The following is a 144,179-nucleotide window of genomic DNA, read 5'->3' as shown; positions in this document are numbered from 1 at the left end:
CCCTTTCCACCAGAGCCCCCAATCAACCTCATTCACCACATCGCTATGCGTCTCCTGCAGAAACAACACTTGTACTTTTTTTTGTTTTACATATTCACCCAACACACTCCTCTTTCCCGCATCTCTGGCGCCATTAATATTAAGCGAGCCTACCCAAAGAGTCTCCATAAGAAGTGGGAGAAAAGCCAGCAAAGAAAGAGACCAATAGCAAAGCTCAAAAAGCTCCAGTGCCAGAAAGAAAACTTTCATCTAGACAGTGTCTGAAGGTAGACCTTTACGCACAGTTGTGACCCACTTCCTTAACCTAAACCGTTTCCTGGGTGAGAGGACACCATGCCCCTCATTTTTCATTGCATGTTGCACTGATCTTACAAACTTTCCCGGATCGCAAAAGAAAGCCTCAAGATTAACCTTTTTCCCCTTAGTCTCCTTCAGGAACCTTGACAGTTCCCTCACTGTGTACTTTGACTCCTCTGACTGACTGGCTGTCAGCTCTGGACCCATTGCGGAGGAGTCTGAAAAGAAATCCTCCTCATCGTCTACTTCCTCAGACTCACCTTCCTCCTCCTCATCTCCATCTCCCATCCTGACCACCTGTCCTTCCTCTCTAGTCGGGGCCTCCCCCCCCGCACCAGGCAACCTGACCACCTGCCCTTCCTCTCTAGTCGGGGCCTCCCCCCGCACCAGGCAACCTGACCACCTGCCCTTCCTCTCTAGTCGGGGCCTCCCCCCCCGCACCAGGCAAAGGTTCCTTGGTGTCTTTCATCACACTAGCCTCTGCCTTCCCACCTCCTTTCTTCTCCCCCTTTTTCCTCTTCCGCTTGACACCCTCCTCCACCCCTCCTAGTCGCTTCCCCTTCCCCACTACACTCTCCTCATCCACTAACATAACCTGACTAGACCCAGCCTCATCTACACCACCATCAATAGCATGACTAGACCCAGCCTCATCTACACCATCTATAGCATGACTAGGCGCAGCCTCATCTACACCACACTCCATAACATGACTAGACCCAGCCTCAGCTACACCACCATCCATCACACGACTAGACCCAGCCCCATCTACACCACCATCTATAGCATGACTAGGCCCAGCCCCATCTACACCACCATCTATAGCCTGACTAGACCCAGCCCCATCTACACCACCACCTATAGCATGACTAGACCCAGCCTCTGCTGCCTGTGTCTCATTGCCTCCTGCACGTTGACCTCTATTTCCCCCACTGGCGCTTGAACCCTCACCTTGTCTACGGCCTTTATGTGGGCACGCAAAGCTCTTATGCCCCAAATCCCCACACTCAAAACACCGTAGGCTATCTGTGCTGGCAAAACCTGCGTAGAGCCCCTCCCCATGCCTCACTTTAAAGTTCACATTTAACTGTTGCTCATTGTTGTTCAGAAACATGAACACTTGCCTCCGGAATGAAACAACGTGCTTGACGGCATCTGCCTGAAAACCTGCCGACAGTACACGAAAACCGCTAGCAAACTTACCAAAACGACTCAACTCCTTCCTGATTTGATCATCCGTAATAAACGGAGGCAAATTTGCAACTACCACCCTGGTCGAAGGGGTAGAAAGAGGAGAAATTGGCACCAACACATCCCTTACAAATATTCCGCTTGAAATGAGCCTACTCACCAAATGTACCCTTTTCATGAACACAACCACAGCTTTGTTCATTCTGGACGCGGAATGTATAAATTCGGCTCCTACCTGTTCGCCGACCGCGAGCAGAACCTCCTCCACCTTAATTCCATTATCGGGAACACACCTGAATCCATGCCGTAACGACAGCGTTTCCTCCGCGCTAGGCTGCGAAGCCATCGCTCACACCTCACCGTTCAAAACCCCAAGAAACTAAACCTCTGTCCTCTTCCTCTCTAACTTTGAAAAATAAAAAACAGTGAGTACCACTAAAACAAACAGTGCATTAACCCTCCACCATAGAAGAGAGAAAACAAGGAAGGAAAACAAACAAATTAGTTAGGACAAGCCCTCCACACCAAACACTCAAACTCCAAAAAACTCCCAGCATGCACTGAGAGAGAGAGAGAGAGAGAGAGAGAGAGAGAATGAATGAATGAAGGAGAAAGAGATTAAGAGAGAAAGAGCAAAAGGGATTAATTGGAGAAGGGGGGCCGAGCACCTACCTTTCATCAGACATGTGGCGAACCGTGGGGGTTGAGGGATGAGGGGAGGGGGTGGGGGTACTCTCATGTCAGCAGCTGACTGCAGTTAATATTTCATTACCAACAAATGGGGGGCACCTTCGCCCCTGTTGAAGGGTGGTGGGGGGAAGTGTGTGTGTGTGTGAGGAAGAGTGGGGTATGGTGTTTAAAGAGGGGCAAATATGCCAATTAGTTTGCTGTCAGTGGTGCTTTAGATACACATGGCACTCCACAGACCAGCAGGCACATGGCTAGGTCACTTTCAGCATGTCTAAGCTGATGGATGTATGTTAAAGGTCCAAACAGAGACGGATCTAGCTTGATCACAAAAACACTGGTCATTGAGAAATAGTGTGGCCTCTTTTATGCAGTTATGTAGCTATAATGCTAAGATTAGAAATGAATATGATCAAATGTCCAAATAAATATATTTCAAATGTAACAATAGTGTCACGGTTCCCTAAGACCGAACCCAGAAGCAGACCAGGACAAGGAGAGTTGAACGAAGGTGAGTGTTTATTTACAAGTTCAATAGTGATGCTGAATAATCCAGGGAACAGAGCGGGCGGCGTTGATTAGTTGTTGGGGGTGCAGTGGTTGATCCCATCCTGGGTCGGCAGCCGCCGACCACCAGGCAGAGGTTGGATGAAGGTTCCGGACGGGTGACTGCAGATGGAACAAAACGGGGGTGAGTAAGCAACAAACCAACAAGGTGCAAAAACAACAAAACTAACGCTAGGCTCTAAGACTGATACTCTGGTAAACCTACTGTTCATGGCTAACGATCCGGCAGGAACTGGATGTTAGGCCAGAGCCTAAGAAGGGTGATGATCAGGACCAGGTGTGCAGATTGCTGATGGGATACAGGTGTGGAAATCACGAGAGCTCCCCGGAGCGTTCCCGAACCCTCGGGAAACTGGAGATCACGACCAGAAAAACTAGTCACCAGACAGGACCCGACTCAGACTGCCGGGATCGTTACAGTACCCCCCTCCGACGAACGCCACCGGGCGGACTCCCGGAGCGCCAGGATGGAGGCGGTAGAAGTCACTGATGAGGTCAGCATCTAGGACCTGTCGCCGCGGAATCCAACTCCTCTCTTCAGGACCATACCCCTCCCAGTCCACGAGATACTGGAAACCCCGGCCCCGCCGTCTGGAATCCATGATGCGACGCACCGTGTAGGCAGGACCACCTCCGATCATCCGAGGAGGAGGAGGAGGAGGCGGAGGAGGCAACAGAGGACTGAGGAAAACAGGCTTGAGGCAGGAGACATGAAAGGTGGGATGGACTCTGAGCGTCCTCGGGAGTTTGAGTCGAACTGCCACCGGATTGATCACCTTCTCCACCACAAACGGACCAATGAACTTCGGTAACAACTTCCTAGACTCAGTCCGTAAAGGAAGATCCCGTGTGGCCAACCAGACCCTATCTCCGATGGTGTAGGTGGGAGCGGGGATCCGGCGACGATTCGCCTGGAGCTGATACCGGTCCGAAACTCTAAGGAGTGCTTTTCTGGCCCGATGCCAGGTCCGGTGGCAACGAAATATGGACCTGAACAGAAGGCACTGAGAGCTCCTTCTCCTGAGAAGGGAACAAGGGAGGTTGGTAGCCATACAGGCACTGGAAGGGAGACATCCCAGTGGCAGATGTAGGGAGAGTATTGTGGGCATACTCAACCCAAGGCAACTGAGAGACCCAGGAGGTGGGGTTGGAAGAGGCCAGACAGCGTAGCGTGGATTCCATCTTCTGGTTGGCTCTCTCCGCCTGACCATTAGATTGGGGGTGAAAACCAGATGTGAGACTGACTGTAGCTCCAATGGCCAAACAGAAGGACTTCCAGACAGCAGAGGTAAACTGAGGGCCACGGTCGGAAACGATATCACTGGGCAACCCGTGGACCCTGAAAACCTCCCTAACCAGGATCTCGGACGTCTCCGAGGCAGAGGGAAGCTTGGCAATAGGCACAAAGTGGGCGAACTTGCTGAATCTGTCCACGATAGTCAGAACGACCGTGTTCCCCTCAGAAGCGGGCAACCCAGTGACAAAGTCCAGGGCCAGATGCGACCATGGTCGCCGGGGAATAGGAAGGGGGTGAAGTAGTCCAGAGCTGGGCCGATTGGTACTCTTATTCTGCGCACACACTGGACAGGCCGCAACATAACCCCGAGTATCTCGGCCATGGCAGGCCACCAAAAACGTCTGCGAAGAAACGCCATTGTCCGAGCCACGCCAGGGTGACAAGCCATCTTGCTGGCGTGGGACCATTTGAGGACAGCAGGACGAACCGACTCAGGCACAAACAACCGACCGGGTGGACCGCTACCGGGACCGGGCTGAGTCCGAAGGGCCGCCAGCACCTCCTCCTCAATCTTCCACGTAACTGCTCCCACGACGCAGTTCCGGGGGAGAATTGTCTCGGTCTTGGACCCACTCTCCTCCGTCTTGGAGAACATCCGGGACAAGGCGTCCCGCCTTGCCGTTCTTAGATCCAGGTCGGAACGTCAGGGAAAACTTGAATCGTCCCGAAAAACAACGCCCACCTGGCCTGACGGGAGTTGAGACGTTTAGCCGATTGCACGTAAGCAAGATTCTTGTGGTCAGTCCAGACAATAAACGGTTGCTCCGCCCCCTCCAACCAGTGGCGCCACTCCTCCAAGGCAAGTTTCACCGCGAGAAGCTCCCGGTTACCCACATCGTAATTCCTCTCCGCAGGCGAAAGGCGACGAGAGTAGTAGGCGCAGGGATGGAGTTTACTGTCCGTGGAGCATCGCTGCGACAGGATGGCGCCAACTCCCACATCAGACGCGTCCACTTCAACGACGAACTGACGGGCCGTGTCCGGTTGAGAGAGAATCGGTGCGTTGGTGAATCGCCTCTTCAAATCCAGAAACGCTTCGATCCGCCTCCGGATTCCACTTGAAGGTCCTGATACTGGAAGTCAAGGCAGTTAACGGAGCGGCCACACGGCTGTAATCCCGGATGAATCTGCGGTAGAAATTCGCAAACCCCAAAAATCTCTGGAGCTGCAATCTCGTACCGGGCTGGGCCCATTCCAGAACCGCTCTAACCTTCTCCTGGTCCATCCTAATCTCTCCCCTGGAGATGATGTACCCGAGAAAGGATGTCGTGTGGGCGTGAAACTCGCACTTCTCGGCCTTCACGAACAGGCGATTCTCCAACAATCGCTGCAGAACCTGCCGGACATGCTGGACGTGGTCGGAAGGTTCCTTCGAGAAGATCAGAATGTCATCCAGGTAAACAAACACAAAGAGACCGATCATATCTCTCAGGACGCCGTTCACCATACTCTGGAATACCGCTGGAGCATTGGTCAGTCCAAACGGCATCACCTGATACTCGAAGTGACCCATCGGTGTATTGAAACCCGTCAACCACTCGTCCCCCTCTCTGATCCGGACCATGTGATACGCATTGCGTAGGTCTAGCTTGGTGAACACCGTAGCACCCTGTAAGGAGTCGAAGGCAGAACTCATCAAGGGCAGGGGATACTTGTTCTTGACCGTGATGTCATTCAACCCCCGATAATCAATACACGGTCGAAGAGAGCCATCCTTCTTACCCACAAAGAAGAATCCTGCCCCCCAGGGGTGATGACGAGGGACGAACGAGACCAGCAGCTAGGGACTCCTTGATGTAGGTCTCCAAAGCCTCACGTTCAGGTCGGGAGATACTGTATAACCTTCCCTTGGGGTAGACAGCTCCAGGGAACAGGTTGATGGCACAATCATATGGTCGGTGGGGAGGGAGTGACAGAGCCTTCTGCTTACTGAAAACTTCCCCAAATCGTGATATGTCTCGGGAACCAGGGACAAATCTGGGGGTTTAGCCTCAATCACCTGACTGGGAACCGAATGGGGGCAGGCAGTCTTGAGAAAGTTAGCATGACAATCAAGGCTCCAACTCGTTACCTTGCCCGTCACCCAATCGAACGTGGGATTGTGTTCCTTCAGCCAGGGGTATCCAAGGACCAGAGGAACCTGGGAAGACGGCAGAATGAAGAATGAAATCATCTCAGAATGATTCCCCCGACAACCGCATCTTAACCGGTTCAGTCCTCATCGTGATACGTGCCAGACTACTGCCGTCCAGAGTGGTAGCTTCAATGGCTTCCGGCAATTGCTCCTTGGAAAGCCCCAGCTGTTCCACCAACTCGGCATCTAGAAAGCTTCCATCGGCACCTGAATCGATAAAAGCGTTAATCGCTAAGCTCTGATTCCTGTTCATAAGGGTAGCCGGGAAACGGGGTCTGACAGAGGTATTGAGAGGTCGAAACTGGCTCGCTAAAAGTCCTCCCAACTTTAGCGAGCCGCGCAGTTTGACGACCCGACTGGAACCTGAGAAGCTGATCGGTTGGACGGAGCCCATTGCTTCTCCCTCCTTCGCTCTCGGACTCGATTATCCACCCGAATAGACAAGGCTACCAAGCTGTCCAGGTCACTAGGCTCCGGATAGGAGATCAACTCATCCTTGAGCTGCTCCGACAGACCCTGGTAAAAGGCCGCTTGCAGAGACTCCTCGTTCCACCCACTCTCCACAGCCAACGTCTTGAACTCGATCACGAAGTCGGCCACGCTGCGAGTTCCTTGGTGAAGCGAAAACAGGCGCCAAGCTGCGTCCCTCCCTCGGACGGAATGGTCGAAGAGCTTCCTCATCTCGGCCGTGAACCCTGGTATGAAGCCATGCAGGGGTCTTGTCGTTCCCAAACGGCTGAAGCCCACTCCAGCGCTCGACCACGCAGCAACGCAATCACAAAGGCTATCCTAGCCTTGTCTGTGGCATAAGAGTAGGGCTGTAGATCGAACACTAATCCACACTGCATAAGGAAGGAACGGCATCTTCCCAGCTCCCCCTCATATCTATCCGGCGTCGGAACCTCGGGCTCACGGAAGGACACAGCTCCAGAAGCGGCAGACGGGATGGGTGAAACCGGTAGTGGATCCTCCACCGGAAACTTGCGCTGGTCCTGGACCTCCGTCAGACCGGTAGAGAGGTTCCGAACTGCCAACGCGATCTCCTGTAGCTCCGTGCTATGATGGCCCAACATCTCCTCCTGATGGGTAATGGCATGGCGAACAGAGTCCAGGTCCGCTGGGTTCATTACTGGCCGGATCGTTCTGTCACGGTTCCCTAAGACCGAACCCAGAAGCAGACCAGGACAAGGAGAGTTGAACGAAGGTGAGTGTTTATTTACAAGTTCAATAGTGATGCTGAATAATCCAGGGAACAGAGCGGGCGGCGTTGATTAGTTGTTGGGGGTGCAGTGGTTGATCCCATCCTGGTCGGCAGCCGCCACCACCAGGCAGAGGTTGGATGAAGGTTCCGGACGGGTGACTGCAGATGGAACAAAACGGGGGTGAGTAAGCAACAAACCAACAAGGTGCAAAAACAACAAAACTAACGCTAGGCTCTAAGACTGATACTCTGGTAAACCTACTGTTCATGGCTAACGATCCGGCAGGAACTGGATGTTAGGCCAGAGCCTAAGAAGGGTGATGATCAGGACCAGGTGTGCAGATTGCTGATGGGATACAGGTGTGGAAATCACGAGAGCTCCCCGGAGCGTTCCCGAACCCTCGGGAAACTGGAGATCACGACCAGAAAAACTAGTCACCAGACAGGACCCGACTCAGACTGCCGGGATCGTTACAAATAGATTTAGGACTAGTAGCTTGTGTCACAGTAAGAATAATAATATGACAGTTTGCCTGCATGTGATCTGAATGGAAATGCCCTGAGAGTTCTCCTTGATCTCAATGAAAGGCAGTAATGAAGTTGATAATTAAGTTGATAGTGAGGTTGATAATGAGGATGATGATGAGGATGATAATGAGGTTGATAATGAGGATGATGATAATGAGGATGATGATAATGAGGTTGATAATGAGGTTGATAATGAGATTGATGATCATGAGGTTGATGGTGATGGGGAGGTAAATGGTTAATTGCCTCTCTGTGGGGATGTATGGGTCAGAATGGGAGCCACCTTTAGTGCTGAAGGGAAAGGGGTGTGGTGGGGTCGCACATAATGGTGGCTCGTATAGTGTAGTGTGTGTGTGTGTGTGTGTGTGTGTGTGTGTGTGTGTGTGTGTGTGTGTGTGTGTGTGTGCGTGTGTGTGTGCGCAACAAGCTCTCACAGTCTCACTGCAGAATCCGACGTTTGTCCAAAAACATCCATTTTGAAGGTTAAGTTTAGGCATGAATTCCAAATGGTTAAGTTAAGGGTTAAGGGTTAAGGGTTAAGGGTTAAGGTTTGGGAGAGGGTAAAAAAGTAAAACAACTGCCTGGCACTGGGATTGAACACACGACCCTTGGAGTCGGAGCTCGCGGGAGGTCTTCAGTCAGAGTGCCAGCTTGGAGAGCCGTGAGCCTGCTGAGTCCTTTTGTTTGTTTTGAATCTCTAGTTGGGGCATGCCTGTTTGTAGTTTTCTGTTTTGGATGTTTATTTTTGTTGCCATCTGAACCAACAACAATCCGCTTGGACTGGCCGACCAAGAGGTCAAGAGAGACAGAGCTGGCCCTTGTCCAAGGTAAGGTTGCTGTCTTCGTGGGCACATGTGTATCCAACACGGTCCTCAAACGCTGATTTCTCACATTAATGTACAAATCAAATCAGGATCCAGACCATATAGCTAGGCCTAAGACCCCTAGACATAACGAGTCAGGTTACATGTAACTAGGCCTAAGACCCCTAGACATAACGAGTCAGGTTACATGTAACTAGGCCTAAGACCCCTAGACATAATGAGTCAGGTTACATGTAACTAGGCCTAAGACCCCTAGACATAACGAGTCAGGTTACATGTAACTAGGCCTAAGACCCCTAGACATAACGAGTCAGGTTACATGTAACTAGGCCTAAGACCCCTAGACATAATGAGTCAGGTTACATGTAACTAGGCCTAAGACCCCTAGACATAATGAGTCAGGTTACATGTAACTAGTCCTAAGACCCCTAGACATAATGAGTCAGGTTACATGTAACTAGGCCTAAGACCCCTAGACATAATGAGTCAGGTTACATGTAACTAGTCCTAAGACCCCTAGACATAATGAGTCAGGTTACATGTAACTAGGCCTAAGACCCCTAGACATAATGAGTCAGGTTACATGTAACTAGGCCTAAGACCCCTAGACATAATGAGTCAGGTTACATGTAACTAGGCCTAAGACCCCTAGACATAATGAGTCAGGTTACATGTAACTAGGCCTAAGACCCCTAGACATAACGAGTCAGGTTACATGTAACTAGGCCTAAGACCCCTAGCCATAATGAGTCAGGTTACATGTAACTAGGCCTAAGACCCCTAGACATAACGAGTCAGGTTACATGTAACTAGGCCTAAGACCCCTAGACATAACGAGTCAGGTTACATGTAACTAGGCCTAAGACCCCTAGACATAACGAGTGCAGCAAAATCAGTAGGTTAGTTATTGGTTTCGTCACATATGGGTCAACCATTACAATGGTAACAGCGCTCACAGTTGCAACTAGTAGCCGGTTTTGAAGTCATCTCCTGGCGTCGGATTTCGCAGTGGATCTTGAGCGACCTGGCTTGTGTGTGTGTGTGTATGTGTGCGTGTGTGCATGAGTGCGTGAATGTGTACGTGTCTTTGTGTGTGTGTGTGTGTGTGTGTGTGTGTGTTGTGGGACTGAGGGTGACCGATTCTCTGTCAGGTGGCCTTGGAGGCAGACAGGGGAGGTCTGTGTTAATTGTAACAAGGAGGAGTCATGTGTCAGGACAAGTGTTCGGTAGAGAGGGGGAGGGAGAGGAGAGAAAGAGAGAGAAAGGGAGAACAAGAGAGGGGTGTGGAGAGAGAGGGGCGGTGAAGGTGGGGAGAGAGAGAGAGATTGATCAGAAGAGATGCAGGGAAACGAAGGGGGGGTTCAGCAAGAAAGAGCTGGAGAAAGAGGGGAATATAGAGAGAGAGAGAAAAGGGGGAGAGAGAGAGAGAGGGAGAGAGAGAGAGAGAAAGGGAGAGTGGGGGGGGGGTAGTCCTGGCCCTCTGTAGTATAGGAGAGCTGTCCATTTGACTGCTGTGGACAGGGCTCTAAATTAAACATTTGTCATTGGTAGCACTGGTGCTCCTAACTTCAAAACTTAAGGAGCACCAGACAAAATTTAGGAGCACCAGAAAAAAAGTTTTTTGTTTTTTTACTGCAAATGACTGTCCTATCATTCTTAATTGTCATCAGTTGTTGCCTTGACGATGTAGAATGCATCACCAGATAATGAGCAAGACATTAGAATTAAAAAAACTTTTAATAATTGTATTCAAAAGAGCAACTGCAAACACATTTACATGGTGATTAGTTTTGGACAAAGAAATATAACATATAAAACAGAACGTTGATTGTATTCAAAAGTGCAACAGCAAACCTATTTATATAGGTGATTAAAACATGACCTTTATTGTATTTAAAAGTGCAACTGCAAACTGTAAACTGTTAACTATTACTGTATTCAGCGAACTAATAATAATATGTACCTAATAATATATAATTTTTTATTTTTATTTTTATTTCACCTTTATTTAACCAGGTAAGCCAGTTGAGAACAAGTTCTCATTTACAACTGCGACTTGGCCAAGATAAAGCAAAGCAGTGCGATAAAAACAACAACACAGAGTTACATATGGGGTAAAACAAAACATACAGTCAATAACACAATAGAACATCTATATACAGTGTGTGCAAATGTAGTAAGTTATGGAGGTAAGGCAATAAATAGGCCATAGTGCAAAATAATTACAATTTAGTATTAACACTGGAGTGATAGATGTGCAGAAGATGATGTGCAAATAGAGATACGGGGATGCAAATGAGCAAAATAAATAACAATATGTGGATGAGGTAGTTGGGTGGGCTAATTACAGATGGGCTGTGTACAGGTGCAGTGATCGGTAAGGTGCTCTGACAACTGATGCTTAAAGTTAGTGAAGGAGATAAGAGTCTGGCTTTGGGAAGGACCAGTGAGATATACCTGCTGGAGCGCATACTACGTGTGGGTGTTGCTATGGTGACCAATGAGCTAAGATAAGGCGGGGATTTGCCTAGCAGTGATTTATGGATGACCTGGAGCCAGTGGGTTTGGCGACAAATATGCAGTGAGGGCCAGCCAACGAGAGCGTACAGGTCACAATGGTGGGTAGTATATGGGGCTTTGGTGACAAAACGGATGGCACTGTGATAGACTATATCCAATTTGCTGAGTAGAGTGTTGGAGGCTATTTTGTAAATATTAATGTTGTATAAAGGCAACATGCTAACTATGAACTGCTACTGTACTTAGTTAAATAAATAAATGTTTAGTCTCCCACAATAACTAATACATTTCATTGATCTAGAATCTAGCTATTAAACCAACTTGGTTTTAGGGTTAGAGTTTAGGGTAGGGACATCCCAGGGATACTGCTTGCACTAACCCTCTTCCTGGATAATGTCCACGATGGTGCCAATAATGTTTGCACAGGACGCCTCGTTTCCATATTTCTGGTTGATTTGTAATCCATTCTTTTTCTGGGTGAGTAACATGGGTCTAAATTTGGTAAAAGCCATCTCCTTTATGGCAATGCAGTAAGAGGTGTTAAATGTAATCTCTATCTCAGTTAGCTCTGCCTGTTGACCGGCTGGGGTTGCCACCTGTTGCCTGTCAAGTACGGCTGCCTCATAGTGATGTTTCTCCAGCCCCTGCCCCGATGCACTTGTCCTGGCACTTGATGTGCTTTTGTCTTAAGTTATGTTTTAGCAACGACTCGTGTTTTAGGTTGCTGGACCAAGTAGCAAAGTAAGTCTTTCCTGCTGCTATTACTCCACACTTTAGACACAGAACATTGTGTGGCTAGTTTTGTCCCTCCTTGGCCTCCTGAATTTGCGAAGCCACCCAGCTCCTCCTCTTCTTCTTCTTCTTCTTCTTCTTCTTCTTCTTCTTCTTCTTCTTCTTCTTCTTCTTCTTCTTCTTCTTCTAACAAACGTTAGAGGTGCATACCGCCACCTACTTGATGGGGTGAAAACTGAGAACGCAGAAATAATAGGGGAAGAGGGAAGGGAGAAAAAACATACTCCTAATATTATATTATATTATATTATATTATATTATATTATATTATATTATACTATACTATACTATACTATACTATATTATATTATATTATATTCCAAAAGCAAAAAAGTATAGTCAGATATTCAGTCAGATTCAAATGTCTACTCAGATCTCTGCACAAGATCAGGATCCTGAGAGGGATTAACATCTTCATTCAGTATTCCCTGCAACGTTTCGGCCGTGAAGTCCTGGAGATGATGATGTCTAGCCTTCATAATGATGTCTAGCCTTCATAGTGATGTCTAGCCTTCATAGTGATGTCTAGCCTTCATAATGATGTCTAGTCTTCATAATGATGTCTAGCCTTCATAATGATGTCTAGCCTTCATAATGATGTCTAGCCTTCATAGTGATGTCTAGCCTTCATAATGATGTCTAGTCTTCATAATGATGTCTAGCCTTCATAATTATGCCTAGCCTTCATAGTGATGTCTAGCCTTCATAATGATGTCTAGCCTTCATAATGATGTCTAGCCTTCATAGTGATGTCTAGCCTTCATAATGATGTCTAGTCTTCATAATGATGTCTAGCCTTCATAATGATGTCTAGCCTTCATAATGAAGTCTAGCCTTCATAGTGATGTCTAGCCTTCATAATGATGTCTAGTCTTCATAATGATGTCTAGCCTTCATAATTATGCCTAGCCTTCATAGTGATGTCTAGCCTTCATAATGATGCCTAGCCTTCATAATGATGTCTAGCCTTCATAGTGATGTCTAGCCTTCATAATGATGTCTAGCCTTCATAATGATGTCTAGCCTTCATAGTGATGTCTAGCCTTCATAGTGATGTCTAGCCTTCATAGTGATGTCTAGCCTTCATAGTGATGTCTAGCCTTCATAGTGATGTCTAGCCTTCATAATGATGTCTAGCCTTCATAATGATGTCTAGCCTTCATAGTGATGTCTAGCCTTCATAATGATGTCTAGCCTTCATAGTGATGTCTAGCCTTCATAATGATGTCTAGCCTTTATAGTGATGTCTAGCCTTCATAGTGATGTCTAGCCTTCATAATGATGTCTAGCCTTCATAGTGATGTCTAGCCTTCATAATGATGTCTAGCCTTCATAATGATGTCTAGCCTTCATAATGATGTCTAGCCTTCATAGTGATGTCTAGCCTTCATAATGATGTCTAGCCTTCATAATGATGTCTAGCCTTCATAGTGATGTCTAGCCTTCATAATGATGTCTAGTTTCTTCTCTTTTTTATTCATTTGTCCAGTGCAATTTATCACTTGCACAATAAATGCAACAAAGTCCACCTTCTTCACTATTAGCATTTCAGGAACCCTCTGATGAACGACATTCACTACAGGCTGTGAGGCATCCACTACCATCTCATCTCCACTCGCTCCTTCAGCTATTTGTACTGCCTCCACACAGGAGGCCTGCTGGATAGCCCTGAACCTAACTACAGCGACCTCCTTCACCCTTACAGGGCACTCCGGGAACTCAGGAATGTGGTTCCCACCACAATTGCAGCACCGTGCTTCCTCAGACTCTTCACCAATGACATATGTATCCTTCTGCAAACACTTGCTGCGTGTCAAAACTTTTTTACAATTGTAACACTGGAGTGGTTTTTGTACTGGATATCTCACATACCCAAGGTTTACATGAGTCGGGAGAAACACTTCATCAAACGACAGTAAAACTGATAGGCTTTCCTCCTTTCAGTCTATCATTCGGGTCCAGTGACGTGCGTCTACCACTCCTGGCATGTTCTCCCTAAACCAACGCGATGTCCAACGAAATGCCACCGAATACAACTTTAATCAGTGCCCTACTGAAAATCCTAGCTTTCCACATCATACGTCGATAGCTTCTGCAGCCACAGAGCTTTCTCCCTTTGCTCTTTGGACACACAGGAAATCAACATCATACTCCTGGTCACTCGGACCGATTCCTCTTTTCCCAATTCGTCCTTCACCATCTTCCCGACCGCAATCGGGTCACCCTAAGAAGAACTCCTGGCTCGTGGATCCCACTCCAACCATAAACCTGCTGTTCATTTCCAACCTCTAGTCCTTCTAGCTCCATTCTTCTTCACCGTCGTCCAACTCGTTCTCACCAACAGAATGTCAAAATGTTTCCGTTTCCGCCATTGCTCTCCCACCTGGCCGATCGATGTCCTCGCCGTGATTAACTCTCCCCCAGCCACCGCTCCAGAAACATGTAGATATTTTTTCTGAGGAGGTGGATCGGTATCTCCGACAGTGTCCTCCTCATCATCATCTTTCTTCTTGATCATTTTCAGCATTCGTTTTTATTGTTAAAGAAAGCTTCAATTCCGCCGTGTTTCATTTTTTGTTATTCTTGCTAGCTAGCTTGCTAGCTAATAACATTACTTAGCTGACAGAAAGGGGAGGCACTGTTCTGAGGGAAAGTTTGCGCAAAAATGGATTGGTTGTGCCTGGCGTGTGATTGGTTTAATTAGCTACATTTAAACATTTATAGCATTATGATTGGTTATTATTTGTAAACAATCTATCAGCCTGTCTTGTTTGAGAAGTGAAGAGAACCCACTAGGCAACGACATTGTTTCCACATAATTTCAAAGAAATTACGTTGAACCAATTTGGAATATATGTCCCATATGTGCCCAGTGGGAAGAGTGTTGCAGCGAAATATTGTTACACATAGTTTTTTATTGGATTATTTTATGTGTCGCATGTGCAACCGAACTAATCGCACTTTAGAGCACTGGCTGTGGACTAACGTAGCTGGCAGGGAGAGGGAGAGAGAGAGAGAGAGAGAGAGAGGGGGTGCAGAGAGAGAGAGAGAAAGAGGGGGGGGGCAGAGAGGCAGAGAGAGAGAGAGAGCGAGAGAGAGAGGAGGGGGCAGAGAAAGAGAGAGAAAGTGGTGGTGGGGGGGTGTACTGTCCGTTTGACTGTGCTGTGGACTAATGGAGCTGGCAGGGCGGAATCAATTACTAGCCAGGGATGATTTTCCCACAGGCTGAAGCTTGGGAACACAGGAGCGCTCCCTCCTCAGGCCAAGAGAGCTGGCACGGCCACCGCCACTGAGAAAGGATCCTGACAGACAGACAGACAGACAGACAGACAGACAGACAGACAGACAGACAGACAGACAGACAGACAGACAGACAGACAGACAGACAGACAGACAGACAGGCAAACAGACAGACAGACTGACTGACAGACAGACAGAAAGGCAAACAGACAACAGACTGACTGACTGACAGACAGACACTCAAAAAGTACAAGCTCACTGATAAACCTTTTGACTAACTGACTGACTGCTCATACTTTACGTTACTTCACTGCTACAGAACCTCCTCCACTTGTTACTTCACTGCTACAGAACCTCCTCCACTTGTTACTTCACTGCTACAGAACCTCCTCCACTTGTTACTTCACTGCTACAGAACCTCCTCCACTTGTTACTTCACTGCAACAGAACCTCCTCCACTTGTTACTTCACTGCTACAGTACCTCCTCCACTTGTTACTTTACTGCTACAGAACCTCCTCCACTTGTTACTTCACTGCTACAGAACCTCCTCCACTTGTTACTTCACTGCTACAGAACCTCCTCCACTTGTTACTTCACTGCTACAGAACCTCCTCCACTTGTTACTTTACTGCTACAGTACCTCCTCCACTTGTTACTTCACTGCTACAGAACCTCCTCCACTTGTTACTTTACTGCTACAGTACCTCCTCCACTTGTTACTTCACTGCTACAGAACCTCCTCCACTTGTTACTTCACTGCTACAGAACCTCCTCCACTTGTTACTTTACTGCTACAGAACCCCCTCCACTTGTTACTTCACTGCTACAGTGCCTCCTCCACTTGTTACTTCACTGCTACAGAACCTCCTCCACTTGTTACTTCACTGCTACAGAACCTCCTCCACTTGTTACTTTACTGCTACAGTACCTCCTCCACTTGTTACTTCACTGCTACAGAACCTCCTCCACTTGTTACTTTACTGCTACAGTACCTCCTCCACTTGTTACTTCACTGCTACAGAACCTCCTCCACTTGTTACTTCACTGCTACAGAACCTCCTCCACTTGTTACTTTACTGCTACAGAACCTCCTCCACTTGTTACTTCACTGCTACAGAACCTCCTCCACTTGTTACTTCACTGCTACAGAACCTCCTCCACTTGTTACTTTACTGCTACAGTACCTCCTCCACTTGTTACTTCACTGCTACAGAACCTCCTCCACTTGTTACTTTACTGCTACAGTACCTCCTCCACTTGTTACTTCACTGCTACAGAACCTCCTCCACTTGTTACTTCACTGCTACAGAACCTCCTCCACTTGTTACTTCACTGCTACAGAACCTCCTCCACTTGTTACTTCACTGCTACAGTGCCTCCTCCACTTGTTACTTCACTGCTACAGAACCTCCTCCACTTGTTACTTCACTGCTACAGTGCCTCCTCCACTTGTTACTTCACTGCTACAGTGCCTCCTCCACTTGTTACTTCACTGCTACAGAACCTCCTCCACTTGTTACTTCACTGCTACAGTGCCTCCTCCACTTGTTACTTCACTGCTACAGAACCTCCTCCACTTGTTACTTCACTGCTACAGTGCCTCCTCCACTTGTTACTTCACTGCTACAGAACCTCCTCCACTTGTTACTTCACTGCTATAGTACCTCATCCACTTGTTGAAAAATACACCACGTGTTACTTTTACATTTTAACCCAGAATGCCTCTCTGCACAGAAATGGTACAGTATGGAGATGATACTATAACAATCACATATTCAAACATAACATTCGTACATACTCTAAACCTGTGTCAGAGAGTTTGTGATAAAGAAACAGTGTTCCCATACCAATAAAATATATAATGTACAACTCAAAATATCCTGATACACTCTGTTTAGTTATCCCCTGCATTGTTTTGGGGGGATAAACATGGAAGGCCATTGTATGAATGTATCCCCTCTTACCCCCATTGACATGTAAGTATGGTCCAGTATGGTCCAGTTTGATCCAGTTTGATCCAGTTTGATCCGGTATAATCCAGAATGGCCTAGTATGATCCTGTCACGACTTCCTCCGAAGCTGCCTCCTCTCCTTGTTCGGGCAGGCTTCGGCATTTGTTGTCACCGGCCTTCTAGCCACTGCCGCTCCTCATCTCATCATTCCATTTGTTTTGTCTTGTCTATTACACACACCTGGTTCATATCCCCTCATTAGTACATGTATAAGTGTTCCCTCTGCCCCCTTGTCCTTGTGGGTGATTGTTTATTGTGAGGATTAGCAGCTCGGTTGAGCTCAGTGTATTGTTGTATTGCCGGGGTATTGTCCCCGTGTGCCTGTTTGTTCCATCTGGTGCCATCTGCGGGAGGATGTCCGAAGGGAGCTAGCCTGCCGGGACACCATGTTGTCCTTCACGCAACTGGTGACATGGCCATCCGCTTGGACAACCTGCTGGCGGCCAGAGGACGTCCTGGAGGGGGTCTGCCCGTTCCAACCCCGCCTGACTTGGATCATGAGCTGATGGAGCTGGGTGGAGCGGCGATCCGAGAGAGCGGAGGACGACAGCGTCAGTGTCACTCTGGTGGCACGAAGGGACATTACACTGCACGATGTTGTCAGCGTTCTTTTGGATCTGGAGGCGGCAGGCAGGGCACTCTTGCATCACTCCAGGTATCGAACACCCACACTCGTTCAGAGCCCTCTGCTGCGCACTGTACCCTACCCATCCACTTTCCTGATCACATTGTAGTTCCCCAGTGTAAGGCGCTAGTCGATTCAGGCGCAGCTGGGAACTTTATGGACAGGGCATTCTCACACAGTCTAGGCATTTCATTGGTCCCCTATCCATTCCACTCCCCATCAGAGCACTTGACAGTCGACCATTAGGGTCCGGGTTTGTTAGGGAGGTTACAGCACCAGTCACCATGGTTACCCACAAGACTCATTGCGAGCAAGTCACTTTTATTATTATTGAGTCTCCTGCTTTCCCTGTAGTACTAGGTATTCCTTGGTTAGCACTCCACAACCGCGAGAGAGTGTCAGGGTAGGTGTCTCTGTGTTTCCATTGGTGCAACCACGGTGGAAAGTCCAGACAGTACCTCCACCGTGCGCATTCCCTCCCGAATACGCGTTTTCCAAAACACAGGTGACCAAGTTACCACCTCATCGGGCGGGGGATTGCGCGTTTAACCTCCGGGTAGACGCTGTGCCTCCCAGGAGTCATGTGTATCCCCTGTCACAGGCTGAAACGGAGGCGATGGAAACATACGTCACCGAGTCCCTGCGCCAGGGGTATATACGTCCCTCCACTTCACCCGCCTCTTCGAGTTTCTTTTTGTGAAGAAGGAAGACGGCGGTCTGCGCCCTTGCATTGATTATCGACCACTGAACAAGGAGACGATACGATTTAGTTATCCTCTCCCCCTCATTCCTTCAGTGATCGAGTCAATGCATGGGGCGCGCTTCTTCACCAAATTGTGTGTACAACCTGGTGTGTGTCCGAGAGGGGGATGAGTGGAAGACAGCATTCAGCGCAACCACGGGGCATTACGAATACCTGGTGATGCCCTACGGTTTGATGAATGCTCCATCCGTCTTCCAGTCCTTTGTGAACGGGGTGTTTCGGGACATGCTTGGTTGCGGTGTAGTGGTCTACATCGATGACATTCTGGTGTATTCCACTACGCGCGCCGAGCATGTGTCCCTGGTTCGCAAAGTCCTCGCCCGACTGTTGGAAAATGACCTTTATGCCAAGGCAGAAAAGTGTCTGTTTTTCCAGCAGTCCGTCTCCTTCCTCGGATACCGCATTACCACCTCAGGTGTGGAGATGGAAGGAGATCACATTTCAGCCGTGCGTAATTGGCCGACTCCAACCACGGTTAAGGAGGTGCAGCGCTTTATTGGCTTTGCCAACTACTATCGGAGGTTTATCCGGGGCTTTGGGAAGGTCGCAGCACCCATTACATCTCTGTTGAAGGGTGGGCCGTCCCGGCTCTGCTGGTCTGCTGAGGTTGACAGGTCCTTCAGTAACCTGAGGGGTCTGTTCACCTCAGCCCCGGTACTGGCCCACCACGATCGATCACTACCGTTCGTAGTGGAGGTGGATGCGTCCACCTCCACTGATCCAGTGTGGTCTGAGTGAGCCCTGAGCTGTCCCTCCCCAGGCAGGGGGACAAAGTGCTGGGGGGCCACAAGGGGTCTTTCACAACCAGTTTAAAGAGGCTCCTGAGATGACCAACGGGTCGGCACACTTTAGTGTGGGTGTTTTGACAGGGGTGTGATCAAATCAAATCACATCAAATTGTATTTGTCACATGTGCCGAATACAACAGGTGTAGACCTTACAGTGAAATGCTTACTTACAAGCCCTTAACCAACAATGCAGTTTTAATAATTAAAGAGCAGCAGTAAAATAACAGTAGCGAGGCTATATACAGGGGGTACCGGTACAGAGTCAATGTGCGGGGGCACAGGTTAGTCGAGATAATTGAGGTAATATGTACATGTGGGTAGAGTTAAAGTGACTATGCATAGATAATAAACAGAGAGTAGCAACAGCGTAAAAGAGGAGGTGGGGGGGGGGGGGGCAATGCAAATAGTCTGGGTAGCCATTTGATTAGCTGTTCAGGAGTCTTATGGCATGGGGGCAGAAGCTTTTAAGAAGCCTCTTGGACCTAGACTTGGCGCTCCAGTACCTCTTGCCGTGCGGTAGCAGAGATAACAGTCTATGACTAGGGTGGCTGGAGTCTTTGACAATTTTTAGGGCCTTTCTCTGACACCGCCTGGTGTAGAGGTCCTGGATGGCAGGAAGCTTGGCCCCAGTGATGTACTGGGCCATACGCACTACCCTCTGTAGTGCCTATGTGGTCGGAGGCCGAGCAGTTGCCATACCAGGCAGTGATGCAACCAGTCAGGATGCTCTCAATGGTGCAGCTGTATAACTTTTTGAGGATCTGAGGACCCATGCCAAATCTTTTCAGTCTCCTGAGGGGGAATAGGCTTTGTCATGCCCTCTTCATGACTGTGTTGATGTGTTTGGACCATGATAGTTTGTTGGTGATGTGGACACCAAGGAATTTGAAGCTCTCAACATGCTCCACTACAGCCCTGTTGATGAGAATGGGGGCGTGCTCGGTCCTCTTCTTTTTCCTGTAGTCCACGATCATCTCCTTTGTCTTGATCACGTTGAGGGAGAGGTTGTTATCCTGGCACCACACGGTCTCTGATCTCTGACCTCCTCCCTATAGGCTGTCTCATCGTTGTCGGTGATCAGGCCTACCACTTATTCCAGTCTGTGCTAGCAAAACAGTCCTGTAGCTTAGCATCTGCGTCATCTGACCACTTCTTTATTGACCGAGTCACTGGTGCTTCCTGCTTTAGTTTTTGCTTGTGTCGTAATGAAGTGTGTGTGTGTGTGTGTGTTTACACACGTCCCTGTGCGCCCTGTATGTGTGTGTAAGTGACAGGAGTGTGTGTTGTGACAGGAGTGTGTGATCATGTATCACTATCCGGTGGGAGGAGAAGGAGCGGAGATTTCTGTTGTCACAACACGGAGAGCATGTATGACACACACACACACTCCCAGTGACCAGATTCCCTGGGGAATAGTTGTCTCAAGACCTCCTGACCCCTGTGGTTCCCTGTACACAAACACAGACACACATGAACACAAACAAACATAAATGATCCGGAGCTACTAAACGAATGGCAGTTATCCACAACAAGAGGTTTTACATCAGCATGTAGTAAATATAGTGAGTCTTTGTCCTTTATTAAGATGCACTATCTCTCTATACACAGACTGGAGTTCAGCCCAGTGTGTGTGTGTGTGTGTGTGTGTGTGTGTGTGTGTGTGTGTGTGTGTGTGTGTGTGTGTGTGTGTGTGTGTGTATACTGTGCGTTTTCAATTTGAGTAATGTTTATGTTTATACGTAGCTGTGTGTGTGTGTGTGTGTGTGTGTGTGTGTGTGTGAGTGAGTCAATTCCAGGCTGTTGTCAGGGAGACCTGGTCACGGGGTGAACTCTAGGTCTGTATGTCTGCTGCCGGCCAAGGCACGCACACACACGCACACACACAAACACACACACACACTGGCCGTCCCACGTGTGTGTACGTGTGAAGGAATGGCAGCTGGAATTCCCCCACACTGCAGGAGCAGACAGGGAAGAGATTATGGGAATTTGGAGATCTAGGAAGAGAGTGTTTTAACCTCCCCTCCCTCCCTAAAATAAATCTCCACAAACACTAACACATGACTTGGGGTGGGTAAATATGAATTGGGGGGATGAGGATTCTTTATTACTCAACCCCTTTAACACTGTCCTGAGTCTTACTCTAGAGAGGAGGGGGAGGACATTGTTGAGAACAAAGGGAGGAGGGGGAGATCATGAGAGAGACTGTGTTTTAGGGAGGTAGAGAGGGAAGGAGGGATGAGTGTGTGTTTGGTGGGGAGGGAGGGAGGGAGGGAGGGAGGGAAGGACTGTGTGTGTGTTGGGTGGGGAGGAAGGGAGGGAGGGAGGTAGGTAGGGTGTGTTGGGTGGGGAGGTACACCGTGTTCTCATGTGTGTTTAGGAGAGAACATGAAGAGTGTTTTAACGTGAGGTAACATTTGCCAAAGAGAGTTAGCTGTAGGATGACACAGCCCACAGACACTGATACAAGGTCCATTTTGCTTTAAACTTCAGATTTTGGAGCTGATCCCAGATCTGTGCCTCTCTGTGCAACTTTTACTGCTGCTCGGCCAGGCCAGAGTGGTGGAGTGGAGGACTGTACCCAGACCAGTAGATTGATATTAGTCCGGGACAAGGGACCAGGGGTTCCAGTGTGACTGTTGTGACAATGGTCAAATAGGATTTGGGGAGAGTAAGTACTGATCCTGGATCTGTGCCTCTCTGCAACTTCTACCACATCAGTCAGCCCAGTAGATTGGTATTAGCCAGGATGCTAGGTTGTGGGGTAGTGTGACTTTGTGAGCCAGCCTCAGGAAGTGCTGCTGTGCTGGGATAACACTGGTCTGAATGGAGGACCAGAGACCCAGGGGGGCTGGAGGGTTGAGGCTGGCAACAGGCTCTCCCCCCACCACCACACCCTGGTCTGGTCCTGGGGAGCGTTGTGAAGCACAAGGCTGGACCAAGGCCCCTTGTATGGGTCCAACGGCCACACACCCAATCAGACAGACATCTAAGCTGTCTGAGTGGGTGTGTGGTCACTGTGATATGGTGCTGCCCCCAGGCCGGTCACTGTGAGAACGTTTGAGAACAGAACAGGCCCCAGAGGTTCTAGCTCAGGGTGTAGTAACACTAGTGCTATATTATGATGGTGTAAATAATGGTTCAGTTCTTGGACAGAAAAAGCATCTGATAATACTTGTTTATACTGTCTGGCACGTACAGTACTTCACTTTGTTGATCCATTTCCACTTTAATAAGCAATTCTGTATTAAGCAACAAACACTTAACAGAGTAGAAACCAAAACCATGAGGGTTTTACAAGATAACTGGGATAGTTGCCTGAAGAGGAAGAGGTAGCAGCTTGTTTGACTCCTGCTCCCACAGTGTGTTGTATTTTATAATAATGACCCAGGCAGGGGGGATCTACTTCAACAACAAGCCTGAGAAGAGAGAGACAGAGACAGAGACAGAGACAGAGACAGAGACAGAGACAGAGACAGAGACAGACAGAGAGAGAGAGAGAGAGAGAGAGAGAGAGAGAGAGAGAGAGAGAGAGAGAGAGAGAGAGAGAGAGAGAGAGAGAGAGAGAGAGAGAGAGAGAGAGAGAGAGAGAGAGAGAGAGAGAGAGAGAGAGAGAGAGAGAGAGAGAGAGAGAGAGAGAGAGAGAGAGAGAGAGAGAGAGAGTTGAGTTAACTACAATAGCAGCAGCAGCATCCTACCCTCCTGGGTTTAGAGAATACACTTATGGCTTCCTGGTAACCAGCTTCCTGGTATACAGCTCAGTCTACTGGGGTTTTCTTACACAAACACACACACACAGGCAGGATAGCACACACACACACGTGCACAGGCAGGATAGCACACACACACACACACACCTCCTTATATACTGTGAGGGAAAAAAGTATTTGATCCCCTGCTGATTTTGTACGTTTGCCCACTGACAAAGAAATGATCTGTCTATAATTTTAATGGTAGGTTTATTTGAACAGTGAGAGACAGAATAACAACAACAAAATCCAGAAAAACGCATGTCAAAAATGTTATAAATGGATTTGCATTTTAATGAGGGAAATAAGTATTTGACCCCCTCTTAATCAGAAAGATTTCTGGCTCCCAGGTGTCTTTTATACAGGTAACGAGCTGAGATTAGGAGCACACTCTTAAAGGGAGTGCTCCTAATCTCAGCTTGTTACCTGTATAAAAGACACCTGTCCACAGAAGCAATCAATCAATCAGATTCCAAACTCTCCATCATGGACAAGACCAAAGAGCTCTCCAAGGATGTCAGGGACAAGATTGTAGACCTACACAAGGATGGAATGGGCTACAAGACCATCGCCAAGCAGCTTGGTGAGAAGGTGACAACAGTTGGTGCGATTATTCACAAATGGAAGAAACACAAAATAACTGTCAATCTCCCTTGGCCTGGGGCTCCATGCAAGATCTCACCTCAAGTGTTGCAATGATCATGAGAACGGTGAGGAATCAGCCCAGAACTACACGGGAGGATCTTGTCAATGATCTCAAGGCAGCTGGGACCATAGTCACCAAGAAAACAATTGGTAACACACTACGCCGTGAAGGACTGAAATCCTGCAGCGCCCGCAAGGTCCCCCTGCTCAAGAAAGCACATATACATGCCCGTCTGAAGTTTGCCAATGAACATCTGAATGATTCAGAGGAGAACTGGGTGACAGTGTTGTGGTCAGATGAGACCAAAATCGAGCTCTTTGCCATCAACTCAACTCGCCGTGTTTGGAGGAGGAGGAATGCTGCCTATGACCCCAAGAACACCATCCCCACCGTCAAACATGGAGGTGGAAACATCATGCTTTGGCTGTGTTTCTCTTTTAAGGGGACCTGACAACTTCACTGCATCAAAGGGACGATGGACGGGGCCATGTACCGTCAAATCTTGGGTGAGAACCTCCTTCCCTCAGCCAGGGCATTGAAAATGGGTCATGCATGGGTATTCCAGCATGTCAATGACCCAAAACACACAGCCAAGGCAACAAAGGAGTGGCTCAAGAAGAAGCACATTAAGGTCCTGGAGTGGCCTAGCCAGTCTCCAGACCTTAATCCCATAGAAAATCTGTGGAGGGAGCTGAAGGTTCGAGTTGCCAAACGTCAGCCTCGAAACCTCAATGACTTGGAGAAGATCTGCAAAGAGGAGTGGGACAAAATCCCTCCTGACATGTGTGCAAACCTGGTGACCAACTACAAGAAAAGTCTGACCTCTGTGATTGCCAACAAGGGTTTTGCCACCAAGTACTAAGTCATGTTTTGCAGAGGGGTCAAATACTTATTTCCCTCATTAAAATGCAAATCAATTCATAACATTTTTGACATGCGTTTTTTTCAGGATTTTGTTGTTGTTATTCTGTCTCTCACTGTTCAAATAAACCTACCATTAAAATTATAGACTGATCATTTCTTTGTCAGTGGGCAAACGTACAAAATCAGCAAGGGATCAAATACTTTTTTCCCCTCACTGTATCTCTCTCTGGTTTATTTATTTTTTACAAACACACATACACAGACACACTCGCAGCATAGCTCTCCCACACTTCACATCTGTTTTGATTTATTTTTCGTCTAACCCCCCCAACTCCTCTCTCCCTACCTCCTTACCTCCCCTCCCTCATCGTCATTCTTCCCCCTCACTACAGCCAGTTGTCTGAATGGCAGGTATATGGTGACAGGATGCAGCAGGTATATGGTGACAGGATGCAGCAGGTATATGGTGACAGGATGCAGCAGGTATATGGTGACAGGATGCAGCAGGTATATGGTGACAGGATGCAGCAGGTATATGGTGACAGGATGTAGCAGGTATATGGTGACAGGATGCAGCAGGTATATGGTGACAGGATGCAGCAGGGCATGTGAGCGCGGCTGCTGCAGCCGGCTCCCAGCGTTGACACAGTAAACCGATCCGGGGGGCGTACTGTGGGACTGACAGGGGAAATGTCTGACACTCACACACACACACACACACACACATACACACACACTCCGGCGGGAGGGAGAGTGCTGGTGAAGCGCCGCTCACACAGAGATTAAGTTACAGCTGAATTAGATCTGAGCTGTGGGAACCAGCACTTTCTCCCAACCACACACACCCACACACACCCACACACACACCCACACACACCCACACACACACACACACACACACCCACACACACACAAGCGCTTGCTTACATATACACATGCTCGCACACACGCGCAAGAACAGACGCACATAGACAAGTTCTTCAACAGATGCACACAGCCGTGCACACACACACACATGCATTCACACACCTACACACACATGCTCACATTATACACTAGTAGAGCCAAGCGTGTAGAGACACATAGCAACACACGCACACACACACACACACACACAGGCTTTTCCTGAAGTTTCTGAATGTATGTGTGTGTGGGAGATGTTAGCGGAAGACAGCTCCCTGGCACTGGCTGGCATAGCTACTGGGCACAACAGGAGAGGGGTGAGATGTGGAGGGGTGGAGGGGAGTCATGAAGAGTATGTGTTGTGTTGGGGGTTGGTTGTCTGGTGGGCTGCAACCTCTTGACTTTAAGAGAAAAGAAGAGCTGAAAGAAACCAACAAAACAGGGAGGACAACTTAATCGCCCTTAGTTGTCTCATGCTAATGCCCTCTCTGTTCTGTATGTGTCTGCTCTGAGGAGCACTGAGCCCAGGACTCAGGACCCTTTGCCAGGTTTACAGCCCAACAGCCCACCAGTCAGTGAGTGACTCCCCCAGCCTGCCCCACTCCAGCCTGATCCAGCCCAGCCTCCTCCCCAGCCGAGCCTCCCCCAGCCCAGCCTTCTCCAGCCCAGCCTCCTTCAGCCCAGACTTCTCCAGCCCAGCCTCCCCCAGCCCAGCCTTCTCAAGCCCAGCCTCCCCCAGCCCTCTCAAGCCCAGCCTCCCCAGCCCAGCCTTCTCCAGCTCAGCCTCCTCCAGCCCAGCCTCCCCCAGCCCAGCCTTCTCTATCCTAGCCTCCTCCCCCCAGCCCAGCCTCCTCCCCAGCCCAGCCCAGCCTCCTCCCCAGCCCAGCCTCCTCCGCAGCCCAGCCTCCTCCCCAGCTCAGCCTGGTCCAGCTCAGCCTCCTCCCCAGCTCAGCCTCCTCCCCAGCTCAGCCTCCTCCACAGCTCAGCCTCCTTCCCAGCTCAGCCTGCTCCAAGCCGGATGGACCCAGCCCAACAAAACCCCTGTTCCATTACATCAACCGTCGTTTCCAATGGACCACTGCTCCACTAATGGACGGAGCGTTCCCACCATTTGGAAAGATAGATCCTTTTCACCTTTCTTTCTTTCTTTCTTTCTTTCTTTCTTTCTTTCTTTCTTTCTTTCTTTCTTTCTTTCTTTCTTTCTTTCTTTCTTTCTTTCTTTCTTTCTTTCTTTCCTTATTAATGTCTCTCTCGTTCTCTGGCAGCATTCAATATTTGTCATCCCCTGCCTAGTTTAAGAAAATAATTAAAATGTCTGTGTCATTTCCAGACTGTGTCTCTATTCAGGATCTTCTCTCAATGGGTGGTGAAGGAGCTGCAGCTGTGACCACATGATTACCTGAGTCCCTTTAATGTAGACACCACAGTTTAGATTGAAATACGAGGGCCAGGCTGAAGGCCATTAGACAATGTGTTGAGGAGGGGAGAGAGGAGAGAAAACAAACTTTCACCATGCTCCGAGGATCCAGTTTCAGCTATTAACGGGCGGGCAGACACACACAGGAGCGGCCACAGCCACATACTGGCCCATTCTTTAGTGTGTGTGAGAATGGCGGGGGAGTCCGTTCAGGCTCCTTTGTGTGGGTGTCTGTCAGCGGTGTTGTCTAAGGCAGGCCCCATTGTGGCCCACCACTGTTCCTTATTGACACAGGACCCTCTCTCTGCATGTTCCCAGGCTCCAACCCACCGTCCTGGCTGTGTGCGCATGTGGACGTTGAATGGACGACGGACATGGATGGAGACGCGCACACACACACACACACACACACACACACACACACACACACACACACACACACACACATAAACAAACACCCATACTTACAAAAGCAGCATAGACATGTATTCATGTAAAGTAACTTACAATAGACCTAATTGTCAAACGCAGCAACAGGTTATTGCTGAGTCCATTGCAGGGGTTCACTATACTATATAACCACCAAACTACCTTTGAATGTTGTGTAACACCAACAGCTATCTGAGGATACAGGATATAAACTGTCTTTCACGTCATGCTGACCTATATCTGTGAGACTGCTATCTGAGGATACAAACTGTCTTTCACGTCATGCTGACCTATATCTGTGAGACTGCTATCTGAAGATACAGGATATAAACTCCCTTTCACGTCATGCTGGCCTGTACCTGTGTCTGTGAGTGGTAGCGGTGCTGAGTTGATGGAGTCAGAGATATGTTGACTTACTGTAGCCAAGGCGCTGTAGCTAGCACAATCTCCTTGCTGTAGGTCTATGGCTGTAAGACAGGATGAGGTGAAGTGCTCCCACCTTGTGACGGGAATAAGAATCTCATCACTGAATGTTTTATAGCCCAACCCAACCACTAGATGGCAGCATTGATTCGTATTAGATGACAGGGCCGTACCCTTATTATAGGTTAGTGGGCTGTACCTTTATTTACACTGACTGTACAAAACAGTTGCACCCCCCCCTTTGCCCTCAGAACAGCCTCAATTTGTCGGGGTGTGGACTCTACAAGGTGTTGAAATCGTTCCACAGGGATGCTGGCCAATGTTGACTTCAATGCTTTCCCACAGTTGTGTCAACTTGGCTGGATGTCCTTTGTGTGGTGGACCATTCTTGATACACACGGGAAACTGTTGAGCGTGAATAACCCAGCTGCCTTGCAGTTCTTGACACACACAAACCAGTGAGCCTGGCATCTACTACCATACCCCGTTCAAAGGCACTTAAATATTGTCTTGCCCATTAATCCACTGAATGGCACACACACAATCCATGTCTCAATTGTCTCAAGGCTTAAAAATCCTGATTTAACCTGTCTCCTCCCCTTCATCTACACTGATTGAAGTGGATTTAACAAGTGACATCAATAAGGGATCATAGCTTTCACCTGGATTCAGCTGGTCAGTCTAGTGTCTAGTGTTTTGTACACTCGGTGTATAGGTCGATTGGGCTGTACAAAAAAGACAGTGATCTCTAATGATGCAGCATCTCTAAGTGTATTAGGTTAGACTGTCTATGATAAACTTCTCTTTAGTTTATATGTATACTGAACAAAAATATAAACACAACATTCAACAATTTCTAAGATTTTACTGAGTTACAGTTCATATAAGGAAATCAGTCAAATTGAAATAAATTCGTTAGGCCCTAATCTATGAATTTCACATGAATGGGAATACAGATAAGCATCTGTTGTTCACAGATACCTTTAAAAAAAAGTAGGAGTGTGGATCAGAAAACCAGTCAGTATCTGGTGTGATCTCCATTTGCCTCATGCAGCGCGACACATATCCTTCGCATCAGGCTGTTGATTGTGGCCTGTGGAATGTTGTCCCACTCCTCTTTAATGGCTGTGTGAAGTTTCTGGATATAGTCGGGAACTGGAACACGCTGTCGTACATGTCGATCCAGAGCATCCCAAACATGCTCAATGCGTGACATGTCTGGTGAGTATGCAGACCATGGAAGAACTGGTACATTTTCAGCTTCCAGGAATTGTGTACAGATCCTTGCGACATGGGGCCGTGCATTATCATGCTGAAACATGAGGTGATGGCGGCAGATGAATGGCACGACAATGGGCCTAAGGATCTCGTCTCGGTATCTCTGTGAATTCAAATTGCCATAGATAGAATGCAGTTGTGTTCATTGTCCGTAGCTTATACCTGCCCATACCATAAACCCACCGCCACCGTGGGACACTCTGTTCACAACGTTGACATCAGCAAACCGCTCGCCCACACGACGCCATACACGTGGTCTGCAGTTGTGAGGCCGGTTGGACGTACTGCCAAATTCTCTTAAACAACATTGGAGGTGGCTTATGGTAGAGAAATGAACATTCAATTCTCTGGCAACAGCTTTGGTGGACATTCCTGCAGTCAGCATGCCAATTGCACGCTCCCTCAAAACTTTAGCCATCTGTGGCATTGTGTTGTGTGACAAAACTGCACATTTTAGAGTGGCCTTTTATTGTCCCCAGCACAAGGTGCACATGTGTAACGATCATGCTGTTTAATCAGCTTCTTGATATGCCATACCTGTCAGGTGGATGGATTATCTTGGCAAAGGAGAAATGCTCACTAACAGGGATGTAAATACATTTGTGCACCAAATTTGAGAGAAATCAGCTTTTTGTGCGTACGGAAAATGTCCCCATGTAAAGACATAGTTAAGAGGGACTACGTAATCGGAAAGGGGTGAAGAATAGAAAGTGAAGTGATTAAAAAACATCTGAAATAAATAAACCAAAGATCAAGTGCAATATCAACGTTTTATTTTGAATATGTATTATAGAGGAACAGTAGTACAATTGAAACAGAAAAAAAGAGAATGTATTCATTTTTGAAAACCTTGAAAAAAAAAAAATGAAAAAAAGAGTAACCTGACTTGTTTTGTGTTTAGGGTTGAGCCCAGGAAAGGCCCGTTGGTTTTGCATCGCTGTAGTTTGAAAAGAGAGTTGAAAAATACACCTTTTAAAACATCTTTAAAAAAATACAGCCGGAAAAAAACCCATGTTTCTGTATCTGTAGTAGTGTTTTACTTGTTTTGTCCATTTCAGTACAGCATAATAAAATCTAAAACACTACGTCACCTTGAGATCATCCATTGTACAGTAAAAGAGAAACAGGGTGGTTTGATGGACGAGCACAGGTGTGAACAGTTACGAGTGGAAGGTTAGGGACGTGTTCATTAGGGCACACCGTATTGGACAAGCCTTCTGAAGGCAACCCAGTAGGACAAGACACAACACCAGGCCAAGGTTTTAAACAAGCTAACTGCAGCTGAGTGTGTTCCATTAAGTAAAATCAAGTAGTTAAATATTTATTTTTCCATTAATATAGAATCCCTCCCAGTTATTTGAAGGTAAATCATATTTTACGAACATGGATGAGGATCTTTCTATAGGAGCTTTCTTTAAAAAATACATTTGCATTTGGAGTACAGGGAGAGTACAGGGAGATCAAACATTTCTGTATAATTATAGCACTTCAATATATCCACTGCATATGGACAAACTGCTGTTCCTAGGTTTTAACCTGCAAACAATCCATATTTATTTCAATTAAATAAAAAAGGAAAAGAAAATACATCATGAAGGACAAATAAAACTATATATAGTTGAAGTGGGAAGTTTACATACACTTAGGTAATTAAAACTCGTTTTTCAACCACTCCACACATTTCTTGTTAACAAACTATAGTTTTCGGTTAGGACATCTACTTTGTGCATGACACAAGTAATTTTTTCAACAATTGTTGACAGATTATTTCACTGTATCACAATTCCAGTGGGTCAGAAGTTTACATACACTAAGTTGACTGTGCCTTTAAACAGCTTGAAAAATTCCAGAAAATGATGTCATGGCTTTAGAAGCTTCTGATAGGCTAATTGACATCATTTGAGTCAATTGGAGGTGTACCTGTGGATGTATTTCAAGGCCTACCTTCAAACTCAGTGCCTCTTTGCTTGACATCATGGGAAAATCAAAAGAAATCAGCCAAGACCTCAGACATTTTTTTTTGTAGACCTCAACAAGTCTGGTTCATCCTTGGGAGGGACTGGTGCACTTCATAAAATAGATGGCATCATGAGGAAGGAAAATTATGTGGATATATTGAAGCAACATCTCAAAACATCAGTCAGGAAGTTAAAGCTTGGTCGCAAATGGGTCTTCCAAATGGACAATGACCCCAAGCATACTTCCAAAGTTGTGGCAAAATGGCTTAAGGACAACAAAGTCAAGGTATTGGAGTGGCCATCACAAAGCCCTGACCTCAATCCTATAGAACATTTGTGGGCAGAACTGAAAAAGTGTGTGCGAGTAAGGAGGCCTACAAACCTGACTCAGTTACACCAGCTCTGTCATGAGGAATGGGCCAAAATTCACCCAACTTATTGTGGGAAGCTTGTGGAAGGCTACCCGAAACGTTTGACCCAAGTTAAACAATTTAAAGGCAATGCTACCAAATACTAATTGAGTGTATGTAAACTTCTGACCCACTGGGAATGTGATGAAAGAAATAAAAGCTGAAATAAATCATTCTCTCTACTATTATTCTGACATTTCACATTCTTAAAATAAAGTGGTGATCCTAACTGACCTTAGACAGGGCATTTTTACTAGGATTAAATGTCAGGAATTGTGAAAAACTGAGTTTAAATGTATTTGGCTAAGGTGTATGTAAACTTCCAACTTCAACTGTATGCATTTAGGGTAAAGTGAAAGTTGTATCTTTTTTTTCTTTTTTTTTCTGACAATTACATACACAAGCAAGGCTCTGCATACTGTAGAGATTACCTGGCTATCTCAACAATAATTAATAAACAATTTGGTAGGACAAATAGATAGAAATTAACAGTCTTGATTGCATTTCGGAGCCAATATAATAATATCAAATAACAAAACATCTAAGAAAAGGTTCTGCATGGAAGAGAAAAAACTGTTTTCATATAGTTCCATTCAGACCCACTTTGGGGAAGCAAGAAAAGACATTGAAAACAAAATGATTTTCATGAACGCAAAAAAGTAGTAAGTGCATGTCTATTACGCATCATAGATCTTCACTTTATACCGAACTAAGTGTTTTCCTACCTGGCAGACAAAATAAAAATACTTATATCAAATTAAATAAAAACTGATTGTAAAAACTTTAACTTTTCAAAATGGAGTTTCTCTTTCAGACTTCATACGTCACATATAATGATCTATCTGCACTCTTCAAATACTACCTTACACCCAACGTTCAAGTGATTCAAAGTATATAGCTATATATACACACACTGTATATATATATATATATATATATATATATAGATAGAGAGAGAGCTATAATATATATAGAGCTATACTATATCAGTACCCAATATAAACCACATATATATAAAAGGTATATTTTTAACTTAGGTCCCTACATCATGTTTACAAGTACTGCCGGTAGTTCTACAAAATGGTATGTGAGCGTGTGTGTGCATTAAATACAAAAAGACAATGGCAAAGCATACCTGATAGGCGCCGTAGCACAACAGTGTTATATAGATAGCTGATTAATATTCTATAACTGAGTCATTTCAAGCTTTATGATTATAAACATCATATACAGCTGTAGGTCCAGTATTTCGCGACATAAACATTACAGCACCAAACGTTTCCGTCATTTGGCAAAATTCAAGCTTTAAGTGAATGTCAAAATGCTTTATAAAGTGTTACTGTGTGTGGTGCTGTGATTTGTATAAAGCTAGCAAATAACATTTCCCCTCATACTTTCGCTTCCTTTTTTTCTCTCAGTAGTTTTTTTGTTTCCTGATAAATCTTGGTGTGCTTTCTGCTTGGCACAATAGCACAGCCCACTTAACTTAAACTCATAAATATGGCTGTGATAAATTAGTCACAAAACAGAATTTTTGGTTCCAAGATTTGTGCAGGGAAAAGATAGACTAGTAATAGGATAAAATCATAATGTTCAGGGCATCTAAACATCAAATCTTCCTGTCGGCAAATAATGCCCTTTCTTTGACGTCTTTCCTTCTAAAAACATGCACCAAGCAATATACTTACAGATTTGACAGAAAGTACAGTCAAAAATTTAAACTGAACTTCTTTGATAGCAGTTTACAACAAAACAGAAAAAAAATTATATCATTGAATAAGACCATAATAACTTTTCATAAATTAAATAATATTTCTTAAGATGATTGGCCTATTGCAACTAAAATCGCTGTACACCCCCAACTCCCCAAAAATAAAATCACCATAAACCTGATTTCAATATTTCATTTTTATCTCTTTCTCTAGTGAGCACTAGGCTCAGAGTCTGACACATAGAATATCTGTACATCTTGGAGTCCTGCTCTACCAAAGCTTCTCTCTTTGTCTCATACACTAAAACCGTGTAAGTAACCTCGAGGTTTGATAGCACTTTGGAGTTGTTGATTGTTTACCAGCTTTATTTTATTTTTTTAAATCGTGAACTATTTTTAGTTTGTTTCTATCTGAGCTAGTCGCTAGTCGTCCTCTGGGGCGGCACCAGTGTCGCCCTCCTCCAAGTTGGTTTGGTCGTTGTCGTTAGGCTCCTCCCCCTCGTCAGGCTCCTCCCCCTCGAAGTCGTCGTCTTCGCGAACGAACCCCTCCAGGGTCTCCAGGCCCTCCTGCGTGGCCTGGTGGGAGTCGGCACAGTCCACACACACGCCGTAGCGCCGTGAGCCGTGCCGTATCCCCACGCTGGCCGCCAGCATGAAGATCTTTTTGCACACCATGCACTTGTACTTTTTGTCCTTCTTGTGCACCTGTAGGGATGGGGGGGGAGACAAGGATTAATGCTGCGTTCATGTGCTGTCAGAATAATTAGAAACTTGGAAATGAGAAACTCCAGGAAAGATCCTGGAATCATCATAAATACGAAAGTTGAAAACCATAAGTTAAGGCTGAAATATGAATGTGAAACTGACACTCCCCCAATCCAGCTAAAGTCATGGGAGAGACTTCTACATAGAGGAAGGGTGGCGACAGTTACAGAGGAAGGGTGGGAAGAAAGAAAGAGAGAGAGAGAGAGAGAGAGAGAGAGAGAGAGAGAGAGAGAGAGAGAGAGAGAGAGAGAGAGAGAGAGAGAGAGAGAGAGAGAGAGAGAGAGAGAGAGAGAGAGAGAGAGAGAGAGAGAGAGAGAGAGAGAGAGAGAGAGAGAGAGAGAGAGAGAGAGAGAGAGAGAGAGAGAGAGAGAGAGAGAGAGAGAGAGAGAGAGAGAGAGAGAGAGAGAGAGAGAGAGAGAGAGAGAGAGAGAGAGAGAGAGAGAGAGAGAGAGAGAGAGAGAGAGAGAGAGAGAGAGAGAGAGAGAGAGAGAGAGAGAGAGAGAGAGAGAGAGAGAGAGAGAGAGAGAGAGAGAGAGAGAGAGAGAGAGAGAGAGAGAGAGAGAGAGAGAGAGAGAGAGAGAGAGAGAGAGAGAGAGAGAGAGAGAGAGAGAGAGAGAGAGAGAGAGAGAGAGAGAGAGAGAGAGAGAGAGAGAGAGAGAGAACAGTGATGGAGTGGGAGTCCATGTCAATGCTGAAATCATATCAGAAGATACTTTTGAGTAAAAAAATAAATGTAAACATTTTGATTTGAGTGTAATACCCCTTTAATTGCGAATTTTGCGACAGAGGATTGTGCTGGTCTAGTGATGCTTTTGCTGCTACATATGTCATGACAGACAAACAAAAGCCCACCCGATTGATGCAAACAATCATGATTGCGCCGGGTATGCTTACTTTGCAGTTAACATTTAATTGAGAAGGTTTTTGGGGAAAGTCTCCACAAGACTTTTATTTTTTTATTTTATTTCACCTTTATTTAACCAGGTAAGCCAGTTGAGAACAGGTTCTCATTTACAACTGCGACCTGGCCAAGATAAAGCAAAGTAGTGCAACAAAAACAACACAGAGTTACATATGGGGTAAAAAAAAAAAAACATAAAGTCAGAAATACAACAGAAAATATATATACAGTGTGTGCAAATGTAGCAAGTTATGGAGGTAAGGCAATAAATAGGCTATAGTGCAAAATAATTACAATAGTATTAACACTGGAATGCTAGATGTGCAAGAGATTATGTGCAAATAGAGATACTGGGGGTGCAAAAGAGCAAATTAAATAACAATATAGGGATGAGGTAGTTGGGTGGGCTAATTTCAGATGGGCTGTGTACAGGTGCAGTGATCGGTAAGGTGCTCTGACAACTGATGCTTAAAGTTATTGAGGGAGATAAGAGTCTCCAGCTTCAGAGATTTTTGCAATTCGTTCCAGTCATTGGCAGCAGAGAACTGGAAGGAATGGCGGCCAAAGGAGGTGTTGGCTTTGGGAATGACCAGTGAGATATACCTGCTGGAGCGCAGACTACGGGTGGGTGCTGCTATGGTGACCAATGAGCTAAGATAAGGCGGGGATTTGCCTAGCAGTGATTTATAGATGGCCTGGAGCCAGTGGGTTTGACGACGAACATGTAGTGAGGACCAGCCAACAAGAGCGTACAGGTCACAGTGGTGGGTAGTGTATGGGGCTTTGGAGACAAAACGGATGGCACTGTGATAGACTACATCCAATTTGCTGAGTAGAGTGTTGGAGGCTATTTTATAAATGACATCGCCGAAGTCAAGGATCGGTAGGATAGTCAGTTTTACGAGGGCATGTTTGGCAGCATGAGTGAAGGAGGCTTTGTTGCGAAATAGGAAGCCGATTCTAGATTTAACTTTGGATTGGAGATTCTTTATGTGAGTCTGGAAGTTAAGTTTACAGTCTAACCAGACACCTAGATATTTGTAGTTGTCCACATACTCTAGGTCAGACCCGTCGAGAGTGGTGATTCTAGTCGGGTGGGCGGGTGCTAGCAGCGTTCGATTGAAAAGCATGCATTTAGTTTTACTAGTGTTTAAGAGCAGTTGAAGGCTACTGAAGGATTGTTGTATGGCATTGAAGCTCGTTTGGAGGTTTGTTAACACAGTGTCCAATGAAGGGCCAGATGTATACAAAATGGTGTCGTCTCGTGAGAGGTGGATCTGAGAGTCACCAGCAGCAAGAGCGACATCATTGATATACACGGAGAAAAGTGTCGGCCCAAGAATTGAACCCCTGTGGCACCCCCATAGAGACTGCCATAGGTCCAGACAACAGGCCCTCCGATTTGACACACTGAACTCTATCTGAGAAGTAGTTGGTGAACCAGGCGAGGCAGTCATTTGAGAAACCAAGGCTATTTAGTCTGCCAATAAGAATGCGGTGGTTGACAGAGTCGAAAGCCTTGGCCAGGTCGATGAAGACGGCTGCACAGTACTGTCTATTATCAATCGCGGTTATAATATCGTTTAGGACCTTGAGCGTGGCTGAAGTGCACCCGTGACCAGCTCGGAAACCGGATTGCATAGCGGAGAAGGTACGGTGGTATTCAAAATGGTCGATGATCTGTTTATTAACTTGGCTTTCGAATACTTTCGAAAGGCAGGGCAGGATGGATATAGGTCTGTAGCAGTTTGGATCTAGAGTGTCACCCCCTTTGAAGAGGGGGATGACCGCGGCAGCTTTCCAATCTCTGGGGATCTCAGACTGTTATCATGATCCCTAACTGGATACACAAAGTGAATGATAGACAGACAAGCGCGCACGTCACAGACAGACGGGCGATATTGCTGAAAATGTATTGGCAGATATTGTGGTACATTTGGCTTTTTAAGCCAATAGTGGCTAACTAGGGGTGGGATTATGTCAATGTGGATTTGATTGGATAGTAGCCGGGAGCTTGATGTGTCTGATACTTGTGAGAGTTGTTTATGACAGTTTGCTGTGAAACACGTGAAAAATACATGTACTTTCAGAATTGATTGGTGAGCTACTCATAGGTGGGCTGGTAGCCACTGTTAGCTCTCTATTGACCTGTTGGATACTCCTGGTGTAGAGGGACACTACACCAGAGGGACACTACACCAGAGGGACACTACACCAGAGGGACACCACCACACCTCACCCCAACCCCCTCTTTTACACTGCTGCTACTCTGTTCATTATTTATGCATAGTCACTTGAATAACTCTACCCACATGAACATATGACCTCAATCACCTCGACTAACCGGTGCCCCCCCACATTGACTCTGTACCGGTACCCCCTGTATATAGCCTCCCTACTGTTATTTGATTTTACTGCACTCTTTAATTATTTGCTATTTTCTACTTATCTATATCTTATTTTTTACTTAACACTTATTTTTTATTTTTAAACTGCATTGTTGGTTAAGGGCTTGTAAGTAAGCATTTCACTGTAAGGTCTACACATGTTGTATTTGGCGCATGTGGCAAATAAAATTTGATTTGATATGGTGATATGGGTGTCGGGTCTGACCAGGAAATGAACAGTTAGGGTAGGGTGTAGGGTCCAACTAGGAAATGAACAGTTAGGGTAGGGTCTAACCAGGGAATGAACAGTTAGGGTAGGGTGTGGGGTCTAACCAGGAAATGAACAGTTAGGGTAGGGTCTAACCAGGGAATGAACAGTTAGGGTAGGGTGTGGGGTCTAACCAGGGAATGAACAGTTAGGGTAGGGTGTAGGGTATAACCAGGGAATGTCTCTTGACGTGCTCTCTGTGGGTGAACAGCTAGGGGAGGTACTGGGTGTTTTAGGGAAGGGTGTAGGGCAGGGTGTAGGGTCTTACCAGGGAATGTCTCTTGACGTGCTCTCTGCGGGTGAACAGCTTGCCACAGATGTCGCAGCTGAAGGAGCGGACACCGGAGTGGATGATGAGATGCCTCTTTAGTGTTCTCCGGTGCTTAGCGATGTAGTTACAGTGGGGACACTTCAGCTTATTCAGGGCTATGTCGGACGACTCGCCTGAGAGAAAAACACAGGTTATCAGGCAGGAGGTTGCTTTCTAATCAGTTGACACAGACAATGAAGAGTGGAATTGGGGGCAGTCATTTGTAGAGCCACTCCAGTCTCTGGCGGTGGAGCCCCTTGGTTCTTCCCTTCCCAATAAAAGAGAGGAGGTGTTGGGTGTGGTGGTGGGATGAGGGGTTGTGTGTGTGGTTGAATCCTCAGTGAGAGGATATCATGTTTACTATGGTGTTTATGGGATGGAAAAACACTCACTCAGAAACCGTTAAATACTCAACTGCGTCAGTTGTCATGGCAACACTAATGTCTAGGGTAATAAGTATAATTTGATTTCTCTACCGAAATCTTGTTTTACCATTAGCCCACTGACATAAAACATTCCACATGTGTAGTTAGGAAAGAATATCTAAAAAAAAAATGCTGTGCCTCAGCTGCTATTAACATTTCACAAGATGTCAACACACCAGGTTAAAGTGTTCAAATAGTACAGCCTCGATAAGCAATTTACACAATTGTGAAGAAAGATGTTTGACAAATCTAGTATGTGAGAAATGTGTAGTGACGTCATACCACCCTCCTAACATCTAAACCACCTAAGGGACAACTGTAGATGTGACTATAGTTAAACTATTGATTTGGCTGGCTAGGCTCACGTCACAGACAGCTGAATGATAGGGTCCTGCCTTTGTCTTTGTTTGAGCCAAGACGCTCTAAACAAAAGCGTTGTCAAGCAGGCCAGGTCGCCAGGGGGCTGAGGAAAAGCAGGTCACCTGTGCTGTGCTCAACTAGCTACAGTGCTATTCACAACACCATCTTGGGGGATATTTACATTTTAGTCAGTTAGCTCCTATCCAGAGCAACCTACAATACTGTAAGTATTCCGATCATTGATCATCACCATCATATTAACCAGCCACCAAATTAGGTTCACGACATAAGGTTTGAAAACAAATCTGTCATAAGTATGTGTTTAGTAATATCGAATCAGTATATATATATATATAACACACATACACACAGTGGGGGGAAAAAAGTATTTAGTCAGCCACCAATTGTGCAAGTTCTCCCACTTAAAAAGATGAGAGAGGCCTGTAATTTTCATCATAGGTACACGTCAACTATGACAGACAAAATGAGAAAAAATAACCAAGAAAATCACATTGTAGGATTTTTTTATGAATTTCTTTGCAAATTATGGTGGAAAATAAGTATTTGGTCAATAACAAAAGTTTCTCAATACTTTGTTATATACCCTTTATTGGCAATGACACAGGTCAAACGTTTTCTGTAAGTCTTCACAAGGTTTTCACACACTGTTGCTGGTATTTTGGCCCATTCCTCCATGCAGATCTCCTCTAGAGCAGTGATGTTTTGGGGCTGTCGCTGGGCAACACAGACTTTCAACTCCCTCCAAAGATGTTCTATGGGGTTGAGATCTGGAGACTGGCTAGGCCACTCCAGGACCTTGAAATGCTTCTTACGAAGCCACTCCTTCATTGCCCGGGCGGTGTGTTTGGGATCATTGTCATGCTGAAAGACCCAACCACGTTTCATCTTCAATGCCCTTGCTGATGGAAGGAGGTTTTCACTCAAAATCTCACGATACATGGCCCCATTCATTCTTTCCTTTACACGGATCAGTCATCCTGGTCCCTTTGCAGAAAAACAGCCCCAAAGCATGATGTTTCCACCCCCATGCTTCACAGTAGGTATGGTGTTCTTTGGATGCAACTCAGCATTCTTTGTCCTCCAAACAAGACGAGTTGAGTTTTTACCAAAAAGTTATATTTTGGTTTCATCTGACCATATGACATTCTCCCAATCCTCTTCTGGATCATCCAAATGCACTCTAGCAAACTTCAGACGGGCCTGGACATGTACTGGCTTAAGCAGGGGGACACGTCTGGCACTGCAGGATTTGAGTCCCTGGCGGCGTAGTGTGTTACTGATGGTAGGCTTTGTTACTTTGGTCCCAGCTCTCTGCAGGTCATTCACTAGGTCCCCCCGTGTGGTTCTGGGATTTTTGCTCACCGTTCTTGTGATCATTTTGACCCCCACGGGGTGAGATCTTGCGTGGAGCCCCAGATCGAGGGAGATTATCAGTGGTCTTGTATGTCTTCCATTTCCTAATAATTGCTCCCACAGTTGATTTCTTCAAACCAAGCTGCTTACCTATTGCAGATTCAGTCTTCCCAGCCTGGTGCAGGTCTACAATTTTGTTTCTGGTGTCCTTTGACAGCTCTTTGGTCTTGGCCATAGTGGAGTTTGGAGTGTGACTGTTTGAGGTTGTGGACAGGTGTCTTTTATACTGATAACAAGTTCAAACAGGTGCCATTAATACAGGTAACGAGTGGAGGACAGAGGAGCCTCTTAAAGAAGAAGTTACAGGTCTGTGAGAGCCAGAAATCTTGCTTGTTTGTAGGTGACCAAATACTTATTTTCCACCATAATTTGCAAATAAATTCATAAAAAATCCTACAATGTGATTTCTGGATTTATTTTTCTCAATTTGTCTGTCATAGTTGACGTGTACCTATGATGAAAATTACAGGCCTCTCTCATCTTTTTAAGTGGGAGAACTTGCACAATTGGTGGCTGACTAAATACTTTTTTTCCCCACTGTATATTTGCGTGAAAAAAAACATATGGGAGATTGGAAGTGATGCAGACAATTACATTGATGGAAGTTACAATCTTTCTGAAATATTAAAGCTGATCTACCCCCTAAAAAAACAAAAAACAATTGAGATGGTTTGGGATGAGTCGGACAGCAGAGCGAAGGAAAAGCAGCCAACAAGTGCTCAGCATATGTGGGAACTTCTTCAAGACTGTTGGAAAAGCATTCCAGGTGAAGCTGGTTGAGAGAATGCCAAGAGTGTGCAAAGCTGTCATCAAGGCAAAGGTTGGCTATTTGAAGAATCTCCAATATAAAATATATTTTGATTTGTTTAACACCTTTTTGTTTACTACATGATTCCATATGTGTTATTTCATAGTTTTGATGTCTTCACTATTATTCTACAATGTAGAAAATAGTCAAAATAAAGAAAAACCCTTGAATGAGTAGGTGTGTCCAAACTTTGGACTGGAAGTGTATTTCTGAACAGACAATGAGCCAACTACTATACACTATAATCACAGGAGAACACAACCCTTACCATTCTCCCAGGACCCCCCTTGCCGGGACTCTTGTAGGAGGCTGTATTGGATCTGGTTGGCCAGTTCTGTGAGAGGTGAAACAAAGACATGATAAGAGGGTCTGAAAGCTTTGAGGGGGGGGGGTGGACGTACACAAACACCAGGCCCCACCTATCCCCGGAGTCTTGTTCAGCAGGGCACACCGTCGCAAAACGTTTTAAAACAAAGTTAAAGTTAAAACGAAAATGAGAGTTTATTTTTGGACAAGTCGCTGAGGTAGACCCTCCCTGTTTCTGTCTGACTTTGTTCTTTCCATTTGGTGCCTAATCCCAGATGAACACGACCCTGGTGCCTAATCCCAGATGAACACGACCCTGGTGCTGCCTATGTTCTGTCATCTATTCCCTAGACTGCTGTAAGCAGGACACTTCTTCTAGCCAGGACACTGTGTTCTGCAGCCTCTCCCACTGGGCTATGGATTAATAAGTGAATGACAGGATGGAGCCCTCAGCCCCTCACTGAGGATCACTGAACAGGCTTAATTAGCCCTAGCTCAGGGCCTGGCCCTCAGAACCTATTGTTAAGTACCTGACCACGGGTCCTATTCTCTGTTCTGTCTGCCTGGGTCAATATTTGGAATGGTGAGGACAGCCCCAGTGCATTAGGGGGGATTAGGGAGGGAGAGAGGGTCAGACCTTAAAAGCTTTGCACCTCCGAGGGATTGAGGGGAGTTATCTATTGTGTGTGCGTGTGCTTGTGTGTATAAAGAGTCAGCAACCATGCAGCCCGCCCTTTTAAACAATCCAACAGCCTTGTTTGGAGAGGAACCAAGACTTTATAGCCATGAATCCAGCAGCTCTGCTATGGTACAGCAGGGGGGGGATGTCCCTGTGGTTCACCTAAAGCATAGCTCCTGTTTTTCCGGTACCAAGCATAAGACAACAGACTGGAAAAGGGAGAGACTATCGAGACCTGTTCAATAAGAAATCTTCATTTTCTGTTGCAAAACGCTGTGCCCTAATGAACATGATCCATGCTGCTACAGTGCTCAGCCATGCTAAACAGCAGCTTCTCCTCATAGTAATCCATACTAGTACAGTTTAGAAGTACTACTACTTTAGAAGGGATTTTCCTCTGATAGGCTGAAGAGACTGAGAGAAAGGGAGAGGTCGAAGTGCCAAATTAGGGAATCATATTGTTGCATTAATGATGACACACACATGTTACTGGAAAACCCTCTCTACATTAAAGTGCCCTGAGGAACATGAGCTAAGATCATTTGTGTTGTGTTTAAAGGAGCCTGAGGGAAGAATGTGTCCACTGCTTTCCTTCATTAGGAGTGAAAACCCCCCACTTAATACATGATATCATTCCATACAGCATACCACTTAATGGGGGGCAGAGCTGGGACTGTGTATGTGTGTGTGTGTGTGTGTGTGAGCGTATGTATGTGTGTGTGTGTGTGTGTGGCTGTGACAGGCTCATAGACTTAGAGATTACCCAGGGTTTCTGTGGTATGGGGCGGCAGGGCGAGGAGAGAAGTGGGCCAGCTTAAAAACGCTGGCCATACTCATATATGCATACCAGGCTGGCTGGCCTTCACTCTGGATCAGACCTGGGTTCAAATACTATTTGACATTTTTCTAACACTTTGAGCATTATCTCAAGCCCGCCTGAAGTGCCAGATGGGCGGGTTTTTGCAGTTTGGGGATTATTTTATTGGTCCATTAAGCCAGGCAAGCTCAATCGAGCACAGATAAAGTATTTGAAATGATTTCAACTAGTTTTTGAACCGCTCTGGGTATGGTGACTATCTGGTCACACTCGCTGCCATCCATAGCTGAGAGAGGCCATGTCCAGTCAGTGTTGGACGTACAGTAGCTAGTTAGTTAGCTCTCTCACTCTCTCACTCTCTCACTCTCTCACTCTCTCACTCTCTCACTCTCTCACTCTCTCACTCTCTCACTCTCTCACTCTCTCACTCTCTCACTCTCTCACTCACTCACTCACTCACTCACTCACTCACTCACTCACTCACTCAGGAACAGGGCTGAATGCTGAACTAACTCAGACTTCTGCAAACTTTAAATGCCATGACTAGAGGCATGGTTGTCATACCATGTCAGACTAGGAACTACATAGAAAATGCTAGGACGTACACATTCACTAAAACAGGCCTGCTGTTTGGTCATCTAAAGAACTGTTGGTCCGTTCATGTGTTGTCTGTGGGGGGGGGGATTTAGTGCAGTGCATTTGGACAACAAAGTTGTATTGTTTTGAACTGTTGGTCTGACCATTGGCTACCTAAAGATCTGCTGGTGTGAGTGAGAGGAGGGTGTGGTGACGTACCTGCGTTCTCAGAGAGGAAGGAGAAGTCCTCCCTGGGGTAGGAGGCTGAGGGCTGGATGAACATCCCTTCGTCAAACCCTTCCTCCGACTCCGGTGGGATGTTGTAGACGAACCGCCGAGTGATCTGTTTTTTCCTCCGCCCGCTACCCGGCTCCGCCCTCTGATCTTCCCGCTTCACTGCCACCGGCCCGCCCGCCGCCGCCCCGGGAGCCGGCTCGTTCCAGACGAACACCGGCCCCGGAACGCTCGGCGGCTCGTTCTCAGCCGACTCGGACGAGTTCTCGCAGCCCCAGCCGGAGCTCCCCAGGGCACAGCCCTCCCCCGCAGACACCTCCACATCACTGGGCTCCTCCTTCACGCTGCCTCCCCCTGCCTGGTCCCCATTGTTGACATGACCACTGGCTTTTATCGACAGCTTGGACAGGATGCTGGTGGCCCAGAAGTTACTCCCAGGCTTCTTGTTGGTGCTGCTGTCCGAGCCCACCTGTCCTGCTCCATCTTTGGCCACCGTTCTCCTCTTGTTGTAATCCACCACCACTGAGTCGGGGGCCTCCTGCTTGATGCTGATGTTGAGGGCTTCCTTGATGAACGACCGACATGAGCCCACCACCTCAGTCATCTGGAGGTAGGAGGCCACGGACATCACCTCGATGGCGTTCTGACTGGTCAGCAGGAGGTTACCGCTATACAGGAAGTCCAGGATGACTGAGAACCCCGCCCCGGCCGCCACGTCGAGGTGGGTGACGGTGACTGTGGTCGTCTGGTCACACGACGAGGATGAGTTCTCACTCTTGGTCAGGCAGTAGAGGGTCTTGAAGTAACGGCTCCCGGCCACGAGGATGTTCTTGTGCGCCCGGAACACCTCTCCACTCACCACGATGTTGACGTCACAGAGGATACCTCCTTTGCGTTGTTTGTTGAGTTCCTGCAGCAGCTGGTAGCAGTAAGAGTCCTGGTTGGGTTTGTTGTTCCTGTAGTAGTCTTCTGTCTCCATGTCTGTGCCCTTGGGGGAGTCTTCACAGCCAGGCCGCTCCAGCTCCTGGTAGACAACACACACACACACACACACGATTATTGGCTAGGGACAGAAAGGACAGGGACAAGGACCTGGCAGGGGTGAAACTGGTCTGACTGGCTCCATAATGGGGAAGGTGAGTTGTGGTGTGGGGTTGCTTTGCCTGGTGGAAACTGGAAATGTAGGAAAGCCTACCACTACTACTCCAAAATAGGTAAATACACTGTCACGAGAGAGTGGCTTGGGTTACGGTTACTCCCAACCTTTCAGATGATGGTGCAGGTCACCTAGATCCAGATTAAGCCTATTTATTCTCTATCAAGATAAATACTATTTTCTTCCCATTTTTTTTCTTCTTCTTGCCAACCCTCCCTCCATCCTCCATGGGAGTTTCCCAAGCAGGGCAGCAGGCCAAGTCGGTACGGAGAAGAACACAGCACTAAGTGAACGGTTGCTACACTAACACACTGTCTGCATACATTTCTGCCTCGTTTTTTAAAGAAATTGCATAGCAGATGTCCTAATCCTGAGTAATTTACATTGCTCGAGCCCCCCCCATCCCTATCTGCCTACTCTGACTGACTGGAAGCCCTTGTCCAAGCAGGCAGGATGGGGTTGTAATCAGGAGCAGCAAGGCTCTCTCTTAAATGCCAGCTAATGCTAGATAGAGGGAGAGATGGGGGGGGTATAGATAGAGGGAGAGATGGGGGGGTATAGATAGAGGGAGAGATGGGGGGTATAGCTAGAGGGAGAGATGGGGGGTATAGATAGAGGGAGAGATGGGGGGTATAGATAGAGGGAGAGATGGGGGTATAGATAGAGGGAGAGATGGGGGGTATAGATAGAGGGAGAGATGGGGGTATAGATAGAGGGAGAGATGGGGGGGTATAGATAGAGGGAGAGATGGGGGTAGAGGGAGAGATGGGGGGGTATAGATAGAGGGAGAGATGGGGGGTATAGATAGAGGGAGAGATGGGGGGTATAGATAGAGGGAGAGATGGGGGGTATAGATAGAGGGAGAGATGGGGGGGTATAGATAGAGGGAGAGATGGGGGGTATAGATAGAGGGAGAGATGGGGGGTATAGATAGAGGGAGAGATGGGGGTATAGATAGAGGGAGAGATGGGGGGGTATAGATAGAGGGAGAGATGGGGGGTATAGATAGAGGGAGAGATGGGGGGGTATAGATAGATAGAGGGAGAGATGGGGGGTATAGATAGAGGGAGAGATGGGGGGGTATAGATAGAGGGAGAGATGGGGGGTATAGATAGAGGGAGAGATGGGGGGGTATAGATAGAGGGAGAGATGGGGGGTAGAGGGAGAGATGGGGGGTATAGATAGAGGGAGAGATGGGGGGTATAGATAGAGGGAGAGATGGGGGGTATAGATAGATAGAGGGAGAGATGGGGGGTATAGATAGAGGGAGAGATGGGGGGTATAGATAGAGGGAGAGATGGGGGGTATAGATAGAGGGAGAGATGGGGGGTATAGATAGAGGAGAGATGGGGGGTATAGATAGAGGGAGAGATGGGGGGTATAGATAGATAGAGGGAGAGATGGGGGGTATAGATAGATAGAGGGAGAGATGGGGGGTATAGATAGAGGGAGAGATGGGGGTATAGATAGAGGGAGAGATGGGGGTATAGATAGAGGGAGAGATGGGGGTATAGATAGAGGGAGAGATGGGGGGGTATAGATAGAGGGAGAGATGGGGGGGTATAGATAGAGGGAGAGATGGGGGGGTATAGATAGAGGGAGAGATGGGGGGGTATAGATAGAGGGAGAGATGGGGGGTATAGATAGAGGGAGAGATGGGGGGTATAGATAAAGGGAGAGATGGGGGGTATAGATAGAGGGAGAGATGGGGGGTATAGATAGATAGAGGGAGAGATGAGGGGTATAGATAGAGGGAGAGATGGGGGGTATAAATAGAGGGAGAGATGGGGGGTATAGATAGAGGGAGAGATGGGGGGTATAGATAGAGGGAGAGATGGGGGGTATAGATAGAGGGAGAGATGGGGGGTATAGATAGAGGGAGAGATGGGGGGTATAGATAGAGGGAGAGATGGGGGGTATAGATAGAGGGAGAGATGGGGGGTATAAATAGAGGGAGAGATGGGGGGGTATAGATAGAGGGAGAGATGGGAGGGTATAGATAGAGGGAGAGATGGGGGGTATAGATAGAGGGAGAGATGGGGGGGTATAGATAGAGGGAGAGATGGGGGGGTATAGATAGAGAAAGAGATGGGGGGTATAGATAGAGGGAGAGATGGGGGGTATAGATAGAGGGAGAGATGGGGGGTATAGATAGAGGGAGAGATGGGGGGTATAGATAGATAGAGGGAGAGATGTATCTTATTAAATTAAATACTTTTTTCTTTACATAGTTGAATGTGCTGACAACAAAATCACACAAAAATTATCAATGGAAATCAAATTTAATCAACCCATGGAGGTCTGGATTTGGAGTCACCCTCAAAATTAAAGTGGAAAACCACACTACAGGCTGATCCAACTTTGATGTAATGTCCTTAAAACAAGTCAAAATGAGGCTCAGTAGTGTGTGTGGCCTCCACGTGCCTGTATGACCTCCCTACAACGCCTGGGCATGCTCCTGATGAGGTGGTGGATGGTCTCCTGAGGGATCTCCTCCCAGACCTGGACTAAAGCATCCGCCAACTCCTGGACAGTCTGTGGTGCAACGTGGCGTTGGTGGATGGAGCGAGACATGATGTCCCAGATCAATTGGATTCAGGTCTGGGGAACGGGCGGGCCAGTCCATAGCATCAATGCCTTCCTCTTGCAGGAACTGCTGACACACTCCAGCCACATGAGGTCTAGCATTGTCTTGCATTAGGAGGAACCCAGAGCCAACCGCACCAGCGTATGGTCTCACAAGGGGTCTGAGGATCTCATCTCGGTACCTAATGGCAGTCAGGCTACCTCTGGCGAGCACATGGAGGGCTGTGCGGCCCCCCAAAGAAATGCCACCCCCACCATGACTGACCCACCGCCAAACCGGTCATGCTGGAGGATGTTGCAGGCAGCAGAACGTTCTCCACGGAGTCTCCAGACTCTGTCACATGTGCTCAGTGTGAACCTGCTTTCATCTGTGAAGAGCACAGGGCGCCAGTGGCGAATTTGCCAATCTTGGTGTTCTCTGGCAAATGCCAAACGTCCTGCACGGTGTTGGGCTGTAAGCACAACCCCCACCTGTGGACGTCGGGCCCTTATACCACCCTCATGGAGTCTGTTTCTGACCGTTTGAGCAGACACATGCACATTTGTGGCCTGCTGGAGGTCATTTTGCAGGGCTCTGGCAGTGCTCTCCTGCTCCTCCTTGCACAAAGGCGGAGGTAGCAGTCCTGCTGCTGGGCTGTTGCCCTCCTACGGCCTCCTCCACGTCTCCTGATGTACTGGCCTGTCTCCTGGTAGCGCCTCCATGCTCTGGACACTACGCTGACAGACACAGCAAACCTTCTTGCCACAGCTCGCATTGATGTGCCATCCTGGATGAGCTGCACTACCTGAGCCACTTGTGTGGGTTGTAGACTCCGTCTCATGCTACCACTAGAGTGAAAGCACCGCCAGCATTCAAAAGTGACCAAAACATCAGCCAGGAAGCATAGGAACTGAGAAGTGGTCTGTGGTCACCACTTGCAAAACCAGTCCTTTATTGGGGGTGTCTTGCTAATTGCCTATAATTTCCACTGTTGTCTATTCCATTTGCACAACAGCATGTGAAATGTATTGTCAATCAGTGTTGCTTCCTAATTGGACAGTTTGATTTCACAGAAGTGTGATTGACTTGGAGTTACATTGTGTTGTTTAAGTGTTCCCTTTATTTTTTTTAGCAGTGTATATATATGTACATATATACACACACAGTGCATTCGGAAAGTATTCAGACCTCATTACTTTTTCCACATTGTTACGTTACAGACTTATTCTGAAATGGATTAAATAATTTTTTCCCCCTCATCAATCTACACACAATACCCCATAATGACAAGCGAACATGTTTTTAGAAATGTTTGCAAATGTATTACAAATAAAAAACAGAAATACCTTATTTACATAAGTGTTCAGACCCTTTGCTATGAGACTCGAACCTGTGGCAAATTCAATTGATTGGACATGATTTGGAAAGGCACACACCTGTCTATACAGTGAGGGAAAAAAGTATTTGATCCCCTGCTGATTTTGTACGTTTGCCCACTGACAAATAAGTTATCAGTCTATAATTTTAATGGTAGGTTTATTTGAACAGTGAGAGACAGAATAACAACAACAAAATCCAGAAAAACGCATGTCAAAAATGTTATAAATTGATTTGCATTTTAATGAGGGAAATAAGTATTTGACGCCATCTCAATCAGAAAGATTTCTGGCTCCCAGGTGTCTTTTATACAGGTAACGAGCTGAGATTAAGAGCACACTCTTAAACGGAGTGCTCCTAATCTCAGCTTGTTACCTGTATAAAAGACCTGTCCACAGAAGCAATCAATCAATCAGATTCCAAACTCTCCACCATGGACAAGACCAAAGAGCTCTCCAAGGATGTCAGGGACAAGATTGTAGACCTACACAAGGCTGGAATGGGCTACAAGACCATCGCCAAGCAGCTTGGTGAGAAGGTGACAACAGTTGGTGCGATTATTCGCAAATGGAAGAAACACAAAAGAACTGTCAATCTCCCTCGGCCTGGGGCTCCATGCAAGATCTCACCTCGTGGAGTTGCAATGATCATGAGAACGGTGAGGAATCAGCCCAGAACTACACGGAGGATCTTGTCAATGATCTCAAGGCAGCTGGGACCATAGTCACCAAGAAAACAATTGGTAACACACTACGCCGTGAAGGACTGAAATCCTGCAGCGCCCGCAAGGCCCCCCTGCTCAAGAAAGCACATATACAGGCCCGTCTGAAGTTTGCCAATGAACATCTGAATGATTCAGAGGAGAACTGGGTGAAAGTGTTGTGGTCAGATGAGACCAAAATCGAGCTCTTTGGCATCAACTCAACTCGCCGTGTTTGGAGGAGGAGGAATGCTGCCTATGACCCCAAGAACACCATCCCCACTGTCAAACATGGAGGTGGAAACATTATGCTTTGGGGGTGTTTTTCTGCTTAGGGGACAGGACAACTTCACTGCATCAAAGGGACGATGGACGGAGCCATGTACCGTCAAATCTTGGGTGAGAACCTCCTTCCCTCAGCCAGGGCATTGAAAATGGGTCGTGGATGGGTATTCCAACATGACAATGACCCAAAACACACGGCCAAGGCAACAAAGGAGTGGCTCAAGAAGAAGCACATTAAGGTCCTGGAGTGGCCTAGCCAGTCTCCAGACCTTAATCCCATGGAAAATCTGTGGAGGGAGCTGAAGGTTCGAGTTGCCAAATGTCAGCCTCGAAACCTTAATGACTTGGAGAAGATCTGCAAAGAGGAGTGGGACAAAATCCCTCCTGAGATGTGTGCAAACCTGGTGGCCAACTACAAGAAACGTCTGACCTCTAATTGCCAACAAGGGTTTTGCCACCAAGAACTGTACCTTGTGGTCCTCTGTAGCTCAGCTGGTAGAGCATGGCGCTTGTAACGCCAGGGTAGTGGGTTCAATCCCCGGGACCACCCATACGTAAAAATGTATGCACACATGACTGTAAGTCGCTTTGGATAAAAGCGTCTGCTAAATGGCATATTATTATTATTATTATTATTATTATGTTTTGCAGAGGGGTCAAATACTTATTTCCCTCATTAAAATGCAAATCAATTCATAACATTTTTGACATGCGTTTTTCTGGATTTTTTTGTTGTTATTCTGTCTCTCACTGTTCAAATAAACCTAACATTAAAATTATAGACTGATCATGTCTTTGTCAGTGGGCAAACGTACGAAATCAGCAGGGGATCAAATACTTTTTCCCCCTCACTGTATAAAGTCCCACAGTTGACAGTACATGTCAGAGCAAAAACCAAGCCATGAGGTCGAAGGAATTGTCCGTAGAGCTCCGAGACAGGATTTTGTCGAGGCACAGATCTGGGGAAGGGTACCAAAAAATTTCTGCAGCATTGAAGGTCCCTAAGAACACAGTGGCCTCCATCATTCTTAAATGGAAGAAGTTTGGAACCACCAAGACTCTTCCTAGAGCTGGCTGCCCGGGCCAAACTGAGCAATCGCGGGAGAAGGGCCTTGGTCAGAGAGGTGACCAAGAACCTGATGGTCACTGTGACAGAGCTCCAGAGTTCCTGTGTGTTTAGGTTGTTTAAAAAATTAAAAATAAAATTTTTAGAATAAGGCTGTAACGTAACAAAATGTGGAAAAAGTCTGAATGTATATATGGGGGATTGGAAATGATGCAGACAATTACTTTGATAGAAGCCACACTATCTGCAATATTAAAGCTGATCTACCCCCTAAAAAAAATGACCTAGGCCTACTTCCTGGTTGCATAAAGATTCATCTTTACCATCTTTAACCCAGTAGCGTTCACTGGGTGGTCTTGACACCAGAACTGACAGGTCACAATGGTGGGGATACGTCCTGTTATTGACGCCGTTAACTGACCCAGTAACCCAGACTGGTCACAATGGTTGGGGTACAGGCCTGCTACAGTACTGCATGTAGGCTCTGTGAGATGGGCTGCAATACGGAGCTATGGAGTCAGGCTAGGACTCCCTCGTCTCTCCTGCTCCAGCTCGGTTCATCCTTCATCATTCCTCCAGATGTGCCACGTGTTACAGTGTGTTAGTGCTGTTGGAGAGCGGATGCTGCTGGATCGGCAGGTCTCTCACACTGCTCTGGCTGACTGGCTGGGTCCAAAAGAGAACATCATGGTGACAATATCCACCTCTGACGTGGCCATTTGTTGTGAGCCAGGCCTAGAGATAGTTAGTGGTGGAATAATAAGTGTACAGGGGCAGGGGTCGTTGATGAGAGAGTTGGTCATCTAAAATAAATTCCATCTGCATCCTTATGCTATGTATAGGTTACTACTATCGATGTTGCCTTTATTAAAATAGCTGACTGAAACTACTTCAATACATAGCCTACCTACCAATGGATATCCTGTGATGTACTATAATCTCTTACCATGCCCTTAGAGTAAAATTCTCAGAACGATATCTCACAACACCAAAACAAACCAAGGGCCATGCGGGCAACGAGAGCCCTGGCTAATGAGGCCACACACACAAAATGATCAGTAACATTGTTCTCAGAGACAACACCACCAGTTTCTGTTTACCCTTGCCCTTCCTCTATTCACCCCAAATACACACAAACACCCCTGTTCCTCTAACATCCATCTACCATCCTGAGGCCAGCTAGCTCCACACCTCCCCTAACCCGACCGTCTCCCAGATGACAGAACACTACTACAGCAGTGTGAATGACCCTAAGGTGTGTGGAGGGGAGCCAGGCCTCTCAACAATGCAAAGGGCTCCTCATAGGGTTGAAGGATTCCTGGGAAGAATTCTCTCCCTCCCCACCCCTCTCTACACTTCCTTGGCCTGCACCCCCAATACACATCTATTTCACAGGGTGAAGCATCTGCAGACAAGAGATAAGAGGAGCCCCCTCGGCCCACTCCGAGGGCCGAACACTACCCCGACCCAACCCAGGGCTGTATGGTGGTGCTGTATAGACCAGAACTGTACAGCCCAGACCCAGGCTGTATGTATGAGACCCACAGACCCACAGTCAGTCAGCCACAGCTGCTTTGGTCTGTGTGTCCTCGCTATAGCAGAGCTAATCGAGTTAGGTTAGCCACGCAGCTGGGCACGACTTTGGTCTGGAATTAGGTGAAGAAAATAATGATGCCATATTCATGTGCTGCTACAATGCAGTTCACACAGTTAATATTCAAACAGTATTAGGCTACTATTATATACGGGGAAAACACCACAGGGAAAACCTCATTTGCATATATTTAACTTTGACCTTAAATAAATTACAGAAATGTAAGAGATTTTAAAGACCATCTAAAACCATATAAAAAAATATGCCTCGACGTGAAATGAGGCTATAGCAAAGTGTTTAAATACACGGTGGATAAGGCAGGTGGTGTCTGTCGTGTCCCTCCCTCTCCTTAACATCTAAACTCATGCCAGGGTCTTGTTGCCAACCATCCGGGGTCGTCTTGTTTCTAGGGAGGAGGACTACTGCTTCATCTGCTCTAATCTCTCCTCTCACTGGATTTCCTTCTTAATTCGTGATGTGTACAAGTTAGTGGATTGGACGGAAGGAACTAGCCATGCAGTGTGATCCAATCCTCTTGCGTTTCACTGACAAATGAAGAGTCAAATTGTGGCTGCATGCTCTTAATTCCCCTGACAGCTTTAATCAGAGTCAGGATAGGAAGTGATAGATATCCATTTGGTAACTGGGATCTGTAGTTCACATACATACATACATACATACATACATACATACATACATACATACATACATACATACATACATACATACATACATACATACATACATACATACATACATACACTACTGTGACTACCCTTTAACCCTGTGTAAAAACACTGTAGCCTAATTACTAGTCACAACATGTTGTTAGATAGGATTTTAGTAATTGCTTTGTAATTGTGTAGTAGAGGAGTCTGACAGTTTTTGTACATACACAAGTCAAGTGAAATGTTTCATCTCGTCCAGAAGCGGTTTCATATGTCCTATGGTCAGGACTATTCCAAATATGTGATTTATTTGCATCAATATTAACATATTAATCCTTTTCACATTGGTAATTTCACCAAGTAGGCTAATCAATGTTTGATATCAAGCTAACAGCGGGAATAACCCTTGGTGATGGTCTTTCAAGAGGGTATAATGGTTTCAGTTCTCCTCTACATACAATCTGACAATGTATGGCTATTTAATTATATGATATGAAACAACCATACCATAATATTCCCCCCATTAATCCATACATTGATGGGGTGACAAGGTCAGATGTTGCTGTGCCGACCCATGATGCTGCCTGCATACATATGAACCCATTAGAGTCAAATTGTACCCATTAGAGTCCCATTGTAACCTATTCACAGAAATAATTGCATCTGAGGCCGGGAGGAAGGGTAGAGGTAGCTAGCTCTCAAGCTGCTGGGACTTGATTTACCTCTCCTCCTGTCCAACCTAGCCTGTGACACACCATCTATGGATTTTGGGGAGTCATCTAGCACAATGCCTCTAATTTAGGTGCCCCAAAGGGGAGGAAGTGAGAAATGCGCCAGAGGACATTCTGCTCTTTACTGTGAGCGAGCCAGTAAAATGACATTTAAAGCAGAACAGAGGAGTGGTTGGGTAGGCAGGGGTTCAATTCCCCAAATGCTAATAGGGTCAAGCCCTTCCCTTTGGCGACCTCTAGCTAGCAATCAACCAAGGTAGTTGCTGATAACTAGTATGTGTACTGTCCTTGTGGCTATGGAAATGTAAAATAACAAGCGAAGCTAGCTAGCCACCCATTACTTTTAGAATAGTACTGTAAGCTAAATGGGACTCACACTGTTACTGGCCTACAGGCTAACTCGAACTAGCCAGATTTGTTTAACTAGTAACTGGTTTCTGTAGTAATGTCACCATTAATCACATTTTATTCACGTGAGCTGTAGGTATTTAGATTGACATGGGATCAGGCTAGCTCCCATTTACTATCAAACATTAACATCAGTTTCAAACTAGCAAGTGACATTAGCTAGCTAAAGTTAGCGAAATAGGAAGCCAGCTAGCTAGCTAGCTAGCCTCTCGCGGGGAAATTAAACTGCCAGGGAACTGTTAGGTCGCACTAGCCTGGCTAGTAAGCTACTCGAAGTCAGCTGTGCCTAAAACAGAAGCTTAGCAAGCCAATTAGTTAGTTAGCTAAGGTAGCCACTTAGTATGGTTAGCTGGCTGTCTATTTTGTTTCTCAGATAATATTTGCTAACTTCGCTAGCTACAGACAACTAAAAATGAAAACCATAAATGACGCGGATGACACTTTACCTGCTTTGTCGGGTCATTCCTCCCGTGCTCAGAAGACAGGTGATGTCTCAGCAGCAAGGGCCGCTTGTAATTTCGACTACCTCTGACCAGCTCGTCGTTGTTTTTAGTGGCAATGTTGTGACACCAGGAACAAGACATAAGTCCCGTCTCCTGACAAAATGTGAGCCATGGAAACTCCTGTAGCCATGAAGCTTGGAATTGGGAGTGTTTTTGGAGTAGCGTCTGCGGTCTCATTTCTACCCAAGACTTCCTGCCAGCTTCGCCTCTGTTGTCCTCGGATCCCGTGCCACCGCTGCCTAAGACAGCGCCGTCCTCGCTGTTCAGGCAGTTACCCGCTGTCCGGCTGTTCCCTTCCCTGGACTCGTCTTCTCCGACAGTTACTGCCACCCAACCGACACGATCCTCTCCGTCCCCGGCTGCCCAGTTGCCCCCTTCCGGGTCCTCTTCCTCCTCAGCCTCTGGTTCTGTGCTATCGCTGACAGACCCCCCACCCTCCACTCTCCCTTGCGATGGTCCTTTTGCCCCCAGGTCCCTATCCTCTTCTTTATCTGGCCTGGTCCCGTTCAAATGTCGGTCTTGACAGGCCTGGGCCTCCAAGCTTTTACTGTTGCCCCCACCGACACCACTGGAGCTGGTTACGGCTAATCCACCTCCTCGGAACGCCAGCGACCTGCGGTTTCTCTCTCCGGACATTTTCTTAATATATTAAAATCTACCACTTTCTTAACAATATTCCTACCGACTAATTTATATTTATTTAAGTGTTCTATGTTACGGATCCGAATTAAATGGCTGGTTGTCGTTTTTTCCGCTTTGGCCTCCTGGTGAGAGTATGTAGGTTATGCGGAAATAAATAAAGCTTTTAAACGCATAATGAATTTCAGGGTTCTAGCTGCGTCCGCGCAGGCCTGCAGAGGTCGAATGGCAACGACTTTCCCCACAATGCACCTCGATCAGAGAAGGGGGGCTGTGTGGGGGCTCATTTAAAGGAAGATGGGGGTGCGGTTAACAGCATGGCGTCTTTTATTTGAGTGGCTTTTCATCTTAGGTTTTGCTTGTCTTCACCAATACATCCTTGTCCTCCTTTCATACCTTCTTCCAAGCGGGGTGACAGTCCCCTTGTATTAACTGCGTCAAATAGATCAAGTGCGCTTATCGTGTATGTTTTATATTAATTCCAATGGACAGGTACAACAAGTGATCTAACGCACAAGGTGTGGTGGTGACATAGCCTACCGGTTACCACAGCCACAAAGTCAACATTGGCAAATCGTAAAAATTCCTGATTTTTTGTTGTTGTTGCTTTTGGGCAGTGGTGGAAAAAGTACCCAAATGTCATACTTGAGTAAAAGTAAATATACCTTAATAGAAAATTACTTAAGTAAAAGTGAAAGTCACCCAGTAAAATACTACTTGAGTAAAAGTCTAAAAGTATTTGGTTTTAAATATACTTATGTATCAAAAGTAAATGTAATTGCTAAAATATACTTCAGTATCAAAAGTAAAAGTATAAATAATTTCAAATTAATTATATTAAGCAAACCAGATGGCACAATTTTCTTGTTTTTAATTTATTTATGGATAGCCAGGGGGCACACTCCAACACTCAGACATAATTTACAAACGAAGCCTTTGTGTTTAGTGAGTCCAACAGATCAGAGGCAGTGGGATGACCAGGGATGTTCTCTTGATAAATTGAATTGGGTCATTTTCCGTTCCTGCTAAGCATTCAAAATCTAACGAGTACTTTTGGGGATCAGGGAAATGTATGGAGTAAAAAGTACATTATTTTCTTTAGGAATGTAGTGAAGTGAAAGTTTAAAAAATATATAAATAGTAAAGTAAAGTAAAGTAAAGATACCCCAAAAACCTACTTAAGTAGTAAATTAAAGTATTTTTACTTAAGTACTTTACACCACTACTTTTTGGTCTAAATTTAAGGTTAGGGTTAGGCATAAGGTTAGCAGTGTGGTTAGGGTTGAGTCTAAGGTTAGGGAATGATTAACACTTTCATGGTTCTTTGCATACCAACTTTTCCCCCACTACTATTTCGTTATTTTCAACAACAACAACAAAAATAATCCAACATCACCCCTTTTGTTTATTAGAAACTTATAATACAATTAACTACAACTAATTTAGTCCAAATGTAGGCTATATCTTTTGTTAAAATAGATTTTGTGAAAAACCACAGCTATATCAGAGATAATGTTATACTCAATCAATAACAATCAAAATAAGTAAATATTAATTGCTTGGAAATGTACACAGTCAAATGTGACTGAGTGGAATATATAGCTATTCAAATGAGGTTTTATTGATGAATGGACCAAAACAAGTAGCCCTAATTAATTGGCTTATAAATGTATAATGATATAGTAATACATATATGTTTATGTCAACATCATCAGGAGTCTATAAAACATTCGTTTTGGTATACATTATTAATTGTCAGACCTGATTTTACATTGTTGTTGTTTTTTTAAGTTAAAGATCCATACAAAATATGGGAATTTATATTGATCTATTCTAGCCTATGATAATGTAATCCCATGGAAACTTTCTCCTGCTACGCTGCTCCAGCAGGTGGAAGCCTTTCATGATTCACAGAGTTGACTGACTTACAGCACAGTTACAGTAATGAGTGGCATTGTTAGGCCTAGTGTTCAGTGTCCTGTTTCAAAGTCAGTAAATTAAGGACTAAGCCAGGACACAGTGTCTGACTCTGCTTCTGGTAATGGCATGTGTATTTAAAGCCTTGTCAGGTCTAAATCCAGAGAGAGAGGGAGGGTAATAAAATATGCATGCCCAAAACAATCAGTCTCTCTCCATTTAAATGGCTCAAATGTGTGTGTTGTACTACGGACACAATTGTGTCTATTGTGGTTATAATGCATGTATTTTTATTTATTTTAATGGGAATGAATAGATCAATAATGATGAATGATGGCAGGTGTGTCAAGGCCAGAGTAAAATACAGTTCCTGCAGAAAGTATTCACACACCTTGACTTTTTCAAAATGTTGTTGTCTTACAGCCTGAATTTAAAATTGATTAAATTCATATTTACACACAATACCCCATAATGTCAAAGTGGAATTGTCTTTTCGAATTTTTTACAAATTAATTAAAAATGAAAAGCTGAAATGTCTTGAGTCAATAAGTAATCAACCCCTTTGTTATGGCAAGCCTAAATAAGTTCAGGAGTAATAATTTGATTAACAAGTTGTATAATAAGTTGGATGGACTCACTCTGTGTGCAGTAGTAGTGTTTAACATGATTTTTGAATGACTACCTCATCTCTGTACCCCACACATACAGTACAATTATTTGTAACGTCCCTCATTCGAGCATTAATTTCAAACACAGATTAAACCACAAAGACCAGGGAGGTTCTCCAATGCCTCACAAAGAAAGGCATATATTGATAGATGGGTCAATATTTTTTTTTTTTAAACAGACATTGAATATCCCTTTGAGCATGGTGAAGTTATTATTGCACTTTGGATGGTGTATCACTTTGGATGGTGTATCACTTTGGATGGTGTATCACTTTGGATGGTGTATCACTTTTTCAGGATAAAAAAGAAACAGAATGGAGCTAAGCACAGGCAAAAGCCTAGAGGAAAACCTGGTTCAGTCTGCTTTCCACCAGACACTGGGAGATTAATTCACCTTTCAGCAGGAAAATAACCTAAAACACAGGGTGAAATCTACACTGGAGTTGCTTACCAAGAAGACAGTGAGTGGCCGACTTACTGTTTCAACTTAAATCTACTTGAAAATCTATGGCAAAACCTGAAAATGGTTGTCTAGCAATGATCAACAACCAATTTGGCAGAGCTTGAAGAATTGTAAAAAGAATAATAGGCACATGTTGCACAATCTAGGTGTGAAAAGTTCTTAGAGACTTACCCAGAAAGACTCACTGCTGTAATCGCTTGCAAAGTTGATTCTAACATGTATTGACTCAGGGGGTTGAATAATTATGTAAATTAGATATTTCTCTATTTCGTTTTCAATAACTTTGCAAACATTTCTTAAAACATGTTTTCACTTTGGCATTATGAGGTATTGTGGGTAGATGGGTGAGAGAAAAATCAATTTAATCAATTTTGAATTCAGGCTGTTATACAACAAAATGTTGAATAAGTCAAGGGGTATGAATACTTTCTGAAGGTGCTGTATTTAGATCTTTCTTAATATATGGATCTGGTCAAGGCAGTCTATGGTTATAGTCTGAGTCAAGTCTCATATTCTGTGTCTATCTATTAATTAGGTTACAGGTCAGATTGGAACATAGTCTAGAAGATCAGTCTGCCACACATTCAATCCATTAATGTACAGTATGTTCAAAGACCTCAATTAGGCTATCCTACATGCAAATGAAGAAAAACACCATAACAAAATATGAAATATTAGTTTATCAGCCTTGGTGTGCTGAAATAGATAGTTTGATTAATGTACTGAGGGGTATACTATAAAACAGGTTCAATGAGTTAGCCAGCTAACTTTGATAAACAGACAGAAAAATAAATAACTGTTGATTTTCTGGTTCATTAGGTAAGCTAAACTTAGATATGTGTTTTTGGTTGTTGACTCAATTAGACCATGCTCATCTCAAGCTTATCTTAAAAAAAATAAAAATAATAAACATTAAGGCAAGTGAGCTGACTAACCCATTGATTCCGCTTTATATGATACCCCCCTGGAGTTGATGGCGAAAAAATTAACCACGTGCCTGGCTCTTGTTTACACTTCTACGTGCTCTTTCTACGGCTTGACGTCACAGAGGACCCCACCCCTACTGCCTAGCAGCATGTGAGTGCACAAAATTGCAGGAGAGAAGTGGGGAACCTGCAAGCTTTTTGACCAAAAAATAATAGCAGAAACAGCATACAGCGTAAGGATGGAGGAAGCAGATCAAGGTAATGTATTTGCTATAGCATACATTGCAAAATTACATTCATATTACTGACAAGCATTTTAAAGCACTATTTAGTTTGTTTTTAACCAAAGTTAGCCAGCTAGCTGTAAGCTAGCCTCGTCGCGAAACAGTTGGGAAGCCTGGGGAAGTTCCAACATAGACAGAAAGATATGTATAAGTAACCAAGATAGTTCATCTGTGTTGTTTACAGTGGGAACAAATGAAGCATAGTGGGCAAAACAAGCAGGGAGTTGGGCAGAGACAAGCACAAGCTAGCGAGATCCTATTGGCGCGTTGCAGTATGTATTTACATATTTCCGTTAGGGAACGTGTGAAGTGCGCGTGTGCACAAACTCAATTCGACCTTGTGTAACAGTTTAGCTTCCGTCCCTCTCCTCGCCCCTACCTGGGCTTGAACCAGGGACCCTCTGCACACATCGACAACAGTCACCCTCGAAGCGCCGTTACCCGTCGCTCCACAAAAGCCGCGGCCCATGCAGACGGTACAGTCCAAAGACTAAACCTCCTGAATGGTACCCTATCCCCTTTATAGCGCAATAGTTTTGACCCTATGGGGCACACTGACACCAATGGGCCCTAGCCTGAACATCTGCTCTGTTTCTACTGAGAACTGTCTAACTGGTGTTGTCTGTGTCCCAGATCTGTCTCTAGTTGCCTGGTCCCAGATCTGTCTCTAGTAGCCTGGTCCCAGATCTGTCTCTAGTAGCCTGGTCCCAGGTCTGTCTCTAGTTGCCTGGTCCCAGGTCTGTCTCTAGTTGCCTGGTCCCAGGTCTGTCTCTAGTAGCCTGGTCCCAGATCTGTCTCTAGTAGCCTGGTCCCAGATCTGTCTCTAGTTGCCTGGTCCCAGATCTGTCTCTAGTTGCCTGGTCCCAGATCTGTCTCTAGTAGCCTGGTCCCAGATCTGTCTCTAGTTGCCTGGTCCCAGATCTGTCTCTAGTAGCCTGGTCCCATATCTGTCTCTAGTTGCCTGGTCCCAGATCTGTCTCTAGTTGCCTGGTCCCAGATCTGTCTCTAGTTGCCTGGTCCCAGATCTGTCTCTAGTAGCCTGGTCCCAGATCTGTCTCTAGTTGCCTGGTCCCAGATCTGTCTCTAGTAGCCTGGTCCCAGATCTGTCTCTAGTTGCCTGGTCCCAGATCTGTCTCTAGTTGCCTGGTCCCAGATCTGTCTCTAGTTGCCTGGTCCCAGATCTGTCTGGATGGCCCAAACAGACTTTCTCTCAGGCTGTGTCTCTGTTTGTCTAGTTGTTGCACATCGTTTCCGTTCATTGCTCAAGCCGGCCTTGTGGCATTCTCTTACCTAATACCAAAGTTGCAGGGTCTGGATTCACAAAACATTTCTTAAGGTTTTCAAAATCCAGACTCAATGCATGGCTCACCTAGTCTCAACCTGCTTCCAAACAGCAGTACAGGGGAAGGGGGGGGGATAATGCACCAAATGTAAATATTGAACAGCCATGCATGTCCCCATCTGTAGCCTATTGGCTGTCTTGACTGAGTCTGCTTCTGGCACCAATAGCATCCCTTCTCCTTCTATAGCAGCTCCTTTATTGGTCACTTAGCAGGATGTTACAGTTTAGCACCAGCTCTATGTCTAACTATCTATACCTTTCAGTGCCAATACGACTGTGATGACAATTTGTAAGTCGCTCTGGATAAGAGCGTCTGCTAAATGACGAAAATGTAAATGTAATGTAAATTTGACAGGGCTATTCAACTATATTCTTACTGGGGCCAGGTGTTAAAAAGGTACATTTCAGGGGGGCCGGACATTTTCCACATTCGATTATTATTCGGTAGAACTGTATAAAAAAGCAACGCACACCCACCAATAAATCACTTTTCTTAAAATGAAATGTTGCTAAAAGTAATTAGGAAAGAAGTGGAGGAGGTCAACCAACGCGAGTTGAGGTGCAACCAAAACATTTGGATAATAATTGAAAATTAGATAATCATTGCTAATTATTTTATTTAAACAACTATTAAAAGCTTCTTAAAAGTAATTAGGTCATTTTTGAATCATCTGAAAACAAAGCATCTCAATAAATACTACAAAGATATGCCAAATTCCAGTCTGAAGGAAGTATGCTTTGAACTCATTTCCCTCAGTCATTAGGTGTGTTTTTCTGTGCCACTCCCTTAGGAGACCTTGTGAGCATCAGAGACGGCATCATAGTCTTTCAGAAAAGGGATCATAATATTTTGTAGGTTAAACGCGTTCAAATGCTAGAGCCAAATTCAAATGATGAAAAAATCATCAACATGCCACATAGGAACTAGAAACTGCTAAAAACCGCTGGAAACCACACTATAGACAAACACAATGGTGCTTGTCATTTTGGCACTGAATGTCGGATTCTGGCAGGATTTTTTTTTTTTCAGATCTTTTGATAATGTTCAGAATTGATCAAAAGGCCAGTCTAAATTAATAAACGGTCCGGATCTGGCCCGCAGGCCGCCAGTTTAATAGCCCTGCCATTTGATAAGCTGCAAAATAGATTTACATAGCTGATATACTGAGAGAGAGTGACAATCAAATAAAACAGATTGGAGATCTTACAACTAGACAAAAAGGACATTTGAGAATACAAACCCTTCCCCTCTTTATTGCAGGATTGTGATATGTGATTAATCAACATTGACACTAGTTCGTTTTGAATAATAGTTTAACAATCTTCACAATATTTTAACTGGTAGCAAAGTGCAGCCAGCACCCATGTGGATGAATGGCGACAAGGAAAAATGTGTGTTTGTCACCAGAGCGGTTTAGAACGTGTTGTGACGTTTGACTTTACCAGTGTAATCCACGTTCAATTGCAATAAATATAAATCGCAGCCTGTCGGCCACACTTGATAACTTGAAAACTAGCACTTGAAGCTAGCATAGGCAACAACAACTACCCAGACGGAAAACAGTGACACACATGACACACAGCACCCCTTCTACGGGGGAGGGGTTCTTTAAATGTAACATCCAATGAAAACCTTGCCGCTGGGAGCCAGCAGACCATTCAAACCGTTTCTGCAATACAAAATTCTCCAGACCTCCAACGGGAGGCATAACAACGACAGCAAAGATTTTTATTAATCAAATCAAATTTAATTTGTCACATACACGTGTTTAGCAGATGTTATAGCGGGTGTAGCGAAATGCTTGTGCTTCTCGCTCCGACAGTGCGGTAATATCTAACAAGTAATATCTAACCATTTCACAACATATACCCTATACACACAAAACTAGTAAGGGATGGAATTTAAGAAAATATACATATATGGACAAGCAATGACAGAGCGGCATGTACTAAGATACAGTAGAATATTATAGAATAGAATGTATACAGTATATACATATGAGATGAGTAGTGCCCCACGGGGGGTATGAAAAAAAAAAAAAAGTTATGTATGCACTAACTGTAAGTCGCTCTGGATAAGAGCGTCTGCTAAATGACTAAAATATAAATGTAAATGTAGTGCAAGATATATAAACATTATTAAAGTGACTAGTGTTCCATTTCTTAAGTGGCCAGTGATTTCAATAGGCAGCAGCAGCCTCTAATGTGCTAGTGATGGCTATTTAACAGTCTGATGGCCTTGAGATAGAAGCTGTTTTTCATTCTCTCGGTCCCAGCTTTGATGCACCTGTACTGACCTCGCCTTCTGAATGATAGCGGGGTGAACAGGCAGTGGCTCAGGTGGTTGACGTCCTTGATGATATTTTTGGCCTTCCTGTAACTAAACCAAGATAGGCCACAGCCTGTCGTTTCCAATGAGAACAAATTAGTCATAGTGGGCAGAACAAGAAAGAAGGTGGGCAGAGCCAAGCACGAGCTAGCGAGGTACTATTGGCACGTTCTAGCATGCATCTGCATATTTTCGTTAGGGAACGCCTCCTCTGCGCGTGTGCAATAACTCAATTCGTCTTTGCACTACTTTTAAACAACACGATTTTTAAAAACTTTTGCAAAAGTTAAAGTCTACAATATTTAGTCTACTCTGTTCATAACATATTCTAGTTTTGGGAACAGAAAAATGTATTGAGATCAAACGTTTCATTCTCCCGAGTGGTGCAGTGGTCTAAGGCACTGCATCGCAGTGCTAGCTGTGCCACTAGAGATCCTGGTTCGAATCCAGGCTCTGTCGTAGCCGGCCGCGACCGGGAGACCCATGGGGTGGCGCACAATTCGTCCAGGGTAGGGGAGGGAATGGCTGGCAGGGATGTAGCTCAGTTGGTAGAGCATGGCGTTTGCAACGCCAGGGTTGTGGGTTTGATTCCCATGGGGGGCCAGTATGAAAAATACAAAAAATAATGTATGCACTCACTAACTGTAAGTCGCTCTGGATAAGAGCGTCTGCTAAATGACTAAAATGTAAATGTAAAAATGTTTCATCGATGAGAAAATTTGCAGAATGTCGGCCAAAATCCATCTCGTTCCATCTTCTCCCACTGCCGGCCAGTGGGCTTCATCTCACTACCATATTTGGTAGTGAGTGGAAACGCCAATCATCGGATGCTTCACATTTATACATCCAGTGAAATATCTGTCTCGTTGTTCAATCTGTGGCGACGTGATTTTGGAGATATGGCAACGCGAGACTAGCGGTAGGCTAATCAGAGCATATACTAGCTAACGCAAGTTCAGCCTTCAGCAGAAGTTTGTAAAAAATATTTGATATACCCCGAATAAATAATATACCAGCCTTTCATCTCAATCAATACCAGTAAAACAAGATACACTACATGGCCAAAATGTATGTGGACACCCCTTCAAATTAGTGGATTAGGCTATTTCAGCCACACTCGTTACTGACAGGTGTATAAAATCGAGCACACATCCATGCAATCTCTATAGACAAACACTGGCATTAGAATGTGGCACTGTCATAGGATGCCACCTTTCCAACAAGTCAGTTCATCAAATTTCTGCCCTGCTGGACCTGCCCCGGTCAACTGGAAGTGCTGTTATTGTGAAGTGGAAACGGAGCGACAACGGCTCAGCCGTGAGGTGGTAGGCCACACAAGCTGACAGAACGGGACCGGTTAGTGCTGGAAATCTGTCTTTATTACTCAGACAATTAAATAAGATATTGTTATCGAATGAAAGGCAGCGTAGGGCCTAATACAACCGGTATGTTATACACTATATATACAAAAGTATGTGAGTATGCAACTCTCACTACCGAGCTCCGAACTGCCTCTGGAAACAATGTCAGCACAATAACTGTTTGTCGGGAGCTTCATGAAATGGGTTTCCATGGCCGAGCAGCCGCACACAAGCCTAAGATCACCATGCGCAATGCCAAGCATCAGCTGGAATGGTGTAAAGCTCGCCTCCATTGGACTCTGGAGAAGTGGAAACGCATTCTCTGGAGTGATGAATCACGCTTCACTATCTGGCAGACGAATCTGGGTTTGGCGAATGCCAGGAGAACGCTGCCTGCCCGAATGCATAGTGCCAACTGTAAAGTTTGGTGGAGGAGGAATAATGGTCTGGGGCTGTTTATCATGGTTCGGGCTAGGCCCCTTAGTTCCAGTGAAGGGAAATGTTAATGCTACAGCATACAATGACATTCTAGACGATTCTGTGCTTCCAAATTTGTGGCAACAGTTTGGGGAAGGCACTTTCCTGTTTCAGCATGACAATGCCCCCGTGCAAAAAGCGAGGTCCATACAGAAATGGTTTGTCAAGATCGGTGTGGAAGAACTTGACTGATCTTCACAGAACCCTGACCTCAACCCCATCGAAAAAACCTTTCTGATGAATTGGAACACTGACTGTGAGCCAGGCCTAATCGCCCAACATCAGTGCCCGACCTCACTAATGCTCTTGTGGCTGAATGGAAGCAAGTCCCCGCAGCAATGTTCCAACGTCTAGTAGAAAGCCTTCCCAGAAGAGTGGAGGCTGTTATAGCATTAAAGGGGGGACCAACTCTATATTAATGGCCATGATTTTGGAATGAGATGTTCGACAAGCAGGTGTCCACATACTTTTGGCCATGTAGTGTAGTTTAACATTGTACAGTCGTGGTCAAACGTTTTGAGAATGACACAAATACTAATTTTCACAGTCTTCTGCCTCAGTTTTGATGATGGCAATTTGCATATACTCCAGAATGTCATGAAGAGTGATCAGATGAATTGCAATTAATTGCAAAGTCCCTCTTTGCCATGAAAATGAACTTATTACCAAAAAAATATTTCCACTGCATTTCAGCCCTGCCACAAAAGGACCAGCTGCCATCATGTCAGTGATTCTCTCGTTAACACAGGTGAGTGTTGACGAGGACAAGGCTGGAGATCACTCTGTCATGCTGATTGAGTTAGAATAACAAACTGGAAGCTTTAAAAGGAGGGTGGTGCTAGAAATCATTGTTCTTCCTCTGTTAACCATGGTTACCTGCAAGAAAACACGTGCCGTCATTATTGCTTTGCACAAAAAGGCTTCACAGGCAAGGATATTGGTGCTAGTAAGATTGCACCTAAATCAACCATTTATCGGATCATCAAGAACTTCAAGGAGAGAGGTTCAATTGTTGTGAAGAAGGCGTCAGGGCGCCCAAGAAAGTCCAGCAAGCGCCAGGACCGTCTCCTAAAGTTGATTCAGCTGCGGGATCGGGGCACCACCAGTGCAGAGCTTGCTCAGGAATGGCAGCAGGCAGGTGTGAGTGCATCTGCACGCACAGTGAGGCAAAGACTTTTGGAGGATGGCCTGGTGTCAAGATGGGCAGCAAAGACGCCACTTCTCTCCATGAAAAACATCAGGGACAGACTGATATTCTGCAAAAGGTACAGGGATTGGACTGCAGAGGACTGGGGTAAAGTCATTTTCTCTGATGAATCCTCTTTCCGATTGTTTGGGGCATCCGGAAAACACCTTGTCCAGAGAAGACAAGGTGAGCGCTACCATCAGTCCTGTGTCATGCCAACAGTAAAGCATCCTGAGACCATTCTTGTGTGGGTTGCTTCTCAGCCAAGGGAGTGGGCTCACTCACATCCTCCGAGAGCAACTTCTCCCAACCATCCAAGAACAGTTTGGTGACGACCTATGCCTTTTCCAGCATGATGGAGCACCTTGACATAAGGCAAAAGTGATAACTAAGTGGCTCGGGGAACAAAACATTGACATTTTGGGTCTATGGCCAGGAAACTCCCCAGACCTTAATCCCATTGAGAACTTGTGGTCGATCCTCAAGAGGCGGGTGGACAAACAAAAACCCACAAATTCTGACAAACTCCAAGCATTGATTATGCAAAAATGTGGCCCAGACGTTAATTGACAGCATGCCAGGGCGGATTGCAGAGGTCTTGAAAAAGAAGGGTCAACACTGCAAATATTGACTCTTTGCATAAACTTAATGTAATTGTCAATAAAAGCCTTTGACACTTATGGAATGTTTGTAATTATAAAAATATCTCATAACACTGAAGCAGCGAACTTTGTGAAGACCAATAGTTGTGTCATTCTCAAAACTTTTGACCACGACTGTACAATGCTCATGTTCTTTGAATGTTGGAGAAAAAACAAGACAGACAAACCCAAGCTCAAGTTAACTGTTACTTTGTTGCACGCTTTTGAAAAAAATGAAAGAAAGAAAACGTTGATTCATAATACTGGTTCCAACATTAGCCGGTATTTTATAGAAATACATTCATGCTTTGTTGCTTTGCTGTTATTTTCACTGAAGTGGTTTGAAAATAAGTCTTACCATATGTTTGCTGCTGGAACACCAACACACTACACCTTTAGATGTCTACTTTACTGTGTACGCAATACAGATTGTTCTGGGCTTGATAATTATAACCCTTGATTGCCATTTACTGTATCTCTTTCGTCCTTTTAAAGGTTTGCGATAATAGCCATTTTTAGCTTTATGTAGACAGTCATAATTCAATTGTCACACTTTGGATTTAGGCGTAGCTTATTGTCATGGTAATGTTCTTCTTAGTTGATAAGCGTCACTGAAGTGTACTATTACCACTGTTCTTGTGGTTCATCTGTTTACTGGATGTTGTCTAGTAGTCTACCAGCACTCTTCTCTGAAACGGGTAAACAAATCATGTCTCTACATGTCTAGCCTGGTATTTTACGCCCAGAACTAGGCTACACATTGCACAAGAGCAATCCAGGTAGTAGCTTATGCCACTTGAACGTCATGTTGAGCAGCAGCAACACTCTCTACTTCTGCTTCCACTCTCCAGTCCCTTATGACCCCTTCACCCCTCTGACCACTTCCCTGTTCTCCTCCCTCCTTTCCCTCCTCCCTCCCTCCCCTCTTCCCTCCCTCCCCTCGGTTCCCCATTCTGTCTAACATTCCTCTTGGGAGGTGGTTCGATGCAGGGCCAGACAGGTAGCAGCTGAATGCATCCTTCCTGGCTTTGACTCCAACCCCCGCCCCCTCTGTCTCTGTCTCTCTGTGTCTCTCTCTCTCTCTCTCCCCCTCTCTCCCTTTCCTCCCCTCTCCCCTGCCTCTTCTTCTTCTCCTCTCCTGCTGGGCAGCCATCTCCCTCCCTCCCTCTCCTTCCTCCTCTCCCTTCATGTCTGCCTGCTCACGTCTCACGGCAGCAGGTATACAGGCCAGACAGACCAGGGAGCCACGTGTTGTTTAACCAGCAGATTGCAGGATGATGCCAGAGACAGTCTGGTTCGTGTGCTCTGCAGGAGGGGCTGCCAGTTAGGAAGACCTCTGTGACCTGCTAGTCTTTTCTTTCAGCTGAAATTTGTATAATCTGCTATGCAGGATGAGAATCCTTGGGCGCTTAGAGGTGATGCTGTTTCCATCTGCTCGTTTTGTAATATGTCTTGAGGTTCAGAAACCTGGAGCGGAAATAAAAAAATACACTTTTTATTTTAGTTAACATCTATTGCATTAAAGTAGTTTTTTGAATCAAAAGCAGACCTGGCATTTAATAGCCTACAAAAGGCAGCGTTCTTGACATGCCACTGGAAATATGAAAAATATGTATCCTTTTTATTACCTTCTTCCTTTCTTCAACTCAGAACAGTTTGTCCCAGTGAACTCTGCGAATGGATATGAATTGGCTCCATTGCCAAGGTTTTCATCAGGGTGTCATGTAACCGCTAGTCCACTGTTTTCTTCTTGTCAGGCAGCTGTCATGGCAACAGAGTGAGATGTTCAGTTGGCTGTCAGAGCTTCAGGTAAAAGGAACAGGAGTGCTGATCTGGATCTGTAGCCTAATGACCAATAGGTTTCAAACATGAAGCCTAAATTCAGATGAAAGAGCACATTTATTACTTATTAATACACTTTTTTGAGACATTCCCCTGGTACAAATATAGAGTGCTATCTCTATTGCAGGTCTCCATCTTTTTTAGAGTTTCAGCTAACCTATACGACAAAGGCCTGAAAAGGAACTGTTTTACCAGGAAGGGGGAAGGGTTTTATTGTACGGTTTACTGGTGTAACTGAGAAGAGTTACTTAAAGAAAGGCTCCAGTTCAGTTATCATATACTTCTCCTCCTTTGCTCGTTTAGATGCCCTGAGTTGATAACAAACACCCCGTTCTTCCTCTTCTCTCAGTTCCATAGTTTCCATTGGTTACTTAACTACTGTATCCTCTCAGGGGTCACAGGAAATTTCTCTCCCACCCTGGGAATGTCTGTCTAAACAATATGATGTATTTATTTGGACTTTATTACTTTATCTAGCCCTCTGCTGTGATGTAATGGATGTGGGTAGACATTGTACTGAAACGTGTGAGCTGCAATTTACCTAAAAAATGGGCCAAGGGGATATTATATTTTCATGGTGTGACTGAAAGTGTGAATGTGGATCAAAAGTAAGAAGAAGACTGGGCCTATGTGATGGAAAGCACAGGCCTATGAGACTGGGCCTATGTGATGGAAAGCACAGGCCTAGAAGACTGGGTCTATGTGATGGAAAGCACAGGCCTATGAGACTGGGTCTATGTGATGGAAAGCACAGGCCTAGAAGACAGGGCCTATGTGATGGAAAGCACAGGCCTAGAAGACTGGGCCTATGTGATGGAAAGCACAGGCCTATGAGACTGGGTCTATATGATGGAAAGCACAGGCCTAGAAGACTGGGCCTATGTGATGGAAAGCACAGGCCTATGAGACTGGGTCTATGTGATGGAAAGCACAGGCCTAGAAGACTGGGCCTATGTGATGGAAAGCACAGGCCTATGAGACTGGGTCTATATGATGGAAAGCACAGGCCTAGAAGACAGGGCCTATGTGATGGAAAGCACAGGCCTAGAAGACTGGGCCTATGTGATGGAAAGCACAGGCCTATGAGACTGGGTCTATATGATGGAAAGCACAGGCCTAGAAGACTGGGTCTATGTGATGGAAAGCACAGGCCTATGAGACTGGGTCTATGTGATGGAAAGCACAGGCCTATGAGACTGGGTCTATATGATGGAAAGCACAGGCCTAGAAGACTGGGTCTATGTGATGGAAAGCACAGGCCTATGAGACTGGGTCTATGTGATGGAAAGCACAGGCCTAGAAGACTGGGCCTATGTGATGGAAAGCACAGGCCTAGAAGACTGGGCCTATGTGATGGAAAGCACAGGCCTATGAGACTGGGTCTATATGATGGAAAGCACAGGCCTAGAAGACTGGGTCTATGTGATGGAAAGCACAGGCCTATGAGACTGGGTCTATGTGATGGAAAGCACAGGCCTAGAAGACTGGGCCTATGTGATGGAAAGCACAGGCCTAGGAGACTGGGCCTATGTGATGGAAAGCACAGGCCTAGGAGACTGGGTCTATGTGATGGAAAGCACAGGCCTAGCAGTTTTATAGTTGTCTCAATGGTCATACCCAAAGGTTAAGGCTGGACATCTGTCTTTATTACTCAGACAATGAAATAAGATATGGTTATCGAATGAAAGGCAACGTAGGGTCTTATACAACCGGTATGTTATATAATACAGTACCAGTGAAAGGTTTGGACACACCAACTCATTCTGGGGTTTGTCTTTATTTTTACTATTTTCTACATTGTAGAATAATAGTGAAGACATCAAAACTATGAAATAACACATATGGAATCATGTAGTAATCAAAAAAGTGTTAAACTAATTATTCAAATAACCACCCTTTGCCTTGATGACAGCTTTGCACACTCTTGGCATTCTCTCAACCAGCTTCACCTGGAATGCTTTTCCAACAGTCTTGAAAGAGTTCCCACATATGCTAAGCACTTGTTGGCTGCTTTTCCTTCACTCTGCTGTCCGACTCATCCCAAACCATCTCAATTGGGTTGAGGTCGGGGCATTGTGGAGGCCAGGTCATCTGATGCAGCACTCCGTCACTCTTCTTGGTCGAATAGCCCTTACACAGCCTGGAGCTGTGTTGGGTCATTGTCCTGTTGAAAAACAAATGATAGTCCCACTAAGCCCAAACCAGATGGGATGGCGTATCGCTGCAGAATGCTGTGGTAGCCATGCTGGTTAAGTGTGTCTTGAATTCTAAATAAATCACAGACAGTGTCACCAGCAAAGCACCCCCACACCATAACACCTCCTCCTCCATGCTTTACGGTGGGAACTACACATGCGGAGATCATTGGCATTTTTTCCTATTTTGTTGCATTACAACCTGTAATTTAAATTGATTTTTATTTGGATTTCATGTAATGGACACACACAAAATAGTCAAAATTGGTGTAGTGAAATGAAAAACAACATAACTTGTTTCAAAGAATTCTAAAAAATAAATAACGGAAAAGTGGTGCGTGCATATGTATTCACCCCCTTTGCTATGAAGCCCCTAAATAAGATCTGGTGCAACCAATTACCTTCAGAAGTCACATAATTAGTTAGATTGCACACAGGTGGACTTTATTTAAGTGTCACATGATCTGTCACATGATCTCAGTATATATACACCTGTTCTGAAAGGCCCCAGAGTCTGCAACACCACTAAGCAAGGGGCACCACCAAGCAAGCGGCACCATGAAGACCAAGGAGCTCTCCAAACAGGTCAGGGACAAAGTTGTGGAGAAGTACAGATCAGGGTTGGGTTATAAAAAAAATATCAGAAACTTTGAACATCCCACGGAGCACCATTAAATCCATTATAAAAAATTGAAAGGATATGGCACCACAACAAACCTGCCAAGAGAGGGCCGCCCACTAAAACTCACGGACTAGGCAAGGAGGGCATTAATCAGAGAGGCAACAAAGAGACCAAAGATAACCCTGAAGGAGCTGCAAAGCGTCACATCGGAGATTGGAGTATCTGTCCATAGGACCACTTTAAGCCGTACACTCCACAGAGCTGGGCTTTACGGAAGAGTGGCCAGAAAAAAAGCCATTGCTTAAAGAAAAAAAGAAGCAAACAAGGCCAAAAGGGTCTGGTCAGAATTGAAGGAATGATGGACGGCGCTAAATACAGGGAAATTCTTGACTTTGGTGGGGATGAATAGTTATGCACGTTTTTTTGTCTTATTTCTTGTTTGTTTCACAAATTTTTTGATTTTGCATCTTCAAAGTGGTAGGCATGTTGTGTAAATCAAATGATACAAACCCCCCAAAAATCCATTTTAATTCCAGGTTGTAAGGCAACAAAATAGGGAAAATGCCAAGGGGGGTGAATACTTTCGCAAGCCACTGTATTATTGGTGTCTTTTTAGTAGTGGTTTCTTTGCAGCAATTCAACCATTAAGGCCTGATTCACACAGTCCCCTCTGAACAGTTGATGTTGAGATGTGTCTGTGACTAGAAATCTGTGAAGCATTTATTTGGGCTGCAATTTCTGAGGCTGGTAACTCTAATGAACGTATCCTCTGCAGCAGAGGTAACTCTGGGTCTTCCTTTCCTGTGGTGGTCCTCATGAGAACCAGTTTCATCATAGCGCTTGATGGTTTTTGCGACTGCACTTGAAGAAACTTTTCCAGATTGACTGACCTTCATGTCTTAAAGTAATGATGGATTGTCGTTTCTCTTTGCTTATTTGAGCTGTTCTTGCCATAATATGGACTTGGTCTTTTACCAAATAGGGCTATCTTCTGTATACCCCACCTACCTTGTCACAACACAACTGATTGGCTCAAACGCATTAAGAAGGATAGTATGTGAGTATGCAACACTCACTACCGAGTTCCAAACTGCCTCTGGAAGCAACGTCAGCACAATAAATGTTTGTCGGGAGCTTCATGAAATGGGTTTCCATGGCCGAGCAGCCGCACACAAGCCTAAGATCACCATGCGCAATGCCAAGCATCAGCTGGAGTGGCGTAAAGCTCGCCACCATTGGACTCTGGAGCAGTGGAAATGCGCTCTCTGGAGTGATGAATCACGCTTCACCTGGCACCATCTGGCAGTCCGACGGACGAATCTGGGTTTGGCGGATGCCAGGAGAATGCTACCTGTCCGAATGCATAGTGCCAACTGTAAAGTTTGTTGGTGGAGGAATAATGGTCTGGGGCTGTTTTTTGTGGTTCGGGTAGGCCCCTTAGTTCCAGTGAACGGAAATCTTAACACTACAGCATACAATGACATTCTAGACGATTCTGTGCTTTCAACTTTGTGGCAACAGTTTGGGGAAGGCCCTTTCCTGTTTCAGCATGACAATGCCGCCATGCACAAAGCGAGGTCCATACAGAAATGGTTTGTCGAGATCGGTGTGGAAGAACTTGACTGATCTTCATAGAACCCTGACCTCAACCCCATCAAACACCTTTGGGATGAATTGGAACGCCGACTGCGAGCCAGGCCTAATTATTTTTCTTATTGATGTGGAACAGCCCATGTGCAGCTTTCTTTGAGTGAAGCATGTAAGCAGCCTTATGAAACTTAAACCTATTCAAAACATTTTCACACCCTTCCACCGTATGTCTCTTGCGTACAAGTATGCGGATATAAATTATAGCTTAATGACAAAAATTACCAGTAGTTGTCATCAGAGATGTTTGTAATTGAAACAAGAAGCTCGAATTAACATTAGGCTTATTGACATTTGGCCTATCCTGTACTCCTGAAAAATCTTAATTCACTTCCTGAATCTGTGTTTAAAGGCAGGGGATTGGTTGAAGTCCCAGTGTGTTGATGTGTCAAGATGAATGACTCATGATGTGTCCATATGTCATTAGCTCTGCCTCTTAGTGTCTGTCACCAACATTCTCTCTCTAAGCTTCTATTACAGCTGCTTACCCAATGCTCCAGTGAGGGGAACTTGCCAGGCAGCCTCCCATGCAAATACTGTATAACAGGGATCATCAACTAGATTCAGCCGCAGGCCGTTTTATTTCTCGTTTTTTTTCTTGAGCAGATGGTCGGGGGGCCGGAACATAATTAAGCAATAAGGCCCGAGGGGGTGTGGTATATCGCCAATATACCATGGCTAAGGGCTGTTCTTACGCACAACGCAACGCGGAGTGCCTGTATACAGCCCTTAGCCATCGTATATTGGCCATATACCACAAACCCCCGAGGTACCTTATTGCTATGATAAACTGGTTACCAACGTAATTAGAGCAGTAAAAATATATGTTTGACTAAAACAATCATTTCAAACCTTGCTTACATTTGTATGTGATCACATGTCTCTCTATTATGCGTGGGAATACTTTGGAACAGATTTCTTAAATAAAAATCACTTTGAGCTCAGCAGATTTGGCCCGCGGGCCGCCAGTGGTTGAACCCTGCTGTATAACTTGGCCTAGGGTGTATACCTGCTGCTATACGCACAGGATCACTCAGACTAACTTTGCATCTAGACCTAACTTGTTTTACACTGCTATTGGCTTGAATTAGGTTTAGGCAACTTTAGGTTACGCTAACTGTTGTTGCAACTCAAGATGTTTCGGTAACAAATAGGCTACAGCGATGCATTATGGTACTACCAAGCGGAAGATAGTGATACAGCAGACCAGATAGTGGTTTATTTTCAGGGAAAACTCCAGCGGAACATTAGCCTAATCATAACAGGATAGGACTTGTCAGATTCCTTGTCAAGTCAGCTGTAATGGAATGTCCACTCTGTACTTCTATCCCAGAAGGGTCTGCTCATCTCTGTTGATATTATTTGACACAACTTCCCCCTAGTCAGTTCCCTGATCAAAGACTAGGCCTGTATGAGGAGGATCACAGAAGAAAAGCCTGCAGTCTCCCATCTTTGATCTTATTCAGTTGTTAACTTTGTTATTATTCTCAAGGAAAGACCTCTCGATAGCCCCACGTCCCTACTGTACAGGATTCCATGGACAGGATTACTGTACAGGATTCCATGGACAGGATTACTGTACAGGATTCCATGGACAGGATTACTGTACAGGATTTCAACAACACCGTGCTGTGAACTGTTGCCATTGTGAATTCATTACAGGGTCTATTTCTTTGTGAATTTTCACTCAGAGCGTGAGATTTGGCCGGGCTGTCGAGTGGCTGTAAGTTAGAGGTGGGCCTGGGAGGCTGGGGGAACACTAACATTACAGTCAGCTGTAGGGGAGGCTGGGGGAACACTAACATTACAGTCAGCTGTAGGGGAGGCTGGGGGAACACTAACATTACAGTCAGCTGTAGGGGAGGCTGGGGAACACTAACATTACAGTCAGCTGTAGGGGAGGCTGGGGAAACACTAACATTACAGTCAGCTGTAGGGGAGGCTGGGGGAACACTAACATTACAGTCAGCTGTAGGGGAGGCTGGGGGAACACTAACATTACAGTCAGCTGTAGGGGTGGCTGGGGGAACACTAACATTACTGTCAGCTGTAGGGGAGGCTGGGGGAACACTAACATTACAGTCAGCTGTAGGGGAGGCTGGGGGAACACTAACATTACAGTCAGCTGTAGGGGAGGCTGGGGGAACACTAACATTACAGTCAGCTGTAGGGGGAGGCTGGGGGAACACTAACATTACAGTCAGCTGTAGGGGAGGCTGGGGGAACACTAACATTACAGTCAGCTGTAGGGGAGGCTGGGGGAACACTAACATTACAGTCAGCTGTAGGGGAGGCTGGGCTGGGGGAACACTAACATTACAGTCAGCTGTAGTGGAGGCTGGGGGAACACTAACATTACAGTCAGCTGTAGGGGAGGCTGGGGGAACACTAACATTACAGTCAGCTGTAGGGGAGGCTGGGGGAACACTAACATTACAGTCAGCTGTAGGGGAGGCTGGGGGAACACTAACATTACAGTCAGCTGTAGGGGTGGCTGGGAGGCTGGGGGAACACTAACATTACAGTCAGCTGTAGGGGAGGCTGGGGGAACACTAACATTATAGTCAGCTGTAGGGGAGGCTGGGGGAACACTAACATTACAGTCAGCTGTAGGGGAGGCTGGGGGAACACTAACATTACAGTCAGCTGTAGGGGAGGCTGGGGGAACACTAACATTACAGTCAGCTGTAGGGGAGGCTGGGGAAACACTAACATTACAGCCAGCTGTAGGGGAGGCTGGGGAACACTAACATTACAGTCAGCTGTAGGGGAGGCTGGGGGAACACTAACATTACAGTCAGCTGTAGGGGAGGCTGGGGGAACACTAACATTACAGTCAGCTGTAGGGGAGGCTGGGGGAACACTAACATTACAGTCAGCTGTAGGGGAGGCTGGGGGAACACTAACATTACAGTCAGCTGTAGGGGAGGCTGGGGGAACACTAACATTACAGTCAGCTGTAGGGGAGGCTGGGGGAACACTAACATTACAGTCAGCTGTAGGGGAGGCTGGGGGAACACTAACATTACAGTCAGCTGTAGGGGAGGCTGGGGGAACACTAACATTACAGTCAGCTGTAGGGGAGGCTGGGGGAACACTAACATTACAGTCAGCTGTAGGGGAGGCTGGGGGAACACTAACATTACAGTCAGCTGTAGGGGAGGCTGGGGGAACACTAACATTACAGTCAGCTGTAGGGGAGGCTGGGGGAACACTAACATTACAGTCAGCTGTAGGGGAGGCTGGGGGAACACTAACATTACAGTCAGCTGTAGGGGAGGCTGGGGGAACACTAACATTACAGTCAGCTGTAGGGGAGGCTGGGGGAACACTAACATTACAGTCAGCTGTAGGGGAGGCTGGGGGAACACTAACATTACAGTCAGCTGTAGGGGAGGCTGGGGGGAACACTAACATTACAGTCAGCTGTAGGGGAGGCTGGGGGAACACTAACATTACAGTCAGCTGTAGGGAGGCTGGGGGAACACTAACATTACAGTCAGCTGTAGGGGAGGCTGGGGGAAACACTAACATTACAGTCAGCTGTAGGGGAGGCTGGGGAACACTAACATTACAGTCAGCTGTAGGGGTGGCTGGGGGAACACTAACATTACAGTCAGCTGTAGGGGAGGCTGGGGGAACACTAACATTACAGTCAGCTGTAGGGGAGGCTGGGGGAACACTAACATTACAGTCAGCTGTAGGGGAGGCTGGGGGAACACTAACATTACAGTCAGCTGTAGGGGAGGCTGGGGGAACACTAACATTACAGTCAGCTGTAGGGGAGGCTGGGGGCTGGGGGAACACTAACATTACAGTCAGCTGTAGGGGAGGCTGGGGGAACACTAACATTACAGTCAGCTGTAGGGGAGGCTGGGGGAACACTAACATTACAGTCAGCTGTAGGGGAGGCTGGGGGAACACTAACATTACAGTCAGCTGTAGGGGAGGCTGGGGGAACACTAACATTACAGTCAGCTGTAGGGGAGGCTGGGGGAACACTAACATTACAGTCAGCTGTAGGGAGGCTGGGGGAACACTAACATTACAGTCAGCTGTAGGGGAGGCTGGGGAACACTAACATTACAGTCAGCTGTAGGGGAGGCTGGGGAAACACTAACATTACAGTCAGCTGTAGGGGAGGCTGGGGGAACACTAACATTACAGTCAGCTGTAGGGGAGGCTGGGGGAACACTAACATTACAGTCAGCTGTAGGGGAGGCTGGGGAAACACTAACATTACAGTCAGCTGTAGGGGGTGGCTGGGGGAACACTAACATTACAGTCAGCTGTAGGGGTGGCTGGGGGAACACTAACATTACAGTCAGCTGTAGGGGTGGCTGGGGGAACACTAACATTATAGTCAGCTGTAGGGGAGGCTGGGGGAACACTAACATTACAGTCAGCTGTAGGGGAGGCTGGGGGAACACTAACATTACAGTCAGCTGTAGGGGAGGCTGGGGAACACTAACATTACAGTCAGCTGTAGGGGAGGCTGGGGGAACACTAACATTACAGTCAGCTGTAGGGGAGGCTGGGAGGCTGGGGGAACACTAACATTACAGTCAGCTGTAGGGGAGGCTGGGGGAACACTAACATTACAGTCAGCTGTAGGGGAGGCTGGGGGAACACTACAGTCAGCTGTAGGGGAGGCTGGGGGAACACTAACATTACAGTCAGCTGTAGGGGAGGCTGGTGAAACACTAACATTATAGTCAGCTGTAGGGGAGGCTGGGGGAACACTAACATTACAGTCAGCTGTAGGGGAGGCTGGGGGAACACTAATATTACAGTCAGCTGTAGGGGAGGCTGGGGGAACACTAATATTACAGTCAGCTGTAGGGGAGGCTGGGGGAACACTAACATTACAGTCAGCTGTAGGGGAGGCTGGGGGAACACTAACATTACAGTCAGCTGTAGGGGAGGCTGGGGGAACACTAACATTACAGTCAGCTGTAGGGGAGGCTGGGGGAACACTAACATTACAGTCAGCTGTAGGGGAGGCTGGGGGAACACTAACATTACAGTCAGCTGTAGGGGAGGCTGGGGAAACACTAACATTACAGTCAGCTGTAGGGGAGGCTGGGGGAACACTAACATTATAGTCAGCTGTAGGGGAGGCTGGGGGAACACTAATATTACAGTCAGCTGTAGGGGAGGCTGGGGAAACACTAATATTACAGTCAGCTGTAGGGGAGGCTGGGAGGCTGGGGGAACACTAACATTACAGTCAGCTGTAGGGGAGGCTGGGAAACACTAACATTACAGTCAGCTGTAGGGGAGGCTGGGGGAACACTAACATTACAGTCAGCTGTAGGGGAGCCTGGGGGAACACTAACATTACAGTCAGCTGTAGGGGAGGCTGGGGAAACACTAACATTAAAGTCAGCTGTAGGGGAGGCTGGGGGAACACTAACATTACAGTCAGCTGTAGGGGAGGCTGGGGGAACACTAACATTACAGTCAGCTGTAGGGGAGGCTGGGGGAACACTACAGTCAGCTGTAGGGGAGGCTGGGAGGCTGGGGGAACACTAACATTACAGTCAGCTGTAGGGGAGGCTGGGGAAACACTAACATTACAGTCAGCTGTAGGGGAGGCTGGGGAAACACTAACATTACAGTCAGCTGTAGGGGAGGCTGGGGAACACTAACATTACAGTCAGCTGTAGGGGAGGCTGGGAGGCTGGGGGAACACTAACATTACAGTCAGCTGTAGGGGAGGCTGGGGGAACACTAACATTACAGTCAGCTGTAGGGGTGGCTGGGGGAACACTAACATTACAGTCAGCTGTAGGGGAGGCTGGGGAAACACTAATATTACAGTCAGCTGTAGGGGAGGCTGGGAGGCTGGGGGAACACTAACATTACAGTCAGCTGTAGGGGAGGCTGGGGAAACACTAACATTACAGTCAGCTGTAGGGGAGGCTGGGGGAACACTAACATTACAGTCAGCTGTAGGGGAGGCTGGGGGAACACTAACATTACAGTCAGCTGTAGGGGAGGCTGGGGAACACTAACATTACAGTCAGCTGTAGGGGAGGCTGGGGGAACACTAACATTACAGTCAGCTGTAGGGGAGGCTGGGGAACACTAACATTACAGTCAGCTGTAGGGGTGGCTGGGAGGCTGGGGGAACACTAACATTACAGTCAGCTGTAGGGGAGGCTGGGGGAACACTAACATTACAGTCAGCTGTAGGGGAGGCTGGGGGAACACTAACATTACAGTCAGCTGTAGGGGAGGCTGGGGGAACACTAACATTACAGTCAGCTGTAGGGGTAGGCTGGGGGAACACTAACATTACAGTCAGCTGTAGGGGAGGCTGGGGGAACACTAACATTACAGTCAGCTGTAGGGGAGGCTGGGGGAACACTAACATTACAGTCAGCTGTAGGGAGGCTGGGGAAACACTAACATTACAGTCAGCTGTAGGGGAGGCTGGGGAACACTAACATTACAGTCAGCTGTAGGGGTGGCTGGGGGAACACTAACATTACAGTCAGCTGTAGGGGAGGCTGGGGGAACACTAACATTACAGTCAGCTGTAGGGGAGGCTGGGGGAACACTAACATTACAGTCAGCTGTAGGGGTGGCTGGGAGGCTGGGGGAACACTAACATTACAGTCAGCTGTAGGGGAGGCTGGGGGGAACACTAACATTACAGTCAGCTGTAGGGGAGGCTGGGGGAACACTAACATTACAGTCAGCTGTAGGGGAGGCTGGGGAACACTAACATTACAGTCAGCTGTAGGGGAGGCTGGGGAACACTAACATTACAGTCAGCTGTAGGGGAGGCTGGGGAACACTAACATTACAGTCAGCTGTAGGGGAGGCTGGGGAACACTAACATTACAGTCAGCTGTAGGGGAGGCTGGGGGAACACTAACATTACAGTCAGCTGTAGGGGAGGCTGGGGAACACTAACATTACAGTCAGCTGTAGGGGAGGCTGGGGGAACACTAACATTATAGTCAGCTGTAGGGGAGGCTGGGGGAACACTAACATTACAGTCAGCTGTAGGGGAGGCTGGGGAAACACTAACATTACAGTCAGCTGTAGGGGAGGCTGGGGGAACACTAACATTACAGTCAGCTGTAGGGGAGGCTGGGGAACACTAACATTACAGTCAGCTGTAGGGGAGGCTGGGGGAACACTAACATTACAGTCAGCTGTAGGGGAGGCTGGGAGGCTGGGGGAACACTAACATTACAGTCAGCTGTAGGGGAGGCTGGGGAAACACTAACATTACAGTCAGCTGTAGGGGAGGCTGGGGGAACACTAACATTACAGTCAGCTGTAGGGGAGCCTGGGGGAACACTAACATTACAGTCAGCTGTAGGGGAGGCTGGGGAAACACTAACATTAAAGTCAGCTGTAGGGGAGGCTGGGGGAACACTAACATTACAGTCAGCTGTAGGGGAGGCTGGGGGAACACTAACATTACAGTCAGCTGTAGGGGAGGCTGGGGGAACACTACAGTCAGCTGGAGCTGGACACAACATTGCAGTCAGCTGTAGGGGAGGCTGGGAGGCTGGGGGAACACTAACATTACAGTCAGCTGTAGGGGAGGCTGGGGAAACACTAACATTACAGTCAGCTGTAGGGGAGGCTGGGGAAACACTAACATTACAGTCAGCTGTAGGGGAGGCTGGGGGAACACTAACATTACAGTCAGCTGTAGGGGAGGCTGGGAGGCTGGGGGAACACTAACATTACAGTCAGCTGTAGGGGAGGCTGGGGAACACTAACATTACAGTCAGCTGTAGGGGTGGCTGGGGGAATACCAACATTACAGTCAGCTGTAGGGGAGGCTGGGGAAACACTAATATTACAGTCAGCTGTAGGGGAGGCTGGGGGGAACACTACAGTCAGCTGTAGGGGAGGCTGGAAAATACAGTCAGCTGTAGGGAGGCTGGGGAACACTAACATTACAGTCAGCTGTAGGGGAGGCTGGGGAACACTAACATTACAGTCAGCTGTAGGGGAGGCTGGGGGAACACTAACATTACAGTCAGCTGTAGGGGAGGCTGGGGGAACACTAACATTACAGTCAGCTGTAGGGGAGGCTGGGGAACACTAACATTACAGTCAGCTGTAGGGGAGGCTGGGGGAACACTAACATTACAGTCAGCTGTAGGGGAGGCTGGGGGAACACTAACATTATAGTCAGCTGTAGGGGAGGCTGGGGGAACACTAACATTACAGTCAGCTGTAGGGGAGGCTGGGGGAACACTAACATTACAGTCAGCTGTAGGGGAGGCTGGGGGAACACTAACATTACAGTCAGCTGTAGGGGAGGCTGGGGGAACACTAACATTACAGTCAGCTGTAGGGGAGGCTGGGGAACACTAACATTACAGTCAGCTGTAGGGGAGGCTGGGGAAACACTAACATTACAGTCAGCTGTAGGGGGAGGCTGGGGAGGCTGGGGAACACTAACATTATAGTCAGCTGTAGGGGGAGGCTGGGGGAACACTAACATTACAGTCAGCTGTAGGGGGAGGCTGGGGGAACACTAACATTACAGTCAGCTGTAGGGAGGCTGGGGGAACACTAACATTACAGTCAGCTGTAGGGGAGGCTGGGGAACACTAACATTACAGTCAGCTGTAGGGGAGGCTGGGGGAACACTAACATTAGCGTCAGCTGTAGGGGAGGCTGGGGGACACTAACATTACAGTCAGCTGTAGGGGAGGCTGGGGAACACTAACATTACAGTCAGCTGTAGGGGAGGCTGGGGGAACACTAACATTACAGTCAGCTGTAGGGGAGGCTGGGGAACACTAACATTACAGTCAGCTGTAGGGGAGGCTGGGGGAACACTAACATTACAGTCAGCTGTAGGGAGGCTGGGGAACACTAACATTACAGTCAGCTGTAGGGGAGGCTGGGGGAACACTAACATTACAGTCAGCTGTAGGGGAGGCTGGGGAACACTAACATTACAGTCAGCTGTAGGGGAGGCTGGGGGAACACTAACATTACAGTCAGCTGTAGGGGAGGCTGGGGAACACTAACATTACAGTCAGCTGTAGGGGGAGGCTGGGGGAACACTAACATTACAGTCAGCTGTAGGGGAGGCTGGGGGAAACACTAACATTACAGTCAGCTGTAGGGGAGGCTGGGGAACACTAACATTACAGTCAGCTGTGGGAGGCTGGGGGAACACTAACATTACAGTCAGCTGTAGGGGAGGCTGGGGGAACACTAACATTACAGTCAGCTGTAGGGGAGGCTGGGGGAACACTAACATTACAGTCAGCTGTAGGGGAGGCTGGGGGAACACTAACATTACAGTCAGCTGTAGGGGAGGCTGGGGGAACACTAACATTACAGTCAGCTGTAGGGGAGGCTGGGGAACACTAACATTACAGTCAGCTGTAGGGGAGGCTGGGGGAACACTAACATTACAGTCAGCTGTAGGGACGGAGGCTGGGGAACACTAACATTACAGTCAGCTGTAGGGAGGCTGGGGGAACACTAACATTACAGTCAGCTGTAGGGAGGCTGGGGGAACACTAACATTACAGTCAGCTGTAGGGGAGGCTGGGGAACACTAACATTACAGTCAGCTGTAGGGGAGGCTGGGGAACACTAACATTACAGTCAGCTGTAGGGGAGGCTGGGGGAACACTAACATTACAGTCAGCTGTAGGGGAGGCTGGGGGAACACTAACATTACAGTCAGCTGTAGGGGAGGCTGGGGGAACACTAACATTACAGTCAGCTGTAGGGGAGGCTGGGGGAACACTAACATTACAGTCAGCTGTAGGGGAGGCTGGGGGAACACTAACATTACAGTCAGCTGTAGGGGAGGCTGGGGAAACACTAACATTACAGTCAGCTGTAGGGAGGCTGGGGGAACACTAACATTACAGTCAGCTGTAGGGGAGGCTGGGGAACACTAACATGCTGAGACTAACATTACAGTCAGCTGTAGGGAGGCTGGGGAACACTAACATTACAGTCAGCTGTAGGGGAGGCTGGGGAAACACTAACATTACAGTCAGCTGTAGGGGAGGCTGGGGAACACTAACATTACAGTCAGCTGTAGGGGAGGCTGGGGGAACACTAACATTACAGTCAGCTGTAGGGGAGGCTGGGGAACACTAACATTACAGTCAGCTGTAGGGGGAGGCTGGGGAACACTAACATTACAGTCAGCTGTAGGGGAGGCTGGGGAACACTAACATTACAGTCAGCTGTAGGGGAGGCTGGGGGAACACTAACATTACAGTCAGCTGTAGGGGAGGCTGGGGGAACACTAACATTACAGTCAGCTGTAGGGGAGGCTGGGGGAACACTAACATTACAGTCAGCTGTAGGGGGAGGCTGGGGGAACACTAACATTACAGTCAGCTGTAGGGGAGGCTGGGGAAACACTAACATTACAGTCAGCTGTAGGGGAGGCTGGGGGAACACTAACATTACAGTCAGCTGTAGGGGAGTGCTGGGGGCTGGGGGAACACTAACATTACAGTCAGCTGTAGGGGAGGCTGGGGGAACACTAACATTACAGTCAGCTGTAGGGGAGGCTGGGGGAACACTAACATTACAGTCAGCTGTAGGGGAGGCTGGGGGAACACTAACATTACAGTCAGCTGTAGGGAGGCTGGGGGAACACTAACATTACAGTCAGCTGTAGGGGAGGCTGGGGGAACACTAACATTACAGTCAGCTGTAGGGGGAGGCTGGGGGAACACTAACATTACAGTCAGCTGTAGGGGACTGGGAGGCTGGGGAACACTAACATTACAGTCAGCTGTAGGGAGGCTGGGGGAACACTAACATTACAGTCAGCTGTAGGGGAGGCTGGGGAACACTAACATTACAGTCAGCTGTAGGGGTGGCTGGGGGAACACTAACATTACAGTCAGCTGTAGGGGAGGCTGGGGAACACTAACATTACAGTCAGCTGTAGGGGAGGCTGGGGGAACACTAACATTACAGTCAGCTGTAGGGGAGGCTGGGGGAACACTAACATTACAGTCAGCTGTAGGGGAGGCTGGGGGAAACACTAACATTACAGTCAGCTGTAGGGGAGGCTGGGGGAACACTAACATTACAGTCAGCTGTAGGGGAGGCTGGGGGAACACTAACATTACAGTCAGCTGTAGGGGAGGCTGGGGGAACACTAACATTACAGTCAGCTGTAGGGGGGCTGGGGGAACACTAACATTACAGTCAGCTGTAGGGGAGGCTGGGGGAACACTAACATTACAGTCAGCTGTAGGGGAGGCTGGGGGAAACACTAACATTACAGTCAGCTGTAGGGGGAGGCTGGGGGAACACTAACATTACAGTCAGCTGTAGGGGAGGCTGGGGGAACACTAACATTACAGTCAGCTGTGGGGGCGGCTGGGGAACACTAACATTGCAGTCAGCTGTAGGGGAGGCGGGGAGGCTGGGGGAACACTAACATTACAGTCAGCTGTAGGGGAGGCTGGGGAAACACTAACATTACAGTCAGCTGTAGGGGAGGCTGGGGAAACACTAACATTACAGTCAGCTGTAGGGAGGCTGGGGAAACACTAACATTACAGTCAGCTGTAGGCTGGAGGCTGGGGGAACACTAACATTACAGTCAGCTGTAGGGGAGGCTGGGGGAACACTAACATCAGTCAGCTGTAGGGGAGGCTGGGGAACACTAACATTACAGTCAGCTGTAGGGGAGGCTGGGGGAACACTAACATTACAGTCAGCTGTAGGGGGGGCTGGGGGAACACTAACATTACAGTCAGCTGTAGGGGTGGCTGGGGAACACTAACATTACAGTCAGCTGTAGGGGGAGGCTGGGGGAACACTAACATTACAGTCAGCTGTAGGGGAGGCTGGGGAAACACTAACATTACAGTCAGCTGTAGGGGCTGGGAGGCTGGGGAACACTAACATTACAGTCAGCTGTAGGGGAGGCTGGGGGAACACTAACATTACAGTCAGCTGTAGGGAGGCTGGGGGAACACTAACATTACAGTCAGCTGTAGGGGGAGGCTGGGGAAACACTAACATTACAGTCAGCTGTAGGGGGAGGCTGGGGGAACACTAACATTACAGTCAGCTGTAGGGGAGGCTGGGGGAACACTAACATTACAGTCAGCTGTAGGGGCTGGCTGGGGGAACACTAACATTACAGTCAGCTGTAGGGGAGGCTGGGGGAACACTAACATTACAGTCAGCTGTAGGGGAGGCTGAGGGGGGGAACACTAACATTACAGTCAGCTGTAGGGGAGGCTGGGGGAACACTAACATTACAGTCAGCTGTAGGGAGGCTGGGGGTCTGGAAGTCACTAACATTACAGTCAGCTGTAGGGGAGGCTGGGGAACACTAACATTACAGTCAGCTGTAGGGGTGGCTGGGAGGCGGGGAACACTAACATTACAGTCAGCTGTAGGGGGGCTGGGGCGGGAGGCTGGGGGAACACTAACATTATAGTCAGCTGTAGGGGAGGCTGGGGAACACTAACATTACAGTCAGCTGTAGGGAGGCTGGGGGAACACTAACATTACAGTCAGCTGTAGGGGAGGCTGGGGAACACTAACATTACAGTCAGCTGTAGGGGAGGCTGGGGGAACACTAACATTACAGTCAGCTGTAGGGGAGGCTGGGAACACTAACATTACAGTCAGCTGTAGGGGAGGCTGGGGGAACACTAACATTACAGTAGGGAGGCTGGGGGAACACTAACATTATAGTCAGCTGTAGGGGGGGGGGAACACTAACATTATAGTCAGCTGTAGGGGAGGCTGGGGAACACTAACATTACAGTCAGCTGTAGGGAGGCTGGGGAACACTAACACTACAGTCAGCTGTAGGGGGAGGCTGGTGGAACACTAATATTACAGTCAGCTGTAGGGGAGGCTGGGGAACACCACAGTCAGCGTGACTGGGGAATGAGGCTGGGGAACACTAACATTACAGTCAGCTGTAGGGGAGGCTGGGGGAACACTACAGTCAGCTGTAGGTGGGAGGCTGGGGGAACACAACATTACAGTCAGCTGTAGGGGAGGCTGGGGAACACTAACATTACAGCACTGGGGGTCTGGGGAACACTAACATTACAGTCAGCTGTAGGGGGAGGCTGGGGGAACACTAACATTACAGTCAGCTGTAGGGGAGGCTGGGGGAACACTAACATTACAGTCAGCTGTAGGGGAGGCTGGGAGGCTGGGGGAACACTAACATTACAGTCAGCTGTAGGGGAGGCTGGGGAAACACTAACATTACAGTCAGCTGTAGGGGAGGCTGGGGAAACACTAACATTACAGTGAGGGGGGAAACCTGGGACCTGGCTGTAAAAGTGAAACTGAATAACCCAGTTCCTTTTGGGTTCAAGTGGAGAAATATGTGTGTTTCCTTCTCAGAATATCAGTAATCTTGAGAAAATCATGTAGAGCAAGGAACGTCCCCAAGGCGAAGGAGGGAGAAGGCCATGATTGCCATCTCTGAATTACGTTTTTTTTTTGTGAAGCCTGAAAAGGAAGCTGCAGCTGCATCAGACTTCTAGCTCAGAGATTACACCACAAAAATATATGTTACGCCCAATGAAAGCTCCCCTCTTATCCTTGAAGTGCTTCAGTAGAAACTCTCTAGTAGGTTACCACGGGGTGATGAGCCCCCATCATAACACTTGAAATCTCAGGGCTCACCACTCTGCAGTGTCACATGGTCATGGGTTGATGTCCCCCTTTAGGTGTGGAGAAATCCCTGGCCTCTTCGTCTCCACACTGTCTGGCTTCCATCCTGCCAATGACTGACTGTGGCTAGCCACAGCTGTGCTGTTTGGGCCCCTCCATCATGTGACACGGATGATTCCTGTTTGGGCCCCACCACCATCATGTGACACGGAATATTCCTGTTTGGGCCTCACCACCATCATGTGACACGGATGATTCCTGTTTGGGCCCCACCACCATCATGTGACACGGATGATTCCTGTTTGGGCCCCTCCACCATGTGACACGGATGATTCCTGTTTGGGCCCCTCCACCATGTGACACGGATGATTCCAGTTTGGGCCCCACCACCACCATGTGACACGGATGATTCTTGTTTGGGCCCCACCACCATCATGTGACACGGATGATTCCTGTTTGGGCCCCTCCACCATCATGTGACACGGATGATTCCTGTTTGGGCCCCACCACCATCATGTGACACGGATGATTCCTGTTTGGGCCCCTCCACCATCATGTGACACGGATGATTCCTGTTTGGGCCCCTCCACCATCATGTGACACGGATGATTCCTGTTTGGGCCCCTCCACCATCATGTGACACGGATGATTCCTGTTTGGGCCCCTCCACCATCATGTGACACGGATGATTCCTGTTTGGGCCCCTCCACCATGTGACACGGATGATTCCTGTTTGGGCCCCTCCACCATGTGACACGGATGATTCCTGTTTGGGCCCCTCCACCATGTGACACGGATGATTCCTGTTTGGGCCCCTCCACCATGTGACACGGTGTGTCGATAATAATCTACTAATGGACTAAAGGCTGTGGTGTATTAACCACTTGAAGAACGTCTTTGTTCCTGTCTGATCATGATGGCCCTTGTTTGTGTTCAAACTCTGCTGGGCAGTTGTAAAATGGATGTCAAGTTAGACACTGATGTCCCTGTTTCAGAGAGAAGAAGAGAAACAGGAACCTAAAGCAACAGAGAAACACACAAAGAAGAGTGACACTCGTTCCTTTGTCAGTTCAAACCCTTTGCTTTCATCAGTATTGTTTTAGGGAGCTCTAGGTGTAGATGGTAAGGTTCAAGTTGCCAGCTCTGCTTTCTTGAGCATTTTGAGTAAGAGAGATGGGGTGGGGGGAAAAACAACTTGAGTTGAATCAAGAAGTAAACCTATGCCTAAATGGAGAAGCTGCATGGATTCAAAAACAGTCTATTACTCCATTTCCTCTAATGGTAAAACTATTGTACAGTTCTACAATTGGTTAGGAAGTGAGACTACTCATCTTACGGGGGGCTTTCCCTGTTAGATCACCCATGGTTGCTGTGTATTTTAATGTAGGCTTGTTTACGCGCGTGTCTCTAGGCTGTTCTGTAATGTCGTCTTATTGAGTGATGCATGCTTTGGCAGCCCGCCAACAAGGACCAGTCAGGAAAGCAAACATCCGGGACCTATAAAATTCTTCACACTGACTGCAGAGAGAATGAAGAGACCAGGTTAACCTGTCCTTGATCTTGATATGTGTGTGTGTGTGTGTGTGTGTGTGTGTGTGTGTGGTGCGCGCCTGCCAGTGAGGAACTTGCATGAATGGAAGCAGTGTAAGGCCTCATTGTAACCAGACTGGATCACAGCCTTTCCATACTGTAACAGACTGTTCCATATATTCCACTAGTCCCTGTTATCTACAGGCTAGTTTATATAGTTCCAAATCCAACACACGTGTCTCTTACCAAGACAAAGTCAGACTCATTGCTTTTTAAAGTTATTGTTTTATGTAGCCTAGGCCTACAGGTTGGATGACTTTGGGATCTATCCTCCCACAACTGTCCCAGAGTCTGTTTGGAACAGGCTATTTCTTTGTCGCGCAGAACGACAAGCTGACCAACAGAACAGGTCAACTTTTCTACTATGGGGGATAGTAGATTGACATAGGCTAGTGATTTTGCTGTTAGTTACTCGTCTTGTTGGCTGAGGAAAAGTAAAATGTGGACAGTTATGGACAGTTATTGAAGATGTATATTAACATCTTCAAATGCGCATCAGAATTCAGTAAGAAGGACGCACACCGTTGCATCCTCGAGTTGCCTGTTCTGTTATTACGAATGACCATCATCTAAATGTGATTTCTGTCATTCTGAGCACCGTGGGTGGACGCCCTGATCAGGTTATACACCCAATGTGTATGGGTCCGGTAAATGTCTCAAATGTCCGGTAAATTGAAAATGCTGCTAGTCAAATGTCCGGTGCCACATTTTCCTAACGGAAACCCTGGCAGGTGCCGGATAGGCTATCAGTATCACTAAATACAGTGAAGCTCCAAAAGTATTGGGACAGTGACACATCTTTTGTTGTTTTGGCAATGTACTGAAATTATACAATGACTATGAGGCTAAAGTGCAGACTGTCAGCTTTAATTTGAAGGTATTTCCTTCCATATCGGGTGAACCGTTTACAAATTAAAGCACCTTTTGTACATAGCCCCACCATTTTAGGGGATCAAAAGTTTTGGGACAAATTCACTTATGTGTATTAAAGTAATAAAAAGTTAAGTATTTGGTCCCATATTCATAGCACGCAGTGACAACATCAAGTTTGTGACTACACATTTGTTGGATGCTTGCTGTTTGTTTTGGTTGTGTTTCAGATTATTTTGTGCCCAATGGAAATGAATGGTAAATAATGTACTGTGTCATTTTGGAGTCACTTTTATTGTAAATAAGAATAGAATGTGTTTCTAAACACTTCTACATTCATGTGGATGCTACCATGATTACGGATAATCCTGAATGAATCGTGAATAAGGATGAGTGAGAAAGTTACAGACACACAAATATCATACCCCTCCCCAACAAATGTAACCTCCCCTTTTATTGTAATGGTGAGAGGTTAGCATGTCTTGGGGGTATGATATTTGTGCGTCTGTAACTTTCTCACTTGCACAGGACAGCAAGGATACGGCTCTCTCCACACAGCTCTTTGTTCAGTAACAGTACAGCGTAGCTCCCTGCTCTCTCTGGACAGTAACAGTACAGCGTAGCTCCCTGCTCTCTCTGTGCAGTAACAGTACAGCGTAACTCCCTGCTCTCTCTGTACAGTAACAGTACAACGTAGCTCCCTGCTCTCTCTGTACAGTAACAGTACAGTGTAGCTCCCTGCTCTCTCTGTACAGTAACAGTACAGCGTAGCTCCCTGCTCTCTCTGTACAGTAACAGTACAGCGTAGCTCCCTGCTCTCTCTGTACAGTAACAGTACAGCGTAGCTCCCTGCTCTCTCTGTACAGTAACAGTACAGCGTAGCTCCCTGCTCTCTCTGTACAGTAACAGTACAGCGTAGCTCCCTGCTCTCTCTGTACAGTAACAGTACAGCGTAGCTCCCTGCTCTCTCTGTACAGTAACAGTACAGCGTAGCTCCCTGCTCTCTCTGTACAGTAACAGTACAGCGTAGCTCCCTGATCTCTCTGTACAGTAACAGTACAGCGTAGCTCCCTGCTCTCTCTGTACAGTAACAGTACAGCGTAGCTCCCTGCTCTCTCTGTTCAGTAACAGTACAGCGTAGCTCCCTGATCTCTCTGGACAGTAACAGTACAGCGTAGCTCCCTGATCTATCTGTACAGTAACAGTACAGCGTAGCTCCCTGCTCTCTCTGTTCAGTAACAGTACAGCGTAGCTCCCTGATCTCTCTGGACAGTAACAGTACAGCGTAGCTCCCTGATCTCTCTGTACAGTAACAGTACAGCGTAGCTCCCTGCTCTCTCTGTGCAGTAACAGTACAACGTAGCTCCCTGCTCTCTCTGTACAGTAACAGTACAACGTAGCTCCCTGCTCTCTCTGTACGGTAACAGTACAACGTAGCTCCCTGCTCTCTCTGTACGGTAACAGTACAGCGTAGCTCCCTGCTCTCTCTGTACGGTAACAGTACAGCGTAGCTCCCTGCTCTCTCTGTACGGTAACAGTACAGCGTAGCTCCCTGCTCTCTCTGGACAGTAACAGTACAGCGTAGCTCCCTGCTCTCTCTGTACAGTAACAGTACAGCGTAGCTCCCTGCTCTCTCTGTACGGTAACAGTACAGCGTAGCTCCCTGCTCTCTCTGGACAGTAACAGTACAGCGTAGCTCCCTGCTCTCTCTGTACAGTAACAGTACAGCGTAGCTCCCTGCTCTCTCTGTACAGTAACAGTACAGCGTAGCTCCCTGCTCTCTCTGTACAGTAACAGTACAGCGTAGCTCCCTGCTCTCTCTGTGCAGTAACAGTACAGCGTAGCTCCCTGCTCTCTCTGTACAGTAACAGTACAGCGTAGCTCCCTGCTCTCTCTGTACGGTAACAGTACAACGTAGCTCCCTGCTCTCTCTGTACGGTAACAGTACAGCGTAGCTCCCTGCTCTCTCTGTACGGTAACAGTACAACGTAGCTCCCTGCTCTCTCTGTACAGTAACAGTACAGCGTAGCTCCCTGCTCTCTCTGGACAGTAACAGTACAGCGTAGCTCCCTGCTCTCTCTGGACAGTAACAGTACAGCGTAGCTCCCTGCTCTCTCTGTACAGTAACAGTACAGCGTAGCTCCCTGCTCTCTCTGTACAGTAACAGTACAGCGTAGCTCCCTGCTCTCTGGACAGTAACAGTACAGCGTAGCTCCCTGCTCTCTCTGTACAGTAACAGTACAGCGTAGCTCCCTGCTCTCTCTGTACAGTAACAGTACAGCGTAGCTCCCTGCTCTCTCTGTGCAGTAACAGTACAGCGTAGCTCCCTTCTCTCTCTGTACGGTAACAGTACAGCGTAGCTCCCTGCTCTCTCTGTACGGTAACAGTACAGCGTAGCTCCCTGCTCTCTCTGTACAGTAACAGTACAACGTAGCTCCCTGCTTTCTCTGTGCAGTAACAGTACAGCGTAGCTCCCTGCTCTCTCTGTGCAGTAACAGTACAGCGTAGCTCCCTGCTCTCTCTGTACAGTAACAGTACAGCGTAGCTCCCTGCTCTCTCTGTACAGTAACAGTACAGCGTAGCTCCCTGCTCTCTCTGTGCAGTAACAGTACAGCGTAGCTCCCTGCTCTCTCTGTACGGTAACAGTACAGCGTAGCTCCCTGCTCTCTCTGTGCAGTAACAGTACAGCGTAGCTCCCTGCTCTCTCTGTACAGTAACAGTACAGCGTAGCTCCCTGCTCTCTCTGTACAGTAACAGTACAGCGTAGCTCCCTGCTCTCTCTGTGCAGTAACAGTACAACGTAGCTCCCTGCTGGACAGTCTGAACTGGATTAGCGGCTCACTATAATCTGGGACACTGCAGATTACGCTTGCTTCCATCTCACGGGCCTGCCCTATCCCGGGCCTGGGCATGTCATGTGACCAACCAACAAATGGCACCTCGTATTTCCTTAGATGGCAGGGGTGGGCAACGGAGGGAGGGATGAGAGGGGGAGAGTGGCGCAGTGGTCTAAGGCACTGCATCGCAGTGCTAGCTGTGGCACTAGAGATCCTGGTTCGAATCCAGGCTCTGTCGTAGCCGGCCGCGACCGGGAGACCCGTGGGGCGGCGCACAATTGGCCCAGCGTCGTCCAGGGTAGGGGAGGGAATGGCCGGCAGGGATGTAGCTCAGTTGGTAGAGCATGGCATTTGCAACGCCAGGGTTGTGGGTTCGATTCCAGTATAAAAAATAAAAATGTATGCACTCACTAACTGTAAGTCGCTCTGGATAAGAGCGTCTGCTAAATGACGTAAATGTAAATGTAAATGAGAGTGACCAGAGCTGGATACTGGAGCTGGAGCTAGAAGATGGGTGTAATCATCACAGAAGCGCTCCTGCACGCCATAAACGCTAGCTAGCCTAGCATCATGCTCTTTTACTGTGAAAACCTCCTGATTGTGCAGAATCTGAATCTGTGGATGGCAGCAATCCACCAGTGGCCTTTGGGATTATTTACAACAGACAAGCCTAGTTACCGGGGCACTGGGAGTGACTGACTGTTGGTGATTGCAGCGTCAACAGAGAGCGAAGAGGAAAGGGAAGGTAACTCATTAACACTACAGAACGACTGTCGTGATGCCGCCTCGGCCTGCCTGTCTGGCTGCTTGTCATATGAGCCTGCAGCAGAAAGACAGACCCAGAGACAGACAGAGACAGACAGACAGACCCAGAGACAGACAGACAGACCCAGAGACAGACAGACAGACCCAGAGACAGACAGACAGGCTAGGAGGCTAACCTTGGCTGGAGCTGTCTGTCTGTCCGACAGGAACACACACATACTGACATATAACCCACACGACACACTGTCACAAAACACACACACACACGCTGTCACATAACACTGACACACACACAACACAGAAGCGCCGTGCGCTAGCAGACCAGGAGACAGGAGAGGACAATCAGAGCAGTGAGTGAGCTGTACCCCAGCTGCACGCGCCCTATCACATGCAGGCAATTAGTGTCAACGGGGACCTATGAGTCGTTGCAGTGGGAGCCCAGCCAGCTAGCCAGCCACCTAACCCAGCCAGGCAACAGCCATGGACCCTCTGGAGCAGGAATACAAGTCCCCATTTGACTTTGAGCAGGGGGTGAATAGCAGCTACCTCTATCTGTCTCCCAGCTTCAATGTAACACCACCGGGCTCACCGCAAGTGACTGTCAGAGCCAGAGGTAACCAGAGGAGTGTGTGGGGGTGTGAGTGAAGAAGTTTGTATTTGTTCTAGGGTGTGGATAGGGTGTTTGGAAAGAGAACAAGAGATAGATGGGGTGGGAGGGGGCATGTGAGAGAGAGAGCGAGAGAGAGAGGGGGATGGATCATTTGTGTTTCTTGATTTATGAGAGTGTGGGCGGGGGGCACTGTGTGTGCGTGTGTCTGCGTACTTTTGCTGTTCAATACGAGGGGCTGTCTGGAGCAGATGTCAAACAGACCAAGGTTGGTTCTGACAAGACCACAATGAACACACTCCTAGAAAGAAACCTATAATGGTTTCAAACCTAAAGTGGTGTCATCAAACCTAGAGCGGTTTAAGAGTGTTGAACTGGAGCTTGGTCAAGCCATGAGAAATACTCTACAAGGCTGGTATCACAGGCAAATCCATTTAAAGAAATATTAGTCAGATAATGTATAACAAAGAGTTTATGTGACTCTTAACTATGCTGGCAGTGCCATCCAGTGGAGGCTCCTCAGAGGAGGAAGGGGAGGACCATCCTCAGTGAATTTCATAAAAATACAAATTGTGAAACATTAATAAAGTTATCCTATTTAGATAAAACTGTACTAAATATATTAATGTCACCAAATAATTGATTAAAACACACTGTTTTGCAATGAAGGTCTACAGTAGCCTCAACAGCACTCTGTAGGGTAACACCATGGTGTAGCCGGAGGACAGCTAGTTTCTGTCCTCCTCTGGGTACATTGACTTCAATACAAAACCTAGGAGGCTCATGGTTCTCACCCCCTACTATAGACTTACACAGTAATTATGACAACTTCCGGAGGACGTCCTCCAACCTATCAGAGCTCTTGCAGCATGAACTGACAAGTTGTCCAACCAATCAAAGGATCAGAGAATTAATCTAGTACTGAAAGCATAAGCTACACCTAGCTAGCACTGCAGTGCATATAACGTGGTGAGTAGTTGACTCAAAGAGGGAAATAAGTATTTGACCCCTCTGCAAAACATGACTTAGTACTTGGTGGCAAAACCCTTGTTGGCAATTACAGAGGTCAGACGTTTCTTGTAATTGGCCACCAGGTTTGCACACGTTTGGCAACTCGAACCTTCAGCTCCCTCCACAGATTTTCTATGGGATTAAGGTCTGGAGACTGGCTAGGCCACTCCAGGACCTTAATGTGCTTCTTCTTGAGCCACTCCTTTGTTGCCTTGGCCGTGTGTTTTGGGTCATTGTCCCAATGTTTTGGCATATTACATCATTTATGCAGCAGCATACAAGACATTTTTGGACTCACCTTGTTGTGCTGTGCTCACTTGAACAGGAAGGTGGCGCGGCGGTCCATCTTGTGGGCTCTAGAAAGAGACCCGAGTTCCCGACCTGGAATTCCGAGTTGGATGACCGTTCAAAATTATTTTCTGTATTTACCCAGTCGGAGCTATTTTTTTTCAGAGTTTCCTGTTGTCTTGAACTCACTGAAGTCTGAGATTTCCCAGTTCCGAGTTTCCAGTTGTTTTGAACGCGGCAGAAGTCATGATGGATTGACAGCAGTCAACACAGTTCAGGGATATAGGCTAGAAAACTCATGCATTGAAGAAAAAAACCGTTATTAAAAATAATATACTTTCTTTTTTAAAATTGATTCAATTTCAGTTCATTTCCTGGTTTGAGAGAGTTAAATAGGAACTGACCCTGAGTCTGTTGTCAGTACAGAAACCAAGGACTCTAGGCCATATAAGGTAGGAACCCCAATGATCTGCGATGGTGGTGTAGGTTACACAGATCCGTCACTGTCAGCAGTATGGAGTCCTGGATCACTGACACCTGAGTGGCACTGCCTCGTCATCAAGAGGAGGCGGAGGGAGGAGGTGGAGTGGGGAGGGAGAGAGAGACAATAGAAAGGGAGAGGCCAAGAAGAGGTGAGAGTATAAATACGTCTTGAGCATTTTCTATCATTTCATTAAGCATCGGTCTACACAATTTCTCATGGAAATGTGATTATGATTTTGATATTCCAAATTGGGTAGATTTCTGTTAGATTGACGGTATTTTGAGCAACATTGATGAGCATGCTTCTACTTGTTAATAATCCCTCTTGAGACCAGCCAGTCTGTTCTGTAGCCTATTGAGACCAGCCAGTCTGTTCTGTAGCCTATTGAGACCAGCCAGTCTGTTCTGTAGCCTATTGAGACCAGCCAGTCTGTTCTGTAGCCTATTGAGACCAGCCAGTCTGTTCTGTAGCCTATTCGTGCGAAAGTTGCTCTTCTTCACTCTGTTTTTGTCTTATTTCCAGCACTGTCCCTTACCCTGGAACTAGCTGTTCAAGTCAAAAAGGATGGATTGGTGGCGTAGCACATTCTGTTACTCCTGATCCTGAACAGCCCACCAGACAGTAGCTAACAAACACCACTTGGTAACACTTTGAAGGCTACATAGGGGCTACTTAAGAACTGCATAACAAAATCATTTTGATTAATTGTTCAGGAGTCTTATGGCTTGGGGGTAGAAGCTGTTAAGGAGCCTTTTGGACCTAGACTTGGTGCTCCGGTACTGCTTGCCGTGTGGTAGCAGAGAGAACAGTCTATGACATTTACATTGTAGTCATTTAGCAGACGCTCTTATCCAGAGCGACTTACAGTTAGTGAGTGCATACATTTTCATACTGGCCCCCCGTGGGAAACGAACCCACAAACCTGGCGTTGCAAGCGCCATGCTCTACCAACTGAGCTACAGGGGACTTGTCATCTCTATCAACTCTGGAAATATGTTGGGAATGTGAGGAGGAGATGGAAGTGTCTGGCTGTAGGAATGTAGGGGGAGGTGAGGAGGTGATAGTGTGGTCGACCAAGCACTAAGGAAAATAAGGTCATTCCATCTCATTTAAGTCAGATACATCTCTGGTTTAGTATCAAGTAGTTCCAACCACATTTCGTCATATTTTCATAAATGGCAATCGAAACCATAGGGTACTGAGCCAATCAACTACCATCCATACAGGTACCATCCACAGATCCATGCCAGCTGTGATTCTGTATATGAACTACTGTTACCATAACAACAGTTATATCTAACCATAATCAACTACAGGGAACTACTGTAACCATAACAAGAGTTGTCGAACCCTAATCAGAACGGGACCACAGAGTGCTGAAGCGTGTAGCGTGTAAAAATCATCTGTCCTCGCATGCAACACTCACTACCGAGTTCCAAACTGCCTCTGGAAGCAACATCAGCACAAGAACTGTTCGTCGGGAGCTTCATGAAATGGTTTCCATGGCCGAGCAGCCGCACACAAGCCTAAGATCACCACGCGCAATGCCAAGCGTCGGCTGGAGTGGTGTAAAGCTCGCCCGATTGGACTCTGGAGCAGTGGAAACGCATTCTCTGGAGTGATGAATCACGCTTCACCTTCTGGCAGTCCGACAGAATCTGGGCTTGGGGGATGCCAGGAGAATGCTACCTGCCCGAATGCATAGTGCCAACTGTAAAGTTTGGTGGAGGTAGAATAATGGTCTGGGGCTGTTTTCATGGTTTGGGCTAGGCCCCTTAGTTCCAGTGAAGGGAAATCTTAACGCTACAGCATACAAGGACATTCTAGACGATTCTGTGCTTCCAACTTTGTGGCAACAGTTTGGGGAAGGCCCTTTCCTGTTTCCGCATGACAATGCCCCCGTGCACAAAGCGAGGTCCATACAGAAATGGTTTGTCGGTGATCGATGTGGAAGAACTTGACTGGCCTGCACAAAGCCCTGACCTGAACCCCATCGAACACCTTTGGGATGAATTGGAACGCCGACTGAACCAGGCCTAATCGCCCAACATCAGTGCCCGACCTCACTAATGCTCTTGTGGCTGAATGGAAGCAAGTCCCTGCAGCAATGTTCCAACATCTAGTTGAAAGCCTTCCCAGAAGAGTGCTGTTATAGCATTAAAGGGGGTACCAACTCCATATTAATGCCAATGATTTCAACAAGCAGGTGTCCACATATTATTGGTCATGTAGTGTATCAAATCCATGATTCACACTACACAGGCCAAAACTATATTTCTCCAATCAGAGAAAGTTAGGACAGTGCATCAGCAAAATGTCATATTGACTGTACAGTAGAGCATATTAGTTACCTAGTAAGATAATTAGTTATTGGAGTTGTTATTCCACTTGCAGACTTTTTGTGTCTTGTTGATTAACAGCTCTGTTCTGAACTACCTCTGTTTTTCTCTCCTGCTGTCAAGTCTCAGAATGGCTCCATCCAGAAAGTTTGGCTATTCATGTGTTGTTTTTCCTACAGCGTACAGCCATGACTGGCCTGCTCAAGGCTGAGTGTCAGACATCCAGGCAGTGGTGGGACAACAATATTGCGTGTGTGCGTGATAGCGTATATGTGTGTGCGATTGCATGCAAGTGTGTGCGATTGCGTGTGTATGTGTGTGTCCCCTTGGGCTAGTATCCATCTTCAAAGGCTATCTCTTAATCTAGCTGGTCCTCCCAACTCTCATCCTCCACCCCCTGTGGACTATCTTTTCTTTATGTCTTCTTCCTCTTCCTCCTCTTCAGAAGGAGAGATACTACTCAGGTTGACAGCTAATGTTGGTATGGTCCTACTATGCCTTTGAGGATAGGAAATCCTTTGAGTGTGAGGATATCTCTCTTAACTCTCTCTCTCTCTCTCTCTCTCCCTCTCTCTCTCTCCCCTCTCTCCCCTCTCCCTCTCTCCAGGTGCTGTGAGACCAGACTCTATCCCAGAGGTAGGGGAGGATGCAGTCACGTCAGTGACCGTGTCCCCTTCCATCCCCACCCTGACAGAGGAGGAGCAGGAGGAGCTACGAGGGGAGCTGCTCAGGGTAACCTTTCCTGAGACCTAAAGAGTTTCTTTAGCCTCCAGAGCCAATGCCCTTTTCTCCCACCACGTCTCACCAGGTCTCCCTGTCTTTCTCCATATCTCTCGAAGGTGGAGGATGAGATCTTGACTCTGTCTCAGGTGCTGACAACTAAGGAGAACCAGTTGGCAGACATCAAGAGGAAGCTGGGCATCACTCCTCTCAACGAGCTCAAACAGAACCTCAGCAAGAGCTGGCAAGAGGTCACCACCTCTACGGCGTACGTGGCTGTACACACACACACACACACACACACACACACACACACACACACACACACACACACTGTTCTGCAGAGTCAGCTCTCACATGCTGACTAGTCAGAGGGGGAATGAATGTGTACATACTCTCTTCTTCCTTTCTCATACTTAATAATTTCATCTCACCTCTCCCTCTTATCATTTCTCTCCATCTTTCTCTCTTGCACCTCTTTTGCATATTCACTCCCTCTATTCTCCATCGTGCTCTTATTCCCCTCTCTCCCTCTCAATTCAATTCAATTCAATTTGCTTTATTGGCATGACGTAACAATATACATATTGCCAAAGTTTACATTGGAGATTTACAATATTAACATAATTAATAATAATAATCAATATTGTCAACGGGACAACAGTAACAACAATAACCAAGGGTCAAAATAACCATTGAACAATAACAATAAGCATAGAGGACATGTGCAGGTTGGTTGGTCTGTCAGACACTGTCCCTCATCTTATAGCAGGCAGCAATGTAGTGTGCTGCCAACCCACAGCTCTCTGCTTCCTCCCCGAACAGGACGGGTAGCCTATTCTCATCAGAGAGGTGTTTGAAAATTTGGGGAAATGACTCTCTCTCTCTCCTCTCTCTCTATACAGCTATAAGAAGACTTCAGAGGGCCTGTCCGTGGCCGGACGTAAGGCCACAGCAGCCTTCACCAACATGGGCTCAGCCATCAGCAGGAAGTTTGAGGACGTCAGGTAACCACCTCTACCCAGCCACCTCTACCCTCTACCCCAGCCACCTCTACCCCAGCCACCTCTACCCAGCCACCTCTACCCTCTACCCCAGCCACCTCTACCCAGCCACCTCTACCCAAGCCACCTCTACCCTCTACCCCAGCCACCTCTACCCTCTACCCCAGCCACCTCTACCCTCTACCCAGCCACCTCTACCCAGCCACCTCTACCCTCTACCCCAGCCACCTCCTACCCTCTACCCCAGCCACCTCTACCCTCTACCCCAGCCACCTCTACCCCTTACCCAGCCACCTCTACCCTCTACCCAGCCACCTCTACCCACTACCCCAGTCACCTCTACCCACTACCCCAGTCACCTCTACCCACTACCCCAGCCACCTCTACCCACTACCCCAGCCACCTCTACCCAGCCACCTCTACCCTCTACCCCAGCCACCTCTACCCACTACCCCAGCCACCTCTACCCACTACCCCCAGCCACCTCTACCCCAGCCACCTCTACCCTCTACCCAGCCACCTCTACCCTCTACCCAGCCACCTATACCCTCTACCCCAGCCACCTCTACCCACTACCCCAGCCACCTCTACCCTCTACCCCAGCCACCTCTACCCAGCCACCTCTACCCACTACCCTCTACCCCAGCCACCTCTACCCTCTACCCTCTACCCCAGCCACCTCTACCCTCTACCCCAGCCACCTCTACCCTCTACCCCAGCCACCTCTACCCACTACCCCAGCCACCTCTACCCAGCCACCTCTACCCACTACCCCAGCCACCACTACCCTCTACCCCAGCCACCACTACCCTCTACCCCAGCCACCTCTACCCCTAGCCACCTCTACCCAGCCACCTCTACCCTCTACCCCAGCCACCTCTACCCTCTACCCCAGCCACCTCTACCCCAGCCACCTCTACCCTCTACCCCAGCCACCTCTACCCCAGCCACCTCTACCCTCTACCCCAGCCACCTCTACCCAGCCACCTCTACCCTCTACCCCAGCCACCTCTACCCTCTACCCCAGCCACCTCTACCCTCTACCCCAGACACCTCTACCCAGCCACCTCTACCCAGCCACCTCTACCCTCTACCCCAGCCACCTCTACCCAGCCACCTCTACCCCAGCCACCTCTACCCTCTACCCCAGCCACCTCTACCCTCTACCCCAGCCACCTCTACCCTCTACCCCAGACACCTCTACCCAGCCACCTCTACCCCAGCCACCTCTACCCTCTACCCCAGACACCTCTACCCAGCCACCTCTACCCTCTACCCAGCCACCTCTACCCTCCCCCCAGCCACCTCTACCCTCTACCGCAGCCACCTCTACCCCAGCCACCTCTACCCCTCTACCCCAGCCACCTCTACCCTCTACCCCAGACACCTCTACCCAGCCACCTCTACCCTCTACCCCAGCCACCTCTACCCTCTACCCCAGACACCTCTACCCAGCCACCTCTACCCTCTACCACAGCCACCTCTACCCTCTACCCAGCCACCTCTACCCTCTAACAGGCAACCTACCCTCCACCCAGCCATCTCTACCCTCTACCCAGCCACCTCTACCCTCTACTTCAGCCATCTCTACCCTCTACCCAGCCACCTCTACCCTCTATCCCAGCAACATTTACCATCTACCCAGCCACTTCTACCCAGCCACCTCTACCCTCTACCCCAGCCACCTCTACCCAGCCACCTTGACCCACTACCCCAGCCACCTCTACCCTCTACCCCAGCCACCTCTACCCCAGCCACCTCTACCCTCTACCCAGCCATCTCTACCCAGCCACCTCTACCCTCTACCCCAGCCACCTCTACCCTCTACCCCAGCCACCTCTACCCTCTACCCCAGCCACCTCTACCCTCTACCCCAGCCACCTCTACCCCTACCCCAGCCACCTCTACCCTTTACCCCAGCCACCTCTACCCTTTACCCCAGCCACCTCTACCCTTTACCCCAGCCACCTCTACCCTCTACCCCAGCCACCTCTACCCTCTACCCCAGCCACCTCTACCCTCTACCCCAGCCACCTCTACCCTTTACCCCAGCCACCTCTACCCTCTACCGCAGCCACCTCTACCCTCTAACCGGCAACCTACCCTCTACCCAGCCACCTCTACCCTCTACCCCAGCCACCTCTACCCTCTACCCCAGCCACCTCTACCCTTTACCCCAGCCACCTCTACCCTCTACCCCAGCCACCTCTACCCTTTACCCCAGCCACCTCTACCCTCTACCCAGCCACCTCTACCCAGCCACCTCTACCCTCTAACCGGCAACCTACCCTCTACCCAGCCACCTCTACCCTCTACCCCAGCCATCTCTACCCTCTACCCAGCCACCTCTACCCTCTACTTCAGCCATCTCTACCCTCTACCCAGCCACCTCTACCCTCTACCGCAGCCACCTCTACCCCAGCCACCTCTACCCTCTACCCTCTACCCTCTACCCCAGCCACCTCTACCCTCTATCCCAGCTACCTTTACCATCTACCCAGCTACCTCTACCCTCTATCCCAGCTACCTTTACCATCTACCCAGCCACCTCTACCCTCTATCCCAGCAACCTTTACCATCTACCCAGCCACCTCTACCCTCTACCCCAGCCACCTCTACCCTCTACCCCAGCCACCTCTACCCTTTACCCCAGCCACCTCTACCCTCTACCGCAGCCACCTCTACCCTCTAACCCGGCAACCTACCCCTCTACCCAGCCACCTCTACCCTCTACCCCAGCCATCTCTACCCTCTACCCAGCCACCTCTACCCTCTACTTCAGCCATCTCTACCCTCTACCCAGCCACCTCTACCCTCTACCCCAGCCACCTCTACCCACTACCCCAGCCACCTCTACCCTCTACCCTCACCCCAGCCACCTCTACCCTCTATCCCAGCTACCTTTACCATCTACCCAGCCATCTCTACCCCTCCCAGCAACCTTTACCATCTACCCAGCCACCTCTACCCTCTACTTCAGCCATCTCTACCCTCTACCCAGCCACCTCTACCCTCTATCCCAGCTACCTTTACCATCTACCCAGCCACCTCTACCCTCTATCCCAGCAACCTTTACCATCTACCCAGCCACCTCTACCCTCTACTTCAGCCATCTCTACCCTCTACACCAGCCACCGCTACCATATACCCAGCCACCTCTACCCTCTACTTCAGCCATCTCTACCCTCTACACCAGCCACCGCTACCATATACCCAGCCACCTCTATCCTCTACCCAGCCACCTCTACCCTCTACCATATACCCAGCCACCTCTATCCTCTACCCAGCCACCTCTATCCTCTACCCAGCCACCTCTACCCTCTACCCAGCCATCTCTACCCTCTACCCTCTACCCAGCCACCTCTACCCCAGCCTGGCCCTCCCTTGGTCATTAGCACCAATGAGACACATTGGAATAAAATGTGATGTGTCCACTACTAACATCCCTGTACTAATAATACTAGCTAGCACTGCTGATATACAGTGCATTTGGAAAGTATTCAGACCCTTTCCCAGATTTTGTTAGGTTAAAGCCTTATTCCTCATCAATCTACACAGAATACCCCATAATTACAAAGCGAAAACAGGTTTTGAGAATTTTCTGCACATCAAAGAATAAAAATAAAATAACTTATTTTCATAAGTATTCAGACCCTTTGCTATGAGACTTGATACTGAGTTCAGATGCATCCTGTTTCCATTGATCATCCTTGAGATGTTATTACAACTTGATTGGAGTCCACCTGTGGTAAATTTAATTGATTGGACATGATTTGGAAAGGCACACACCTGTCTATATAAGGTCCCACAGTTGAGAGTGAATGTCAGAGCAAAAACCAAGCCATGAGGTCGAAGGAATTGTCCGTAGAGCTCTGAGACAGGATTGTGTCGAGGCACAGATCTGGGGAAGGGTACCAAAACATTTCTGCAGCATTGATGGTCCCAAGAACACAGTGGCCTCCCATCATTATTAAATTAAAAAGTTTGGAACCACTAAGACTCTTCCTAGAGCTGGCCGCCCGGCCAAACTGAGCAATCGGGGGAGAAGGGCCTTGGTCAGGGAGGTGACCAAGAACCCGATGGTCAATCTGACAGAGCTCCAGAGTTCCTCTGTGGAGATGGGAAAACCTTCCAGAAGGACAACCATCTCTGCAACACTCCACCAATCAGGCGTTTATTTGGCCAGATGGAAGCCCCTCCTCAGTAAAAGGCACATGACAGCCCGCTTGGAGTTTGCCAAAAGGCACCTAAAGGACTCTCAGACCATGAGAAACAAGATTCTCTGGTCTAATGAAACCAAGATTGAAGTCTTTAGCCTGAATGCCAAGCGTCACGTCTGGAGGAAACTAGGCACCGCTCATCACCTGGCCAATACCATCCCTACGGTGAAGTATTGTGGTGGCAGCATCATGCTGTTGGGATGTTTTTCAGCGGCAGGGATTGGGAGACTAGTCAGGATCGAGGGAAAGATGAACGGAGCAAAGTACAGAGAGGTCCTTGATGAAAACCTGCTCCAGAGCGCTCAGACTGAATGTCCTTGAGTGGCCCAGCCAGAGCCCGGACTTGAACCCGATCGAACATCTCTGGAGAGACCTGAAAATAGCTGTGCAGCGACGCTCCCCATTTAACCTGACAGAGCTTGAGAGGATCTGCAGAGAAGAATGGGAGAAACTCCCCAAATACAGGTGTGCCAAGCTTGTAACGTCATACCCAAGAAGACTCAAGGCTGTAATCGCTGCCAAAGGCGCTTCAACAAAGTACTGAGTAAAGGATCTGAATACTTATGTAAATGTGGTATTTCGTTTTTTTATTATGGGGTATTGTGTGTAGATTGATGAGGAAAAAAACTATTTAATCAATTTTAGAAAAAGGCTTTAACGTAACAAAATGTGGAAAAAGTGAAGGGATCTGAATACTTTCAGAATACACTGTACTGTATTAACATGAAGCCCGTATCCAAATAACGCTGAATTTGCAACAATATGGAAGTATTGACAGATAAGTGTAAGCTAAGCTTCTCCCTGAAGTTTGGTACTGATTTCTATAAAGTAGAGAGTGGAGACTGAAGTGTCAGGCAGGGAAAATACACACACTAATCTATCTCATCTTCATTGGTCATTCTCTGTACATGTCTTTAATACAATACTTGGCCTTTACAGATTGCAGTCTATTTCCAATTCCTTTGGGTAAGACTGTCCCCGCTAGTGCCGTTAGTCAGTCAATCCATACAAAGTCATTTTGGATGCTGCTAAGATCATTACTCTCCAGGCAGTCTTGTGGAGCTCTCTCTCTCTGTCTCTGTCTCTGTCTCTGTCTCTGTCTCTGTCTCTGTCTCTGTCTCTGTCTCTGTCTCTGTCTCTGTCTCTGTCTCTGTCTCTGTCTCTGTCTCTGTCTCTGTCTCTGTCTCTGTCTCTGTCTCTGTCTCTGTCTCTGTCTCTGTCTCTGTCTCTGTCTCTGTCTCTGCTCTCTGTCTCTGTCTCTGTCTCTGTCTCTCTCTCTCTCTCTCTCTCTCTCTCTCTCTCTCTCTCTCTCTCTCTCTCTCTCTCTCTCTCTCTCTCTCTCTCTCTCTCTCTCTCTCTCTCTCTCTCTCTCTCTCTCTCTCTCTCTCTCTCTCTGTCTCTCTCTCTCTCTCTCTCTCCCTGTCTCTCTCTCTCTCTCTCTCTCTCTCTCTCTCTCTCTCTCTCTCTCTGTCTCTCTCTCTGTCTCTCTCTCTCTCTCTGTCTCTGTCTCTGTCTCTGTGTCTCTCTCTGTCTCTCCCTGTCTCTGCATGGGGTAACTTGTGTTGGGTGATTTGGGTTTGTGTGAGGATTCATGTGATTGAATGATTGTCTATGTAGGCCTACATTTCCATACAGGACTAGGATAACTTGTGCATGTTGTCACCTCAACATACTCTTATAGTCAGTCATCAATTTAACTGGGATAATAGACACATGGAATGAACGAATGATGAATGGAATGAATGAATGATATAAAGGAGGAGTGAATGAGTGTGTATCTATACCTCTTCACACTAACACTGGTGCACTCTCTTTCTTTGCTAATCACTCTCTCTCTCTCTCTCTTCTTTAATGCTGTCGGATAGCGTACGCTCCCTACAGCATTCTGCTAGTATGCCCGTAATGAGGTAAGGGGCCAACACATAACCAAACCATGGCTTGCTGGAACCCTCTACTCCCCAGTGGCACCTTTTACAACAACCTTTTGTAGCATTGCGGACTTGAAAATCTGGCTTAAGTTCAGGATGGTAGAACTGTGAAGGTGTTTTATGGAAACTGCCGAGTTGTAGCTTTAGGTCAAGGTACCACTGCCAACACCCCTCTAGTCTATAGGGACTGAGGTGCTTTGCTGCCATAAAAATGAATGGTTATTTCCTTGTCCGTGTCCTTGTATTCATACTGTTTTACCCTCCGGACAATAGTCTATATGATCTGTCAACAGAAGAGAATGGAATGTGGCCACTCTGGAATCATCCATTGTTAACTGAACCCAATCTGGATGCGCCATCTGATAACGTTCCCTATGAAAACAATGATGATAAATGTGTGTGCTTTGTGTGTCAGTGTCTCTGGTCATGTAAGAGTGAGGTGTCTCTTAGCTGCGTCCAAAATGGCACCCTATTACCTATTTAGTGCACTGATCAAAAGTAGTCCACTACATAGGGAATAGGGTACCATTTAAGACACTGCACACCTGTCTCTGGGCGATATCACTCCTCGTACATCTCTACTCACATCACGTGTCACTCTCTTCACAGGAACACGCCCACCTTCAAGTCGTTTGAGGAGAAAGTAGAGACTTTAAAGGTAATGGATAGGAAAAGTGACTAAGAACTTACAATCACTTCTCAGTACATTTGGAGGAACCATTCAATATTTATCTTTATCAAAACAGACAATAAAAAGTCAATAATTCATCCATTCGTTCATTTATACATTCATACATTTGTTTGTTCCTTCATTCATTCACTCATTCAACACCTGTATCTCTTCCTCCTCCTGCAGGTCAAGATGAGCCCGACGGTGTCTCAGGGTGATTTTGGCGACGTGTTGACCTCTACAGCAACCTCTGACCCATCTGTTGTCATGGAGAAACAGCCAGAGGCCACGCCCATCGCCATCCAGGAAGAACAGCCCCAGTGAGACCAGGCTGACCTCCAGCCAGATTGACATCCACTGGAACTATACCCTCTTTACCCTTCTGACTCCCCTCTTTCTGCCCTCTCTCTCTCTCACCTCCTCTCTCCTCCTCCCTTCTGACTCCCCTCTTTCTGCCCTCTCTCTCTCTCACCTCCTCTCTCCTCCTCCCTTCTGACTCCCCTCTTTCTGCCCTCTCTCTCTCTCACCTCCTCTCTCCTCCTCCCTTCTGACTCCCCTCTTTCTGCCCTCTCTCTCTCACCTCCTCTCTCCTCCTCCCTTCTGACTCCCCTCTTTCTGCCCTCTCTCTCTCTCACCTCCTCTCTCCTCCTCCCTTCTGACTCCCCCTCTTTCTGCCCTCTCTCTCTCTCACCTCCTCTCTCCTCCTCCCTTCTGACTCCCCTCTTTCTGCCCTCTCTCTCTCTCACCTCCTCTCTCCTCCTCCCTTCTGACTCCCCTCTTTCTGCCCTCTCTCTCTCACCTCCTCTCTCCTCCTCCCTTCTGACTCCCCTCTTTCTGCCCTCTCTCTCTCTCACCTCCTCTCTCCTCCTCCCTTCTGACTCCCCTCTTCTGCCCTCTCTCTCTCTCACCTCCTCTCTCCTCCTCCCTTCTGACTCCCCTCTTTCTGCCCCTCTCTCTCACCTCCTCTCCTCCTCCCTTCTGACTCCCCTCTTTCTGCCCTCTCTCTCTCTCACCTCCTCTCTCCTCCTCCCTTCTGACTCCCCTCTTTCTGCCCTCTCTCTCTCTCACCTCCTCTCTCCTCCTCCCTTCTGACTCCCCTCTTTCTGCCCTCTCTCTCTCTCACCTCCTCTCTCCTCCTCCCTTCTGACTCCCCTCTTTCTGCCCTCTCTCTCTCACCTCCTCTCTCCTCCTCCCTTCTGTCTCCCCTCTTTCTGCCTCCTCTCTCTCTCTCACCTCCTCTCTCCTCCTCCCTTCTGACTCCCCTCTTTCTGCCCTCTCTCTCTCACCTCCTCTCTCCTCCTCCCTTCTGACTCCCCTCTTTCTGCCCTCTCTCTCTCACCTCCTCTCTCCTCCTCCCTTCTGTCTCCCCTCTTTCTGCCCCCTCTCTCTCTCTCTCCTCCTACTACTTTGTCTCCTCTCTCTCTCTCTCTCACCTCCTCCCTTCTGTCTCCCCTCTTTCTGCTCTCTCTCCTCCTCTCTCCTCCTTCCTTCTGTCTCCCCTCTTTCTGCTCTCCTCCTCTCTCCTCCTCCCTTCTGTCTCCCCTCTTTCTGCTCTCCTCCTCTCTCCTCCTCCCTTCTGTCTCCCCTCTTTCTGCTCTCCTCCTCTCTCACCTCTCTCCTCCTCCCTTCTGTCTCCCCTCTTTCTGCCCTCTCTCTCTCTCTCTCTCTCTCTCTTCCTCTCCTCCTTTATCTCTTCTCGCTACAACATGGACACAGCACAACAGAACAGATCCAACAACCAAAAAAGAAATTAAATGATGAAAATATTGTTGACACCTTAACACTTGTGAATTTGTATGACTGTGTGTTTGTTTTAGAATGGCCAGCTACCTCTACCCTCTACCCTGGTTTGGGAACCTGCACAAGTAGAATACAATACATTACACTCAAAGGATAGAATCTGTCACAGCAAGTGATGCTTTATTACGTTTATTAATAGCACAAAGCCCTTATATTTGCATGTCTTTGAGTTGTAAAAGGGATTTTTGGGGGGTACTCCAATTTCCCATTTTGTTTTTAATCACTGTATGACTCTCTTAAGATTTGATCTCTAGAGAACGCATGGTCCTTTAACACTGAAGTGTTGCTCTCACACCATTTATTTGGTTAAAGGCATTGGTTACTCTCACCAATATCTTCAAACCGTGTCCATCTCTGTCTGAATAGCACTAGTAATGTGGTATGGAACACAGCTGTGTAGAGTTAATCCCAGATCAGTGTAGCTCACACACTCCTCTCACAGTTTAACCATAGGGGGGTGGTCTAAATCTGACCTCCGAGCAGTTCACAGTGCTTAACTCTGACAATAAAAAATAAATAATTCATCCATTCGTTCATTTCTACATCCATGTGTTTGTTCCTTCATTCAGATCAGTGTGTAATGGTGGTCACAGCAGCAGATGCATGGTTTTATATTATGCTGCGTCAGCTGGCCTTAACTCTAATCTACATCACTCACTGCCTCACGCATGGCGGGCCAAAGTCAATATTGGACCACTTGTCTCATTGGTTTCTGTGAGGGACATAGAAAATGGCTACTTTCTCTCTGCTTGGTATGCTGAAACAGGATAGTCACTGGATGCTGTGTACTTCTCTACTGTTGAATGTTTTTGTAGTTTTTTTTTTTTTACCCTCAATGTATATTCTCTTCTGATTAAAGAATAAGTAACCAAAAATGTTTACTACAGACCACATTGGTGATGATGCATACAGCCTTGGACAGTGAGTATTTGGTGTAAATAAATGCCTGATGCAAGTCCTCCCCTACTGGAAGAAGACTGGCCACATCATGGCAGGGATTTATTGAGGAAGTGAAAACTTCTGAAAAGCCTTGGTTCCACCATTAAAATGTCTTCCAGATCTCTTGTCCTCATTTAACCCAACCGCTATGGCAGTAGGACAGTAAGGTAGAAGGACAGGCAGTAAGGCTGTGGGACAATTAGGGCAGTAGTAAAGTTGTAAGGCAGTAGGACAGGCTGTAGGGCAGTCGGACAATAGGGCAGTAGTAAAGTTGTATGGCAGTAGGACAGGATAGTAGGGCAGTAGGATGGTAAGGCAGTAAGGCTGTAGGACACTAAGGCAGTAGCACAATAAGGCAGTAGGACAGTAAGACAGTAAGGCTGTGGGACAATAAGGCAGTAGGACAGTAAGGTAGTAGGACAGGCTGTAGGACAGGCAGTGGGACAGTAAGGCTGTGGGACAGGCAGTAGGACAGTAAGGCAGTCAGTCAATAGGGCAGTAGTAAGGCAGTAGCACAAGGCAGTAAGACGGTAGGGCAGTAAGGCGGTAGGCCAGTAGGGCAGTAGCACAATAAGACAGTAGGACAGTAAGGCAGTAGAACAGTAGCACAATAAGGCAGTAAGACGGTAGAGCAGTAAGGCGGTAGGACAGTAAGACGTAGAACAGTAAGGCAGTAGCACAATAAGGCAGTGGGACAGTAGGACAGTAAGGCAGTAGGACAATAAGGCAGTAGGACAGTAAGGCAGTAGGACAGTAAGGCAGTAGGACAATAAGGCAGTACGGCAGTAGGAAAATAAGGCAGTAGGACAGTAAGGCAGTAGGACAATAAGGCAGTAGGACAATAAGGCAGTAGGGAAGTAAGACAGTAGGACAGTAAGGCAGTAGGACAATAAGGCAGTAGGACAGTAAGGCAGTAGGACAGTAAGACAGTAGGATAATAAGGCAGTAAGGCAGTAGGAAAATAAGGCAGTAAGGCAGTAGGGTTGTAGGGCATTAAGGCAGTAGGGCAGTGGGCTGTTCACGTGTGTGTTTAATCATTACCTTTTTCACAGATACACCTCTCAGAAAAGGGGGTTTCCCACCTCATTGTGGGCACAAATAGTTTTTGTCAGATTAAAAGTATTTGATAGAGACTGCCAGAGAATAGGCCTTCAACAGCTGCCCTGGTCTGGTCTGTAACTTGAATGCTGACGTCTCTTATTTTCTTGTTTGAAAGGTTGTGAGAGATGCTAAAGGGGTCGCACAAAGACAGGGCACTGTTCAAGTGCATTCTTGTTAATAAATCACCTACTTTTGGTATTTTTTATATATTTTTAATGTTTCCCCCATTTAGGAGGCATGAAAGGAGAACACATTTTTCATCCATTGATTTTTGAAATAACTTCATCTTTAGCAAAGCATCATCATGAGGAATCCTTAGATCCACTGTGGTGTCACACTGTCAGAGACAAAGATGAAACTAGAGAATAGTCATGTCACTATTTCATAGAACGATGTTTGGAGGGAAGGGCTGGTTTCAGGAGGTGGAAAGAAGCTCAGAGGTTGTCAGGAGGATAGATGTGCCAATGGCTACATAGATATACAGTACTATAGATATATGAATAATAGATATCTCCTTTCCTTGGTACATTTTGAAACATATACTTTTTTAGTATTGTAAGTAGAAGTTTAAAGATGCCTATCGTACTGTGGAGTAACATGACTAAAGTTGAATAGAGCAGGGTAACACCTGCCAGCATAGTTCAGAAGTTATAGATGATACAGTATATTCAAGTGTTGATGCTTGTTTTGTTGATACACTAATCGTTGCTATAGCGCCATTCTTTGGAGCAGCTGTTGCCTTTCATGTTGGAGCTTCACTCTCTTTAACTTTCTAGAACCAACTTTGATCAGTGGGAGTAATGTTCTGAAACTTCAGTCTACACTCCACATCAATCCATGTGTTGCTAAATGTGGTAAATCTTTAAATATGGCTGCCTTGAGGAATGTTGGGGCATTACCATTAACAAAGCAGCCTGCCCTCGATTTGAGTCTTAATGGTTGATTGGATTTGTGAAAACATTTCAGTCCGGCCAGGACTGACTTTAGGACAGCATTAGAAAGAATAACATAACACTGGATGATCATCTATGAGAACGTTTGAACTGCTTTTGTTTTGGAAAGTGCCATATTTATTGAATTTATTACATTTCGTTGACTATAGAGCTGGATAAAAGGTAGACTCAGCAAAATGACGTTGCCGCAGATATTAAAGATGAGCAAGATGCAACACTTTGCTCTCACACGGTCACACACACTGCATCTACGCATGTGCATGGGTTGACCTCATGCTGTCACAGCGTCTGAATGCATTGTGTAATGTTTCCTGAACAGGGTCAATATTATGGGTTGAGTGAGGGTCACTTAAATTAATGTAAAAAAAAAATAAAAATCTATACAAATATGATGTGGGAATGAATCATGAACGTGTATCTCAATGGTGGCTTTTTTACAGAGCATCATTTGAATAATTGTGCACATCACTTGTTTTGGGTTAGCTATAGTACTAAAACAACCATGCTTCACTCTAGAGGGTTGACGATGATGATGATGTTGTTGATGCTTTGTCTGCACAAATTGCTTATTTACTTTATTTGTGTGTTTGGGCCTGGAATATACAGAACATTAGGAACACCTGCTCTTACCATGACTTTGTTGTTGTTGTTGTCGTCATTTAGCAGACGCTGTTATCCAGAGCGGCTTACAGTAGCGAGTGCAAGCAGTTTTGTACTTCCTTTTTTCTCGTACTACTACCCCGTGAGAATTGAACCCTCAGCCCTGGCGTTGCAAGTATCATGCTCTACCAACTGAGGCACACTGAACATACCTTATTGATGTCACTTGTTAAATCTACTTCAATCAGTGTAGATGAAGGGGAGGAGACAGGTTAAATACGTTTTTTAAGCCTTGAGACAATTGAGACATGGATTGTGTGTGTGCCATTCAGTGGGTGAATGGGCAAGACAAAATATTTAAGTGCCTTTGAACAGGGTATGGTAGTAGGTGCCAGACGCACCGTTTTGAGTGTGTTAAGAACTGCAACGCTGCTGGGTTTTTCACTCTCAATAGTTTCCCACGTGTATCAAGAATAGTCCACCACCCAAAAGACATCCAGACAACTTGACATAACAGCACACCCGTCGCTATGGGCGGGCCATAGGGGGCCGGGCCCGCCCCCAAAAATGCTTGTGCCCCTCCCCCACTTGAGGGAATTTATAATTAAATATACGTACTGTAGGCTAATAATAATTGTGCCCTGCCCTCCCATGCATTTCATATGCCCCCCTTAAGACTGAGGTCTGGCGACGGGTCTGCATAACAGTGAGAAGCATTGGACTCAACATGGGCCAGCATCCCTGTGGAACACTTTCAACACCTTGTAGAGTCCATGGCCTGACGAATTGAGGCTGTTCTGAGTGCAAAAGGGGGGTGCAACGCAATATTTTAGTAATGTGTTCCTAATGTTTTGTCATTTTTTTTTTACATCGACGGGGACATCGTGTATTACAGGTAAACTGTGTATTACCACGCAAGACCACCAGATGGCAGTGTGGGACAAAACCTCACCTTTAGCACTAATAGCTTCATCCCAGATTTGCTCCAAGCCATCTGCTGTTGGTTTGACCTTCATGGTCATTAAGAAAGAACTAGTGGCTGTATCTACAGCTATAGAACTATAGAGGTGAGACTAATCTGTATCGACAAGCTGCAGGACTGTTCTGTTCCAACAGTTTGGAAAAGGGAATATGTTACATATCAATTAATCAGAAGACCTTTATAATGATGGGATTAGATTGGTGCTTTATGGGAGAGAGATAATTCGTTTCTCTGTGTGTATTTAATATCATTAGGCCGCAGATCACACACACACACCCTCTCTCACTCTACCTTCTCTCTTACACACACACACACACACACACACACACACACACACACACACACACACACACACCCTCTCTCACTCTACCTTCTCTCTTACACACACACACACACACACACACACACACACACACACACACACACACACACACACACACACACACACACACACACACACACACACACACACACACACACACACACACACACACACACACACACACACACATACACACACACACACACACCCTCTCTCACTCTACCTTCTCTCTTACACACACACACACACCCTCTCTCACTCTACCTTCTCTCTTACACACACACACACACACACACACACACACCCTCTCTCACTCTACCTTCTCTCTTACACACACACACACACACACACACACACACACACACACACACACACACACACACACACACACACACACACCCTCTCTCACTCTACCTTCTCTCTCACACACACACACACACACACACACACACACACACACACACACACACACACACACACACACACACACCCTCTCTCACTCTACCTTCTCTCTTACACACACACACACACACACACACACACCCTCTCTCACTCTACCTTCTCTCTTACACACACACACACACACACACACACACACACACACACACACACACACACACACACACACACACACACACACACACACACACACACACATACACACATACACACACACACACACACACACTAGAAGAAGAGCACATGCAGACATCAGGTAGTAGTAAAACAGCTGTCAAAAAGTATCTTTGTTTATCTGTGACTGAATGATCACCAGTAGGTTGTAGTCACACAGCCTGGGCCATGTTCATTAGGGCACGTAACGAAAAGTGTTTCAAAACATTTTGCAACGAAAAACTAAAATGACAATTTCTCTTTCAACAAGCCCATGTAGTCCCTCCCTCAGTCCGTTTTGGTCCGTTTGGTATCTAATGAACACAACCCTGGAGAGTTCTTGCACAGAGGACGACAACAACAGCTGAATGGACGAGAACCACCACATGGTCATGACCATCACAATCATTAAAATGGCTGTTTATATTTACACACACCTCAGAGTAATAACATTCTGAAGTATAGTCTATACTCAACGGCTAGTTTATTAGGTACACCACTCTGTTCACGAAAATGAATCTCTCCTACAGAGTAAGTCACGTGGCTGTGGATTGCTATATAAAGCAGGCAGACAGGCATCAAGGCATTCAGTTACTGTTCGATTCAAACATTAGAATGGGCAAAACGACTGACCTAAGTGACTTTGAGCGTGGTATGATCGTCGGTGCCAGGCGCGCCGGGTTCCAGTATCTCACAAACGGACGCCCTTGTGGGCTTTTTCACGCGCGACAGTGTCTAGGGTTTACCGAGAATGTTGCGACAAACACAAAACATCCAGTCAGGGGCAGTCCTGTGGGCGAAAACAGCTTGTTGATGAGAGAGGTCGAAGGAGAATGACAAGAATCATGCAAGCTAACAGGCACCCCACAAACAGACAAATAACAGAGCAGTACAACAGTGGTGTGCAGAATGGCATCTCAGAACACACAACTCATCAATCCTTGTCACGGACGGGCTATTGCAGCAGAACCGGTACTAGATGGGTGTACCAAAGTGTATAGTAACATATAACATTCTGAAGTATAGTCTATACTTACACAGCTCAGAGTAATAACATTCTGAAGTATACAGTCAGTAAGTGAAGAGGTAACGTGTTGATTCTCCCAAAGAGAAATATAATCAACATTCAACTTATTTTTAGCTTCAATGGACAATAGTGTAAAACACACAGAAAGGAAACATCATTGGTGCAGTAGGATACAATTTGTGAGACATACATAGCCTAAACACACATATTGCAAGTGCTGATGGATTGCAATAATATATCGAATCCCAGATATAATGATAACGGCATCTAGTACACTGTCAACTCTGCCACTGTCTACTCTATTGTCTTTGCTACAGCCGTGTGCTTGTGTGTGTGACCAAGTGTGATCGTGGTGCATAATCAAATCAAATCTCTGTATGTAGCCTAAAATGGTGTCTCATTCTCAATGTGCGGTCATAAACAGTCATTCAACATTCAAACATGGGTGCTTGTGGAGAGGGACACGGTGGTTAAATGGCGTCTAAATGTGCCGAGCCCAATTTCTTTTATCAATATTGAAATATGGATATTTGTGGCCAAAACACTAATGGAGTTTCCATGATAAAAACATGATGAGAATATGGAGATGTGGACACTGTAACAGAAAACAGGCATGATAAAACATGATGAGAATATGGAGATGTGGACACTGTAACAGAAAACAGGCATGATAAAACATGATGAGAATATGGAGATGTGGACACTGTAACAGAAAACAGGCATGATAAAACATGATGAGAATATGGAGATGTGGACACTGTAACAGAAAACAGGCATGATAAAACATGATGAGAATATGGAGATGTGGACACTGTAACAGAAAACAGGCATGATAAAACATGATGAGAATATGGAGATGTGGACACTGTAACAGAAAACAGGCATGATACAGACATTATGAGGACCCATAACAACAACTCTCATCTGATGAGGTCACCCCTGCCTCCCCTACGTACGTACGTACGTACGTACGTATACGTACGTCCGTCCGTCCGTCCGTCCGTCTCCCTCCCTCCCATCATTAAACAGTGAGAGAGGGGCTTGTCCATGTCTCCCGAGTGGCGCAGTGGTCTAAGGCACTGCATCGCAGTGCTAGCTGTGCCACTAGAGATCCTGGTTCGAATCCAGGCTCTGTCGTAGCCGGCCGCGACCGGGAGACCCATGGGGCGGCGCACAATTGGCCCGGCGTCGTCCAGGGTAAGGGAGGGAATGGCCGGCAGGGATGTAGCTCAGTTGGTAGAGCATGGCGTTTGCAACGCCAGGGTTGTGGGTTCGATTCCAGTATGAAAAAATAAAAAATAAAAATGTATGCACTCACTAACTGTAAGTCGCTCTGGATAAGAGCGTCTGATAAATGACTAAAATGTAATGTAAAAGTCCTCCGCTCATGTGGGGAAGCTATTGATTTTATGGACCACAGTGATTCTTATCAACCATCAGCACAACCAGATGGCCCCTTTACGCAAGCTTCTACAGTGTATTAGTCAATCTTACAAAAAGGGGGCTGTGTGTGTGTGTGTGTGTGTGTGTGTGTGTGTGTGTGTGAGTGCATAAACATACACACTAAAGGATATTGGGCAGCCTGTGATCCTGTGTAAATACAGTCTCTGTATCTTCCTGCTTGAGTGCCTTAAACATATGCAGCAAGCAGCTCCTCTCCTCCCAGCAGACAAGCCCTCAGCGTGTGAGGAGCCCAGATAACCACCACACACACACACTATAGCCACACCACGCCAAGGTATCCATACATCCTAAAGCCTATGGCTTAAGCTAGATATAAAATGCATCCACCAATGCGAGTCTAAGTATAGGTTTAACAGACTTAACACACACATGATACACCCTCCATGCCTTCCCTTGAGCCCTGCTATATCGTTAGGATAACAGAGAGGGATTGGTGTTTGATTAGTTCTGGCTGCCTGTCTTTATCATAATGGAGTCGTTGGCTTAGGCCTGTCACACAGAGCAACAGAGATGGATTAAGGAATATCGGCTATATGTCAATATGAGCTGTGCTATGACAAAGTGCAGCTTGGGATTTTGACCGCCAGGTCTTGGATATAGTCATATTTATAGGGCTGCTTTAATAGGTCTCTGTCTGTAGCCTCATACGGACTCAGTCAGGACTATGAAGGCTTCTGATAGAAACATCAACACCTTGGGCGGTCGTTCACAGAACTAACTCTCTCTGGTTTCTACCTGGGAGCTCATGGCACCGTCTTGGAAAGACAGAGAGCAGCGTATGCCTGCTCTGTAGGCTAACACTCTAGCTAGCTGATTACACGACTGGAACCATTCACACCACAGCCTCTCCATTACTCACAGATACTGTAGGCGATGTGATCTGGATAGTATTACATGGATGCTTGATGATACATGCAGCACATCTCTGTGTTATAATGATGTTGTGTACAGGATGTGATTGGTGTGATGTCGGAGGCCTGTGTGAGAGTCTGAGTAGTCCTGTGTTGAGTGGACAGTGTTTGAGATCACAGGAGGCTGCCGAGGGGAGGACGGCTCATAATAATGTCTGGAACGGAGCAAATGGAATGGCATCAACCACCTGGAAACCATGTGTTTGATACCATTGCACTAATTCCTCTCCATAATTACCATGAGCCCGTCCTCCCCAATTAAGGTGCCACCAGCCTCCTGTGGTTGAGATGTGGTCGGCCCTACAGTGTAACGTAATCCCATATCCCAACATGACTAAATACCCTACAGTGTAACGTAATCCCATATCCCAACATGACTAAATACCCTACAGTGTAACGTAATCCCATATCCCAACATGACTAAATACCCTACAGTGTAACGTAATCCCATATCCCAACATGACTAAATACCCTACAGTGTAACGTAATCCCATATCCCAACATGCCTAAATACCCTACAGTGTAACGTAATCCCATATCCCAACATGACTAAATACCCTACAGTGTAACGTAATCCCATATCCCAACATGACTAAATACCCTACAGTGTAACGTAATCCCATATCCCAACATGACTAAATACCCTACAGTGTAACGTAATCCCATATCCCAACATGACTAAATACCCTACAGTGTAACGTAATCCCATATCCCAACATGCCTAAATACCCTACAGTGTAACGTAATCCCATATCCCAACATGACTAAATACCCTACAGTGTAACGTAATCCCATATCCCAACATGACTAAATACCCTACAGTGTAACGTAATCCCATATCCCAACATGACTAAATACCCTACAGTGTAACGTAATCCCATATCCCAACATGACTAAATACCCTACAGTGTAACGTAATCCCATATCCCAACATGACTAAATACCCTACAGTGTAACGTAATCCCATATCCCAACATGACTAAATACCCTACAGTGTAACGTAATCCCATATCCCAACATGACTAAATACCCTACAGTGTAACGTAATCCCATATCCCAACATGACTAAATACCCTACAGTGTAACGTAATCCCATATCCCAACATGACTAAATACCCTACAGTGTAACGTAATCCCATATCCCAACATGACTAAATACCCTACAGTGTAACGTAATCCCATATCCCAACATGACTAAATACCCTACAGTGTAACGTAATCCCATATCCCAACATGACTAAATACCCTACAGTGTAACGTAATCCCATATCCCAACATGACTAAATACCCTACAGTGTAACGTAATCCCATATCCCAACATGACTAAATACTCTCCTCCTCCAGGGGGTAACCCGTTCCTGTACCGGAACCACCACCATACATTGTCTTTTGTAGTCTACATTATTATACATTACTGTAGTTGTTATCGATCCCTTTAGGGATAACATGCCTTTCTGGTTGTGGACTTTGTTAGCTGAGGCTGAGGGCTGGCTAGACACCCCCTCAATGGCTTCAGGTTCAGACTGCACCAACAACAGTGGCGTGTATTAAGGACACATCCTGAGTTTCCCTTCCCTCCACACACAGACCTGAGTCAAATATGTATCTCTCCATATTCCCTAGACCTACTTCCAGGCGCGCTTGATTTAGCTTTGAGTTTGCACGTTAGGGGACTATTCCATTGGTGCACTTTTGGGACTATTCCATTGGTTCCATGGGTTCAGTGCAGCTCAAGCACATCCTTTTAAAGCATTTGACATAATATATTTGACCCAGGTTCACTTTATACAAGATATACTTTAACTAATAGAACCATATTAATTCAAGTGGGTCACTAATAACAGTCTATTTTTCAAATATTCTACAACCTGGTAACTGTAGTTTTAAGCAACCCCCTTCCTATGTCTCCCACTGCTCATAAGCAGGAATGTCAAAGGGACACAGACGTATACCTCTTCTCCAGAGAGACACTTCACAAACCAAACAACATATTTACATTCAAAGCTTTAAAAACGATAAAAAAATCCCTAATTGGGCCTAGAGTGGGCGGAGAGCAGGTACTGTAGTCACCTAGCTATATCTGTGCCCTGCAGGCCAGGTGGTTATGTCCTCTTAGAAAAGTATTATAGTAGAATAATGGCCCATTTTACATCCTGGACGTGTGCCAGCTTAGCTTAACCATCAGCATTGCATCAATCTGCCATTTTCTACTGTATCCATATTGGTTTTATTGGAGTAGTTCAGCCATGTACTATAAAAGACTATGTACACATGCTGCTATTGTTAGGATGGGGCCAGAGAGAGAGGGAGAGAGAGAGAGTGAGGAGATAGACAGAGAGAGAGACAGAGAGGGAGGGAGGGAGGGAGGGAGGGAGGGAGAGGAAGAGAGAGAGAGGGAGAGAGAGAGAGTGAGGAGATAGACAGAGAGAGAGACAGAGAGGGAGGGAGGGAGAGAGAGGGAGGGAGGGAGAGAGAGGGGGGAGGGAGAGAGAGAAAGGGAGAGAGAGAGTAATAGAGAGACAGAGGGAGAGAGAGAGAGGGAGAGAGAGAGAGAATTACCGTACGACAGATAACGTATTCACTCTGCACACCCTAAAACAAACAAACCAAAACAAAGGCAAAGTCTTCTCATGCTTTGTTGATTTCAAAAAAGCTTTTGACTCAATTTGGCATGAGGGTCTGCTTTACAAATTGATTGGAAGTGGGGTTGGGGGAAAAACATACGACATTATAAAATCCATGTACACAAACAACAAGTGTGCGGTTAAAATTGGCAAAAAACACACACATTTCTTTCCACAGGGCCGTGGGGTGAGACAGGGATGCAGTTTAAGCCCCACCCTCTTCAACATATATATCAACAAATTGCGAGGGCACTAGAACAGTCTGCAGCAACCGGCCTCAGCCTACTAGAATCTGAAGTCAAATGTCTACTGTTTGCTGATGATCTGGTGCTTCTGTCCCCAACCAAGGAGGGCCTACAGCAGCACCTAGATCTTCTGCACAGATTATGTCAGACCTGGGCCCTGACAGTAAATCTCAGTAAGACAAAAAATTATGGTGTTCCAAAAAAGGTCCAGTTGCCAGGACCACAAATACAAATTCCATCTAGAAACCGTTGACCTAGAGCACACAAAAAACGATACATACCTCGGCCTAAACGAGGTATGTATAGTACGAGTAGTCCTGTGTAGCTCAGTTGGTAGAGCATGGCGCTTGCAACGCCAGGATTGTGGGTTCGATTCCCACGGGGGACCAGTATGAAAAAATGTATGCACTCACAAACTGTAAGTCGCTCTGGATAAGAGCGTCTGCTAAATTTTACATTTTCCATTTTAGTCATTTAGCAGACGCTCTTATCCAGAGCGACTTACAGTTAGTGAGTGCATACATTTTCATACTAAATGACTAAAATGTAAATGTAAACATCAGCGCCACAGGTAACTTCCACAAAGCTGTGAACGATCTGAGAGACAAGGCAAGAAGGGCCTTCTATGCCATCAAAAGGAACATAACATTTGACATACCAATTAGGATCTGGCTAAAAATACTTGAATCAGTTATAGAACCCACTGCCCTTTATGGTTGTGAGGTCTGGGGTCAGCTCACCAACCAAGAATTCACAAAATGGGACAAACACCAAATTGAGACTCTGCATGCAGAATTCTGCAAAAATATCCTGTGTACAATGAAAAACACCAAATAATGCATGCAGAGCAGAATTAGGCCGATACCCGCTAATTATCAAAATCCAGAAAAGAGCCGTTAAATTCTATGACCACTTGAAAGGAAGCGATTCCCAAACCTTCCATAACAAAGCCATCACCTACAGAGAGATGAACTTGGAGAAGAGTCCCCTAAGTAAGCTGGTCCTGGGGCTCTGTTCACAAACACAAACAGAACCAACAGAGCCCCAGGACAGCAACAACAACACAATTAGACCCAACCAAATCATGAGAAACCAAAAAGAGAATTACTTGACACATTGGAAAGAACTAACAAAAAAAACAGAGCAAACTAGAATGCTATTTGGCTCTAAACAGAGAGTTCACAGTGGCAGAATACCTGACCACTGTGACTGACCCAAACTTAAGGAAAGCTTTGACTATGTACAGACTCAGTGAGCATAGCCTTGCTATTGAGAAAGGCCGCCGTAGGCAGACCTGGCTCTCAAGAGAAGACAGGCTATGTGCACACTGCCCACAAAATGAGGTGGAAACTGAGCTGCACTTCTCCTGCCAAATGTATGACCATATTAGAGACACATATTTCCCTCAGATTACAGAGATCCACAAAGAATTCGAAAACAAACCCAATTTGGATAAACTCCGATATCTATTGGGTGAAATACCACAGTGTGCCATCACAGCAGCAAGATTTGTGACCTGTTGCCACAAGAAAAGGGGAACCAGTGAAGAACAAACACCACTGTAAATACAACCCATATTTATGTTTATTTTCCCATTTGTACTTTAACTATTTGCACATCATAATAACACTGTATATATACATAATATGACATTTGAAATGTCTTTATTCTTTTGAAACTTCTGAGTGTAATGTTTACTGTTAATATTTATTGTTTATTTCACTTTTGTTTAGTATCTACTTCACTTGCCTTGGTAATGTTAACATACGTTTCCCATGCCAATAAAGCCCTTAAATTGAATTGAATTGAGAGAGAGAGAGAGAGAGAGAGAGAGAGAGAGAGAGAGAGAGAGAGAGAGAGAGAGAGAGAGAGAGAGAGAGAGAGAGAGAGAAAACCTAGCGGTCAAACAGGGAAATGGTTCCAATCGTTTTCCACCATTCATTTTAGAAACACTTAAAATAAGGGCTGTGTTTCGTGTAGGCTTACCTTGGCGTGACATTTTGATAACCATGTAAATCTCTCTCGGACAAGGACTTTGGAGGACTTTTGGAGGAATTTTGAATGGCAACCTGCTTGTCCTCTGCAAGGACACCACAACACAATAATATACACATTTATAAAGACATTTCTCTTAAGTTTTGCATGCACATTTAGTACATAAAAAGGCCTATTGGAAAAGTGTCCAAATCCAGTGCGACAGTCATTGAGTTGATTGAGGTTAACATGGTTATAGCAGGTGAAGGACAGGACAGTGAGATGATCCATTTACACCGAAGGAGATGCTCAGTCTCCATTTGGTCTCTCCTTTTCTGGGAAGAAAACATATATTTGTGCAACGAATAGAACGTGAGACCCAGACCCTTCCCCTAATAAATGCTCCTAGTTTGGAGCTGCTAGTAGGAGGGCTGAGGTGGCTATTTTGGGTCACATTACTTGGTCTGATCAAAATGCTGCTAGACTGTGGCTGGAGGCAACTTTTTTGTTGATTGCAGGTCACAGAGGAATGGCGTGGTGTGAGCATTTGGAAGATACAATGAACACCTGTACTTGCACACTTCTTTTGGTGCAGTAGTAGTGTTGTTGAGTCTCTGAATAGAATGGATCAACGCGTTTAAAAGAAGCGTTCCTGATTTCCTAAACATGTTTTTTTATACAGTCAGCCTTTTTCCATCATGATTGGGATTCTTCATGTTATCTACAAGCCCTCGTTCAAGGGGAAATACATGTTAGAATAAGAAGGACCACACAGACAGAAAAGTTCACGGATCGAAAAACCGTTGAATAAAGAACACCTGTGAAGATAAGAAAAGACACTCCTTCCTTGCCCTTCAAAATGTCCTAGAACAAGATAAAGGAGTCAGTCACTCTAGCCAAAAGGGGCCCCTGAACTCACACGCTTTCATCATTTTAATAGAAGGAATAGAAATAACTCCGAAAAGCAGACACTGGAGCCATTCCTGGGCTCCCGAGTGGCGCAGTGGTCTAAGGCACTGCATCTCAGTGCTTGAGGCGTCACTACAGACCCCCTGGTTCGATTCCAGGCTGTATCACAACCGGCCGTGATTGGGAGTCCCATAGGGCGGCGCACAATTGGCCCAGCGTCGTCCGGGTTTGGCTGGTGTAGGCCGTCATTGTGAATACGAATTTGTTCTTAACTGACTTGCCTAGTTAAATAAAGGTTAAATTAAATAAATTTAAAAAACAGCTGTGTCTCTACACACCCAGCGTCACCATCCATCCCAAACTCATCAAGGCACAGCCACACTCCAGGTTCCCATGAAGAACCATCCTCTGTTTCACATTACTTAACATTCCTGAAAGCAGTCAGAGGGACAGCCCCCACTCCCCAAACCCCAGAAAACAACAGTAGTGTCCTTCCCCACTAACACAGAGTGGGAGGGACCAGACAGACATAACCTGCTCGTCAAGTGCAGGCACCATGGAAACGCTCTCATGGTTTGTTGGTGGAAGCCCTGTTAGCTGTTAGAATGCATTGTTATTGACCTTTTGTTGGGTTTGTACAATACAAACCACATTCCCATGACTATTCTCTTAACTCTCTCTCAAATAACTTTTGTACTTTTGTGTTTGTTACAGGTGGTCATCTTCTGTTTTATTTATATATTTAAATTCATGAAAAATACATCAGCAATTGTTTTATTAATTCCTTACTATAAAGTCCTGCTGTGTGTGTGTGCATGTGTGTGGCCGATAAATCCTCTCCTCATTGCTTTGCGGTCCATTTAATCCAGACACAAAACACACACACACACACACACACACACACACACAGTATTGTGCCAGTGCAGTGGATCTCTGTTCAGCCCAGCCCAGCCCACCTGTTGTTAGCTTATTGTTGAGCAGTGTCTCTGAAGAGCACAATGAGACCACTGTCAGAGGAACAGAGGGGCAGAGGAGAGAAGGACGGAGGAGAGAGGGACGGAGGAGAGAGGGACAGAGGAGAGAGGGATGGAGGAGAGAGGGATGGAGCTAGGAGGAGAGATGGATGGAAGAGAGAGGGATGGAGCTAGGAGGAGAGATGGATGGAAGAGAGAGGGACGGAGGAGAGAGGGATGGAGCTAGGAGGAGAGAGGGATGGAGGAGAGAGGGATGGAGGAGAGAGGGACGGAGGAGAGAGGGACGGAGGAGAGGGATGGAGCTAGGAGGAGAGAGGGATGGAGGAGAGAGGGACGGAGGAGAGAGGGACGGAGGAGAGGGATGGAGCTAGGAGGAGAGATGGATGGAGCTAGGAGGAGAGAGGGATGGAGCTAGGAGGAGAGATGGATGGAGCTAGGAGGAGAGATGGATGGAGCTAGGAGGAGAGAGGGATGGAGGAGAGATGGATGGAGCTAGGAGGAGAGAGGGATGGAGGAGAGAGGGATGGAGCTAGGAGGAGAGAGGGATGGAGGAGAGAGGGATGGAGCTAGGAGGAGAGAGGGATGGAGGAGAGATGGATGGAGCTAGGAGGAGAGAGGGATGGAGGAGAGAGGGATGGAGCTAGGAGGAGAGAGGGATGGAGGAGAGATGGATGGAGCTAGGAGGAGAGGGATGGAGGAGAGAGGGATGGAGCTAGGAGGAGAGAGGGATGGAGCTAGGAGGAGAGAGGGATGGAGGAGAGATGGATGGAGCTAGGAGGAGAGAGGGATGGAGGAGAGAGGGATGGAGCTAGGAGGAGAGAGGGATGGAGGAGAGATGGATGGAGCTAGGAGGAGAGAGGGATGGAGAAGAGAGGGATGGAGCTAGGAGGAGAGAGGGATGTAGGAGAGAGGGATGGAGCTAGGAGGAGAGAGGGATGGAGGAGAGATGGATGGAGCTAGGAGGAGAGAGGGATGGAGGAGAGATGGATGGAGCTAGGAGGAGAGAGGGATGGAGGAGAGAGGGATGGAGCTAGGAGGAGAGAGGGATGGAGGAGAGATGGATGGAGCTAGGAGGAGAGAGGGATGGAGAAGAGAGGGATGGAGCTAGGAGGAGAGAGGGATGGAGGAGAGAGGGATGGAGCTAGGAGGAGAGAGGGATGTAGGAGAGAGGGATGGAGCTAGGAGGAGAGGGATGGAGCTAGGAGGAGAGAGGGATGGGGCTAGGGGCAGATACATACCCTACTGGGTATGAGGGCCCGAGGGTAGAGGCCTGCCAGGCGCTAGCACTAGCTACCTAGCTAATCAAGGGAGGTGTTTTAAAGGCCAGATCCAGGCTAGGGCTAACTGGGCATGGCTGGAATATCAGAGAACATATGGACATTGTAAAGACTACTTATAGACGGCTTATCTTTAGACTGTTACAATAATTGAACTGTAGCTTATTTTAGCCCTGCCCCCATAGTTTAAGAATAATCCCACTGACCCCATAGTTTAAGAATCATCCCACTGACCCCATAGCTTCAGAATCATCACACTGCCCCCATAGCCTCAGAATCCATCACACTGCCCCATGCGTGGGGAGATGGCTGGTAGAGAGACAATGTATGTATTTGTGTGCTTGTGTGTACAGTATGTGTGTATGTATTGTAGAGGATCCTTCTCCTCCTCATAACTCACGCTATGATGTCACGGATCCATAACTTGAATAAATGCTGCTTTGTTTTATTCAGCTTCTAAATCAACAGGAAGCTCAACACCTTAACAGGCAGCAGCAGCGCATAAACACAAGACAACCTTCAGGATCCACTACCACTGGTTCTGTTGCGCTCCCCATCCTCCTCATCCTCCCCATCCTCCTCATCCACCCCATCCTCCTCATCCTCCCCATCCTCCTCATCCTCCCCATCCTCCTCATCCTCCCCATCCTCCTCATCCACCCCATCCTCCTCATCCACCCCATCCTCCCCATCCTCCTCATCCTCCCCATCCTCCCCATCCTCCTCATCCACCCCGTCCTCCCCATCCTCCTCATCCACCCCATCCTCCTCATCCACCCCATCCACCTCATCCACCCCATCCACCCCATCCTCCTCCCCATCCTCCTCATCCACCCCATCCTCCCCCTCCACCCCATCCTCCTCCCCATCCTCCTCTTCTCATCCCCATCCTCCACCCCATCCTCCTCATTCACCCCATCCACCTCATCCTCATCCTCCCCATCCTCCTCATTCACCCCATCCACCTCATCCTCATCCCCATCCTCCCCATCCACCTCATCCTCATCCCCCCATCCTCCACCCCATCCTCCTCATTCACCCCATCCACGTCATCCTCATCCTCCCCATCCACCTCATCCTCATCCCCATCCTCCACCCCATCCTCATCCCCATCCTCCCCATCCTCCACCCCATCCTCCTCATTCACCCCATCCACCTCATCCTCATCCTCCTCATCCACCCCATCCTCCTCATCCACCCCATCCACCTCATCCTCCCCATCCTCCTCATCCACCCCATCCTCCTCATCCACCCCATCCACCTCATCCACCCCATCCACCTCATCCTCCTCATCCTCCTCATTCACCCCATCCACCTCATCCTCATCCCCATCCTCCCCATCCACCCCATCCACCTCATCCTCATCCCCATCCTCCCCCCATCCTCCTCATTCACCCCATCCACCTCATCCTCATCCTCCCCATCCTCCTCATCCACCCCATCCACCTCATCCTCATCCCCATCCTCCCCATCCTCCACCCCATCCTCCTCATTCACCCCATCCACCTCATCCTCATCCCCATCCTCCCCATCCTCCTCATCCACCCCATCCTCCTCATCCACCCCATCCACCTCATCCTGCCCATCCACCTCATCCTCCCCATCCTCCTCATCCACCCCATCCTCCCCATCCTCCCCATCCTCCCCATCCACCTCATTCCCCCCATCCTCCTCATCCACCCCATCCTCCTCATCCTCCCCATCCTCCCAATCCTCCCCATCCACCCCATCCACCTCATCCACCCCATCCTCCTCATCCTCCCCATCCTCCCAATCCTCCCCATCCACCCCATCCACCCCATCCACCTCATCCACCCCATCCTCCTCATCCTGGTCTGTTCTGTTATTCCCCTAGGTTCCATTCATCAATCAATCAAACATGCACTGAATACAACAGGTGTAGACTAACAGTGAAACGCTTACTTACGAGCCCTTTCCCAACAATGCAGTTAAAAAGTAAGAAACATTTAATAAAATTAGCAAAAAAAAAAAAAGGAAATAGTAACACAATAAAGAACAATAACGAGGCTATATACAGTTGAAGTGGGACGTTTTCATACACTTAGGTTGGAGTCATTAAAACTTGTTTTTCTACCACTCCACAAATTTCTTGTTAACAAACTATAGTTTTGGCAAGTCGGTTAGGACATCTACTTTGTGCATGACACAAGTAATTTCCAACAATTGTTTACAGACAGATTATTTCACTTATAATTTACTGTATCACAATTCCAGTGGGTCAGAAGTTTACATACACTAAGTTGACTGTGCCTTTAAACAGCTTGGAAAATTACAGAAAATTATGTCATGGCTTTGGACACTTCTGATAGGCTAATTGACATCATGTGAGTCAATTGGAGGTGTACCTGTGGATGTATTTAAAGGCCTACCTTCAAACTCAGTGCCTCTTTGCTTGACATCATGGGAAAATCAAAAGAAATCAGCCAAGACCTCAGAAAATCTTTGTAGACCTCCACTAGTCTGGTTCATCCTTGGGAGCATTTTCCAAACACCTGAAGGTACCACGTTCATCTGTACAAACAATAGAACGCAAGTATGAAAATGTATGCACTCACTAACTGTAAGTCGCTCTGGATAAGAGCGTCTGCTAAATTACTAAAATGTAAAATGTTAGTATAAACACCATGGGACCACGCAGCCGTCATACCACTCAGGAAGGAGACGCGTTCTGTCTCCTAGAGATGAACGTACTTTGTTCCGAAAAGTGCAAATCAATCCCAGAACAACAGCAAATTACCTTGTGAAGATGCTGGAGGAAGCAGGTACAAAAGTTTCTATATCCACAGTAAAACGAGTCCTATATCGACATAACCCGAAAGGCCGCTCAGCAAGGAAGAAGCCACTGCTCCAAAACCTCCATAAAAAAGCCAGACTACGGTTTGAAACTGCACATGGGGACAAAGATCGTACTTTTTGGAGAAATGTCCTCTGGTCTGATTAAACAAAAATAGAACTGTTTGGCCATAATGACCATCGTTATGTTTGGAGGAAAAAGGGGGTTGCTTCCAAGCTGAAGAACACCATCCCAACCGTGAAGCACGGGGGTGGCAGCATCATGCTGTGGGGGTGCTTTGCTGCAGGAGGGACTGGTGCACTTCACAAAATAGATGGCATCATGAGGAAGGAAAATCATGTGGATTTATTGAAGCAACATCTCAAGACATCAGTCAGGAAGTTAAAGCTTGGTCGCAAATGGGTCTTCCAAATGGACAATGACCCCAAGCATACTTCCAAAGTTGTGGCAACATGGCTTAAGGACAACAAAGTCAAGGTATTGGAGTGGCCATCACAAAGCCCTGACATCAATCCTATAGAACATTTGTGGGCAGAACTGAAAAAGCGTGTGCGAGCAAGGAGGCCTACAAACCTGACTAAGTTACACAAGCTCTGTCAGGAGGAATGGGCCAAAATTCACCCAACTTATTGTGGGAAGCTTGTGGAAGGCTACCCGAAACGTTTGATCCAAGTTAAACAATTTAATGGCAATTCTACCAAATACTAATTGAGTGTATGTAAACTTCTGACCCACTGGGAATGTGATGAAATAAATAAAATCTGAAATAAATCACTCTACTATTATTCTGACATTTCGCATTCTTAAAATAAAGTGGTGATCCTAACTGACCTGAGACAGGGAATATTTACTAGGATTAAATGTCAGGAATTGTGAAAAACAGAGTTTAAATGTATTTGGCTAAGGTGTATGTAAACTTCTGACTTCAACTGTACAAGGAGCGCCGGTACTGAGTCAATGTGCAGGGGTACCAGGTAGTTGAGGTAATACATGTGGGTAGGGGTAAAAGTGACTAGGCAATCAGGATAGATAATTAACAATTAACAGAGCAGCAGCAGCGTATGTGAAGAGTGTGAAAGTGTGTCTGTGGCGAGTGTGTGTGTGTAGCGTCAATATAAATGGCGTGTGTTTTGTGTGTGCAAGTGTATGTAGTGTGTGTGTGTGTTGGAGTGTCAGTGTATGTAGTATGTGTGAGTGTGTGGGTAGAGTCCAGTGCAAGAATGTCAGTGCAAAACAAAAAGGGAGCCAACGCAAATAGTCTGGGTAAGTGGTAACCATTTAAATTCATTATTCAGCAGTCTTATGGCTTCAGGGTAGAAGCTGTTCAGGGTCCTGTTGGTTGCAGATTTGGTGCATTGGTACCGCTTGCCGTGTGGTAGCAGAGAGAACAGTCTATGACTTGGGTGGCTGGAGTCTTTGACAATTTTTTGGGCCTTCCTCTGACACCGCCTCGTATAGAGGTCCTGGATGGCAGGAAGTTTGGCCCCAGTGATATACTGGGCCGTACGTACCACCCTCTGTAGCGCCTTACGGTCAGATGCCAATCAGTTGCCATACCAAGCGATGATGAAACCAGTCAAGATGCTCTCATCCAGCTCTGTTCTGTTATTCCCCTAGGTTCCATTCATCCAGCTCTGTTCTGTTATTCCCCTAGGTACCATTCATCCAGCTCTGTTCTGTTATTCCCCTCGGTTCCATTCATCCAGCTCGGTTCTGTTATTCCCCCAGGTTCCATTCATCCAGCTCTGTTCTGTTGCACTGACTGATGTAAATAATGGATGATATCATTGAACCTGACGCCTTTAGTGAAATCAGGTGAACCATATAACCTAGTTTATTTAGTAGCATGACGGTTAAACACAGATACTCACAACTAGCTGAAAGGTATTTACATTTCAGGAAGACAAGGTAACGTAGGCTTATAGGGTGGATGTACACTTTATACAAGAAGAACTGGATCAAAACCTGCCTTCGCTGAATAATACTGTAGCTAACTATATGATAGGTATAAAGATATTAACTATTCCATGTAAACAACATTTTAGCCTATATTTCCACTTTATGTTCAGCACTATATTTGGTAGAATTGGAATGTGGTCGGTTGAAATCCACTGAAATAACCTCGCTACAACACATACATACAGTATGGTATAAACCAGAGGGCGAGGAAAATGACAGCTTTGGTGACGACACACCAAGTTCTCTGTTGAGAGACAAGAACTTGTCCAGTGTAAGAGGCCATAGAAATATAAAATATATTAAAGGGCATTATAGTGAAACAGCATTGGACAATAGTAGAACCTCCCCCCTATGTTCCCTGCTACCAGAGTACACAGCACCACTAAGGCTGACAATCTCCACACAACAACGGGGACATAGAAAAAATAATCTAGAATGCTTTTTTTAGAGTTCTATTTCTATGAACGAGGATACCGCTTATTAAACAACATTTTTTTTAAAGCACCACAGTGAGGTAAACAGGGCATCGCCATCAGATACCAGAGAGAGAACGTTGACAATAAACAAACCATTAGTCAACGTTAAAACAACGGAGTCCCGGGAGGGTTGACTCCTATGGGCTTAAATGTTGCCAGTCCTGTCATAACGAATAATATTTGTTATTGTTTTTAACAGAAGGAGGCGAGGTTGGAACAACCAAGTGTGGGGGGGGGGGCTTTGAAGCCACCGGTCGGCCATATTGGAACTCCCCAGTAAGAGCAGTCCATAGGAATGAATGGAATTCTACAGTATTTCAATTCAATGTTTCAAGGACAAAATTACATGTATTTAAGTATTTTTGTTGTTGTAGTGGGGACAGTAACATTACTACTCTAAAAATGATACTTTAAGGAAAATGTTTTTATACCTTTTTACATTTTAATTTGTAATGTTTAGCTCACATAACATAATTTAAAAGTTTGCATTAAGGTGTCTGTAATAGAATAAACGTGTCAAAAATGAATGTAGACGTTAATAAATGCATTTCTATATATTTTTATATATATATATATAAAAACAAAAAAATTACAATGGAGGAGGAATACAAAGATTGCTTTGTGGTGCCTTCAATACAGCGCCCCCTGTCAGTCATCCAGAGTTTATACACATCATTGGGCCAGACACTAGCCTAAGAGCTCACACACACACACACACACACACACACACACACACACACACACACAGAGAGCTGTCAGGTTGGAGCTGCTAGATATTATAGAGGGTTACCGTGTGTGTGTATGAGAGCATTTAGGCATCAGACTGTGGGGTTCACCTGCTGATACTATGTAACAAAACAAGCTTTCCTTGGTTCCAGAATGAAAGAATTATCCTCAGAGTTGCTGTTACAACATCCACTGTCTTCTTTCAGCAGAACATAAAAACAAAATAATAGTCATTTATAAAGGCAAAATAGTAGAAAAACAACAGCCAGATCCATCTCTTTCGCTTTAGATTTAAACATGTACTAAGAATATATAGATTTATCTCTAAACAACAACACGTCCACATAATACAATGCCAGTGAATTTTTTGATAATGGAAATACTGTTTTACTCTTAAAGAAACTTCAATGAAGAAATGACATAATATAAACACAATGACTTTGAAAGAGCGAGCTAGGCCATAGCTTGTTTACAACATCGGTTTAGCTTACAGCTGAATGAATGATAACCCTTAAAACTATCGTCACCCTTCTCCGCTTCCTACTGAACCTCTCTTGTTCATTGGGTGTCAGATAGATGTTTAGCTTTAAAGTGGAGAACATTTTACATCTACATAAGCATACTGATAAAAGACAAAAATAGAAAAGTGTTGAGTAAAATAAAGGGTAGTCCGATACAGTATAATCGAGGTGAGGAGGAAGATGTTTATATAGCTGGTGCTGGACTGTGTGTGTGTGTGTACGTCTTTGACCTTTGACCTGTGTTATATTGACCTTCATATAAGAGTATTAGGCTACGTCCCGATTCTCCACACTTCTCCCCATCATGGATTTATGATTGGTGTAAACATTGGCTGGAGAGAGTTTGCACCATTCATCAATTTCTGATCGGAAATGTGCAAGTACTCACTTTGGCAGAAGGGTGGAGAATCTGGATGCGGTGCGCAGCCTTAGATCAGCCAAGAGTGCCCAACCTAATGGCCAGAGAGATGGCTAGCTAGGTGACTACAGAGTGATTCATCCACCATGTACAGTAACGTCACTTCAAAGTGAGTAAACCATGTGACTTAGCATCATGCGTCCCAGCCAACCAGGTGGCCGGTCTCATCAGGAGGAAGTGGAGTGGGTGGAGTTAGACAGGTCCACAAAACCAATCAGCTAGCTGCACCAGTGGGTTGGCCTCTGCCAATCACACAGTTAAGCCTATCACAAAGCTTCTGACTACTTTAGTCGAGAGAGAGAGAGAGAGTGCTGTGCCTGCCCAGTTGGGGAGAGAGAGAGAGAAAGATGTAGAAAGAGATGTAGAGAGATGTAGAGAGAGAGAGAGAGAGAGTGAGTGCTGTGCCTACCCAGATGGAGAGAGAGAGTGTGAGTGAGTGAGTGCTGTGCCTACCCAGATGGAGAGAGAGAGTGTGAGTGAGTGCTGTGCCTACCCAGATGGAGAGAGAGAGTGAGTGCTGTGCCTACCCAGATGGAGAGAGAGTGTGAGTGAGTGAGTGCTGTGCCTACCCAGATGGAGAGAGAGAGTGTGAGTGAGTGAGTGCTGTGCCTACCCAGATGGAGAGAGAGAGTGTGAGAGAGTGAGTGCTGTGCCTACCCAGATGGAGAGAGAGAGTGTGAGTGAATGAGTGCTGTGCCTACCCAGATGGAGAGAGAGAGTGTGAGTGAGTGAGTGCTGTGCCTACCCAGATGGAGAGAGAGAGTGTGAGTGAGTGCTGTGCCTACCCAGATGGAGAGAGAGAGTGTGAGTGAGTGAGTGCTGTGCCTACCCAGATGGAGAGAGAGTGTGAGTGAGTGAGTGCTGTGCCTACCCAGATGGAGAGAGAGTGTGAGTGCAGTGAGTGCTGTGCCTACCCAGATGGAAAGAGAGAGTGTGAGTGAGTGAGTGCTGTGCCTACCCAGATGGAGAGAGAGAGTGTGAGTGAGTGAGTGCTGTGCCTACCCAGATGGAGAGAGAGTGTGAGTGCAGTGAGTGCTGTGCCTACCCAGATGGAGAGAGAGAGTGTGAGTGAGTGAGTGCTGTGCCTACCCAGATGGAGAGAGAGAGTGTGAGTGCAGTGCTAAAGGAGTGATGTTGGAGTGAAAGAAACCTCCCCTATTAACTCTAGGAGTAATGGCACAGTGCCTAGTGGGTAGGAATGGGCTGGACCGGCCACAGCATGGTGTTACTATCACTACTTTACCACTACTTCTCCCAAAGACCTGGAAGGTCAACACAGGACAGAGTAGGGTGAGATAGAGAGAGAGAGAGATATGTTCACCCCACCACAACACAAGATCACCCCCTGAGACACCTCACTCAATTTTGGTATTGAGCAGACCCTCCATCTTGTAGGTCACCTAGTGGCTTTGGTATAGCGTCCGTAGACAAAACATTAGTTCATATTCCCCTGATGGAAGATGGGGTGTAGAGGAGGAGGGTCGCTTGTATGTGGCACTGTTTTACGGCTGGACTAGCTGTCGGCTGCTTGGTTGTTTCAGCCCAAAGTGTGTCGGAGGGGTGTAACGTTTCCAAACACATTTGGAGTTGTTGGTGAGCAAAAACAGTCTTTGTTGTGGTTGCAAAACACCAAGAAGAATAGATACAGAGAAACAACAACATTAAAGAAAATGGCACGTACAAAAAACCTAACAAAACAAACTTTGGTTGCAGGTAGATATCATGTGACCAAACACCTCACTGTAAATAACTATATTTAAATGTGAGCTGCTGGTTTTGCTTTCGGTTGATCGACACCCCCTGAAAGAAAATTACCCTTATTAGCTTCAGTAAACTGGAGAGATAGATAGATGGATAGATAGATGGATAGATGGATAGATGGATAGATGGATAGGATGGAGGGATAGATGGAGGGATATATATATACATTACATTTGAGATAGAAAACGGTGTTGTCCTGTGTTGCTGTTTGTTGAATTGCTTGTTGTGATGCAGCGCTGTGGTGTGGGGCTCGTTGCTGCTGGCAATGTTAGTCTGTTCAGCACCCTGACTGGGTATTTGTTTTTGTTTTGGAATTTATCCATTTTCCCCCACCAGGGGGTGCTATCCACCCCTCCCTCTCCCCCTGCCGAGTCCAGACACAAGATACATTCCATGGGGTGAGGACGGGGCAGAGAGGGAGTAGAGAGATCCAGACTGTACAGTAGAAGAACCAGGATAGAACAGAGAGAAAGTGAGTGAGGAAAGAAGGGGTGTAGAAAACAAGATCTTTCCCCTCCTCTATTTTTTATTACAGCATTCTCCCAATGTATTTTTAAAAAAGGTCAGTCTTCTCCGTTTGAAAATAAGTTCATGAACAAAGGGAGCCTCTTTTGTGGTCCCTTCATGCCTGACCTGACCAACGTTCCTTTTAAAAACCAGAGCTGCTTTACAAAACATAGAAAGAAGAGAGACAACAAACTTAACATATAAAAAGCAGAAGGTTATTTTGGTGTTGTTGTTCTCTATAGAGCTGCGTGTTGGTTGCTGCTTCCGAGGTTGGAAGTCTTGGGAGGGACCTGGAGTTAACGTGGGATATACTCAGGACAGTAGTAGGCTCCACCCCCTTGGTCCTGCTGGGGTTGGTCGGGTTAGGGATGGGCCGGGTTGGGATGGAGTAGACCGAGGATTGGTTTTGGAGTGACGCATGCATAGGAAGGGAACAGAAAGGAACACCCCTGATTTCCATGGCGACGGGCAGGCAGCAACCCTCAGCGGTTGGTCGGTTACTTGGTTGGTTACTTGGTTGGTTCAGTCGGTAAATCTCTGGCAGGCTTTCTTCCATCGGCAGGCGGTGCACCACATGTCCCTGTTCTCCATCCCATACACTTTACGACACTTCTTACCCTCGCCACGGGACTTACGACTGGAGAGGGGAGAGATGAGGATATGGTGAAATATGGTTGTTATCATTGACTTGGTTTATAATGATAGACAAAACAACATCCAAAATGGTTGATTTAGTTTATGCAAGTGAAGAAAACATAAACAATGGTAATCTGGTAATTTGCTTAATTCCTAAACAAGACATGGTTGCTCTCTCTAAATTTGGATACAATATGGGTTTTTCCTGTGACTTCAGGATGCTCAAAGTTTCAGAGGTCATCAGTGAAAGGTCAGCTAGTAGAGTTCATCAGTACCTGAGTGAGCCAGTGGCTCTGGGAGGGGAGGAGAGGACTGCTATGGTCTGGGGCCGCTGCTCCCCAAAGCTCTGGGTCCGACCGTGAGTGGGAGAGGCCTGGAGAGAAACACAAGAGCTATCAGAGCACAGAGATCGACAGACAACTTTAATTTAGATACAGACACAAAACAACAGGCAACAAAAAAACAAGTCCATATTATGGCAAGAACACCTCAAATAAGCAAAGAGAAATGACAGTCCATCATTACTTTAACACATGAAGGTCAGTCAATAAGGAACATTTCAAGAACTTTGATAGTTTCTACAAGTGCCGCCGCAGTGGTCTAAGGCACTGCATCGCAGTGCTAGCTGTGCCACTAGAGATCCTGGTTCGAATCCAGGCTCTGTCGTAGCCGGCCGCGACCGGGAGACCCATGGGGCGGCGCACAATTGGCCCAGCGTCGTCCAGGGTAGGGGAGGGAATGGTCGGCAGGGATGTAGAGCATGGCGTTTGCAACGCCAGGGTTGTGGGTTCGATTCCCACGGGGGGTATGAAAAATAAAAAAAATAATGTATGCACTCACTAACTAAGTCGCTCTGGATAAGAGCATCTGCTAAATGACTAAAATGTAAAATGTAAAAATGTAACAACTGGTATGCTTGAGAGGCAGACACATGCATGTGAGGTTGTATTGTTGTGCGTGTTGTGTTTTCAGTTCTGCCCACAAATGTTCTATAGGATTGATGTCAGGGCTTTGTGATGGCCACTCAAATACCTTGACTTTATTGTCCTTAAGCCATGTTGCCACAACTTTGGAAGTATGCTTGGGGTCATTGTCCATTTGGAAGACCCATTTGCGACCAAGCTTTAACTTCCTGACTGATGTCTTGAGATGTTGCTTCCACATAATTTTCATTCCTCATGATGCCATCTATTTTGTGAAGTGCATCAGTCCCTCCTGCAGCAAAGCACCCCCACAGCATGATGCTGCCACCCCCGTGCCTCACGATTGGGATGGTGTTCTTATGCTTGCAAGCATCCCCCTTTTTCCTCCAAACATAATGATGGTCATTATGGCCAAACAGTTCTATTTTTGTTTCATCAGACCAGAGGACATTTCTCCAAAAAGTATGATCTTTGTCCCCATGTGCAGTTGCAAACCGTAGTCTGGCTTTTTTATGGCGGTTTTGGAGCAGTGGCTTCTTCCTTGCTGAGCGGCCTTTTACGTTATGTCGATCAGGACTTGTTTTACTGTGGATATAGAAACTTTTGTACCTGTTTCCTCCAGCATCTTCACAAGGTCATTTGCTGTTGTTCTGGGATTGATTTGCACTTTTCGCACCAAAGCACGTTAATCTCTAGGAGACAGAACGCGTCTCCTTCCTGAGCGGTATGACGGCTGCGTGGTCCCATGGTGTTTATACTTGCGTACTATTGTTTGTACAGATGAACGTGGTACCTTCAGGCATTTGGAAATTGCTCCTAAGGATGAACCAGACTTGTGGAGGTCTACAAATTTCTTTCTGAGGTCTTGGCTGATTTCTTTAGATTTTCCCACGATGTCAAGCAAAGAGGCACTGAGTTTGAAGGTAGGCCTTGAAATACATCCACAGGTACACCTCAAATTGACTCAAATGATGTCAATTAGCCTATCAGAAGCTTCTAAAGCCATGACATCATTTTCTGGAATTTTCCAAGCTGTTTAAAGGCACAGTCAACTTAGTGTATGTAAACTTCTGACCCACTGGAATTGTGATACAGTGAATTATAAGTGAAATAATCTGTCTGTAAACAATTGTTGGAAAAATTACTTGTGTCATGCACAAAGTAGATGTCCTAACCGACTTGCCAAAACTATAGTTTGTTAACAAGAAATGTGTGGAGTGGTTGAAAAACAAGTTTTAATGACTCCAACCTAAGTGAATGTAAACTTCCGACTTCAACTGTATGTACATGTAGGTAGGGGTAAAGTGACTAGGCAATCAGGATAGACAATAAACAGAGTAGCAGCAGCGTATGTGATGAGTGTGAAAGTGTGAGTGTGTGTGTGTTGGAGTGTCAGTGTAGTATGTGTGAGGGGGTAGCCATTTGATTAACAGTAGCAGCAGTGTATGTGATGAGACAAAAGTGCAAAAAGGGTCAATGCAGAAAGTCCAGGTAGCTATTTGGTTACCTACAGTATTTAACTAACTATTTAGCAGTCTTATGGCTTGGGGGTAGAAGCTGTTCAGGAGCATTTTGGTCCCAGACTTGGCGCTCCGGTAACGCTTGCCGCGCAGTAGCAGAGAGAACAGTCTATGACTTGGGTGGCAAGAGTCTTTTTTTAGGGCCTTCCTCTGACACCGCCTGGTATAGAGGTCCTGGATAGCAGGGAGCTTGGCCCCAGTGATGTACTGGGCTGTACACACTACCCTCTGTAGCGCCTTGCGGTCGGATACCAAGCAGTTGCCATACCAAGTGCTGATGCAGCCAGTCAAGATGCTCTCAATGGTGCAGCTGTTTAACTTATTAAGGATCTGAGGGCCCATGCCAAATCTTTTCAGCCTCCTGAGGGGAAAAGGGCGTTGTTGTGCCCTCTTCACGACTGTGTTGGTGTGTTTGGACCATGATAGATCCTTAGTGATGTGGGCACCGAGGAACTTGAAGCTCTCAACCCGCTCCACTACAGCCCTGTCGATGTGAATGGGGGTGTGCTCGGCCCTCCATTTCCTGTAGTCCGCGATCAGCTTCTTTGTCTTGCTGACGGTGAAGGAGAGGTTGTTGTCCACACTGCCAGGTCTCTGACCTCCTCCCTTTAGGCTGTCTCATCGTCTTCGGTGATCAGTCCTACCACTGTCGTGTCGTCTGCAAACGTAATAATGGTGTTGGAGTCATGCCTGGCCATGCATTCGTGGGTGAACAGGGAGTACAGGAGGGGACTAAGCATGCTCCCCTGAGGGGCCCCCGTGTTGAGGATCAGCGTGGCAGATGTGTTGTTGCCTCACCCCCTGGGGTCGGCCCGTCAGGAAGTCCAGGATCCAGTTGTAGAGGGAGGTGTTTAGTCCCAGGGTCCTTAGCTTAAAGATGAGCTTTGAGGGCACTATGGTGTTGAACGCTGAGCTGTGGTCAATGAACAGCATTCTCACGTAGGTGTTCCTTTAGTCCAGTCGGGAAAGGGCAGTGTGGAGTGCAATAGAGATTGAGTCAACTGTGGAGCTGTTGGGGCGGTATACTCACAGCGGTGCCAGTGAAGGTGACAGGAGGTGACTGCCAGGAGATGCTGAAGTTGGCGCTACTGCTGAGGGTGAAGGAGTTGGAGGCAGCAGAGTCTGGGCCAGAGTCAGAGCCTGACCCAGTGGAGGGGATGGTGACTGGAGATGTGGCCTGGAAAGGGGAGGGGAGGGACAGCAACAAGTCACGAGGCAGTCACACCTTTAAAGAACAGTGTATAGCACACAAACACACCACACCACACAGTGAGTCAATTAATAAATAAATAAATTAATTAATTAATTAACCAATCAACCAATATGTCAGTCATTCAATCAATCAATTAACCAACAAATCAATCAATCAACCAACCAATAAGAGTCAATCAAGCACTTAATCAACGAAAATGTATCTGTACAGTGTCTTTAGTAAATACTGTAATACTGCTACTTAAGATATCAGTAGGCGTGGCCAGTGTGGGCGTGTCTCTCACTTGGTAGGCATGGTCGGTGTGGATGAGGTAGAGGGCGCTGGGGGCGGAGCGACTGAGGGGCGTGGTGTTGGAGTGGGCGTGGCTGTGGTTCTCCTTGTTCCTACTGGACCCCTTACTGCCCTCTGCAGGGGGTCGTCTGTGGCGGTCATGGGGAGGAGGGACGGGGGACAGCACGGAGGGGGAGACGGGGGACAGGCTGCTCAGACCGTCAGCCACTGAGTCTGTGTTGAGTTTAATCTCTGAGTAGTAGAAATCCTCCTCTCCGTCACTGCAGTCAGAGTCACAGTTACGCCTGGGAGAGAGCGATGGGTTAAAATTAGGCCTTGTCATTACAGAGAAATTAGGATTGGACCAGATTGCTGATCTGTGTGATAACATTGTTCTGTTCCATCCTCATTTCTCCCTGGCCTGTCACACTGAGCCAAAATGAGGAAATGTTACCGTGGTGATAATCCCACCGGATTGAATCTGCTGTTGTGCTTTGACAAAGGCCATCGAGAGGAGAGGCCTCTCTTATCTCTCACTGGAGGGGGTCAAAAGTTGGATGTGTGTGTGTTTGCGTGCATGTGTGTGTGTGTGAGAGAGAGAGAGGGGATAAAAGAGAGAGCAAGAGACAAAAAGAGTGTGAGAAAGAGAGAGAGACTGAGTGAGCGTGCCTCTGTGTATAACCATGTGTGTGTGTGTGTTACCCCAGGTGAACGGTCCTGACGTGTCTCTGTATCCCAGCAGCCGAGCTCAGAACCTTCCCACAGTTCTTCCACAGACACTTGAACATCACCTTCATGGAGTTCTGGACATTACACACGGGGGGGTGAGAGAGAGGGGGAGAGAAAGAGAGAGAGAGAGGGAGAGGGAGAGAGAGAGCAACGTTGAACACCAGCCACTTCACCCTTTTCTCACACACAATACGTGCATGAACTCACACACACTACTCTGCTCTGTACCATTTCTCACACAACCTGTCCTCTGTAATTACAACATGGCCCTCATAGGACAATTGCTTCCGAGCAGCAGCTTTCAGATAATAATAATAAATACCATTTAGCTTTTATCCAAATCCACTTGCAGTCAGTCATGCTTGCATACATTTTACGCATGGGTGGTCCCGGGAATTGAACCCACTACCCTGACGTTCCAAACGCCATGCTCTATCAACTGAGCTACTAAGGACCACATGACCAGATAGGGGAGGGTGTGTGTATATGTGTGTGTGTGTGTGTGTGTGTGTGTGTGTGTCTGTCCAGTTCAAAGCCGTCAGTCCTTTATGATGGGGGTCACGTTGCCCCTCGTCAGTCCTTTATGATGGGGGTCACGTTGCCCCTCGTCAGTCCTTTATGATGGGGGTCACGTTGCCCCTCGTCAGTCCTTTATGATGGGGGTCACGTTGCCCCTCGTCAGTCCTTTATGATGGGGGTCACGCTGCCCTCGTCAGTCCTTTGTGATGGGGGTCACGTTGCCCCTCGTCAGTCCTTTATGATGGGGGTCATGTTGCCCCTCGTCAGTCCTTTATGATGGGGGTCACGTTGCCCCTCGTCAGTCCTTTATGATGGGGGTCACGTTGCCCCTCGTCAGTCCTTTATGATGGGGGTCACGTTGCCCCTCGTCAGTCCTTTATGATGGGGGTCATGTGGCCGTCTATTTGCCCATTGTTCAGGGCATTCCTTTATTTAAATTTTATTTTTTATGTTACATTCCAGAGCGACTTACAAGAGCAATTAGGGTTAAGTGCCTTGCTCAAGGGCACGTCGGCATATTTTTCACCTAGTCGGCTCAGGGATTCGAACCAGCAACCTTCAGGTTACTGGCCCAACGCTCTTAGCCGCTTGGCTACCTGCCGCCCTATTGACAACAAAATGTGTTTTTTTTGTCCTTGGGTAACAAAGCCCTGTGAAGTCCCCCATGCCAGCAGCACACAGTTAATTAAAAGAGAGAGTTGAGAAAGAACAGCATTGTCTTTGGCTCAGAGGAGGAAGAGAAGAGCAGCACTAGATTCTGGTTGGCCTGGGTGATGATTTCACATGCAACCTCGGCACCGTTTATTAGCTAAGGGGGAAGTGTTATGAAAAGATGCGGTGACTTGTTTCAGAAGCCAGTATGGGGAGTTGGGTGACTGAAGTTGTTTATTACCAACACTAGGTAATTTGAAAAGTGGAACTTAAGAATTTATAAAAACAGTATTTTAGCAGCGTTTACACAGGCAGCAAAATTCGGATATTTTTTCACTAAGTGGTCTTTTGACCAATCAGATTGGGTAAAATATCCAAACTGGACTGCCTGTGTAAACACAGCCAAAGTGAGATTAGTCTTGGAGTTAAAAATAGATCAAGACTAAGACAGAAGATATCCAAATCTGGAAGACTTTTATTGCACCGTTTATTGCATGGCTGTCCTCAAATCCAACTAATACTCTGATGAAGACTCCTCCTGACTTCATCTCTCTACCATTCTCTCAGTATCTCTCCCCCTCTACCATCCTCTCCCTCTGTCGGTCTCCATCTCTCCGTATATCCCCCCCTCCCCCTCCTTTCTCTCTCTCCCTCCATCCTCTCATTCTTTAGAATCAGTAGCCAATTCAGAGATATCCCCAGAGATATCCCCAGAGATATCCTATTGATCTGATGGGAGAAAAGACCTGCTTCACAATCTTCCTGTTTTCCAGTGAAGATATTAAAATAATTAATTTAAATTAATTATAATTATGCTTATGTGTGGCTGTAGAGTAAATGACTGGAACTGCATCTGGTGTGTGTGTGTGTGTGTGTGTGTGTGTGTGTGTGTGCTTGGAATTGACAGCTACACAACACACAAGAGCAAGCCCTTGCTTCACCATCCAATAATTCTGAGACGGCATCGCCACGTGTGTGAGGATCAGTCCCTAATTCTACCTCAGTCAGCACGTCACCTCCCAATGTCCCTTTGAGTTCAGGAAGGAGAAGGTACTACAGTGGCTAGCTAGCAACATGTCCAAAACAAGTGCAGGACCTGCCTTCTTTTGAGACATCCTATTTGTCTTGCCAAGATCATTATACTGCAGTACAACTACTTCTTAAATCAACCTACTACCATTTCAAAATGAACAACCTCAGTCAGTGTACAGGGCAGCAGGTAGCCTGGCGGTTAGGAGCGTTGGGCGAGTAAACGAAAGGTTGCTGGATTGAAATCTGTCGTTCTGCCCTTGAGCAAGGCAATTAACCCTAATTGCTCCAGGGTCTCCGTCAATAATGGCTGATCCCCTGGCTGTGACCACATTCTAAAGGTGTCTCAGGGGGAGTGGGATGTGCAAAAAACACATTTCCATTTCACACCACACACCTGTACAGGTTACCCACTTGTACATACAGTGACACAGGACTATAGAATCAGTATATTATTACAGTCAGTCAGAACTGATTACAACATTGATCTGATATAGTTTTTGTTCTGTGAGGTCCTCAAAGAATCACAACAAGATGTTGTAAAATGTTTTATGGTTAGCCTATGGTTATCCTACAGCTATTCTATGGTTATTCTATGGTTATACTATGGTTATCCTACAGTTACCCTATGGCTATCCTATAGCTATTCTATGGTTATACTATGGTTATTCTTTGGTTATTCTTTGGGTTATCCAGTTTATCCACTTGAGTGGCTGGAATTGTATTTTTAGCTAGATTTAATTGAACTGTCTACCCACCTTGCGCTTGCGTGGGATTGGTTCGTCGAAGAGCAGGCTGCTGCCGTCCTGTTCGTCGATGGTGTCGTCGGGGGGCGGGCCGTTGATGCTGGGCATACGGAAGAGCTTGAAGCTGTCTGCGGAAAGCGGTGGGGAGGGGGTGGACGGGTTGGACTGGTCACTAGGCCCGCTCCAGCTCCAATAGCCACTACTGCTGTAACTGGAGGGGGTGAAGCCTCCACCACTGTCCTTCCACGAGCCATTCAGACCCTCTGGAGAGGGGAGAGAGAGACAGAAAAGTACTCAAACTTATTTTATTATTATAGTCCTCTCAGCGACAATTTTCACTGTTTTCAGGGAGTCGTGAGACTAGAGTTGCAAAACTACAAGTAATTTATCAAAGTTACCAGAATGTTCAGTAATTGTGGCACTTAACAGGTAATTATGGCAATCTATGGTAACTTTGGTAATTTATACTTGAATAACTTATTTAAAAATGCAGTGTTTTGCCTATATGCATTTAGCAGCGGCACACCATCGCTGCTAAATCATGGCCGTCCACTGCAAAATATAATATATATACCCCAGGAGAATTGCAGGAAACTAGCTTTAAAACTGTAAATTCTTCTCTCTGCCCCATGGCAAAATGTGTAGAATTGCAGTAAATTTGCTTTTAAATATCTAAAACTGCGCCATTGGCCACGCCCACTACCATCAGCAATAAACCCTCCTTTGCAACCCTACCTGGGACCCATCAGTGATAAACCCTCCTTGAAAACCCTACCTGGGACCATCATATGCATCAGAAACAAATGCATCTACCAACTTTGAATGTTTGCAGTTGTTTTGAGTGGCAAAACAAACAAGACCTCATTTACAGTTGATTCACTCCAGGGACTAAGTTTAGAGGCCTTGTGAGTCATATTATGTACACTATAGCAGATGAAGAGGAAGTCTCCTTTACATTTCCCAGTGGTAACCCACTCAATACTTCAAATTCAATCTGAAGTTGAAGATTGAAAAGAGAGCTCAAAAGACAACACTCAGCTTCTCTTGGTGGGAAAGCTGCACTCATAGAGATAGATAGTTTCTATCGCTACAGCTGCACTAGTCCACATCATCATCATCATGAGTCAGGACCCAACCTCAGCAAAGGAATATGCATATGAAACGGGAAATGGTTAACCAAAAACAACTTTGTCAGTTCGTTCAGAGTGCAGCAATAGACCTTTTGCACAACGTAGCAACGCCCACTTCCCCTCAACTTCCTACCCGATACATAGCGTCCTCTCAGCCTGATTGTAGCCATACTACACTTGAAGTCGCTCGTTTTATCATTAATATACTGAGGTAATCAGTATATTAATATAATCAGATTTCTATTTATTGTGTCTTTTTTTGTCTCTTAGCTAGCTATTAACACGCTAACTAGTAAGGTGGCTAGTAATTAGCCAACGCCCACCTCCCTTACCAACCATGGCACTGTTTTACACAAGGTGCTTGCAAGAGCTCCCAAAGATAACAGTGACGGATGTACATCGTCTGGCCAAGACAAGTAGCAAAGCACTGACCTCCAAGTTGGAAAAAGGATATATATATATATATATATATATACACACACAGTGGGGAGAACAAGTATTTGATACACTGCCGATTTTGCAGGTTTTCCTACTTACAAAGCATGTAGAGGTCTGTAATTTTTATCATAGGTACACTTCAACTGTGAGAGACAGAATCTAAAACAAAAATCCAGAAAATCACATTGTATGATTTTTAAGTAATTAATTTGCATTTTATTGCATGACATAAGTATTTGATACATCAGAAAAGCAGAACTTAATATTTGGTACAGAAACCTTTGTTTGCAATTACAGAGATCATACGTTTCCTGTAGGTCTTGACCAGGTTTGCACAAACTGCAGCAGGGATTTTGGCCCACTCCTCCATACAGACCTTCTCCAGATCCTT

The 144,179-nt window shown here is 46.7% G+C and overlaps 3 protein-coding genes across 5 annotated transcripts in view; 1 reads left to right on the top strand and 2 right to left on the bottom strand.

The window, feature by feature from the left end:
* Nucleotides 1-32,919: 32,919 nt before the first annotated feature.
* Nucleotides 32,920-55,455, bottom strand: LOC121572285 (zinc finger and BTB domain-containing protein 10). The gene is made up of 5 exons (XM_041884303.2): nucleotides 54,524-55,455; nucleotides 43,512-44,550; nucleotides 41,183-41,248; nucleotides 37,846-38,021; nucleotides 32,920-33,961 (listed from the first exon to the last, which is right to left on the bottom strand). The coding sequence occupies exons 1-5, from the start codon at nucleotides 55,214-55,216 to the stop codon at nucleotides 33,680-33,682; spliced, it is 2,256 nt and encodes a 751-aa protein (XP_041740237.2). The 5' UTR covers nucleotides 55,217-55,455; the 3' UTR covers nucleotides 32,920-33,679.
* A 3,866-nt stretch (nucleotides 55,456-59,321) lies between these two features.
* On the top strand, nucleotides 59,322-106,551 carry LOC121572284 (tumor protein D52-like). 3 transcript variants are annotated; one of them, XM_045209267.1, is made up of 8 exons: nucleotides 59,322-59,451; nucleotides 98,153-98,277; nucleotides 98,385-98,533; nucleotides 99,171-99,272; nucleotides 104,429-104,455; nucleotides 105,355-105,396; nucleotides 106,027-106,075; nucleotides 106,274-106,551. In XM_045209267.1, exons 1-8 carry the CDS (start codon nucleotides 59,433-59,435, stop codon nucleotides 106,409-106,411), a joined length of 651 nt encoding a protein of 216 aa, XP_045065202.1. In that variant the 5' UTR covers nucleotides 59,322-59,432; the 3' UTR covers nucleotides 106,412-106,551. The 3 variants fall into 3 exon arrangements, with proteins under 3 accessions (XP_045065202.1, XP_045065200.1, XP_045065201.1); XM_045209265.1 differs by lacking the exon at nucleotides 59,322-59,451 and adding an exon at nucleotides 93,222-93,429; XM_045209266.1 differs by lacking the exons at nucleotides 59,322-59,451; nucleotides 104,429-104,455; nucleotides 105,355-105,396 and adding an exon at nucleotides 93,228-93,429.
* Nucleotides 106,552-132,744: 26,193 nt separating this feature from the next.
* Nucleotides 132,745-144,179, bottom strand: part of LOC121572283 (zinc finger protein 704-like) — a 73,119-nt gene continuing 61,684 nt past the window's right edge. Inside the window, exons 4-9 of the mRNA XM_045209030.1 lie at nucleotides 142,233-142,483; nucleotides 139,249-139,349; nucleotides 138,560-138,851; nucleotides 138,094-138,240; nucleotides 134,896-134,993; nucleotides 132,745-134,621 (exon numbers count right to left, since the gene is read on the bottom strand). Of these exons, the coding sequence (XP_045064965.1) occupies nucleotides 134,507-134,621; nucleotides 134,896-134,993; nucleotides 138,094-138,240; nucleotides 138,560-138,851; nucleotides 139,249-139,349; nucleotides 142,233-142,483 (1,004 nt within the window). The 3' untranslated portion in view covers nucleotides 132,745-134,506. The remainder of the gene's footprint in view (nucleotides 134,622-134,895; nucleotides 134,994-138,093; nucleotides 138,241-138,559; nucleotides 138,852-139,248; nucleotides 139,350-142,232; nucleotides 142,484-144,179) is intronic.

Source organism: Coregonus clupeaformis, chromosome 29 (assembly GCF_020615455.1).
Source record: "Coregonus clupeaformis isolate EN_2021a chromosome 29, ASM2061545v1, whole genome shotgun sequence".
NCBI classification, from domain to species: domain Eukaryota; kingdom Metazoa; phylum Chordata; class Actinopteri; order Salmoniformes; family Salmonidae; genus Coregonus; species Coregonus clupeaformis.
This window is presented reverse-complemented; position numbering and strand designations above follow the sequence as displayed.

What these genes read in the sequence shown, in the direction of transcription:
- LOC121572285 (XM_041884303.2), bottom strand. Translation starts at nt 55,216, where the DNA reads ATGTCCGGAGAGAGAAACCGCAGGTCGCTGGCGTTCCGAGGAGGTGGA. An exon ending in GGAATGACCCGACAAAGCAG is followed by an intron (nt 44,551 to 54,523) that starts GTAAAGTGTCAT and finishes GTTGTCTACCAG; the next exon opens with GAGCTGGAGCGGCCTGGCTG. An exon ending in AGGGGGGTCCTGGGAGAATG is followed by an intron (nt 38,022 to 41,182) that starts GTAAGGGTTGTG and finishes TTTTTCTCTCAG; the next exon opens with GCGAGTCGTCCGACATAGCC.
- LOC121572284 (XM_045209265.1), top strand. Translation starts at nt 93,297, where the DNA reads ATGGACCCTCTGGAGCAGGAATACAAGTCCCCATTTGACTTTGAGCAG. An exon ending in TCTATTTCCAATTCCTTTGG is followed by an intron (nt 104,456 to 105,354) that starts GTAAGACTGTCC and finishes GCTGTCGGATAG; the next exon opens with CGTACGCTCCCTACAGCATT. An exon ending in GCTAGTATGCCCGTAATGAG is followed by an intron (nt 105,397 to 106,026) that starts GTAAGGGGCCAA and finishes CTCTCTTCACAG; the next exon opens with GAACACGCCCACCTTCAAGT.